This window comes from Aethalodelphis obliquidens, unplaced genomic scaffold, assembly GCF_003676395.1.
Source record: "Aethalodelphis obliquidens isolate GAN/ISIS:26980383/991018 unplaced genomic scaffold, ASM367639v1 scaffold118, whole genome shotgun sequence".
Classification (NCBI taxonomy): domain Eukaryota; kingdom Metazoa; phylum Chordata; class Mammalia; order Artiodactyla; family Delphinidae; genus Aethalodelphis; species Aethalodelphis obliquidens.
Genome location: NW_020838062.1, coordinates 2,237,397 through 2,378,950, shown reverse-complemented (window position 1 = coordinate 2,378,950; position 141,554 = coordinate 2,237,397). Strand labels below are relative to the sequence as shown.

At 50.2% G+C, this 141,554-nt stretch overlaps 3 protein-coding genes across 11 annotated transcripts in view; 1 reads left to right on the top strand and 2 right to left on the bottom strand.

The window, feature by feature from the left end:
- Positions 1-63,153, bottom strand: part of ZNF185 (zinc finger protein 185 with LIM domain) — a 69,567-nt gene extending 6,414 nt beyond the window's left edge. Inside the window, exons 1-23 of one of the 8 annotated variants that reach the window (XM_027098060.1) lie at positions 63,022-63,153; positions 50,841-50,919; positions 50,531-50,654; positions 50,248-50,313; positions 48,065-48,103; positions 47,884-47,961; positions 47,301-47,366; positions 46,418-46,504; positions 45,612-45,695; positions 45,317-45,358; positions 43,906-43,989; positions 39,520-39,585; positions 36,249-36,353; positions 35,315-35,404; positions 33,169-33,264; positions 32,349-32,438; positions 27,533-27,730; positions 25,453-25,563; positions 24,245-24,325; positions 22,211-22,282; positions 21,066-21,168; positions 8,436-8,534; positions 5,268-7,531 (exon numbers count right to left, since the gene is read on the bottom strand). In XM_027098060.1, coding sequence (XP_026953861.1) covers positions 8,436-8,534; positions 21,066-21,168; positions 22,211-22,282; positions 24,245-24,325; positions 25,453-25,563; positions 27,533-27,730; positions 32,349-32,438; positions 33,169-33,264; positions 35,315-35,404; positions 36,249-36,353; positions 39,520-39,585; positions 43,906-43,989; positions 45,317-45,358; positions 45,612-45,695; positions 46,418-46,504; positions 47,301-47,366; positions 47,884-47,961; positions 48,065-48,103; positions 50,248-50,313; positions 50,531-50,654; positions 50,841-50,874 — 1,815 coding nt within the window. In that variant the 5' untranslated portion in view covers positions 50,875-50,919; positions 63,022-63,153 and the 3' untranslated portion in view covers positions 5,268-7,531. Of the gene's footprint in view, positions 1-5,267; positions 7,532-8,435; positions 8,535-21,065; positions 21,169-22,210; positions 22,283-24,244; positions 24,326-25,452; positions 25,564-27,532; positions 27,731-32,348; positions 32,439-33,168; positions 33,265-35,314; positions 35,405-36,248; positions 36,354-39,440; positions 39,586-43,905; positions 43,990-45,316; positions 45,359-45,611; positions 45,696-46,417; positions 46,505-47,300; positions 47,367-47,883; positions 47,962-48,064; positions 48,104-50,247; positions 50,314-50,530; positions 50,655-50,840; positions 50,920-63,021 lie in introns of those variants that run through there. The other 7 variants (XM_027098054.1, XM_027098057.1, XM_027098056.1 and 4 more) reach the window with 7 other exon arrangements.
- Positions 63,154-89,227: 26,074 nt separating this feature from the next.
- NSDHL (NAD(P) dependent 3-beta-hydroxysteroid dehydrogenase NSDHL) lies at positions 89,228-116,463 on the bottom strand. 2 transcript variants are annotated; one of them, XR_003431040.1, is made up of 9 exons: positions 116,279-116,463; positions 110,026-110,140; positions 106,270-106,428; positions 99,587-99,733; positions 95,116-95,244; positions 92,690-92,832; positions 91,376-91,478; positions 89,866-90,613; positions 89,228-89,643 (listed from the first exon to the last, which is right to left on the bottom strand). XR_003431040.1 is itself a non-coding variant. In XM_027098031.1 (8 exons), the coding sequence occupies exons 1-8, from the start codon at positions 116,326-116,328 to the stop codon at positions 90,281-90,283; spliced, it is 1,179 nt and encodes a 392-aa protein (XP_026953832.1). In that variant the 5' UTR covers positions 116,329-116,463; the 3' UTR covers positions 89,228-90,280. The 2 variants fall into 2 exon arrangements, 1 of the variants encoding a protein (XP_026953832.1); XM_027098031.1 differs by having other exon boundaries at positions 89,228-90,613.
- A 103-nt stretch (positions 116,464-116,566) lies between these two features.
- CETN2 (centrin 2) lies at positions 116,567-120,550 on the top strand. The gene is made up of 5 exons (XM_027098032.1): positions 116,567-116,680; positions 117,543-117,701; positions 117,960-118,088; positions 119,473-119,610; positions 120,042-120,550. The coding sequence occupies exons 1-5, from the start codon at positions 116,582-116,584 to the stop codon at positions 120,129-120,131; spliced, it is 615 nt and encodes a 204-aa protein (XP_026953833.1). The 5' UTR covers positions 116,567-116,581; the 3' UTR covers positions 120,132-120,550.
- The last annotated feature ends 21,004 nt before the right edge of the window (positions 120,551-141,554 follow it).

Below are 141,554 nucleotides of genomic sequence, written 5' to 3'. Positions count from 1 at the left end.
CCTGGTATTGCTTTGCCTGATATTAAAGAGTGTAGTGTTATCAATCATAATTGTAGTTATCTTTTAAAATGTTGCATGCCACAGAAACAACAAAATTTCCTTGTCAATTGCATTATTTTTGCGATGAACCCTCATCAGATCTTTAACCATGAGCATTTAAAATCTTTTGTCATGCACTAAGGCTTCGCTGAAAGAGCTTGCAATCAGCTGCAGGCCAGAATGCTTCACCTTCAAGAAAAAGGGACTGTCTCAGACCCCCATGGAAAGGACTACGCCACATGCTCTGAGGCACAAGCTTCTGATGCCATTACTTAAATAACTTTGAAATCCTGTCACTGGACTAAGCCAGAATTCCCAGAACTCTAGTGAAGAAGCTGATGGGTTCATGAGACTGAGCGGAACAAGAATTCATGACATAGGACTTAATGAACTCATGAAAGATGATTACGGGTTTTGTTTGGAATGTTGCCAATGATTTCATGCTCTATATTCTGGATATAAGGAACCCTTTCTCATTTCTCTTAAGCTATCCATAACTGATAACAATTTAGTAGACTATACTTTCATAAATGGACACAAACCATTTATTTTTTCCTCTCTGCCCAATCCCTCTAGAATTTGGAAATTATTTTTGAGCGCTCTTATTTTCATGGTCATACAGTTATATGCTATAGATTCAATAAGAACCTGCCTTTCTTATTAACAGGACATAATTGGAAACACTGGTTATATAACCAAGGCTTTGACTGGAATGTCATATTTGTAAATGATGTTCATAGAATCACATGTGACCTGACAATTTTAAGGAACTCGGGTTGAGTTTATGAAGCCAAGTCTTAGAAAACTCCCTTGGGAACCTGGTACCTGGCTTACAGAGTTCCCAGCCTTATAGGTGAGTAAGGAAGGTCTCTCCTTGGCAAGTCCAGGAAACTCAGGTGGCTTTGGGTACCTTGAGAAGAGAGGAATTCACCAATATGTCTATATAGGAAGCACGGGTGATATCTGGTGGTGAGTTCTTGTCTTGGCCTACCAGCCTCGAGAGGCTTTAACAGTCCAATCTGAAATTCTTTATAAAAACTTCAGCAAAGCGAACTTTAAAAGGCCTGTATGGCCAATGACCATCCTTGCTGCACCTGTGCAAATAATCAGGTCAAAGCTAGTAAGACCAGAGTTAGTTTGCAATCGAGAATAACCTTATTTGAGATGATCTTTGATCAAAAGGAGGGTGACCATTGAGAGAAATTTTGCATTTCATTAGAAAATACTGTGAGATGTGGGTTATGACATTCTGGTCCTGTTCATTGTCTCTGAGCTATTTTGCCCCTCTTTGTAGAACGTCATGGTTTTGTTACCATGTAAGAATTTGTAAATTGGACTGAATCCTGCAATCTTGTGCACACTGTCAACACTTAAGAAATTTTCAGTTATTCCAATTTCTTTCAATATCTGCCTACAACCCTCCAAACTAACATTTCTCATTTTCCTCTCTCCCTCCTGATTTGGCACCACAGACCTAAAAGCTGACTGCCTAGATCCTTATGAAGACTCTAAGTTGTCTTTAAGCATAGATGAATTGAAAAAAAAAATGCTTGTTAATCAAAGTTTGGTTCAGCTTCTCTCCTTCCTCCAGGCCCCTGAACTTTGGCCCACCCCCAGCCTGAGTCAGCAGACAGCCCCTCCTGAGAATAGACTGGCCTCTCTCATCTCTATGCGATCATGCCACCATTTCATCCCACTTCCCCACATCCAATTCTTTCTAAACTTGCTTACTCTTTAAAAAAGAAAAACTTTTTTCCTAACTTTTCAGATGCTCACAGAATTTACTAACACAGCATTCTCCCTATTGTAGAAGTCCCCCTCCCTCTGTTGCAAAAGTCCCTTTCCCCTCTTTCAACGATTCTTCTGAATAAAAGTCTCTCCTTAATGAGTCTGTATTTGTTTTTTATTTGACAATACTTAACAGACAATAAAACACATCTATTTTAAGTGTACATATGATGAGTTTTGACAAATGTATACATTCGTATATACTCACCATCCCAATCAAGGTTTAGAATGTTTCCATCCCTCCATCGAAGGGTGCATACTGTATGATTCCATTTATGTAAAACTCTTTATATAAAACTTTTTACGTAAAATGCTTTAAAATACAAAGTAATGCACAGTAGCAGAAAGCAGATAGGTGGCTGCAGGATAGAAGGATTACAAAGAAGCAGGAGGAAAGTCTTGAGAGTGATGTATATATTCACTATTTTAATGGGGTGATGAGTCCACAGATACATACATGTGTCAAAACTAATTTTAAAAAGTGAACACTTTTTTTTTTTTTTTTTTTGTGGTACGCGGGCCTCTCACTGCTGCGGCCTCTCCCGCTGTGGAGCACAGGCTCTGGACGCGCGGGCTCAGTGGCCATGGCTCACAGGCCCAGCCGCTCCGCGGCATGTGGGATCCTCCCGGACCGGGGCACGAACCCATGTCCCCTGCATCGGCAGGCGGACTCTCAGTCACTGCGCCACCAGGGAAGCCCAGTGAACAATTTTAATGTGTGCAGTTTCTTGTGTGTTAAATATATCTCAATAAAGCTGTTAAAAATATGAGTGTGCAGACAATCTTCACTAGAATGGCCTGTAGCAATGTCTCACAGCCAGAGGACTTAAGAAAGAGACCCACACATTCCCAAGCAGAGAGTTAGACGCAGAAAGCACCCAGAGGAGGAGGTCACGCTGATTACGTTATGAAGAGTGCAGCAGACAGGAGTTCCTGGGCAGTGGGGGGTGGGATGGGGAGGGAACACGGGCAGCATTCATGAGCAGGGCTCAGTGTTCAGAGGATGTTCAAAAGGAAAGGAATCCTGCAGATGGCATTAGATAACGGGCCTGGCACACAAAGTGCTCCTTGGGCGACAGCACTGTGCAGAAGGTGTTCAGAGACAGAGTGTACAGTGAGGAAGGGCTGGAGCAGGGATTCTTCATGGGACAGATGGCATGGTGGGAAACACTCACAGGTAGAGTGCATGCTCCGGAAGCCATTCACAGGCAGGACATGCGGTACAGAAGAAGGTTGGGTGGAGACAGCATTAACAGGGGAGCCCATCAGGAAAGCAGTGCCACTCCTTCCCTAGCAGGAAGGGTTGAGAACAAGGAATCAGTGACTTACACAAGCAGTAGAAGGCTGGAGCAGTGAAGGTCAGGGAGACTCTGCTGCTGGTACACGAGGAAAAAGCCCCCAGCAATTCCACCCGCAGGACTGTCATGGATAATTTGCAGGAGGTTTCCCAGAAAGCACCGGGAAAAAAGTCAGGTGTACCCTCTTTTTGACACCCCATATTTTTCTTACAAATGATAACAGTGACACTATGCTTCTGCTTAGCATGATGCAACCATACCTCATATACACGAATATGCCTTTGCCTTCTTCAAGAAGGGGGGACGTCAGAAGTCCCATTAGATACACTCTCATTCTCTGGGGGATGTCTGTTCCTTCTCTAGTTCTGTCATAATTCCACTTTGACATACTGTAATCTACAGGTTAAATTATATGATTAAGCACCACCCACACAATTTAAACGCGAGATTTGGAAACGGGAGAAAGAAAAGTAATGGGGCAGATTTAAATATATAATAGCAAAGCAAGACGAAGTATGCATAGCTTCCGTAGCTGTTATTTTTGCAACTGGCCATGAGGTCATAGTATTTGTAACTTCCTTTTCCACTAGCATTTCAGTTCCCTATGACCTCGTCTAGCTGGCTGTGGTCGTCTACCAGGCAGTAAGATACAAACCTTTATTCCTAACCAATCTGATCCCTTAGTGGTCCTGCCTGCATGAGTCATCAGTCATCCGTTACCTTACGTTATTGGACGTGGGAGCACTAAGAGACACCCCCAGAAGACTCTCCTCCGGGGTTTGCTATGTGGTCCTTGCAGCGACCCTTTTCCCCTCGATTGTCAGGAGCGCTCAGCCGGCAGGTAAATAACACCCTTCTTGTTGATTCAGTGGCAAGAGGGGCCCCAAATGGCCACGTAGTGATCCCAACTTTGAATTCAATGTAACCAGCGTTGGGTCCCCTGGTGGAAGCTTTCCTCCCTTGGGAAGTTCATGGGAAAAGGATATTGTGCAGAGAAACATCACAAGAGAAATGGAGCGTGTGGAAATTCACAGGCGGAATACATTCATAAGCAGAGTCCCCCAGAGGACCCCACGTGGGGGTGTATGGGTTGGGGGCCCTCACAGGTGTGGACCTATAAAGGGGAAGGAGGAATAGGGGAGGCTGGGTACTGGGGATCGACCGGCTTGGTGGGAACCTGGTCTGCTAAGCCATTTTTCAAAATAACTCTACCCTATTTTTTTTCTAGGTCTTTGTGTCACATGCTATCACCAACAGAGACTCCAGGTCCTGGTTAGGAGCTACTGTTATAGTTCTTTCCTTTGAAGTGGTAAAACCTCTTCTTCCTTTCCCAAATGTACTCGTAGCCAAGATGGTGGCTGAGGTTGGGGTGAGAAAGTAGCTAGAGGGACACTAGTTCAATACCTACTGAATACTGGGTCCCAACGCCCCTGCTCAGTTGTAGAGGGATTTCTCTGCCATGTCTTCTATCTTTGGACTGACTTCCTGACCACCCTTTTTGGCCCCAGGCTGGATCAAGACATCGATGACATGCAAATTATATTTTCGGAAACAAAACCTGGAAGCATGGATCACGTGATAGGCAGAATGACTGTTCCACAGGATTCTGACCGCTTGGGCACCAGCCTTAATGAGCAAGGTGAAAGTCCTGCCTGTCGGTACACATCTGGAGGAATGGGTTCGGACGTGCGGTTGGGGGCACCTCTGAGGGTTAAGAGATGCATACGCAGAATTCCTGTCAGAGTTGATGGGATCAGGGGTGTTTAAATGGGAGAAGAGTTGACAGAGGAAGAACCCAACACGTGTATTTACCGATTTTAGGGGCTGGCATATAAAAGAGGGATTACAGATTACCAGTGGGTGATGGTTAAAGGGAACAGGCTGTAAGTCAGCTGAGGAATGCATTTCCCCAGACAGAATGGGCTTTTAAGGGACTGAGCTCTTGGTCACTGCAAGAGTTCAATAAGGACTGTCGACGATGAAAGGAAGGATGGGCCCGAAAGAATAAAATCTCCTTCATTCGATCTGACAGGCCTAGAATTGCACACTCGCTGTGCATGCATAGTTTCTAGATAATGCTGTTGTTTTCTCTTTAGATTTGATACTTCTTAAAAGTATTTGCTTCTGTAGAGAAAACTTTGATACTCCTTAAAGTATTTATTTGCTTTTGTAAAGAGAGTGGCTTCAGGTAATAGGAGAAAATAAATCACACAGCCAAATACACCAAGTTATTACACCTATAAAAGGAAACCTTAACATTTACACATGAAATATCTTACCATTTATTATAATTGTGTACATTAATGAGTTAAGCAAGTATGATTAAAAATTCTAGGCAAATAAAAAGAAGCGAAAGAATTCTGTGCCATTTAAACATGAAAGAGACTTTTTCAGATTGGAGTCAATATCTTGCATGTTGGTTCTAAAACTCTCTTAAAGGCAGAGTGTATCTAGAAGGCAGGGAAGCCAGCCTATCTTGCACCTCTTGATCCTGCCAAGACTCAGGGGTGCTGCCTCCCACCCAAAGGCACGACCTTTCTTTCCCTTTCACTCATTCATTCAGCACCTACGTGTCAGTCCCTACCGTCTTGAGGAAAACCAGCTCATGTTTTGTGCGAGTACATGGCCAGTTTTCCACTCCACAGCAAATCTGACGCACATCTATGGAAATAAATGGAACATTCCTCTCTGATCATTTGGCAGGAAGAAGAAGTCCACCAGCCAACGTGCACAGGGCTCAGAAACTGGAGAGAGATGGAGAGGCACTTTCTAATTAAACCAAGAGAAAACGCCCTCATTTTTCATCATAAAAACTGTCAGGTTGTCCTTTCGAGGAACTTACACAGCGATGCTGGTCCCAAAGGCAGAGGGGCCCAGTCGAACCTGAGCAGAGCATCAGCTGACTGCACGAATGGGCCTGCATCTGTCCAGCTGGCCGACAGGTATCCCTGTTCCAAGTACTGGGGTCTCAGTAGTTGCCACTAGCATGGGACAGAGTCTGGACTGGAAAATGGGAGGTCACTGAGGGCCCTGTGCCCAGATCCGCTAGCCTACTGGAGCTTCCCCTGGGTTGACAAGCTCGTCTTTGGGAAGGTCTGTGAGTCAAATCTGTTCCCAGATGAGAGTATTTCAGTTCAGAAGTGTTTTCATGGAAAAGGGAGGTGAGAGGACCAGTTTGGCCCTTCTGGTATTTTATGGGGACCCAGGATGCCCAGAGGAGGGGTGCAATTCCCCACCTTCCCCTCTTTGTAAAAGTGTGCGTCCAGGTGTCACCTCCACACAGTGCTTCACATATACTCAGCATTACCGTTACTGGAGAGGGCATGGGTGCTAGAGAGCGTTACATGGGTGCGCTGTGCACAACGCAATGACCGCCTCCCCGAGCCTCAACGTCCTCACTTGCAAACTGCGGAGAAGAACACCCTCTGTACACGATTAGCATGGGGATTAACGCCACCACCTTGTGATGATGCCTGGTACGCAGTAAGGCCTCAAGAGACGTTAGCTGATTTTCTCCCTTCATAATCCTGCTGGAGTCTATAGACCCTACAACTTGCTTTAGGGGATTTCTGTGTAAAGTTTAGGGATCGGACACTGAGGGCAAAGGTATTAATCAGCCAGCAAGGTTCAGACACAGATGCCCCTTTGGTCAGTAGCCTCTTAAGAATCACATCCTACAGAATTTAAACCTAACGTGTAAACTTTCTAATACACGTCCACATGCCTGCAGCACAAAACGCAACTACACTGAAAGGTAGGTAGGTAGGAGGTCGTTAAAATCTGCTATATAACTCAATCAAAAGCAACTAACTAGTTGTAAAAGTATATGGAAAGTTTAAAAAATATATACGGCAAATAGACAAGCTGAACGTTAGCCTATGTCAATCCCTAGCATTCAGCGTCTGCAATTTACCCACCAGGGATCGTCAACAGTCTTTAACCCCTCAGAAGCTTCAGGAGGTCTGCTGCTTCTGTCAAGTCCCAAAGGTACACTCAGAGCTGTGAACCAGAATGTGATCTGCTCTCTGTCCCAAGAGTCAGGATACACCGCACCCCGCGCTCTTGTCCGTGACTATCGTACCAGGCCACCTAAACGCATCAGGAAGCTGACCAGTCTGAGGGAAGCCAAAATGGAATTACTGTTCAATCCTCTTTGCTTGAGCCGGAAGTAACATAATGGATGGGAAGTGCTTTCTAAGCTCTAAAAAGCCACACACACAAGTAATTATCATAACATCATTAAGATATGCTACTGGATGTAAGCAAGTTCAACTTAAGAAGAGCAAAAACGTGAAGCAATCACATGGAGGAGAGAGGAAGTGAGGGAAGAAGAGTCAGCAACTTGGGGCTCGTGGGGACAGTCAAACTTGTCCAGGAGTTACCAGCTTCTTCTTAGCCTGGAGGAGCTAAAAGGAAATAGAAGTGTCCATGAGATTGGAAACACACAGCCGATCCAGTGAGCAGTCAGAAGCCCTTGGCGAGGGGGACTGCTCCAGGCACCGGGAGGGACAGGCCAGGTCAATGTGTCTTCTGGAGAAAAGGCGGAACAGGCTTGTGGCTGGTGGAGGGCCCTGTTGGTACCGATCCCCACTGCCTTCAAGGGAGATATTCTGCTCTGTGCTTCTGGCTGAGGAGGGTCACTGGGCCCCGTGAAGCTGACACCGGGGTCGATCCCACGGGCTTTCAGCATGCAAACCTGACTTCAGGCAGAGTGCACAATGTGGCCCAGAGGCCGCCCAGGCGCCGGGACAGCACCATCATCTCCCACACACGCCTGTGTGTCCTGGCCTTTACCTGCTGCTGCTACCCAGCTGTGTATCTGTTTTACTGAATACCTCAGCTGAGGCCTGATCTGATGCTATGTGAGCAATGCTGGAGGCGACTCGAGGGAATGTGGCAGAGAGCCCCGGACCTGAATGTGAAGTCCTGGGTTGAGGTCCTGACTCTGCCATCTACAAGCCAGGTGTTTCCCCGTGTCCTTTCCTTTCTAGGTCTTTACTTCCTTGTTCCCAAATGAGGCTAACAACATAGGCCTGGCCAGCATTTCAGGGCAGCTAGAGGGCTTAGCTGAGCTGCTGCATGGAAGGTGCTTCTTGACAGGAAGAGACAATGACTCCTGCAACTTGGAAATGTCCATGGGGAGGGTCTTTATCTGCGCCACCTAAGACTTCAAAGTATCACAAGGCATAGGGACACAAGGACTCGGGGTCCCCTGAACATAAAGGCTAAGAGAGAGAGCACTGTCCCAGGTCAAGACTCAGCGAGAGACCAGAGCCCATTTCTGCCCTCTAGTAAGTTTCCAGCACGCACCTAGAAGAGCTTCTCATAGCATTTCCCACAGTGGATGGTGTCGCGGTGAATGAAGATCTGATCCAGAAGCTCACCCATCGGTTTACTGCAAATCCCACACTGAAAGAGAGAACAAGCTAGAGGTCGGCACAAGCGAAGCAACATAAGCGAGTGGAGCGGCTCCAAGCTGATCGCACATCCTGGACTTCGAAGCAGACGATTTAAAAATGGCTAACAGAGACAAAACCCAAACAAAAACAAAAAGAACCTGACAGGCAGAATGATCACACAGCGGTTAGGAGCCCACGTTTCAGAATTGGGCCTGCGTTTGAGCCCTAAATCCACTACTTATTAGCCAGGTGGGCTTGGGTAAGTTACTGAGGCTCCCTGAGCCTCCATTTCCCCATCTACAGGAGGGCTTTAACTGTGACATTGAAAGTCCAAAAGAAGGTGACATGAAGGCCCACTGAAAGGTAAAGCTATTTCAGCAGTCCAGCCGCTCCGGCGTGTCTCTCCAGCGAACGTCTAAAGGATGAGAACAGTCAGTCATCTGCAGCAGACCCTCCTGGTACGAGGAGTCAGAGTAGGGTGGCCTGCAGACAGTCTCAGCTAAGAGGAGACCAAGAGTCCCCATGTTTCTGAGACTCCAGCTGTCTCCAGGCCCAGCCTGGCTAAGGCTGCTGGCTTCCAGCTGAAAGCAGCGGAGAGCGGCCGCAAGGGTCCCCAAGTCCCTCTGCGGGTTCTCACCAAAGACCTCTCTAGTGGCTCTTTCTTCCGTTTTTCAGTTCCTATCTCCTGGCCATTTATTTTTTGAATTTTATTTTATGTACTTTTTTATACAACAGGTTCTTATTGGTCATCCATTTTATACACTTCGGTGTATACATGTCAATCCCAATCTCCCAATTCATCACATGACCACCCCCCACTGCTTTCCCCGCTTGGGATCCATATGTTTGTGCTCTACATCTGTGTCTCTATTTCTGCCCTGCAAACCGGTTCATCTGTACCATTTTTCTAGGTTCCACATATATGCGTTAATATACGATATTTGTTTTCCTCTTTCTGACTTAACTTCACTCTGTATGACAGTCTCTAGATTCATCGACGTCTCTACAAATGACCCAATTTCGTTCCTTTTGACAGCTGAGTAATATTCCATTGTATCTATGTACCACTTTTTCTTTATCCATTCGTTTGTCAATGGGCATTTAGGTTGCTTCCATGAACTGGCTATTATAAATAGTGCTGCAATGAACATAGGGGTGCATGTGTCTTTTTGAATTATGGTTTTCTCCGGGTATATGCCCAGTAGTGGGATTGCTGGGTCATATGGTAATTCTATTTTTAGTTTTTTAAGGAACCTCCATACTGGTCTCCATAGTGGCTCTATCAATTTACATCGTCACCAATAGTGGAAGAGGGTTCCCTTTTCTCCACACCCTCTCCAGCATTTACTGTTTATAGATTTCTTTTTTCCCGGTACACGGGCCTCTCACTGCTGTGGCCTCTCCCGCTGCAGAGCACAGGCTCCGGATGTGCAGGCTCAGCGGTCATGGCTCACGGGCCCAGCTGCTCCACAGCATGTGGGATCTTCCCGGACCGGGGCACGAACCCGTGTCCCCTGCACTGGCAGGCGGACTCTCAACCACTGCGCCACCAGGGAAGCCCTGTTTATAGATTTTTTATGATGGCCATTCTGACTGGTGTGAGATGATACCTCATTGTAGTTCTGATTTGCATTTCTGTAATAATTAGTGATGTTGAGCAGCTTTTCATGTGCTTCTTGGCCATCTGTATGTCTTCTTTGGAGAAATGTCTGTTTAGGTCTTCTGCCCATTTTTGGATTGGGTTGTTTGTTTTTTTCAATATTGAGCTGCATGAGCTGCTTGTATATTTTGGAGATTAATCCTCTGTCTGTTGATTCGTTAGCAAATATTTTCTCCCATTCTGAGGGTTGTCTTTTCATCTTGTTTGTAGTTTCCTTTGCTTTGCAAAAGCTTTTAAGTTTCATTAGGTCCCATTTGTTTATTTTTGTTTTTATTTCCATTTCTCTAGGAGGTGGCTCAAAAAAGATCTTGCTGTGATTTATGTCAAAGAGTGTTCTTCCTGTGTTTTCCTCTAAGAGTTTTATAGTGTCCGGTCTTACATTTAGGTCTCTAATCCATTTTGAGTCTATTTTTGTGTATGGTGTTAGGGAGTGTTCTAATTTCATTCTTTTACATGTAGCTGTCCAGTTTTCCCAGCACCACTTACTTAAGAGACTGTCTTTTCTCCATTGTATATCCTTGCCTCCTTTGTCATAGATTAGGTGACCATAGGTGCATGGGTTTATCTCTGGGCCTTCTATCCTGTTCCATTAATCCGTATTTCTGTTTCTGTGCCAGTACCATATTGTCTTGATTACTGTAGCTTTGTAGTACAGTAGGAAGTCAGGGAGTCTGATTCCTCCAGCTCCGTTTTTTTCCCTCAAGACTGCTTTGGCTATTCGGGGTCTTTTGTGTCTCCATACAAATTTTAAGATTTTTTGTTCTAGTTCCGTAAAAAATGCCATTGGTAATTTGATAGGGATTGCAGTGAATCTGTAGATTGCTTTGGGTAATATAGTCATCTTCACAATATTAATTCTTCCAATCCAAGGACACGGTATATTTCTCCATTTGTTTGTGTCATCTTTGGTTTCTTTCATCAGTGTCTTACAGTTTTCTGCATACAGGTCTTTTGTCTCCCTAGGAAGGTATATTCCTAGGTATTTTATTCTTTTTGTTGCAATGGTAAATGGGAGTGTTTCCTTCATTTCTCTTTCAGATATTTCATCATTAGTGTATAGGAATGCAAGAGATTTCTGTGCATTAATTTTGTCTCCTGCAACTTTACCAAATTCATTGATTAGCTCTAGCAGTTTTCTGGTGGCATCTTTAGGATTCTCTATGTATAGTATCATGTCATCTGTTAACAGTGACAGCTTTACTTCTTCTTTTCCGATTTGGATTCGTTTTATTTCTTTTTCTTCTCTGACTGCCATGGCTAGGACTTCCAAAACTATGTTGAATAATAGTGGCGAGAGTGGACATCCTTGTCTTGTTCCTGATCTCAAGAGGAAATGCTTTCAGTTTTTCACCATTGAGAAAAATGTTTGCTGTGGGTTTGTCATATATGGCCTTTATTATGTTGAGGTAGGTTCCCCCTCTATGCTCACTTTCTGGAGAGTTTCTTATCATAAATCGGTGTTGAATTTTGTCAAAAGCTTTTTCTGCAACTATTGAGATGATCATATGGTTTTTCTTCTTCAATTTGTTGATATGGTGTATCACTTTGGTTGATTTGTGTATACTGAACAATCCTTGCATCCCTGGGATAAATCCCACTTGATCATGGTGTATGATCCTTTTAGTCTGTTGTTGGATTCTGTTTGCTAGTATTTTGTTGAGGATTTTTGCATCTATATTCATCAGTGATATTGGTCTGTAAGTTTTTTTTGGAGTATCTTTGTCTTGTTTTGATATCAGGGTGATGGTGGCCTCATAGAATGAGTTTGGGAGTTTTCTTTCGTCTGCAATTGTTTGGAAGAGTTTGAGAAAGATGGGTGTCAGCTCTTCTCTAATTGTTTGATAGAATTCACCTGTGAAGCCATCTGGTCCTGGGCTTTTGTTTGTTGGAAGATTTTTAATCACAGTTTCATTACTTGTGAGTGGTCTGTTCATATTTCCTATTTCTTCCTGGTTCAGCCTTGGAAGGTTATACCTTTCTAAGAATTTGTCCATTTCTTCCAGGTTGTCCATTTTATTGGCATATAGTTGTCTGTAGTAATCTCTTATAATCCTTTGTATTTCTGCAGTGTTGGTTGTGATTTCTCCTTCTTCATTTCTAATTTTATTGATTTGAGTCCTCTCCCTCTTTTTCTTGATGAGTCTGGCTAATGGTTTAACAATTTTGTTTATCTTCTCAAAGAACCAGCTTTTACTTTTATCAATCTTTGCTAATGTTTTCTTTGTTTCTATTTCATTTATTTCTGCTCTGATCTTTATGATTTCTCTCTTTCTGCTAACTTTGGGTTTTGTTTGTTCTCCTTTCCCTAGTTCCTTTAGGTGTAACATTAGATGGTTTATTTGAGATTTTTCTTGTTTCTTGAGGAAGGCTTGTATAGCTATAAACTTCCCTCTTAGAACTGCTTTTGCCGCATCCCATAGGTCTTGGACCATTGTGTTTTCATTGTCATTTGTCTCTAGGTATCTTTTGATGTCCTCTTTGATTTCTTCAGTGATCTCTTGGTTATTTAGTAACATATTGTTTAGCCTCCATGTGTTTGTGTTTTTTACATTGTTTTCCCTGTAACTGATTTCTAATCTCATAGCGTTGTGGTCAGAAAACATGCTTGATATGATTTCAGTTTTCTTAAATTTACTGAGGCTTGATTTGTGACCCAAAATGTGATCTATCCTGGAGGATGTTCCGTGTGCACTTGAGAAGAAAGTGTAATCTGCGGTTTTTGGATGGAATGTCCTATAAATATCAATTAAATCTATCTGGTCTGTTGTGTCATTTAAAGCTTGTGTTTCCTTATTAATTTTCTGCTTGGATGATCTGTCCACTGATGTTAAGTGAGGTGTTAAAGTCCCCCACTATTATGGTGTTACTGTCGATTTCCTCTTTTAGAGCTGTTAGCAGTTGCCTTATGTACGGAGGTGCTATGTTGGGTGCATATATATTTATAATTGTTATATCTTCTTCTTGGATTGATCCCTCGATCATTATGTCCTTGTCTCTTGTAACATTCTTTATTTAAAAGTCTATTTTATCTGATATGAGTATTGCTACTCCAGCTTTCTTTTGATTTCCATTTGCATAGAATATCTTTTTCCATCCCCTCACTTTCAGTCTGAATGTGTCCCTAGGTCTGAAGTGGGTCTCTTGTAGACAGCATATATCTGGGTCTTGTTTTTGTATCCATTCAGCAAGCCTGTGTCTTTTGGCTGGAACATTTAATCCATTCACATTTAAGGTAATTATCGATATGTATGTTCCTATTACCATTTTCTTAATTGTTTTGGGTTTGTTCTTACAGGTCCTTTTCTTCTCTTGTGTTTCCCACTTAGACAGGTTCCTTTAGCATTTGCTGTAGAGCTGGTTTGGTGGTGCTGACTTCTCTTAGCTTTTGCTTGTCTGTAAAGCTTTTGATCTCTCCATCGAATCTGATGATATCCTTGCTGGGTAGAGTAATCCTGATTGTAGATTCTTCCCTTTCATCACTTTAAGTATATCATGCCACTCCCTTCTGGCTTGTAGAGTTTCTGCTGAGAAATCAGCTGTTAACCTTATGGGAGTTCCTTTGTATGTTATTTGTCGTTTTTCCCTTGCTGCTTTCAATAATTTTTCTTTGTCTTTTTCTTTAATTTTTGCCAGTTTGATTACTGTGTGTCTCGGCGTGTTTCTCATTGGGTTTATCCTATATGGGACTCTCTGCATTTCCTGGACTTGGGTGGCTATTTCCCTTCCCATGTTAGGGAATTTTTTTTTTCTGCTTTAAAATATACTCTTTATTTTTTTCAATTATAAAAATAATACATTATCTAAACAGATAGCTTAGGAAGCACAAAAATCCACCCAGGTAAACGACAACAAAAGCCCCTCCATCCCACCAGCCAGAGATAAGCGCTGCTGGTGTCTGTGACCAAGGTGCACCTGAGGCCGTGCACCGTGTACAGATGATGCCTTTTAAGTCTGGGCAGAAGACAGAAGAACTCACACTAGAAGGCAGGCTGCATGCAGTAAGGCTCCAAAGTTTCTGCACGTAGAACGGTGGCCTTAAAGTCTCCTCCCCTTGACCATTTTTGATGCTGCAGAGCCCCACCCACCCGGGGACACAGGAAGAGCTCGTCCCGGCTTCCTGGGGACAGGGCTGGTCTCTGCTCCTCTCAGCCAGACGCCCATGTCCATGGTGACATGAGATGCCCCAGGGCTCCACGGGGCATAGCGGGGACCTGCGGGTAGGGACCCCGAGACTGTGGGTGCAACTGTGCATTCCAGAGCGGGCACCAGGAGACAGGACTGAAGTCCCAGCTCTGCCGCCCACTGCCCTTGGACCAGGCAGTCTCTTGGGCCTCAGTTTCCTCGTCTATAAAATGGGAATAACGCCTACCTCATGGGCTCCTGAAGGGACTAAATAAAACATGAGAAGCAGGTCACAGCACTGGTACATCTCAAGGGTCAATAAATGTCCAGTACCCATCGCTCCTTCCCATTAACCTGCTTCGTGTCAACCCTGTGGCTCTCATTTTTTAAAAAACCGTCCCTCTGAGCACTGACCAAAGCCTGGGGGGGTAAAGGTGAGGTTTATCATATCCAGAGCCAACCCGAGTCTAGATCCAGCCAGGCCTGCCAGATGACGAGAACCCGTGAGCCTGGGGCCTGGACCCTGGACCAGAGAAGAGCAGCCCGGTGAGGACTCTGCCAGGGCCACGTTCATGCTGCAGAGCAGACAGGGCCCAACAAAGGACGGGCCTATGTGGAGGGGCCCCGTGGGGGGCATCGAGGCCACCTGGCAGACCTCGGGGGAAGGAAGCCCTTTCAACGGCCAAGCTGGAACCCTCCCTGCAAAACAATGAATCCCCCATCATTGTTTTGCCCTTAATCACATTTTTAAACACTTAACATATGAACATCTGTTCCCTGATGTTTCGTCTTTGTGCGTCTGTCATCCTCAAGATGAAAGTCTGGAACCTTCTGCACTAATTTTAAAGTCGGGCTGGATGTTTAGTAATGAACAAAGCTGCTTAAATTTCCCTCTAATTCTGTCTAAGCCTTCATGAAGTTTATCATAAGTAGGGTCATCATAAGGGAATTTCTGAATCATTCCAATCAACGATTCTAAGACCTTCATCTCTTTGCTGTCTTTCTCAGTGGCCCAGCCATGCAGGAGACATCTCCACGCAAAAGCAAAACCTTGGGAGCACCCGATCTCAGATCCGATTTTAGCTCCATGTAACATGCCATACTGTCTTCCTTCAATCATACCCAAACTACTTCCTTCTTCATAGCCTTCCTGATAACCTTCCCCATGAAACTGGGCTTCCCATCACATCTCAGGAGACTAGCAAGGAGAAACGTCATCAGATGATCACAAAATGTACCGTGACTGTGGCTCTAACTTTGAAGGCCCAGCTGTGTAATTGGCACCATCATAACCTCTCATCCGCCATCACGATGGCGTCGAACATGTCCTGACTCCCGGCCATGGCGGCAGCCAGCCCGCCCCCAACCCCCACCCCCTCGAGTTCCAGCGCCACGCGCTGCGGCCGCAGACCCACGAGGCTCGGGCACGGACGCCGGGAAGTTTTTGACTATAATTTCTTCAAGTATTTTCTCCGGTCCTTTCTCTCTCTCTTGTCCTTTTGGGACCCCCTATAATGCGAATGTTGTTGCGTTTAATGTTGTCCCAGAGGTCTCTGAGGCTGTCTTCATTTCTTGTCATTCTTTTTTCTTTATTCTGTTCCGCAGCAGTGAATTCCACCATTCTGTCTTCCAGGTCACCTATCTGTTCTTCTGCCTCAGTTATTCTGCTATTGATTCCTTCTAGTGTAGTTTTCATTTCAGTTACTGTATTGTTCATCTCTGTTTGTTTGTTCTTTAATTCTTGTAGGTCTTTGTTAAACATTTCTTGCATCTTCTCGATCTTTGCCTCCATTCTTTTTTCGAGGTCCTGGATCATCTTCACTATCATTATTCTGAATTGTTTTTCTGGAAGCTTGCCTATCTCCACTTCATTTAATTGTTTTTCTGGGGTTTTATCTTGTTCCTTCATCTGGTACATAGCCCTCTGCCTTTTCATCTTGTCTGTCTTTTGTGAATGTGGTTTTCCTTCCACAGGCTGCAGGACTGTAGTTCTTCTTGCTTCTGCTGTCTGCCCTCTGGTGGATGAGGCTATCCTCCTGGTCATTTTTTCACTGTAAGTTTATCAGCCCTCTGTGATTCTAGTTACTGTAGACCAGGACTTGAACCTCAACTTAGCCAGCTAATGGTGCTGATCCATTTAGGGGGTCACCTCTGGGAACATAGGAAAAAAATCAACAATCTGGGCTTGCAACATGCCTCACACTGTGGAGAACAGGGACCCTAAAAGGTTGTTGTGATGCTGTGGCCATAAGTGTCTGCTCTTTCTTCCTAAATATAACAAAACAAACTAGTATTCCATTTTATTTATTTATTTTAGTATTTATTTATTTTAATGTTCCTTTATTTATTTATTTCGGCTGCACCAGGTCTTAGTTGCGGCACGCAGGATCTTTAGTTGCGGCATGCGGACTCTTAGTTGTGGCATGTGGACTCTTAGTTGTGGCATGCGGACTCTTAGCTAAGGCATGCATGAGGGATCTAGTTCCCTGACCAGGGATTGAACCAGGGCCCCCTGCATTGGGAGCGTGGAGGCTTACCCACTGGACCAGCAGGGAAGTCCCCTACAAACTAGTATTTTAAAATGTTATGCCAATCTAACAAAGGTAAGATAAACCTACAGTTAAGGATAGTGACAGATTAGTTTATACAAATGAACTTGAGCAATGGAATGGCATATCCTGGGAGGCTGCAGGGTGTAGCTGAGACAACACTGGCTCTGATATCGGAACCGGGATTTCCACCCTCGGTTCTGAGCAGCTGTGTGATCTTACGAAAATAATATCCTCTTCACCTCTGTGCTCATGGACCCCAGGGGTGGCTCTCAGGCACCCTGCCCACATTCCAAGAATTCCCCAAGAATATCAGGCCTATTTTGCCACAACTCCAAGTTCCCCAGCCCTGTGTGAGCTCCAATCAGGCAAGTTTAAAATCCCTGCCGTTCTGTGCCTCCTCCTCCCAGGCCTGCCAGCCTCCTGCCTGCCTCTTCATCCCTATTCCCTCTGTACGCACGATGGAGACCTGTTTAGCCACCTGGAAAATACCCTTGGACACCTCTTCACCTCTGACTCTGGACCCACCTCCCTCACAAAGCCTTCCTGGGACCCCAACCCACTCCAACTGCACCCTTAACCCAACACTTGGCTCTGAGAGACCAAATGTGCCCAGAGTTGCTTAGGTCTGAGACTCCCGTAATTTTGCTCTCTGTTTAACAGGGGTGCCCTGTAATTAAAGTATATAACCAAAAATTGACAAAATATTCTAGATCTCTAGAACTTACTTATCTTGGGTACCTGACACGTTGCACCCTTTGACCATCACCTCCCCATTTCCCCCTCCCCAGCCCCTGGCAACCACCCTTCTACTCTCTTCTATGGGTTTGGCTGTTTTAGATTCCTCACATAAGTGGTACTAGGTAGTATTTGTCCTTCTGTGTCTGGCTTACTTCACTTAGCACAATGTCCTCCACGTTCATCCATGTTGTTGCAAATGGCAGGATTTCCTTCTTTCTTTAAAGGCTGAATAATATCCCATTTTGTGTATATACCACATTTTATTTTTTTAATGTATTTTTGGCTGCGTCGGGTCTTCGTTGCTGCGCATGGGCTTTCTCTAGTTGTGCAGGTGGGGGCTGCTCTTCATTGCAGTGCATGGGCTTCTCATTGCGGTGGCTTATCTTGTCGCGGAGCACAGGCTCTAGGTGCACGGGCTTCAGTAGTTGTGGCACGTGGGCTCAGTAGTTGTGGCTCATGGGGCTCTAGGGCACAGGCTCAGTAGTTGTGGTGCACGGGCTTAGTGGTTCCGTGGCATGTGGGACCTTCCCGGACCAGGGCTCGAACCCATGTCCCCTGCATTGGCAGGCGGATTCTTAACCACTGCGCCACCAGGGAAGTCCCTATATACCACATTTTCTTCAGCCATTCATCAGGCAACGCACAATCAGGTTGCTTCCATGTTTTGGCTATTGTTAACAATGCTGCAATGAACAGAGAATACAGACACCTCTTTGAGATCCTGATTTCAATTCCTTTGTGTATATACACAGAGGTGGGATTGCTGCATCATCTGGTAGCTCTATTTTTAATTTTTTGCCTAGCTTTGGTGTCAGGATAATGCTAACTTCATAAAATGAGTTTGGAAGTGTTCTTTCTTCCATTTCTGGAAGGGTATAAAAAGGATTGGTATCAATTTTTCTTTAAATGTTTGGTAGACTTGCCTGTGAAGACCCAGCCTTGAGTTTTTCTTTGTTGAGAGGTGTTTGGTTACTGAGTCAATCTTCTTATTTATTATTCGTCTGTTCAAGCTTCCAATTTCTTCTTGGTTCTGTCTTGGTAGGTTGTATGTTTCTAAGGATTTATCCACCTCTTCTAGGGTGTCCAATTTATTGGTATGTAATTGTTCATAATAGTTTCTAATAAGTTTTCATGTAAGTCCAGGAATCGGGGAAACAGAATGTTCTTTGCCAAATGACATGTCACAGTCTCTCCCTGCAGCACTCCTGAGTCAATTCTGGATCCACGCAGATGGAAGAGCTTCCCACCACGTGGCCTTTTGTTCCCTTCCTCCAATGTTCTGGGCCCCTCTCTACCTCGGCCACTGCTCTGGCCAGACTCTATGTGGACAAGCAGCCTCAGCATTGCCTGGAAACTTGTTAGAGAGGCCAATTCTCAGGTCCCACCCAGACGTACTGAGTTAGATACTGGGCTGGGGCCCAGCACTCTGTGTATTAACAAGCCCTTCAGGGGCTGGTCAAGTGTGAGATGCACACTCCAGAGTGAGAACTGCTGCTCTAGATCTCGTTACAACCAACAAGTCATACACCCCACTGCTTGACTTCCATGTCCTCCAGCTTATTTGGCTGGCCTCTGCCACCGCTGGAAGCTCCATTACTGGACCAGCTCACCGCCTCACTGTTACTGTTCCGTTGCACACAGACCAAACCCTGCCAACTCACCTGGCATAATCTCCGCCCCAGTAAATGCAACTGCCCCTGCTTCACCCTTGTGGCTGAGCCTGGCTAGGGAACAACACAGTACATGCTGACCGGTCTCCATAGGAACGAATGAGCCCTCCCTTCAAGCGGGCTCTGCACAGCCCATCCACCCTCCCTGTCTCTGAGACAACATTTCACAGACTCCCCTTTCTTCTCGAGTGTCCAACACCCCTTGCCCACCCTCACTCATAGATGATCATGTTTTCTAATCGACTGAGAAAACAGAAGCAAGTACTGAAGTTCTTCATTCTTCCACCAGCCAACTTGGGAACCTCTCTGTATGTGACGCAGAGATTTGGCCTTTCCTATTCCTGCCATGTGTCAACTGGTACCCATCTTTCTCTCCTACAGACGTACATCATGATCACCATCAACATCTCTTTCTCCTGTGTCATCAGTGTCTGCTCACTACTGTATCGCTCCCATCTGCACCAACCCATGCCTGGCACCTCTGCCCCACTGTCTGCTTGCACTGCTCCCTTACAAAGCCAACCCATCAGGAGAGTCTTCCAGGCTCACTCTGTCCATTTCCACATGAGCCCACTCCAGTCAACCTTCTATCCCCCTCACTCCAGCAAAACTGCTCCAACTGAGGTCACAGATGACCACCATGCTGCAAAATTCAAGGTCAGTTCTCAGGCTTCATCCCATTTGATCTCTCAGCAACCACTGACAGGGTGACCAATGCAGTCTTCGGAGAAACTGTGTCACTTGGGGCATTGCACTCTGTGTTACTTCTCACCCTCCTCTGTGGACCCCCTCCTCTTCCCAACCTCTAAATGCTAGAAAGCCACAAGGCTCAGCGTCAGCCCCCCTCTCCACCCACTCACACCTTAGGTGATTTCATCAGGTCAGGGACGGCTCAGGGAAAAAGCATGCCCTGCGGACTCCCAGCTCCAGCCTTACCCTGGAACACACACATATCCAAACGACCATGTGAGCTCCTCACATAGCTCTCACTGAGGCATCTTCAATTTCACTCATCTCTGCCTTCCCTCTGCTCAAACCTGCTCCCCTCTAGTCCTTCCCTTCTCAGTAAAAGGTGCCACCATCCTTTCAGCTAATGGCCTGGGCCCCAAACTTTGCAATCTCCTTTGACTCCTCTCATTTTCTCATAGCCACAACCTACCAGCTCTATTTTCAAACAGTATCCCCGATCCAGGCACCATCTTGACATGTCCCCTGCCAACTCCCTAATCAAGTGACTGCTTTCTCTAGCTTGATCTACTGCAGCAGTTTCCTAACTGATCTCCCTTTTCCCATTCCTGCCCCTCTACATTCGCTCCTTCACCTAGCAGTCAGAGGGATCCTTTGAAAAGCATGAGTCAGACCCTGTCTCTCCACCACCCAAACCATCCAGTAGGTTCCAACTGCATTCAGAATAAAACCCAAAGTCTCTCTGTGTCCTGAAAGGCCTGCATGGTCCAGTTCTTAGCCATCCTTTAGACTTTATCTCCTACCACTCACCCCTCACTCATGTCATTCCAGCCATGCGAGCTAAACTACTCCATGCTGCTGCCCCAGGGCCTATGCACTTGTTGGCTGTCTGCTGGGAATAGTCTTTCCCCAGAAGAATGCTTTTGTTTCCCTCAAAGTATTAAGCACATAGTACTCCTTTTGACTTGGGAGCCCATTCAGCTCCCAGTTCTGCACAGCCTTTGAGATGGAGCACATTCATACAGAGATAAAGCCTTCTCCACACCGTCTGCACCCATAAAGGCTCCCCAGCTCTGGATGACGTTCTCAGCAACACCACCTGTCTTCCTTACCTTAAAGCAATAGTCATGGCAGCAAAGGCCGAGATGTTCCAAGGTAATCTTTGGACAGTCTCCGATCTCCTGGTTGCAGTAAGTACAGACCCCTCCACTTGTTCTGGGAAATGAAAAACAAGAATCCGCGGTCAGGCTGGTACGCAGACTATTGCTGTGGTCTGACGCAGCCAGGCTTAGGCTGCTGCCAGGATTCCCAGCCTGCCATCTTTTCCTGTGCTGTGAACTGGCCACATAGCCTTGGGCCAGACTGGACCGCAGCCCACTGTAGACCGTCACACTGTTTCCAGAAACCAGTCCTGTGTCTTCACGCTACTCTCTATCGTATGTTTGGACACCACGATCTGATGCTTATTCCAGGCAGCTTGCTTGCCTCTGTCCCTCTGCCTAGCACATCTGCCTGGGGGGCTGTTCCCCCCTAGAGTAGGAAGACATACGTCTTCTCCTACAGGAGACGCGTCTCTGTATGCTCCACCTGGCCCCTTGTCTTGATGGCCCTTCTCTTCATGCCTGGGAGCACTGAGTCCTACCTGGGGCACCACAGAGGCAGCATGGGTCCAAGGACTATCACAAAATCAGTGCGGCTGTAGAGCCTGCTGGGGCCTCATACTGAAGTCCTAGACACCGACTTATAGATTGAGTATCTCCCCAGTTCCAGGATCCCTGCCTTTGTTCCTCAAGTCACCCCCTGGTTTTCCTCCTCAGACAGAACCTGTCCAAAGTCCCTGCCTGCCTTGCTGCTGGTCCAGGGCTCGGGCTCTTGACAGTGTTGCCCTCGTCACAGCCCTGTTCCTCCCTCCTATTTTGCCACCACCAGTCCCAGCCCACAGTTAGTCAGATGGCAGAGTGGAAACACCCCTTACCTGGGAGTACTCAGGGCCCTGGGGTTTAGCCCTAGCTCTGCCACTAACTCACTGTTTTTGCCCTTTGGTCTTAGCTGGATTCAAAGGCTTTCATTGCCACAAGTGTGACAGCCCGATGAGGGAAGCAGTGCCCTATGCTGTGGTGTGACACATCCCATCTGGAAATGGACCAGAAGTAGCAAAGCGGCAGACGAAAGCAAATGGACTTTCAGCGTGTAAATCTCCCTCACCTGCTTCTCCTTCTGGAGACCTGTGAGCTCCCTGGTAACACAGCAGACTTACCTCTCAGAGTATGGAGTACTGTCATGTGGGAGTTTCTTCTCCATGTTGCGTGAGTCCTCAATGCTGCTGACGCTGCAGGGAGTGTGATGGGAGAGAGGAGAGCAGTCATGAGTGGAGAATGCTTTTCTGATTAATACATGACTCTGCATGACCAGCCATCATCTGTTATGCCAAATGAACTTGGTGCCAACGAGGCATAACTCTCTGGGGGCAAAGAAGACCTGCTGTGGTGAGGAAGACGAGAAGGGGGTGGCTAGGGTCTGGAGAACTGTCAGTTTCACGGACCAGTGGGAAAGGACCATGGCTTTTCTCCCCACATACGGCCCTCGGTTATAACGTGACAGTCGCCAGGGGCCCACTCACTGCAGGAATCAACTAAGAATGGGAACAAAAAAAACAAGGAAACATTCCAACATAATACTGTGCTGGGTTACACAGTGGAATTAGGGGTGATTTTTAATTTGTTTTTTTCCTTTTCACATCTTCATTTTTCAATAATATGACTTTTTATAATAAAAAATAATGATCAAAAAAACTATTTCCAGGGAAGGGCAACTAGCTACAAGCTCTGGGATATGGCTTAGTGAAGCTATCATGCTAACAGGAGCTGTGTGATGACCTTCTGAGGTTAAGTGACCTGCCTAAGGTCATGCTTGGAGTAAGGGGTGAGCCAGAATTTCAGCCCAGCTTCTGATTTCTTTTGAGATTTAAGCTTACCTCTAAGCCTCCTGGAAGGTAAAGCAAAAGGCGAAAACACGCTGGACTACACAACTCTAACTGCCCCATTAAACAAAATACTGGTGGGACTGGAAGAAGAAAAACCAGGAGATGGACAGAGTTCATAGGGGCAAACGCTAGATGGCGCCACAGCAAGGGGACTTCCCTGGCAGTCCAGTGGTTAAGACTCCGAGCTTCCACTGCAGGGGGCACAGGTTCGATCCTTGGCTAGGGAACTAATAAGATCCCACATGCTGCGTGGCATGTCAAAAAAAACCCCCAAAGAAACAAACAAAAACAAAAAACCACCTCCCTGAAAAAAGCTATAGAGACAGAAAATAGTGGTGGCCAGGGGCTGTGGCTTGTGGTGCTGGGGGCGCTGCTAATGGGTCTGGGGTTCCCTTTTTGTGTGATAAAAACGTCCTGGAATTGGATGGTGGTGATGATTGCACAACATTGTAAATATACCAAAAACCACTGGACTGTACACTTTAAAGAGTGAATTTTATGATATATTAATTATATCTCAATAAAGCTACTAGGAAAAATCACTCTAAGGAGTTACAAGTGAAGAAGCTGAGGCTCATAAAGGTTGAGCATCTTCTCCAAAATGACCCAACAAATGGGGGCTGAGCAGGCACTTGAATTTGACCCCTACGCCCATGATCATCATTCCGCAGCAGCAGTGAAAGCTGGTCTGGAGTCCCCAGAGGCCCAATCCTGAAATAAGGCCAGGATGCACCTCTCTGTTACTAAAATCCTCGCCCTAGCAGTGGGGTGATGGACGTGTCATAAAAAAAAAAAAATCCCAGGAATACACTGTCTCAGTGTGGGTTAGTTTTCAGCTGAGGTGGCATCCGGAAGCAAGCAATGTGTGTTCAGATGAGGCAACCTGGCATGCTGGAAGGAGCGTGCGAGCTGAAGAGAGGAGCCCTGAGTTCTGGAACACGATGGAATTAACTAGATGGTTCTTAGGGGCCTCACCAGCTCTATCATGAGTGATGCTCTCAGGATTTCACAAAAGCAAGCCTGTAGTCTACCGAGAAACAAATACAGGCAGAAACAGCTGGTGCTGGAAGTGGAGTGTAGGATGAGTTAATGACAAAAGGGGAGTGCAAAGGCACCGAGTCAGGCAGAACGTCTGGAAATGCATAAATCTTGTCCGTGAGCAATTAAATCATCTACCTATCCAATAAATGATTACACAGAAGGTACTCTGGGTGAAGTACTTAATGAGGTACTGGGGATGCAGGAATGAGGACAACACAGGGCCTGGCAGGAGAAGGCCGTGACATGGAAAGATCTGGGACTTCTCACCTGCTGTAGAATGAGGACAGTGGCTTCCCGGAAGATACCTCACCAGCATTCACGTACTCCTTCATAAAGAGAATCCCTTTGCTGTAGAAAAAAACCAGCAGAACTGAAAGAGGTATACTGGAAGATTCCAGGGGACTGGGCCTGACCCAAAGCAGGGGTCCAGGACAGGAAGGACCCCCATTTTGTTTGAAGGAAGTGCAGGAGCTCATGGGAATGCCTGGGTGCAGAGGTGCTGGTGCTGTAGCCCCCGGCGGGCAGCAGAAGCAGGGAACAGGAGCTGCTAGGCTGCTGAGCCCACTGTGGACTCGGGCTGAACTCAAAGCCCATGACTACAGCCTGCTGTGTGTGGATGTGAGAGCGCTAGCAAGATGCTCCCCGCAGCCAGTGGTGGGACGCTACCCTCCTGAGACCTCAATCCAGTGGACTTTCCATTCTCCTCTCTGACCACGTTTTGTTTCCCTTCTGCCTGGGACTGAGATCACCTCTAAGCCTCATCTTACACTGTCAAATCTCCAGTAGCAGTCCAACCTCTCCCTTCCCACTCTTGGAGCTCCAGGGTGAGCTCAGGAAGTTGCCTCACCCTGGACAAGCCCCTGGCAACTTTGGGAACAAGGTCTACCTCTCGTTGGGCTCACCATGACACCAAATTTGGCCCCATTTTCATGCTCTGCACTCCAGCCTGCTGGCTTGATGGCAGTAGGCGCTCCTCTGATCTCTCCTACACACACACACACACACACACACACACACACACACACACACACACAGTTCACTCAGCCTCCTTGTAATGGCTCCCTTCCTGCACTCTAAGCTGGCAGGTGAGGACAGAAGCTCAGGTGAGGCAGTGGTTATGCGCCTCTTCTCACAACAGATAACGTGAGAGAGACAGACATAGGCCCTGACCTCAAAGGGATTTCTTTGGACTTCACAAGCATGTTCCCCAAGAAACATTAGCAAGGTCCAAAGGATGGCAGAGCCCTAGGAAGTGCTACCTCAGCTTCTCATTGGGAGACTGTTCAGGCCCACACACAGGAGTTTATATTAGGGGAACTTGGGCTACGCTCTGTGGCCCCTCGACCAATGGGCTGCTGAGAATCGGAGTAGGTACTAGAGCTAATATCAGGGAAGTAACGTGGGACAAAAGCCGAGTCCTTTAGCTCCAGGGAGGAAATAGCCCACAGAACATCTCCCAGATTGTCCCTTCTTACCTGGTTGAGTTAGACTCCAATTCACTTGGGGAGCCTGGCACGTAAACCTGAGGCTGCTCAGAGGCGGCAGTGACAGTAACAGTGACCATACAGCTTGAGGGGTTCCTCGCCCTGAAAGAAGTGGAGGGAGCAGCAAGGGTGTCGACACTGAGAGCTGGTGCCTTCCAGGGTCCAGCAGGGTTATCAGGGGCTAATGCTGAGACGGCCACTTCAAAGAGTTTAAAAGAACACTGACGCTTTTTAAACAACCCTTGAAAATCACTCAGCTGTTTGTTCCTTGAGGCTCCTGAGATCAATGGGTAGAAGTACTCATTTTATAGATGAGAAAACCCAGGCTATGTGACCCAGGTTACATTGTAAGTTGGTGGCAAAACCCCAGCCTTCCAGTGTGTGCCCAGAACTATCCCTGCAGCCAAGGGCCTTGGCCCATGACTCACTTGGTTACAGCAGAGCTATGGGGCTAGCAAGGACTTGACAGACACAGCCCCGCTCACCTCCTCAGTGGGTGGGGCAGCCCCTTCCTGGAATGAGCTCCCTGCCCCCAACCTCCAGTGAAGTTTCTGGAGAGCACAAGGCTGAGGGAGGGTAGAGAACAATCATGACAGCACCTGCCCAGCTTCCCAGCCTCATCTTCCCAGACCACGTCACGCTGACCTGATCGCTCTCGTACCTTTGCACGTGACACTACTTTCTCCTCGGGGAAGCCATTCCCAGAGTACCTGCCCTGTCACCCCAGGCTGGGTGAGGTACCCTGCCTCAATGTGCCCAGTCACCCTGTGCCTAGTCCTATGTCACTCTAGGACACAGGAATGCACCATGCAGACTGAAGGAGGTGGACGGGCTGGGAGGGGAGGCCCAATGGGAACGTGGAGAGACAGACGGGGGATAAAGTACAGGACCAGACAGTCAGAAGACGACTGAGTACAAGGGGAAGGAAACAGCATCCACTTCTGACTGAACAGCTATAGCAAGTGTCTGGCATCCTCTGACCCATACACAGCATGATGGTCGAGGGGACAGAAGAGCTGAGGGGGCAAGGAGGCCTGAAGCACAAGGAGAAGCCGGCTTATCAAAACTGGAGGGGCAGCGGATGGGCTTCCCTGGTGGCGCAGTGGTTGAGAGGCCGCCTGCCGATGCAGGGGGCGCGGGTTCGTGCCCCGGTCCGGGAGGATCCCACACGCCGCGGAGCGGCTGGGCCCGTGAGCCATGGCCGCTGAGCCTGCACGTCCGGAGCCTGTGCTCCGCAACGGGAGAGGCCACAGCAGTGAGAGGCCCGCGTACCGCAAAAAAATAAAATAAAAAGAAAAAAAAATGGAGAGGCAGCGGATATAGCACAGTGATTAGCAATACAGGCTCTAGGCTGACTGCCGGGGTTCTAATCCCTGTTAGGCCACTGCCTGGCTGGGTGACTACTGGCCAGCTATTCAACGTCCCTCCGCCTCAGCCTCCCAACCATAGAACAGATATAATAACAGCACCTCTCTCATAGGGTTGGTGTGGGAACTAAATGAGTGAGGACACATAAGGCATGAGAAGGAGGCCTGCACGTTCTCAGCACGCAGCAAATACTAATGGTTCCTTCCGTGGTGTTACTGCTGTGGTATTTGTCTGCTTCCTGAGGGCGTGCTTGGGGGCCTGGCCATCGTGTTCAGTGTGTGTATGGCCGCTACCTACAACTGGTTCATACGAAGTACTTGTATATCGTCTCTGGGTTATTCCCAAACTCATGACCACTTTGGGCAAAGATCTCTGTAGAGCTAAGAGAACACTGAAATGGTACCATACAAGGCACAGCTCAGAAATCTTCCAGCCCCACGAATGGCAAAGCACCCCGTATCCTTCTGCCAAGCCAGGTCTTCACGCTCCTTGTGGCTACCAGATAGCAGGGTTCTCTGGGCGCCTTCTCTCTGGCAGGTTTGGTGTAACAGATTTGGTGCTGTCAGCCTCCCATGGGCTCCTAGCCCACCACACCTGCAGAAGGTAGCTGGCATGCCTGGCGTGTTAGGGTTTGGTCTAGCCTACGGGCCCTGACAAAAGTCAGGTTCAGGCAGCTAGGAGTCCAGCACAGAGTGGCCCTTACCTGCTGGCCTGGTTGTCCACTTCCAGGTGCTGGTCAGGATTCCTGGGGCTGCTCTGCTGCTCGGGGCTGCTGGGGTCTGCCGGCTTATGGGTGGGTGCAGCTGGGTCTCCCCGGTCATCTTGCTGGGCTCCAGGCCTCCCCTGCCAGGCGTCTCCCACCTGGGTGACCACATTCTCCTCCTCAAAATCAGCCGAGGTACTGAGGGAGAATAAGCCTTTGGTTACCGACTACACACCGATATCCCCTCCCGTGGCCATAGCAGGCTCCTCTCCCAGGAGGTGGGGCAGACAGGAGCCCAGCATGGCCCCCACCTCGGGGAGAGCTCGTGTCTTCCTCAGGGGGACCCCAGCGCCGCTGCTCCCCTCCCACCAACAACGGCTGTCCCCACGTGTATTACACGAAGCCTGAGCCCAGATGCATTTGTCACCCCCTCAGTCCAGCAAGCGGGGAGCGCCTTCCCTGCTGTCCTTGGCATCAAGCTCTTTGGGAGCTCTTCCTTCCTTCCTGGCCTCACATCACAGCTACCCCTGCACATACCTGCCATCACCATCCCCACCCTGAGGTGCTTTGGAGGGCCTTGTTCTCAGTGCTGCCGCCTTCTCCACGTCCCGTGGGACGGCGCTGCTGCCTGGTGGCCTCAAGCACCCAAGATGTCATATGCCCACTGGCCGGGGCCAAGACTGAGATTATCGAGAACATGATGAGGATCTAGTTCACCATCACCTCGATCCTGGCCCATCCCGAACTCAACCCTCCTAACAGCATCTTAGGACAAGATCACACCACCAGCCACCTCCAGCCCCGGGGCTCTATTCATGGAAGTGAATCCCCTAGTAGGCAGGCAGGCTCGCTGCCTTCAAGCTGGAATAACAAGGGGAGTGGAGCTCACACCTTTCGGAGGGTACGCTCTCCTCAGATAGTGCCAGCCCCTTACCCCAGAGTGCCCGGACACACCCACCCCACCCTGCCTGGGACATACAGGCTGGAGCTAAAGGCAAACCAAGAAGGCCTTAAGAGTTTGCTTCCCAATTCTGGAAGCCCTGAGCTAGCTTTACCATGGCCTTAATCGGAGTCCTGTATCAACCCATATCCCCTACAGAATTACGGTAACAGAAGTTATCCTCACCAAGTCTGTGAATAAAGCCAAGATTCTCAGCAAAGAGCAATTTGGATGTCCACTGCGACACATGGACAAGTGGATGAATAAGGCTCCTTCACCCTAGGCCTCAGAGCAGACTCACTACAATTCTAGGCGGTATAACCCACCTAACCCATAACAAGGAAATCTTAGTAGAACAGTCACAGGAAGTCTTGCTGAGCAGTGTAGCAACCCAGAGGTCTTCCAGGCCCCTAATGAATTGCCTGGAAGTCAATTAGAGATAGGGAAGGTAATACTTGTGGCTGTGACCAGACCAAAGATCCAGAAACCTAACACAGCCACTGACAATTCTGGACACAATCACACTCTCTACGTGGAAGAACACAGCCCCTTCGACTCTTGTGCTACCTCCATCACACTCCTCCAATGGTTGACAGTTGTCCGCGGTAAACAAATGTGGTTAAAGTTCACCCGTTCCTGATGCAGAGAGAATAGAAACCTGAAAATCCCAGACTTGCAACACAGAGGAAAACAGCAGATGCTTTAGATGTAAAGTCTAATAACACAAATTTAGTGGGAAGAAGGTGAGCTAATCTATCTTATTAAATGAAGTCAGGCCAATACGGCTGGTAAAGGGGACCAGAGGCCAGCTTTCTGAGTGTCCTTAAATAGTTCTGGCGGAAAGAGACAGTCCTCTGGGACTGCTTTATTTGGCTGTAACTTCTTATAAAAGGAGAATCCAACATTTATATAGTACTTTGTGCCAGGAAATGTCCTACATGCAAACGCATTTAACCCTCACAACAACCCTGCGTGGCAGGATCCATTACGGCCACTATTCTACAAGTAAGGAAACTGAAGCACATAGCTGAGCACGACACCCAAAACCACATAGCAAGTAACTGACAGAGCTTAGGTTTGAGCCCAGGCACAGAAGTCCGTGCTCACTATACTATACCACCTCTTCCTGTACCTGTACCGTGATGAAGCAAACCAAGTTAGACTAGGGTAGACTTCCTCAACTTTGGGACAGCTCCACTGCTCTGCAGGAGGTCCCTGCCCACCCCATTCCCCTCCTTCCCCCACCTCTTAGGAACAAGCCCCTTCCCCACGGAGCCCCAGCGCCCAGAGCAGCATCTCCGCCCGAGGTCCCTCGTGGTTGGAGGGTCGAGCCGCCCTCCCCGCGTGTCCACGGCTCCTGGCCCCGGCCAGCTCTGAAGGCCAGCGCCCAGAGACCACCGACACCAGGGCACCCCGCCAAACAGCCCCCTTGGCTCCTTCCGGGCACCGAGCTCCCTTCCTCTCTCCCGCCTCTGCCGGCACTGCGGCGAGGGTGCACACGTGGTCGGGGGGGTGGGGACTGCTTCAGCCCCAGGGCCGGTGGAACCACCCACGTCCTCCAGGCCATCGGGGGAAGGGCAGGGAGAGCCCAGGGTGCCCGAGACGGGCGGCCCGGCCCAATTGTGATCCTCGCGCGCCATCTAGCGGCAGGCGCGGGCACGACCGCGGGAGAAGCGCCGCCGAGGCCGCTCACGCCCATGGTAGCCATTTCGCTGTGTTGACGGTCCCGTTTCCCGACGCACACCGGACCAAGCTCGCGGCTGCAGGAAATGGCGGCGAGCGCAGGCGCACACTCGCTGAACGCAAACGCGCACCCTCCCGGAGCACGCACGCGCAGGCGCACACAGGACGATCTCACGCTGGTCTAGACCCAAAAGCGTGCAGGCATGCGCGAGTCGGGGACGCACGCACAGACGCACACGTTCTGTGACGGCGCGCGTGCGCAGGCGCACACTTCTGTGCCGGTGCGCGTGCACAGGCGTACAGTGTGTGCCGGCGCGCGTGGACAATCACATTGCGTGCTGGCGCGCGTGCGGTGCGTGCCGGCGCTCGTGCGCAGGCGCTCACATTGCGTGCTGGCGCGCGTGCGAAGGCGCACACGTGCGTGCCGGCGCGCGTGCTCAGGCGTACAAGTTCGTGCAGGCGCTCGTGCGCAAGCGCACACGTTCTGTGCCGCCTGCGCAGTTCCATGCAGAGCAGGTGGGGACTCTGTCCACCTTTTTTTCTTCCCATTTCAGAATCTCCTGGCCTCCCGTGACATCGTGACAGCTCTAGGACAGAGTTTGTCAGCCTCACCATTATTGACATTTTGGACTCGATAACTGTGGTGGGAGCTGTCCTCTGCACTGTAGGACGCTGGGCAGCATCCCTGGTCTCCACCCACTATTTGCCAGTAGTACCCTCTTCCCAGTTGTGGCAATCAACAGTGTCTTCAGACATTGCCAAGTGACTCCTGGGGGGTTGGAGGTGGGGGAGATGCCCCTGTTTCAGAACCACTACCCTAGAACAATTGAATCTAAATCTCTCCGTGTGGGTCACAGGATACTTAAAAAAAAAAACAAACCACTTCTCAGGTGATTATCAAGTGCAGCCAGAGTTGTGAAACACTGATCAAGAAAGTTTGTTTTGATTTTGTGAACTTTTAATCAGAGAAAATTAGTTCTAAGCCTGGGCTCTACAGTTAGCCAGATCTGAGCTCTATTCCTAGCTTTGCTCTTCATAGGAGCCCACCGTTTCCTCCACTGTCAAACTGCGTAATAAGAAGCCAGATCCTTCCCCAGGTTTGGGGAATGTTACACGCGATTGTGCAGATGGCATGCTGTACACATTAACCATCTGACAGTTACTGGTTCTGGGTCTTGAGAATAGGCTCCAAAGAACAGAGTTCATAAACTAGCTTTTCAAAGTTTTTCCTGGGGTTTTTCTTAGAACCTCTTCAGTTGCGACTCAGCTCTGCCATTTGGAATCCCTTGACAAGTCAGTTAACATTTCTATGCCTCAGTTTCCCCATCTTATCAATTTCACAGGGTTGCTGGCAAGAGTAAAGCACCTGGCAGAGTGCACTATAGGTGTCAGTTTTTGTTTTCACTCTGTTAATTGTCAGGGCAATTTGAAACAAAAAAGTCACATAATAGGGCCTCATACCTTAGAGATCCATTACCCACCCCACCCCCAGCATCACGGTTTATGTAGGGGTGACAAATGTAAAAACGTAGCTGTAATGTGGTGTGAAATTGCAGACATTCACTCACTTCTTAAACACCTAAATCAGACTGTGTTCCTCTCTGGCTTAAAACTTGAAAGAAGATCCAATCTCCCTCTCATGGCTTTTACCAGGGCACCGTTCCATCTATGGTCCCCCTCACCGGGTAGGCTACTTTATGCTTTGGCATAGCCCCTGCCTACCTTGAGAAACCTCATGTTCCACACTTAGCTACTTACAGTGCCCAGTAAACACCAGGTTATTTGGAGTCCTTTGTACATCCTGTACCCTTTGCTTGGAGAACTCCTATTCACCTTTCAAGATTCAGCTCAAAAGTCACCTCTCCCATGAGGCTGTCCTGGGGCCCCCTTCCCCTGTTCCAGTCTGGACCAGGTTTTGCCCCCATTAGCCCTGTCCGATTTGTCTGTGTACTCGTCTCCAGCACAGAGCAGGTGCCTTCCAAGTAGTTGCTGACTGACAGAGTGGTTGACTTCCTGACTATGGAGGACTTCCTGGCAGAGGCCAGAGGTTTCCAGCTGGGGCTTCCGCCCTCGCCACGTGCCTTGGGCCAGCTCACGGGCCTCACTGGCCTCACCTTCCCAGCCAAAGGCTAATGTACACTGGAGCCGCCTCTCTCCACCGCACGAGCTCAGCACTGTTAGCTGATGCCTTACCCCTTTGGGTCCGTCTCCATGTCCCCCAGGTGTGCCGGGCTGTTGCTCTTCCTGCCAGCCAGGACAGCAGAGGCAGAAGTGGCACCAGAGCTGAAGGAGGAAGCACACAGACCTTCTGAAGCCTCAGACCAAAGGAGACTTGGAGCCCAGGTCTTCCCCTTCCCAGCTGCATTCTCACAGGAAAGGAGGACCTACATCTGGCCGTGACCAGCTTGGAATTCCTGGGGAAGTGTCCTCCTAGTTTGGGGTTCCAGCATCCTTGCATGACCTACACCTCCCGGGGCTCTGTGGGAATCTAGAACGATCGTTCCTTACTAAATGTTGCACACACCCACAGCAAAATGGCCACTTCCCACTGGTGGATTGGGAGAGGAAATAGGGCAGAAGCCTGCAGCCTGGGAATGCACAACCTCCTCCCATTGCACCTTTGCACCTCCCCAGCCACCTCCACACGCTCCCTGGGGCTGAGCCCTCTGCTGCCGGCTGGCTGTCCGTGGGATTCTTCCCACCGACTTCTCCTAGCAGGGTCTCTTCCCAAGCTACACTTCTCAATGCCCTCTTCTCTGCCTCCTCAGCTTGGGTCCCTCTGGGTAGGTGCTGAGTTGTCTGGGTCCCCTGACTTATCACCTGTACCCAGTCCTCCACTGCCCCTGGTGGGTGGGTTCGCCTCCCAGCCTTCTCTGTCCTGCAGTGATCACCTGATGTGAAGATGCCATGGAGCTGAGAGGTTCAAGGGGGACCCTGGGGTGCTGGGCGTGAGGATGAAGCCTAAGGCCATCTGGCAATGGGACTGGTCATTGAGCAGTTGCCCCACCCTTACCTGGTGGCTGCTGGTCCAGGCTTATGAGGCTGTGAGTTGGCACTGGGCACCTCCTGATCATCCAGCAGAGGGGTAAAGACAGCAGGTGAGCACAGCCTGTGGAAGGAGGCCAAGCCCGGTCTTGGTTCAGGACTTTGCGTCTTTATGTCTACACCCCCCGAGAGGGTGGCTTCTGTTCCCAACACATGCTGGGCACTAAGGAGTTCCTCAAGTGGTTGCTTGGAGTACGGTACTCACTCACATCCTACAGCTGACTGACACCAGGACAGCGTGGCCTCGTGTGAAGTGCACACTCCCTGGGGGGGCACATTCCTCTGATTCAAATCACAGCTTTATTAAGCTTCTGGCTATGTGACCTTGGGCACATCAAGTGACCTCTCTGGGCCTCAGTTGGATCATCAGTGAAATGGGGTGACAACTGTGTCTGCCTCACACATTTTCTGAGAAGATTATCACTGGGCCCTGTGGCCATTTGTAGAAGCAGCAACCCTTTGCAGTCCGTCTGTGCCTGTCAACTTGACACAGATTCAGTGGGTGCTGTGTTATGCAGCCTTCCCAGGTATAGGCTGAGTTCCATGTCTCTCTGTGACTCACAGCATGCCGAGCAGTTACCTGTGCGAGCCTGCACCCTCCACTTGAATAGCATGCGTGCTAAGAGTTCCTCGTGTTCGTTTCCACACCCACTTACACCAGTTGCACTTGCAACCATAATCACTGAGTTCAATTATTAAGGAAACTCATAAAAATGAATGGAAAAGGAGAGTGGGTGGTTTTTTTCATGACAAACAACCTTTTCTTTGCAAAGACCATAAAAGCAAGTCTCCTGAAAATCACTGTCTACAGAAGAGACAATGTAAAAGACTGTTAAAAGTCATAAACGTCTAGAAGATATTAAGATAATTTTGCAAGTTAATATGAGCTTTGGCTTCATCTTAAGGAAACAATGCAGAAAGCAAAGACTTCATTTTTGCGAGGGGGTAGAGGCAAGAAGGATGTTCTGGCCCAGTCATGTTGGACCGGAGAATGGAGTCAACCTGCAGGACCGTGCTGGCCGGCACCGTGATGCAGGCCGCGGGTGTTGGGCTCTTCCACAGTCCTCCCCACTAGCGGGAGCTCAGAGAACCGAGGCCCCGGCCCCGTGGCGTTTCCGGGCACCGGCCGAGGCACAGTGGGCAGACGCTGGGGCCTGTCATCCTCTTCCCGTGTTGGCTTGTGCTACCGATTTGGAAGTCGGGCCTTGGGGGTCCAGGCATCAGTTGCAAACTAGTAAAGTTAGTCAGGGCAAGGGGCTCCCGGTGGGCTTGGGCGAGTAGGGGCAGCTGAGAGGGCCAGTTGGGAAAGCGGAGATTCTCTCCTCGGCCAGACTGCTGTAGGGCAGGGGTGCCGGCTGGCAGCGTACCTTGGTGGCTCTCTGTAGACACCGGCTTCACCATTCCTCCCTGGCCATCTGTTCTGAACCATAAGGGCTGTAGCACAGCTTGCAGCTGAACTATCTGTGCCAACATCTGTACACCTAACCTTTGTCCCCAGGGATAAGTCATGCTTGGTTTGGAACCACTTGGGGACAAGTGGGACCTTGCCACTCCGCATATCACCTGAGAAAATGGCCCCTGACTCTACCCAGGTCCAAGAAGTCAGAGCCCAGCTAGACATGCTTGCCTCCTACTTTGTCTCACTGGGGCCACTGCTTTTCCGCTCACTGAACTTGAGAGCAGAGCTGGCCAGAGGAGGAAGGTGGAGGAGGCTCTGGGGCTTCTGGAAGGGATGATGGACCGCCTTCCAGCTTGCCCTCACAGCTCAGCCAAGAAGCAGGAAGGCAGCGATTCATCCATCATTCCCTCCTTCCCCACATGTGCATCCTGCCCGCCCAGGCCCGCCCTCGTGCCTACCTGGGAGGAGCTTGAGAGCCAGTGGAAGAGGGTAGGAGAAGGAGCGAGACTGAAGCAGAGGTAAATCTCAGAAGTGGAAAGTCTGGGGACAAAGGAGGTGCTGGCGGCGGGAGTGCCGGAGATGGGAGAAGCAGTAGACGGGACTATGGGAAATGACCAGTGCCCCGCCCCCAGCAGCCCAAGCAGCTGTGGCGACTTGACCAGGAACAGGAGAGAATCAACAACTTGGGGCCACGGGCCTCCCCCAGGTAGCTCACCCTCCTCTCCCAGAGCTGATGTCTGCTCCAGCCAAGCCTTCAGGTGTGGAGCCCGTGGCTCCGGATCCCACGTTGCCATCACTTGATCTGCTATGGGAAGAGAAACATTTGCTGGCTGATTGGGTTTCCGTTGGATGTAACTCATATGTCCTGAGAGTGGGTGCCTTCAGCGGCCACCCTGCACCGCTCCAACTGAAGCCAAGCTGATATCAGCAATATTTCTGCCTTTTTTCCGAACTTGATGGGCTGGGAGCAAAAGTGGAGCCAAGAAACAGAGCCCAGGGCTGAGACAGGCTCCCCGAACAATCCTGGGTCCCCTTCCCTCATTCCAGTGCTGGGGCTCCACAGGGCCCAGGGCTGCGCACTAAGAAAACAGTGGCCGGCAGACAAGGCTGTGGGCTCTTAGCCATTACTTCCTGTTCAGGAAGTGCCCAACTGTGAGCGACTGGTCACCATCCCCAGGCTCCCCTGGTCTGGCTTGAAGGACAGGTCAGTGGGATGGCTGTGGGGTGGCTGGCGCACAAGCAGCCCCTCTGGACTCAGCATCCCCTGCTATCATTCTGCCTCCTATCCCTGCACCCCCTCTGCGTCTCCCTTCGCCTACAGGCCACCCTGGAAGGCCCTGTTAGATGCTCTGCTGGGGTCCACGAATCCTTTGGTCACTGACTTCCTGAAACCTCCAGCTTGGCGGCCTTGCTGGCCTAGAGTTTTGTCCTCCTCTGCAGCTGGCTCCCTGAGGAATCTTGGCAGGGGCCTGCCCTTCTCCAGGCCTCATGCATTCCTTCATTCATTCTTTCAGCAGATATTCATTGAGGACCTGCACTGCCCCTGACACTGGGGACACAGTGAAGAATGGGACAGTCCTGGTCCCAGCTCCATCCACTGACCTTGGATGGGGGGACCACGTGGGCTCCGTGTCCCTGCACTGAGTTACCTTTCAGAGTCTGCACCAAGGCCCTTGAAGGCCCTTTCACCAGTCAAGTCTCTCTTGGGCTCTCTGGGGTTGGGGGCTTCGTTGTCCTTGGAGCCTGGGGAAGACCTATGGTGGAAAGAAACATAAGTTAACTACCCATCAGCCAACCATACTTAGGTGGGGGCAGTTACCTCATGCCCAAATGCCAGCTTTCTCCAAAGAGCGCAAAGCCTGACATTGCAGGATTGGCTAATTATCAAAATCTACCAACAGCTGCTGTTGACTGAGGGTCAGACCCCATTCTCATGACTCTGAATGCATCAGCTCTCCGCATCAACCCCACAACATGGTCACTGTTCTTATCCATGCCCACTTTCCAGATGAGCAAACTGAGGCACAGAGAGCCTGGAGTGACTTGCCCCGAGTTCCACAAGTAACAAGGGGAAAAGCTGAGATTTGAACCCAAGCACTCTGACTTCAGAGTTCCAGACTATAATCTTCTATGGTGTAAGACTGATCCTAACTCCTGATTCAACCTCCCCCTGTTCTCTCTGAGGTCATCAGGGAGCCTCATGGTGTCAAACCCAACAGAGACACTCCCATCATTCTCACCATTCAGGACCACTGACCCAGTGGGCCACTCCCGCCTTCTCTCCCCCATCCGTCCATCATGACTCTGTGTCACTGGCTTAAATGGTGTTCCTGGCGTCCCTCTCCATCTGCATGCTCTGCCACCTACCTTGGTCACCTCCTCTGCTCCCATGGCGTCAACTGTCGTTCTTCAGCCAATGACGTCTGCCTGTTCCCACCTTTCCTCTGTGCTCCGACCCGTACCCTCACTGCTTCCGGGACTGGCCCTCAGGCACCTCACCCTCAACATGGCCAGAACTGACCACCCTCACCAGCTGCCCTCAGGGGAATGACCAGGCAGCTGCCACCTCCACGATACTATCTGTGCTCAGTTTGCCAGCTCCTCTCTCCTTGAGTCCCTTGACTTTGTACCCCATGTAAATATCGACGTTGAACCCCATTATTTCTGCTCTCATCCCTCTGCACAGAACATGGAAATCTCCTGAGCCCTGATCTCTCTGCCAAAGCTCAACCAGAAACCCTCAAAAGCCTCCTGGTAATTTGCATTTGGATGCCTACAAATAAACTCATCATATAGTCATTTGAAAGTACTAAGTATTTATAGCACCCCTTCCTGCCCCCTCCCCTTAGTTCCCACTACTGTAGTGACTTATGGAGCAAAAAGCGCAGGGAGGGAGTCAGGCAGTGGGGTGGGAGTCATGGATCTGCCTACTCTTGGCCGTGTGGCTTTGAGGAAGTTACTTAAGCATTCATGGTCTCAGTTTCCTCATCTGTAAAATGGGCATAGTGATTGCATCTACATCCTGCATGGGGACACGTGTTAGGCTGTTTGGGACAGGGCAGGGCTTAGTGAATTCTAGCTTTCCCTCTTTCTTCCTTTTCTCCAACATGACTTTCCTGTTGGAAAGTGGGGGAGGGGTGCCCCAGAGGATCTCCAAGGGTTGTTATAGCTTTGTCACTCCCAGACAAAATGCCAGAGGCCTTATGGGTTGTGGAGGCCTTATGGGGCACACAGCACAGACCTTCCTGAGAGACAGCCTGGCTTCCTGCTGCATCTCTCAGGGTCACTTTGCCCCTGTTTCTCAGGGACTGGTCACCTTAGGGAAACCAGTGAAGCAGCTTCCAGTGTTGCCTTATTAAAGACGTTGTCACACTGGGTGATTCTCAATCATTCCAGCAATAAATGCTCCTGCAGTCCTGTTCTGGGCCAGCCAGGCCTTGAGCTCTCCAGGAGCTTGGAGTCCTTGGGGCAGAGCCATCTGTGAGTGGACAACTGTGACTCCGTGTGGAACACTCTCTGGTGGAGGGATGAACACAGCGCTGTGTGAGCTCAGCGCGGAAAGCCCCTCACAGGCGCTGCCTCAGAAAGAAACACAAGCAAAGGAGGTGCTACAAGGGGAGACATCTGAGCTGAGACTGAAAAGTGCAGATGGGAAAGGGCATCCTACAGCCTGCGCAGACGAATGGCGCTGGGGGAGGCTGGTGGGGAGGGCCCAGGGAGGAAGGGTGTACGAGGGGAACCTGGGGAGCGGGTGGATGAGCCCCGCCGGGCAAGGTAGAGAGTTCAGGCTGCGCAGCCTAAAGGGGAGGGGGCATTGCAGGGTTTTTCCCCAGGGACTGGCATAGGACTACTGCTGCCCTTTAGAAATGGCACCCAGGTAGAAATATGAAGGAGATTCTGGGATGGAGCGAGTGATGAAGGAGGCCTGGCCCCAGGGGAAAGGCACTAGGGACAGAAATATCTCTAAAATAGAATGGACAGGACTCAGTGTCCGACTGCGGCGAGGGTGTAGAGAGGGAGGGGCCAGTGAAGACAGTCAACGGCCCCAGAGATCGGAGCTCCCACCGCCCCAAGGATTAGCCTGGGCTTATGCTCTGGCCTCCTTCCCCAGACGCTGGCTTCACAAGGTGGGGTCCCAGTCTGTCGGCTTCACTGCTGTGAGCTGGGTGAGTAACTAAATGATCAGGAGTCAGAGCCCCTCCGGGAACAAGCGGCCCCTCCCTGCTCGCATCTCCCTTTGCCCCCACCCAAGCTTCCCGGGGGCCCAGCTCCCAGCCCCCCGAACCCTGCCTGCATGTTACCTGACTGTCTGCCCCCTACCTTGGGGCAGCGGCTGGGCCTGCCGTGCTCCCTGCTGGTTGTGCCCCCCCGACCCCCTCCCCTGTCCCTTGAACTGTCAAGGCTGACCTAGTGACCCTGCCCTGTTCCTGGTGCCTCCCCCCGCCACAGCTGCTTCAGTGGCTTCATGGGGCTCTGCAAAGCCCAGATCCCCACCCAGCACGGCTGGCTGCTCCCATCCACAGGGCCCAGAGGGTGAACCATCACTTCCAGGGGCTCCTGGCACACACTCAGCATCTCACTTGTGTCTGCATCTGCCCCCCCCCCCCAACAGGCAGACAGTCAGCAACTTCAGCGGGTCCCCAGGGCCGGGTCTGGTCTCCCATGGACCAAGTGCTCGCTCCCCAGGACTTGTGGAGTGAAATGGGATGGGGGCAGAGAACCCAGGTGGCTCATGTCTCTCACCAACCAGCCCCCAGGCCTCATCGCTTGCACCCTGACCCTGCTGCCCCCAACTCTAGAATCGTGTGTAAGGAGCCCAGGCAGCAGCAGGGCCCCTGTACCTCATTTCTTCCAGGTCTGGGGCCACCAGGCGGAGTCCCGCCCCGGGTGTTGTGATCTGCAGGCGGACAGTCTCCTCACCTCTTGCGCTGTGACCAAAGGAGAGCGTCAGAGAGTCGGTGGTAAGAAAGGCCTCCGCTTCTCCATCTGTGCTGGGGATCCAAGGGTGTCCTCTCTGAGGAGCCTCCTGGCTAGTGCAGTGGGACACCCAGACCCATTGCCTTCGCCCCTCCCCCTTGTTTTTTCTCTCTCGTCTCCTCTTTGGGCTGAGCTCGGGCCACTGACCTCCAGGTCCCAGAGGAAAGGCATTGGAGGACCCCCTCACCAGTCTCCCATCCTCGACCCCAGCCCCCTTCAGACCGTGCTGCTGATCAGTTGCAGAGGTGCGCCCTGCCCGTGGCCGCACTGCAGCATCCAAAGTGGCTATCTGTGAGTTCAGGGGCTGACGGGAACGGGTGATGAACAAAATACCCAGGAAACCTACAGACCGAATTTGGAGTGAGAGCCGGTGGAAGGGGCATGTGGGAGACTCAGGGGATGAAGGTCAGAGAGAAGGTGCCGGTGAGCTTGAGACCAGGGAGGATCAGACAGTCTCAGCCCTCAGAGGCTGGTCCGAGGGTGACTGCACACAGCCCTCCAGTTCCAGTGTTTTTGGGCCCCCACTGCAGCTCCTGACGCCCAGCAGGACTGGGCCGTGGTGATGGCTAGAGCTGGAGAGAATCTAGAACTCCCTGGCTTTCTGGGGTTCCCCCTCACTCCAAACCACACCTACCCAGGTCCACATCACAGACACTCACTCTTTCCTTTGGTTGCACCTGGCCACTGGGCTACAGATGGGGGTGAGCCCCAGGTCTGCCTTGGTGAAGCCCCAGCCCAGCAGGGGGCAAGATGAGGGCTGAGTGGCATGGGCTGTGCACCCGAAAAGCTCCACGGAGGAGTAGGCCAGCCCAGGCCAACTGTGGGCACATAAGGGTAGGAGGTGGAGGCTGGCGGGGGACTTAAAAGCAGAGACCAGATTGAGTGCGGCGAAGGGAAGCCACAAGACGGGCTTGAAGTGGGGATTCGGGGTGGGTCTTGAGATGATCAGCCTGGCACGTTAGAAAGGACACTCCGGGGTCCCAAGAGGAGGAGGGGTGGGGGGTACAGGGTGGAGACAGGGACTTGAGTCGTCCGAGTAGTCCCCCTGGAGTTGACCGTGGCATCTGGCTCCAACCTAGACTAGGAGCTCGTGGAGGCCAGGTCGGTGGGATGCTCATCTCTGCCCCTCCTGGACACTGCAGATGACCAGAGGAAATGGAAGGGCTGCCAGAGACAGGGCCTCTCTGCACATGGAAGACCAGCGAGGGCCTGGTGCACGCAGGTAGCTCTGACCTGCGCCTGTCTCCATGATAGCCACGAAGACAGCGTAAAGCCCAGGCTGCTGTCGCTACTCTGTCCCATCTAAAGCACATGGTGCCAGGGAACAAGGACACGTCCCACTTGGGGACGTCACAGGCAAGTAAAGCATACCTTCTCCCTGGCGTTTCTAGCTATGTCAGAGGGGAAATGGGGACCCCAGCTGGCGCCTGTCCCTCAGCACCTTGCTCCTGGGCGATTTCTTCTCAAAGGCCCAGCTCAAATGGTATCTCTTCCAGGGGTCCTGTTACAGGTTGCATTGTGTCCCCGCTAAAAGGTATGCTGAAGTCCTAACCCAGGTATCTGCGTGAACATGACCTTATTTGGAAATAGGGTCTCTGCGGAGGTAATTAGTTAAGATAAGGTTGTACTGCAGTAGGATGCATCCTAATCCAATATGACTGGCGTCCTTACAGAAAGGGGACATTTGAACACAGACACACAGAGGGAAGACAGCCACGTGATGATAGAAGCAGAGGGTGGAGGGATGCACCTACAAGCTAAGAGGCGCCAAGGGTTGACTGCACTACCAGAAGCTGAGAGAAAGGCCTGGAACAGATTCTACCCCAGAGCCTTCGGAGGAGCACACAGTCCTGCCGACACCTTCCTTCATTTAACTTCTGGCCTCTAGAGCTGCGGAAGGACAACTTTCTGTTGTTTAATCCACCCGGTTTCTGGTACCTTGTCACGGAAGCCCCAGCAAATTCATACAGAGTCAGTAGCTCCTTCTCAGGCACCCACAGCGGCATTTCCCTCTGAGACCAGCAGGTGCCGATGTTGGTCTCTCCATTTGTTGAAGGGGCCAGCAAATCAGGAAGCGCCCAACCACGCCAGCACCCAGGCAATGTGCAAAGGGCTTTATGTGTACTATCTCATATGGGATTTGCGACGGCCTCTGGAGGTATGTATCACTGCTCCCTATTTCACACATGAGGACACTGGGGCACAGAGAGGTAAAGTGACTTACTCAAGGTCACACAGCCAGTACAGGGCAATGCCAGGGTTTTGCCTTGTGCCAGAAGCTGTGCTATTACTCACTGCTCCCCAGCCCCTCTGCCAGGCAGCATGTTGGGGCCCAGCCTCCAGGCCCCACCTTGATCAGGTGGGGCAGAGAGCCAAGAAAGCCTGAGCGGCGCTGTGATGGGGCAGCAGCCAGGCCTGGGGCTCTCACACAGGCCAGTTTCGCTGACAGAAGGTATCTGAGTGAGCTCAGTTTGGAAGGTGGGGAAATGAGCTGAACCCAAGAAACCAGCCCCATGGTGCCTGGAGAGAGGTCCATTGCCACAGGTGAGTGGTGGAGCGGGGAGGGGAGGGGGCTGATGGTGGAGACAGGAGCTCAGATTTGTACACTTGGTGCTGAGAAGCCTTTGAGGCACCCAGGCAGGTCAGGGGTCCGGAGGAAGACAGGGCATCCTTGTGCGGCACTCCTTCTGCTCCCCTCTGAAGTCCCTGAAGGGTTTGGTGCCTAGACAGGGGAGCCCCTCCTAGGTGGCTGAGAAGCTGACCTTCAGACCCAAGCCAAGGGGGATGGGGCAGGGACACGCTTGCGGAGGGGCCTGGGGACCAGGCTGTGAAACTCTCCTTTCCTACTTTGCCATAAACCACCCTCCAGAACTGTGAGACAATACATTTCCACTGTCTGAGCCACCAGTTTGGGGGACTTCGTTATGGCAGCCTGAGCAGGACAGACAGCCATCTTGCTATGACAGCAGGTGACGGGTAGTGAACATCCAAAGGAATATTCTGGAATAAATGTTAAAATGCCTCTCAAATGAGAATATAGCACAACCTACTTCCTCCTCCTGTGTTCTTTCAGAAGGCATCTGAAACCAACATTAATCGCTTTCTTTTATTCAAAAGAGAAATTAAGGAGAATTCAGAGCTGTGCATTGTTTTTGCTGAATTGTGTCCCCTCCAAAATTTATATATTTAAGTCCTAATCCCCAGTGCCTCAGAACGTGAGCTTATTTGGAATAAGGTCGTTGCAGATATAATAAAGATGACGTCGTACTTGAGTAGGGTGGTCCCTAATCTAATACGACTAATATCCTCATAAGAAGAGGAGGTCAGAACACAGACACACAGAGGAAGACCTTATAAGAGACGCAGGGAGAAGACAGGCGTCTACACGCCAAGGAGAGAGGTCTTAAGGAGAAACCCTGACAACACCTTGACCTTGGACTTGCAGCCTCCATAACTGGGAGACAATAACTGGGTTATTTGAGTCACCCAGTTTGTGGTACTTTGTTACAGCAGCTCTGGCAAACTAAGCCCCCATGTTCCATCAATCACCATGTCCCATCAATGCTACCTCGCGAAGAGCTCTCAAATTTTCCTACTTGTTCAAAAGTTCTTAGGGTGTCCTGTCTCCCTCCCGGCACAGAAGAGGCGGCCCCGAGGACCGAGGTCACATACAAATGGTTGTGGGGCTTGAGTCGGGGAGGGGCGTGTGGGACATGCAGTGGCAATTCCAAGACCTGTAACAGCCCCAGAGGCAGTGGCACTGTCGGCAGGACTTAGCATGATTCAGCTCAAAGTACAAGGAGGTATTGATTGCCTTTGGCCTGCAGACAAGAGAGAGCCATTATCTGCCCGGAGACTCTGGGGCTCAGAAATCAGGGCAAATCAGAGCCCCACGTGGAGTGAGACTACCCACGCTCAGCCTGTCCCTGCCCTGTCACCCCGCTGCCAGACCCTCCCACCTGATGGCCTCAGAGGCCAGAGCCAGTTCTTGGCACCCACCTGAGAATAGCAGGGCTAGTGCCCTGGCCACAGACCCCCTCACATCCCACAGCTGGTACTTTTCCTCGGGATGCTGTGGCTGCCACTGGACTCAGTGGTGGAAGGGTTAAGTTGACACAGATAAGCACCTAACAGACAAGACCGAAGCACTGTCTCCCAGGAGACCAGGCTGTTTTGCGCCTTTCAACCCCAGGACATCCAGCCAGAGAGGCCCTTACTGGTTTCTGGGCCCCATCCTGTCACTGGGCATACAGGGACACTGACCCTGAGGTCCTGTAGGGAGATGACCTGGCAGTCACCAGCCCTGGGCGGAGATGAGCAATTGATTACCTGCTCGAGCCGGGAGGGGATCGCGCCAGAGCAGGTGGGTCCTGGCTTTTCTTGGAAGGCCCGTCCTCATCCACCACCTCAATCCTTTGGGCAAGAAGAGAAACAGATGCACCGCTATCCTCAGGGCACTCTTGGCCTGCGAAGCTGCCCCGGAGCTTGCAGACCCTGAAGGACATGCTTTCTTTCAGTGGTGTTTATGGCTTAGCAACTCCAGCTTGGGATAAGGGCAGAACACTGGGTTGAATAGCATCCCACCAGAATTCATGTCTTTCTGGAACCTGGGAATGTGATCTTATTTGGAAATAGAGTCTTTGCAATCAATTTGTCATCAAGTTACAATGAGGTCACACTGGGGTAGGGTGAGCCCTAAATCCATGACTGTTGTCCTTATAAGAGGGAAATTTGGACACAGACACACAGAGAAAAGAAGGTCATGTGATGATGGGGGCAGAGATAGGAGTGATGTGTCTACAAGTCAAGGACTGCCGGCAACCGCAGATGCCGAGAGAGAGGCCTGAGATGGCTTCTCCCTCACAGCTCCCAGAAGGAACCAAGCCTGCCTACACATTGATCTCGGACTTGTAGCCTCCAGAACTGGGAGACAATCTGTTCCTGGACCTTGTGCCAGTTCCCGCAAAGTGCCGGTTTCTGGTACTCTGATATCACAGTCCCAGGAACCTCATGCAGCCAGGAGGAGGACAGCATTATCTGTCACTCCCGTCATGCTGCCACCACTCTCTGCCTGGAACACCTGGTATGCCGAGTCCTCCTTGTTTTTCAGTCCTCAGCTCGTCATGGATATCTTCCCTCTCTACCCAGTAGAATACCCCTAAATTTCAACTGGCCAGAAGTTTCTTCCCTCTCCTCCCCAAATACTCCCCTTTCCCAGAAGATGTCCTGTCAACGGATGGTACCATCCCTCCCTCATTCAGCTGGAGTGTCTTGATATCCCGATCATGGCCCATTGAACCCTGTTCACCCTTTAGGGTCCATCTCCAGTGTCATGGTCACTTCCGAGGGCCTGGTCAGGCAGGCGCCCCCAATGACAAGCCTCTGGACTCCAGCCCAATGATCCGTCCCACCAAGGCACTGTCCGGCCCACCCCTGGTAGGGTGGGCAACAGGGCAAAGGGACGACTTTTCTGTAGCCCAGTAGCTACTTTTGCTGCAGAACCCCAGAGGCCTTGGAAACACCTAAAGCTCCATCTTGGGTCGGGGGCCGGGTTCTCTCAGCCAAGCCCCTGCCTACGCAGCGTTGGTTGCCACCCACGTGCTTCCTTGGCTTCCAAACAGAAGCCACCAGCCCCTCACAGCTCCCCCTACTCAGGGACAGTGACCGCATCCCACCCTGTGCCTGCTCTCCCCACACTCCACCCCTGCCAATGGAAGACCTTCCCTTTGCCGACACTTACCTCTTTGCGATGAACGGGGCCTGTGTCTCCTGGGCGAGGCTGCTGGAAGAAGGCAGAGAGGTGACAAGTTGGGCAGAACCCACAGCCAGGTGACATCACTCCCAGCACCTTGCCTACCCTGATGGCGGCAGCCAGACCTCTCAGGTTTCCAGAAAGTAGATCTGAGAGTCCCAGAAGGTCTGGTTAGGAGGGCCCTCTCAACCCGCCCGTCACCAGCCAGAGGAAGACCAGAGCCCTGAAGGGAAAGGAAGTGGCCCAGAGCAGGGAGCGGGTTGGTGTCTGAGCCACAGCTCACCTGGCACTCTTCTTGGCCGCCGACAGGACGTAGGAATGCTCCCGGGGAGCTGTCTTCCTCACCACACTGCTGGCAGCCTCTGACCTGGGGTGGCACAGGGAGGGGGCATCTGATGGCATGAGGAAGGGCTTGCTCTGCCAGCCTAGCCAGGCAGCTACTAGGGAGGCAGGGGGAGCTTTAGGGAGCTGCCCAAGACCCCACACCTAGAGGGCGGCAGAGTGGGCAGTCGATGCCCAGCAGCCTGGCTCTGGAGCTCTCGGCTCTTCCCCGGTACCTCCGAGGCCTGGGGACCCCTGCTACTGTTGACTCTGCCCTTAGGACTGCCTGTCTGCTGGGCCTTCAGTGTGGGGGGCTTTGGTGTGTTTCCTAAGTCACGGAGGGGCCAGCAGATGTTGGGAGTGAGGGCAGGCTGAGCTCGGAGCCGAGCTGCTGCCCAAACATCCAACCCTCACTTTGGGACAAGGGGCGTGGGCACCTCTGGAGCCTGGCCCTGCCCCCAGGCGCATACAGGACGCTTCTACCAGGGCACCACGCACTGCCTATTTTGGTCCAATTTGCTCAGGAACCTTTTTAACAAACTATAGAAATTCCTCATTACCTAGGTTCTGCCCTCTTAGAAGGTTCATAAGAGGGTCCCCTGGGCTGGCCCAGCACTGAGTGGGTAGTTCTGGGGTTCCAGGAGTGCCACCTGTGCTGGCAGCGACCCTCCAGCCAATAGACCAGCACCGATGCTCCGCATGTGGTGCACCAGGCTTCAGAGACCTGAGCCCCGCCCGGCCCACGGGACGCCCAGCAGGCACCGTTACCTCCGTTTCTGCTCATCAGAAGAGAAGGGCACCTCCTCGTCTTCAGCAGCCCCTGACGCTGAGCTGCGCCTGACGTTGTAGGGTGCCCTGCGGGGGTGAAGAAGCTGGCAGTTATGGCCGCTCCTCCCTCTACGTCTGCCCCTGCTCCCTGTCACAGGCCGCCACCCTCAGCGGCTTGGTTGCCCTTGGACTCTGCTCGCGCCGCTTCTTTCTCTTCGAAAGCTACACTTGCTATCTGTCCCTGTTCCAACCCTTACTGTACCCCAGGACCCAGTTCAAGCCTCATCCCTTCTCCAGAAAGATTCCCTAGCTGCTCTGTGTCACTGGATGATGGTGACAAGGGACAAACAATATAAAGACGTGGGGCCCTGGGAATGCGGGCCCTGGGCACACAGGAGAGGGGCTTGGACAGGGGCCACAAGGGGAGCTCCAGAGGGAATCCCAAAGATTTATATCGAAGAAGCAAGCCAGAGTTAGGCACCAAGTGCCCATAGGTGACTGGCTGCCAGGGCCATCAGCATGCTTGGGCTCACCAGGTGCCCGCCCAGTTCGGCCCAGCCCAGGAAACAGCTAGGGCCATGACCCATGACACTTTCCCCAGACCCACTAGCTCCTTCTACAAGCTTCCTACAGCCCCTGCTTTGCTTCAGATCAGAAGTACAATGTGCACACTGTCCAATTTTCTGGAGCTTGTCAACCTCTGGTGGGTTCCAGGCCACAGTGGCAACTGGCAGGGATGTCAGGCCGACAGAACTTGCACTCCTGGGCTGTGCTCAGACCTGGCTGTGCCCAGAGGCAAGCAGCCAGCTGCCCTCAGCGGGCCCAGGGTTCGGGCTCGTCCTTGGAGGAGGGAACCAAGTTGAGTCTGTGATTGCATACTCACAGCTTCTTGTAATCCTCTGTGGTCATCCTGTAGCCGGAGGAGGAGGGGCGGGGAGGCCCGGCAGTGCTGCAGAGGCAAGGAATTTCTGTGAGTCCACCCGCAGGGCCCTCTTGCTTCCAGATTTGCCTACGTGGCCCAGCGGGCATGTGGCAGGTGGACAGGGGGTGCTGGCGCCCTTTCCTCTCTGCTCTCAGCCCTGCCAGATACCCAGAACAGCTGTGCAGAGCAGCCCTCTTGCCACAGACCCCTCAGCCACCTTGGTCCTGCTTTTCTGATGAAGCCCAGGTTCAGCCCGGTGCCAGCTCAGCCCGTCGGGAAGAAGGTGGCCTAAAGCACACAGCTCAGGGCAGGTATCAGCGAGTCAGGGCTCCCACCCAGCCTCCTCCCGGTGCCTCTGTCTCAGTGACCTTGTCTCAAGGACAAGGGCACTGGTAGTGGTCCAGGGCCTTGCCTTACACAGGAAGACACCTGCCACCCACCCCCCCACCCCCTCAGTGACAGGCAGAGGACTCTCTCTGGCCTGAGCGTGGCCTGGGCCCTCACACCTCTCACGGGCCAACTGGCCAGCACCCTGTGAACACACCGTTTTGGAGCTCCGTTGGCCTTGGGTAAGTGCTGCTGGGGCTGAGACGAGCTGTCTACAGGCTTGGTGAACACTCCCCTGAAAGAGAGCCCGGGAGAAGCAGCACCGTGAGACCCCTGGGAGAAGCTGGGGGCAGTGCGGGTGGGCATGGGGAGGTGGGCAGGGTCCTGTGGTCACCTACCGGATGATATAGCCGGTGGGAGCCCTCGCGCTCGGGGGCCTGCCAAGGGAGAAGAAGGATGGTGTGAAGCCAGGCTGCCCAGTGACGGCAAAGTGGGTTGGCTGCTGGGTGTCCCAGTGCAGGCAGAATGAGGGGAGCGACAGTGGCCAGCTGCTTCGCAAGAAATCCAGCCACGCCTGCACCCCTAGCTGGGCTACCTGTCCTGCTCTGCCTGTCTCCCTCATGCCCCCCAAGAAAGGTACCCCAGGCCGATTCTTCTGGGCCCTGGCTCACAGCACGTGCCCAGGAAGGGCATTTATACAGAGGTGTCCCCTCCAAAGTCCGGTTTCTCCCTGTTCTGACAGCCTTCCTCCCCTCCCCTCTCAGAGCTGACCCAGCTCAGGCTGGAGGCTCTGTGCTCAGAGGTCTGGGGCTGAGGCGACGTCAGGCAGAGCCCCTAACCTGATCTGACCCCCTACTCTGCCCAGCCCCCTCCAGGAAGACTCATGAGGGCCCAAGGGGCAGAGCCAGGCAGGAGCCAGCCGCCCTTTCCTTCCCGCTCCGCTTGAGCCCCCCTCCCCCAGCCCGTGCGATGCCCACGTCACAAGGCTTGATGGAAGTTTAGGACCGGAAGGCACGGCCAGGGCTTGGTCAGTGCCTGGAAAACATTAGACTCCATGTGCTGGGCACCTTCCGCCTGGGCGGGGGCTCAGAGGACTCGGGTGAGGGGTGTGGGCAGGCAAGAGCTGGTAGTGCTGGGGAAGCAGGGCTGTGAGTTCTGGGATCAGAGGCAGGAGACAAAGACTCGGCAGATGGCTCTTCTGTCCAGGAATAGGGGAGCTTGGGGCTGGAGCAGCTGGGAGGGCAGTGCAGAGCCCCAGTGTTCTCCATCCCCATGGACCCTGTCCTTAACAGGGCATGGCCTCCTGGAGGTGACCAAGTTACAGGAACGCTTGGAGTGGAACCCGAGAAAGAAAGGTCACTCATCCCACGTGTTTTCCAAATATACTCCCAAACCAAAGCCCAGGCTGAGAACTGCACCCCCAAAGTAAACATACTCTCCAACGAATGGATTATCTTTGAACTGTGCTCAGGCTCTGGCCAACTGCCGCTATCACAGTCCGCAATTCTCTCTTTCACGCTCATCTCTCTACTCAGGACGTGCCCGTGTTCCTGGTGAGGATGTCAGTTCCCTGAGGAGAGGGTTGTGTACTCTGTGCCCAACACAGGACCTGGCAGGTAACAGGTGCTGAGTCATTGAGAGATTACGGGCAAGTGCATAGTTGCCGGAGGGAGCCCCTGTGGCTAGCAGTGAACTTGGACGCCTGCCTTCCAGCTGCTGCCACTGCCTGTACCACCACCCCAGGAAGGCACTGGCCCTGCACTCAACTGCTAACTGCTGGCTCTCTGAAGCAAGGATCAAGCCTGAATTGAGGGGTCCCCCTAACCCTAACCCCGCACTTCTCAGGAGTAGTTCCTCCCCATACGGGCAGGATGTGCCCACCCTTCAGAGCCTCCCTGGATGCCATTATGCAAAAGTCCTTGAAACAGAGAGAAGAGCTGGTTCCCCTCGGCCAGCTGTCAAGATATGTCATCTTGAACTTGGGAGACAGTTGGGGCAAGTGTGTGAGTCTCCCCTGGCACTTGACAAGTAAGCACGTCTTAGAGCAGAATTTGCATAAAACTGAAGTTGTCCAGACCTGTGGGTATTGCCCTTTTAAAAATGTGCCTGGGCTTCCCTGGTGGCGCAGTGGTTGAGAGTCCGCCTGCCGATGCAGGGGACACGGGTTCGTGCCCCGGTCCGGGAAGATCCCACGTGCCGTGGAGCGGCTGGGCCCGTGAGCCGTGGCCGCTGGGCCTGCGCGTCCGGAGCCTGTGCTCCGCAACGGGAGAGGCCACAGCGGTGAGAGGCCCTGTGCCTGATAATGTGTATTATGCAGAATACGCATTTGCTTTTATAATCCCATATGCTCTGGCAGAACTTCGCATTTTGGAGCTAAGACTTTATTATTATGCTCAGTGACAATTTTGATCCCAGTTGACAGCTGAAGCCATGGACCTGGACCCAGTGACTCCTGCACTCCTTTTCCCAGGAAGGAGCAGAGTGGAAAAGCCATCCTTCCTGTGGAGTTCAAATGACTCAGCGTCCGCCAAAGGCTGCAGCGCAGGGCCCACCCACCGGCCACCTGGGCACCACTTCTTACCTGGCCTTCGGGACCTCCCCAGCTGAAGAAAAAGATATGGCACGACTCCGGCCCGAGGGCAGCTCGCTGAGGAAAGAGGGGACACAAAAGAGGGCGGCCACTACATGTACCCCAGGAACTTGGCCCACCGTTCCCGTCTCACCTTCTCCTTCCCTGGCCTGCGTCCACGCACGCCCTGGCAGCCGCGCCTTTCTCACCCTGTGACTTAGACTGAGTGTGGCCCATGGAGTGCCACCCCACGCCCAGCCTGTCGCTGCCGGCCCTCCTGGCCTCCTGGACTTACAGGGTGTGGCTCTCCGATTCATCCTGCTTGGTGATCCAGCTCTTGTCCCCCTTCAGCGTGGTCCGAACCTTCATCTGCTTGAGGACATTATTGCGTTCCTCCTCACCTGGTGGGAGAGGCTTCCCTGGTGGCGGCAAGGCCAGGCAGCATCAGAAGTGGAGCCCAGCCCCAGGACGCCGAGGCCTCCTTTCCAGCCCTCCCAATACGTTGCTGTCACTCGGCTGCCCAGGCAGTGCTGTGCCTTGCAGGGCAGGCCTGGAAGGAGGCAGCCACGTACCAAGCCCAGGACAAGAGGGCACCCAGGCCTCACCTTTGCTGCCTCCTCCGAGAGCTGAGATACTCATGGTGTTTGCTCTGAACGTCCCTTCTCGGTGGATTCAACAGGGCTCCTGGGGGCAAAGGCAAGCACATGGCTTGTCACTTCATGCATTTATAATGGCTCGTGGGTCACCGTACGGTCCTTGGCAAATTGAGACCATGCAGACTGTCCTTTGGGTGGAGTCTGGGCAGAGGCCGCCGCTGGGCTGCACACTGGGAAGCATGGCATGGCCTGCCAGGGGCTCTCTGTTGGAGAGATGGCTGAGACAGGCAGACCACCAACTCTCTTAGAAACCTCTGATGGCCAGACTCCCGCCCAGCGAGTGTAGGGGAGGGGTGGAAGCAGTGGCCGACACTGGTGGACCCAGGAGGAGGAATGGGGGAAGGAAGGGTACAGGCTGGGGGACGGTCGCTTTGGGGGACCGTCTCTCTCACTCCTTAGTCGTCATCTGACAGACCTTGAACGGGTCATCTGACCTCTCCAGCCTGACCCAGTGTCTACCCTTCAGGACTGCTGGGAGGACAGAAGGCACCACTGTTCTTGCAACTGCCCAACACTCCCCAGGACAGCAAAGATCGCCGTGACTCTCAACCTATCCTTGTTGGGAGAGACCCTCGCGGGTCCTTAATCAGCACAAGCACAGCCTGGAGGTGTCAGCCCCGTGTGGTTCGGGGGTTGGGTCCATCTCCGGTGGGGAAAGCCTGGGGCCCCACTGCCAACTCCTAGTGACCCTCGGGCACGAGGTCATGTTGGGGAAGAAGGGAACGTCCTGTGCTCTGCTTTCTCTTCCTCTCTCTGTCTTTTCGCCCTGCCCTCCCCCATTGTCTCCTCTCTGCCCTTGAGCCAGGCGCTGCCCTTCTGCGGCCCGTGAAGGGGGGGCCGTCATGGTCCCCGACACCTTCCAGCTCCAGGAGGCGCTGGGGTGAGGAAGTCGGCTCTCCAGAATGGGACTGGCCCAGCACGGGTTTAGTCAAGGCAGTGACCCTTGGGCCTCAAGCTAGTGGGCGTGGCAGGAAGCAGGGGCCCTGGCTCTGCCCACACAGTCCTAAGGCACAGCCACCTCCCTCTTAGGGGCCTGCCCCCCTCTGGGCCCCTCCAGGGCCAGGCCCTGAGCAGCCGGGCCATGCTGCCAGCTGGCAGAGTCCCGGGAATGTTTTCACGGAGGTCACGGGCATACTAAAACGGGCAGGGCAGAGGGCCAAGAGGAAACCAAATTTGCCCCGTCAGCAAGAGCTGGATTTCCCATAAACTGCACCGAACGAGCAGCCCAGCAGGCCCGAGCCCTCTGAGTGCCAGGAACGGCACCTCATCACTGCGAACAGGAGCCCCGCGTGCCTAGCCCTGCACCAAGGCTGCCACGTCAGAGTTCTGTTGAGCAGAGCTCACTCCATAGGTGACCGTCGGACCACACTGCCCAGCTGCCCCATCCCAGCAGCCCCTGGAACGGCCCCACTGGGCCGCCTGAGATCTCAGCCCCTCCGTCTCCTGAGGCTGCTGACTGACCGCGTGGCCTTGGGGGAGTCCCTCACCTCCTCTGGACCTTAGCTCATCAGTTTCCCCTCAACAAGCCTGTTGGCCATGTTGCCTAGAAATTTTCTGTCAAATCAGAAGCAAATAAGCCACTTACTTCCAAAATCAGGGCAGATGCATGAACATGCAGAATGACAGAGGCAGAGGGGCCACTGGGGACCCCCAAGCCAAAGGGGCAGGGACGCGCCCGAGAGCCCACAGCAAGGGCTGGCTTTACAGCTTCCTGTCCCACCTCACCAGACAAAGACCAGGACCGGCGCCTCATCTCAGAAGTCAAGTGTCTTTTTTCATGGAACAAGAAATCTGAGTCAGGAAGTAGAGTCTCCTCATGGGACTGAAGAAGAACGCAGCGCTTCAGGACAAGGAGACTTTAAGGTGATGAGTCCCAGCCAGATGGACATGACATTTGAACCTATGTCCCGGCTGGACAGCTGGCTTCTCCCTCCACCTCACTGCCTGCCTTCCCTCCCCACAACAGCGCTGGTTCAGGCTGCAGTGACTTCTGCCTTCCTCCTTGGTCCACTGGTTTCCATCTGTGCCTCCTTCTGGCAGCACTCATCGGCCCCTGATCCCTCCTGCTGGTCCCCCACTGTCTCCAAGACTGGGGGCAAACTCCCCAGTCCTCCGACCCAGCCACTTCTCACACCTCAATGTCAACAGTGCGCTCCAAGCGGACCACATGCCTCAGCATCCCTGGAACGTGGCCCTGCGAAGTCAGTCCCCGCGCCTTTGCTTATGCCGCTGGGCTGGAGGCTGGCGGGGGCCGTGCTCCTAACTTATCCGATAGCGCCACCGCTCCTTTGAGCCAGGTCTCCTCTCAGACCCACCATCCATTCCCCTCCTCTGACCCTTCTCAGAAAGCAGGGCAAAGTAGCCGCCCAATCCGTGGGCAACCAGAAAACCCTCACTGCAGACACGAGCAGCTTTGGAGGATGGGGGGTGGACCACTCAGGAGGGCATTTCCTGGCGGCTCTCAAACACTGCTGGCGGGCAGGTCAGTCAGGGCATCTTTCTGGAGGACAGGTCTCCGCGTGCGTCAAAAGCTTTGGAGAGGGCAAGCTCATTGATCCAACAGTTCCCCTCACAGTAACCTCTCCTAAGGATTCAAGTGCATAAGTACAACACAGTATACAAGAGGGTGTCATTCCAGTGTAGAATATGATGGTGAAAATTTGGCAATAATCTAAATTCCCAACAGTTGTATTTAAACATATTATGATCTACTGTTCAAGCAGATGATATGTGCCCATCACAAATGATATTGATATATGCGATATTCTACAGATAGAACTACCATACGACCCGGCAATCCCACTACTGGGATGCTTCCATTTCCTTAAAAATACAGTTACATAAAAATGCCCAGGAAAAGAAACAACTGAAAGGACATATACAAAAATAGTTTGCAGAAGCACCCTTGGGAGCAGGCTCAAAAACACAGGAGACACAGCAGCAGAGAATGAAGGCGCTTTGCACGTGCAGAGGCTCTCTGCTCCCTCCCTCACTTGGGGAGAACTGACCAAGCATCGAGGACCCACACCACCCCCTCCAGCCTGGCTGACTGGAGCCTTGGTCCTGCCCGTCCATGGGGCCTTGGGATGTGGGGTCCCAGCATCTAGTCCAGGCACCAGGGCAACCCGCCAGCAGTAAGTATACCATCGTCCTGCTTCACTGTGAGCAAACTGGGATCGGGGAGGTTGGGCAACTGGCCCCAGGCCACACTTCCAACACTTTCAGAGGGTGGCGGGCCCAGCTAGAATCTGGGCCCCAGCTGTGGCTGCACAGTAGCCCTGCTGACCCCACACACGACATCACGGAGTGCTCCTTGGAGCAAAATCCTGGGGTCCAGGCAGCTCACCACCAGTATGATTCCTGCAAAGCACGGCACATGGTCCCAGCAGCTGGCTCACACCTGCGGCAGGGAGAAGACTCTTGGACTCAGGCCAGCCATGCACACGGTGCCTGCCTGGACTCTCAGCCTCACTACCAACTCCGAGCTCCTGACTCCAGCATCCTCTCTGAGCTGGGCAGCCTTCGCCCTGCAGCCCCGGACTCTACCCTCTCCACGTCCAACGTGCCAAGGTCTCTTATGCCCAGGGCTTGCACCTGAGACGCAGGATGCAAAATTCAAGAAGACCTGGGAAGAGAGAAACTGTTCTGCACCTCCCCACTCACCCCACGCAGAAGGTGGAGAAAGAGGCAAGATGGACGCTACATCACTGGAATGTTCCATCTCCAGCGGCCTTCAAAAGTGGGGCAGGAGGGCTTCCCTGGTGGCGCAGTGGTTGAGGGTCCGCCTGCTGATGCAGGGGACGCGGGTTCATGCCCGGGTCTGGGATGATTCCACATGCCGCGGAGTGGCTGGGCCCGTGAGCCATGGCCGCTGAGCCTGCGCGTCCGGAGCCTGTGCTCCGCAACGGGAGAGGCCACAGCAGTGAGAGGCCCGCGTACCGCAAAAAAAATAATAATAAAGTGGGGCAGGAGTCCTCCCAGCTGCCCAGGCCTTCCAGTCTTCCTCTTCGTCTGGGCACTTGGGCTTCTCCCAAACCGTCCTAGGCCCTCCTGGCGCACGAGGCCTGCCATCAGGAAGGGCCCCCCAGCCTGACAGCAAGCCCCGCCCAGCAGGCTCACGGCTCTGTTCCTCGTCCCTAAGGGGCCTCACACGGCTGCAGTGCTGTCCCACTCTCTGAGCCCCATCTGTGAAGTGGTGCGGAGCCGCCAAGCCCGTGAACCTACTCGCCGGCTCTCCTCTTGGCAGGACGCCTCCAAGCCAGAGCGTGTGCCACTGCTGGGATTTGGTGCCAGTTCTGCCCCATGCCATGGCTTGGTGTCTGGATGCTGGTGGGTGTCCTAACCTCCCAAATGGCCCATGTGAGCCCCGGTCTAGTCAGGGCAGCCGCTCTGTGCGCCGTTTCAGGACGATGGCCCCACTTCTACCTTGAGAGGGAGAAGTCTTCTGACTCTTTAGGAATTCTCACATCGCCTTGCCCAAGGGCCCGGCCTGGGCCACCAAAGGAACGGGTGGCTTATGTGCCACCTTCTGCCGCAGCTATCCCTCATGGCACAGCCCTGGATCCTCACTAGATGTAGCCTCACTCGGCAGGACCCCTTCCCATGCTAACTCCCAGGGAAAGGGCTTCCAGCCCTGATTGGATAGACAGAAGCAAGGAGCCGATGAGGGGCGTGCACGGAGCCTGTGGTCCCGGCCACAGCGAGCCTGGTGGCATCAGAGGCCAACAGAGCTGATGCAGGCAGACTAGCATGAGGGAGGGATGTGCTGTGCCTCCAAAATGAGAAAACTAACTCAGAGAAAGTTTTCTAGAATCGCCGGCCTGCCTGACACCCCATGTCGTGCACATCCACTTTCCCAAGCAGGCCTCTGTGCGTCTCCCCTCGCAGCTACCAACTTGACAAATGGCCCCGAGCTTCAGCCCAGGAGGCATCTCCCAGAGGCGCCCTCAAGTTCCCCTGGGGCTGCTCTCCCCACACCTTTCCCGGCTCCCCCCGGCACAGCTGGGACGGGCTGGCTTCTTCCGGACAACAGGAAGGACACCAAGGACGGGCCTGAGAACGCAGGCAGTCCCGCCCCCCGGTCCCTGCCCAGGATCCTTGTGTGAAAGGAGATGGCGGCTGAGAGACTGCTCTTGCCCCACCCTGGATGGCAGTGAGATGAGTGGGGGGCAGCGCTGGATGCCAGGCAGGGACCTCCTAGGTAAACTGCGACGGAAGAGGAACAAAACACTTTTAGCCGTGCTTTCCAGGAGCACAGGACACCGTTTCACACACAGGAGCTGCAGCCAGAGGGCGCGGCTGTTGGGGCTTGTCTGCAGGTGCGTATGCTGGGCGCTGGCCACTGTGAACAGGCAGGCATGGGTGCGCCACTGGCAGAAGAGCGAGGGGCAGGGCTTCTTCCCCAGAGGTGAGCTGTGACACTCTGCACCCAGGGAGCTGACAGGAAGCCCGGCTGTGTTTCCTCACATGTATCGACCTTCTGCGGGACCCCATCTCTGGCTGGCAGGGATCAGACGCGATTCTGTCTCTTGGCACCAGAGCCCACGGCTCAGCTCCGGGCAGACTCGTTAGGTGTGGTCACAGTGTGACCCACGCAGCCAAGCCCAGTGACCAAATACAGATGTGACGAGGACATCTGGAAGATGTCATTGAGGCTTCGGGCCCCCCGGGGGCTGGTTGCTGGGCCAACTTTAGGCCGTATTTCAGTAAAGCTCTGTCTGCGAGCATTTTTATGCGGCTCGGGGGCAGGGACTGCTAACAGCCGCAGGGCCCCGAATATGGCCTCCCCCATCACTTCAGCAGAGACATAGCGCTCCTATCTGGGGCGGGAGGGAAGAGGTGAAGTGGCGAAAAGTCCCTTGTTTCCCAGCAGCTTGTTCCTGAGACGGGCGGACCCAGCCAGTTCTGATGCCTTCAGCTGGGTGCTGTCGGGGGGTCTCAGAGAAGACAGCTGGCCTGGGAGGAAGGAGACTCCTTCCTTCCATGGGGCCTTGGCTCCAGATGGGGTGTCATGACTAAACCATGAAGAAACAAAACCTGCCAGGGGGACCTCAGCTGTCACACCTGTCCCCTCTGGCCCTCTACGACAAACAGCCTGGCCAGAGTCCCTCCACGCCTCCCTCCTGGCCCAATTCAACCTGGGGGCTGCCCTAGTGTGTAAGTGCCCGTGAGAGGCCCCTCTCAAGGCCCTTCAGGGTAATGAGGTGTCCCAGAATTGGGGCAGTCTGCACCACCAGGGGACGGGTGACACCAAGGCAGTCAAAGCCCACCCGCTGGAGAGCCCTGGCTCTACCCAACGGGCAGCAGGTGCCTTCACCCACCCTGTCCGTCCTTAGAGAGCTTCCCTCTACAGTTGGCCTGGCAGCCCCTTGAGCTGAAGGGGGCAGCAGAAACAAAAGCTGACGGGGCAGTGGGGACACTGCCTGCTCAGAGATGAGCTGGCCAGGCCCATCATCTGTCCCTTCACAGGAGGGGCACACATGCTGTTTCTTCCAACTCAGGTGCAAAGGAAAGAGCAAGAGACACGGAGTCCCAGTCCTGTTCTGTCAGAAAAGGTCACCGGACATGTCACTTACCCCCTGTGGCTGAAGATGAAGCCCCAGCTTCAAAGCGCTCCCTGACCCCTGCCCCTGGCCGTGGGGGTAAGGCACAGGCTTCAGTGCGGCTCATCACCAGGGCCACAGCCTCCTGTCCTTCCTCTGCAACATCCCCGGAGGTCAAAGGTCTAGCGCCGTAGGGAGGGCCCAGGTTGCGCTGGGCTAAGGAAGGCCTGGACCCAGATGAGCGACGCTGAGGCCCCAGGCAGGACGTATGAGGGGGCTGGGGACCCCTGTTTGGGTGTCCTCGTCCAGTCCTTTCTCAGGGCACACACTTGGCTGGGTGTCAAAGTCTGGACCCAGGCTGACTTACGCCAGCACTGGGTCAGCTGACCTGATTCCCCAGGCCAAAAGGGCTGGAACGATCAAACGTCCCATTTTATGAGGAGTCTCCTGAGAGCACGTCTCATGAATGAGGACATCCTGGTTCCCAGTCGCAGCAGCCGGCAAGAGGACAGCCAGCAGACGGGCTGCTTTCCTCCAGGGGTTCCTGGGATCCGGAGATGCTCAGCAGCGGTCCAGGGGGAAGGGGCCCTTCAGAGGCCTTCCAGATCGATGGCTGAGCAGCTGGGTTATGTCCAAGCCCCTCAGCTGGCTGCACAGCACACAGCTCCCGGGAGCCCTGGCTGGCCTCTCTGGCCTGTGCGAGCGACAGAGTGGAGCATCTCGCCGGCCCGTGATGCTCCAGTCCCAGGCCTCCTGCCCGGAAGCCAAGGGGTGGCAGGAAGGAGGCGTACCACATGGAAAAAAGAGCTGGAGGAGACTTGGGTTCCAGAGAGGGAAAATGTAATATGGAAAAAAAATGCATTGACTGGGGGGGAGTATTTGTAAATGTGCTTTACAGGTAAATGACTTCTGCATGAAAGTCTGGAATTTCACCTCCCCTCATCCCACCCCCAACACCCCAGAATCTAGACTTCTCGGCGTCAGCACCAGAGGGGCCCTGGGAGGCAGACACCTGAGGCTGGTCAGCTCCCTCCGGGCGGTGGGGAGCTGGAGCCCCAAGAGGACAAAAGGAGCCACAGCCACCCAGCCACACGCCACTCCTGTGCCCATTTGCTAGCGCTCAGCCGGCCAGATACGAGGGCCAGCAAGGGTTTCCGGCAGGACCCTCTGAGATGTCTCTGTGGAGGCCAGGGGGCTGGGCGGGGCCGACGTGCTGGGGACAGCAGGGCCCATGCATGGGCCTCACCCCACGCAGGACCCTTTGCCGGAACCACGCACATGAGCTATTCCCAGGGCCGCGACCTCCCCTGCCGTGCCAGGAGAAGGGGCCCAGACAAAGCCCAGGAGCCGTCTTGTGGGGCCTGGGCCGGCTCTGTCCCTCCCACCACACACCCCAGTTGTCTCTGCAGCCCGGAACCAAGGTGGTCTTAAGCTCATCCCAGTGGGGCAGGGATGCTATCCACATCTGCACACAGACAGTCAAGGGGGTTGAAAGGGACCCAGGGGTCATTGGAGCCCACTTCCACCCCACACAACTCTTCCCACCCCAGGAATACCCCTGCACCCTCTCTACTGCCACCCATTCAGCCTTTGCCAGAGCAGGCCTGGTGACAGGGAAGTCCCTTCCATTTTCCCCTGACTGACACTGGCCAAGGCTGATGCCTTCTGTCCTAGTCACAGGTGATCACGAGTGGCGCTGCCCTCTCCCTTCCCACCTTCCTGTCCAGCCCAGACCCAGAGTCCCCTGAGCTCCACCCCGACCTCTTATCGCTGTCCGCACTTCTGGGTGAGAATATGGAGACCCGGAGAGGAGAAAGTGTTTGCCCAAGGCCACATATTCATTTATTCCATAAGCCTTTAGAGAAAGTGGAAGCCAGGCTAGGTGCTGGGCAGACAGGCAGACAGGAGCCTAGAGCGGCACCGCGTTTCCCAGGAAGGTGCCCTTGGCTCGGGCCGTCTGAAGGAATGAAAGAATGAGTAGGAGCTCACTGGGCAGAAGCGATAAGGCAAGTCCTGGTTTTTTGTTTTGTTTTGTTTTGCTTCTTTCAGTCTGAAAGCGGGCGCTGCCTGAGGTAAGCATTTACACCAGGGATACCCGTTCTGCTGCTGGGAATCCTCGGGCCTGCTCTCTGCACCATCAAGCTCCGTGGGAAACTGACCTAGTCATCAGAAAGTGGCGAGCTGAGCCAGTGATCACGGGGACCAGATCAAGGCTGCTGGACCGAGCACCCGAGGTGTGCCCACAGACGTGGCCAGGGCCAGGGGCTGCCAGAGACAACCAGCAGCAGCGTGGGGCCTGCGCACTGGTGGCCCTGGAGGCCAGGCCTCCTCTTGGACCCAGGGTGTGCCACACAGCCCCACAGCCACCTCGGCTGCCACCACCAGCAGCCCCAGTGCCCGGCTCCCTCTTGAAATGGGAAGTGAGCACCCTCCCCACAGGAAAAGCCTAGGCAGTGTTTCTGAAAGTGGCCCCTGGGTCCCTCTGGCATCCAGGTCACCGGGGACGTGGGCTTAAGTTGCAAATTCCTGTTCTCCCAACCCCCATTAGACTTTGAGAATGACACCCACAGGGCCTCTCGTCCTTTCATTTTCCAGTCCCTTCTCCACGCAGCCCTGCCCCTCCTGCTTCCCTACCCCTGTCCTCCTCAGCCCTCAGTCTGCCCTGGGCCCCAGCGCCAAATACGGACATGCGTATCTGTGAGCTAAGGTAGCCTGGCTCTGTTCCTAATCCTCAAATGAGTATTGAGTTCCTCCCTGCGCCTCAGTTTCCCTTTGGAAAAATGAACTGACACCAGCCCTGCCCACCTCCTGACCCTGCCATGACCACTGGAAGGTGACAGTCACACAAGTACTCCCACGTCAACTTCCCCCTTCCTGAAGAAAACGATCAGAAATGTTCACACTGGGGGATGCAGATAAGGGAGTTCTTGGTACCATTTTTACCACTTTTCTGTGAGCTTTTGATTAATCCAAGATAAAAGTTAAAAAGAAAAACATTGAAAATTGTCAAAGAAAGCAAATCAGATGTTAGTAGGCATCCAGAAATGACCCAAGAATTAAGTGTTCTGTAGCAAATCACTGAACTGTGGGTAGACACAATATGCATCGTCGGCATAGACTAGCAGCGATTTTAAAACAGTTTCTCCTCAGGTGGGGAGGCCACAACCCTCCCAATCCGGCCTCAACCCCACTCCTGGCGACCACGGCTCCTGCAGGAGGACAGCTCTGACAGCATACGGGTGACAACCTGGGGCCTCCAGAGCTTTCGTGACGCACTCAGGTTTGCACAACTAGACAGTGGCCGAGCTGGTGTCTTAACGCAGTCTGACCTCCGAGCCGCGTTCTTACCGCTAGGCTGTAAAGGCGCCTCTGTGTCCCATCACACACCCTACGACCAGCCATCTCCCGTCGCCACTTCACAACCCTCAGCAGCAAAGATGCCAGCCTCTCCTGAGTGTCACTTCAGGCGCATGGGTCCCTGCATGGCTGCTCTTGTCCTGGCATCGGCCAGCTCTCTATGGGCGCAGCAGGAATGGACGCAGAAGCCCTGATGGACCCCAACCTTAGGGGCCCGAACACCCGGGTTGCTGCTCACGGTCCTGTCCAATGCCAGGGGGCCTGGCTTTCAGCAAGCAGAAAGCAAGCTGGTGTTACGCATGAGCTGGCACCTTATGAGCTGTGGCTTGAAGCAAGATCCAGACCAAAGGGATCAGTCAGCCGTGGAGGCTGAGTGGGGATGGGAGACGGCAGGCTCCCAGAGCGCACTGGGCCAGATCTGAAACTTTTTTGGGCATGCAGCTGAGGGCAGTTTGGGGACCGGGTGCCAATGTCTATGTAGCCAGGTCCCAGGCCCGCTGCTGGGGGCCCAGAGTCTCTGTCCTGCTTGGTCTTAGAAGGCCACAGGGGCGCTAAGCAGAAACGCAAGGCAGGCTGAAGGAGGCTGAGGTGAAGCACTGGCTGCTCCTGGGGTCACTGCACTCCATCTGGAATCTGGACTCGAGTTGGCGAGGAAAGGAGGTTGGACAGTTTCTTTACTGAGCGCCTGTCTCCTTGGGGCAAGGCTTGCCCCTGCTTTCTCTCCAGCGCCCCGCTGCCTAGCTCCGGGTGGAACATCGAGGGCTTAGGGAGTTTTTTCTGATCCTCCCCTACCCCAGACTCCCACAGCCCCTCGGGCTTATGCCTCCTCTGTCGCTGACTTGTGCGTGTCCAGAGGGTGGAGGTGAACAGATCCCCACACTTGAGTACAGAGCCCCCAGCCCGGCCCCGGCTTCTCAAGGCCAGGCCAGGAAGGCACACGGGCTGGGGCTGGGAATTGATGGAAAGTGGGGGGAGGGCAGGTGAGGTGGATCCTCTCCTTCTCATCCTGGGGTGGCCCAGGGGTGATGAGGTGAACAGGCCAAGTACCAAGGCCTACCTGCAAGCTGGCTCCTGGTCTGTGCATCCACCTCCCGGCCACTTGCTTCTAAGTGGTGAGCAGGGCCTCTGAGCTGCCCCCTGCCGCCTTCCACCACAGCTCTAAGTGACCTGGTGAGGAGGGAGTGGGAACCCAGAGCCACTCCCCACTGTCCAGGCCTATTGGCCCATGGGGCCCTGCCCCCTGTCCCCAGCCAGGTACCACGATCAGAAGTCCAAAAGGCCATGAGGCCCAGGCACGACTGGGTCCAGGTGCCAGAGGCCTGAACCACCGCTAGGTGGGTTGCGAGGGGCTCTCTCTCAGGGTTCGCTGAGTGGTCCTGAGATGCGGCCTTCCACGATGTCAAGACTAAGTGCAAATGGCTCAGTGCGAACACAATTCCTAACGCGCCTCAGATGTCCCAAACCCCAGGCACAACCACCACCGACCTCATCTGAGACCCCAGCAGCCCCCGGTGGGAAGCGACCTAGTGTCTTACCCCCTTGGACCGTGGAGCTGCTGCCTGGGTGCCCCCGGCTCAGAAGCAGCAGAGTGGACAGAGCAGCTGAGCTTTCAGTCTCTTTCCAAGGCAGAGGTATCACTCTGCCTTTCCAAAGAGGACAAGGCTCTTGGCTCCCCTGCCCCCATGAAACAATCCAGCCACAGAGCCTGCTCACTGCAGATCCCGTCGATAACACCCAGCGGCGCTTGATTCGGCGCCTTCTGTCTGAGAAGCTACCTTCCCAGTGGCCCTTCAGGGACTGCCCTGTGCCCAGCACATGCTCATCACAAGCAACCGGTGAGCCTCCTGCTCTGGGCTCCAGGGTGAGCTGGACTCTGGGTCTCAGTTTTCTCATCTATAAAATGGACACAGGGAGAACTAGCTGACGTGAGACAGCACCCTGGGTCCAGGCCATTTACTAACCATCAAACCCTCTCTTCCAGAAAGAGTGAGGACGCCGGGACCAGGCCAGCCTTAGGTGCCTCTCTCCTTAGTCTCTTTGCTCAAAGTGAAAACCAGAAAACTAAGTACCCTGCCTCAGCCGGCGGAAGCCCGGGAGGGATGCTTAGAGAGGGTGAAGGTTATGGATGGGGAAACTGAGGTCCTGAGTTGTCCCTGTCACCCGGCTCAACACTGGCCGGGTTCCCCGCGCTGACTCCGCCGGCCGCGCCAACGGCGACTCGACAGTCCTACCTGGCACAGGTGCCCAGCTCGCGGGGCGGGCGGAGGGTCGGGCGGGCGCGGGGCGCGGGCTCCCTCAGGTGGGCAGCGCCGGCCGGGCCGGGCAGCGGACGCGGGGTGCGAGGCGCGGCGTGGAGCGCGCAGGGCGGCGAGGAGGAGCGGACTGGACTCCGCCCGCAGGAGAACAAACAGGTTTTCTCCTGCGCCTGAGCCTCGCCCCTCGCCCCTCCCCTCGGCCGGCCCCCTTCCTCTGCCCTCTCCCGGGGTAGGTAGATGCGCCTGGCACATTCCGCGCATTCTCCCGCCAGTGTCCTCGGCCCGCCCGCCCCTTCCCGGCCCCGCCCCGCGGGGCTGCTGGAGAAATCAAGGCCCGGGTTCCCCGCACCGAGCCCAAAGCGAGCTCCGGAAGGCTCTGCCGCGGTGGAAAACTTCCAGGCAAATTCCTCCGGGCTCGCGGCCCCGGGCTGGGAGGCCTCCGCCACGTGAAGAGCCTGGGCTGCCCAGTTGCGCCCCTGCCCGCGCCCGACGCGATCTGGCCCCCGCTCGGGGCGATGACTTGCACAGATGCTGCGGGTTAATTCTGTCGAGAACTACTGTTCCTAGATCCATTTTACAGATGGAGATCCCAGACAGGGGCGGGGAGGGGGGCTGGGGGCTGTCGGCTGAGATCATGCAGGAAGTCCCGGAGGCCGGGAAGGAGAAAAAAGTGGAAAAGCCTGCTCCCCGGCCGCGCCTGAGAAGTTCTCACCCTGGAAAACCATCCTGGGGGGACTTGGGGTTCCCAAGACACTGCAGTGAACACCCTGTCAGCCAGCCAGGCCACCCCCACAAGCCGGGTGGGGAGACACAGGCAGACCCCGAGGGCCAGTGCAGTTTGATAAGTGTCATTCAGTCCTGCTTTTGGAGTACTTGTGTCATTGTCATGCTTGCCAGTGCAGTTTGATAAGTGTCATTCAGTCCTGCTTTTGGAGTACTTGTGTCATTGTCATGCTTGCGGAGTACTTGTGATGGTTAAGGCACTGGGCTGGGGGCTAGGATGGAGGGAACGTCAGAAGAAGCCCCTAATCCTACCCGTGGGGCTTGTCCAAGAGACCGCACAGAGTTGGCCTATGGGGATGACAGGATCAAAACGATGGAGCAACAGGTTCTTCATCGATCCCTGCCAGATCGATGTCCTAGAGGGCCCTCCAATCCATCCACTTCCCTCCATGCCCACTGCCATCACCCTGGTCCAGGCCTGGGCTCCAGGATCAGCTTCCTTGGTGGTTTCCCTGCCTCCGGTCTTGCCTCGTCCCCGTCCAGTCTCCACACGGAAGTCACTTGAAGACTTTACACGTGGCTCCACTGCCTGCAGCTCTTTGATGCCCACTGCTCTCGAGATGAAACGAAACTGTCTAAGGGGCTCGAGGATTCGGCTGTGCCGACCTCTCTCTGCAGACCCAGCCACGCTCTCCCTCGGTTCAGTGTACTCCAGCCGCACTCAGCTCCTTCCGCCTTCCGAATACATCCTGTCTCCCTGAGGCAGACTCCCTAGAATGTCCTTTGTCCCCTTGTCTGGTTAGTGAACTCATAGTCATTCTTCAAAACTTTACTCAAGTGTCTGTAAATCCTCTCCTGACTCTACAGGCCACCCGGGTTTCGGGGTGGGGGGGAAGATCACTTCCTTCCGTGTGCTCCCCCAGTTCCCTCTGATTACATCAATCTAGCATAGCGGCTGTCACCTTTTATTGTTCTAGATGATGAGCTTGGGGAGGGTAGGGCCCTGTCTGAGTCATCACTGGGACGTGGAAACCAACATGGCAGGTTGGAGGGGATTGAGAGGCGATTGAAACTCAGGAAGCTGTCCTTGTTATTCTCGGGCTTTATCACGTAGGGAGGAGACTGCCCTGTGTCTGTGTGAATACGTGTGTGCGGTGTGAGGGTGGGGATCGTATATAAAGTATAACGTCACCTCACTTCATCTGTGTCTCTTGCCAGCAAACGTTTCTCTGCTTCCAGTCTGGCGGCCAGTGTCTAACGCCTTCCAGCCCCCTGACCCCAGGCTGCTGGTGGCCATGGACTTGGCTTGCCATCCTCGCTCCGAAACATACTCACCATATGACCTAGCGTGTGTTTTCCCCCTCTCTGGGCCCCCTTACCCTTCCAGAGCCCCTAGCTTAGAGAGGTAGAATGGAGAGGACAAGAGGTGAAGGGGTAAAGGGAAGGACGAGACAGAGGGTGGCCCTTCTCTCTAAGGCCACCAGTAGGAAATGGCAAGCTCCCCCCCGAGCCCTGAGTCTGGGTTCGCCAGCTGGAGACTACAAGCAAGTAGTGAGCGAGGGCTGCCCTGGGCTGGGCTGCTCTGGGGTCTCAAGCTCTTCCCATATACCGGGTGATTCAGCCCCTGCCAGGTCAGATCTGCCATGACAGTGCCAGTCAGCCTTTCCTTAACTCTTCCCTCCCTGCCAGGCTTCCAGGCCCTGCATCTGATCTTGCCTGCAAACGGGTTTGACTCGAATGGTAAGCGCCTTGCCCTGCCCTGCCCTGCCCTGCGCACCTGTTCACTGCCCCAACACAGCTCCCACCGCCCCTGCCAGGGCCACCCGAAGTCACGTCAGCCAGAGTCCGTCAGCCTCCTCTTTGACTCCTTGCCCTCGGGCACGTGGACCCAGACACAGCAAGTGCTCTCGTCCTAGCAGGCCCCTGCACGAGATGTCCCCTTGGTGATGACCTCCCACCCATAACACTGGCTCCGCCATGAACTTCCCCTTCTCCCAGAGCTCGAGGGCCAAGACCCTTGTGGCTGCTGGCTGCCCCCAGACTGGGCTCTACCCCTGACTGGCTTGAGCTTGGCCCTGTCCTTTTCTACTCTCAGCTCCTCTTGTGCCTCGACACCCATCTCTAGCTCCAAGGCTGGCCAGCCGCCCAGGCTCTGGTGGAGTCCTCCCGAAGGCCCCCAGCTCGAGCAGTCTCCCCACGACAGGCAGGCCCTCAGCAAGGCCCTGCTCTGAGGCTACAAGTGCTGCCTCTAAGTAGGGTGGGCTGGAGGGTAGGGTCAGGCTGGGCTGCCTGGAAGGTAGAGGCAGGAACGGGCAGGTGTTGACCCCCTATATGCTGAGGGGAGCCATGAGCCTTGAGCCGGCAATGGAGGCAGATTCTTCGGGAAGCAAGCAGATGACATGGGGACAGGTGACTGTCTGGAAAGAAGCGGCCACCAGTGCTCCTCAGCCCCAGGATGGCCCCATTCAGATCTCCAGGGCTGGGAACAGAATGTAGGCAAGCCAGTCTAGCCGAAGAGTTCCCAGGTTAGGGAGGAGGACCGTGGGTGGGGCCCTGAAGACTGTCAGGCCCCAAAGCCAACACAGGCAGAGTGTCCCCACATTGGAGGGCACTGGAGACCAACAGCTGACCCAAACCCTGCCATGGTGCAAAGGGGGAAACAGGTCCAGAGAGGGACGGCATGCAGCAGCGGCCACACAGCCAGTCTGAGGCAGAGCCGGGACTAAAACCAGGGCTCCAGTTGCTGCGGATGCATCCCTCACCCAGCTAGGGTGCTCAGGTTCACGTGTAGGGAGGGCCGGGCTTCTGTTTGCACCCTAATCCCCTCCTTCCTTCCCTTCTGCTAGGGCCCGCCCTGACACCTCATCCTCCTAAGCTCCTCAACCAGTCTCCACTTGCTGGGTGACTCCTTTGGCTCCGAGCAGGGTGGGTCCCCTCGGGGCAGGGGTCCCCAGGCATGGTTGTAAACCACAGGGGCCCCTGCGGAGCCCCGAACCTGCAGGCCAGACCTCTGAGTCTGTAAGCAGCTCTCTGTGTTGCTGGGAGGTGGTCCAACCCTGCAGTGCGTGGCCTGAGACCCCGCCTGCCCGGTCTTGCCTTTGGGGCCCCAGCCCTACCCTCAACCTGCACCGCCCCTCCCTGGCAAACATACATACTCTCGCTCACCAAATGCCCCGTTTAGGACCTCCTGTCCCCCACCGCTCTGCAAGCCCCACTGCACCCAGAGACCAGTCAGACCCAGTCCTGGCTTGGAGTAGCTCCCAGTCTGGTAGGGAAGGCAGACCAGTTCAGCTCCAAGGGGCAGAATGCACACCCGAGGATCTCTTGCTCTGTGGACAGTGGCCCCACCAGGAGCAGGAAGGCTGTACAGGCAGGCCTCCCCAGCCACATGGACATCTCCCACCCCTGCAGCCTGGACTCCCCACTCCCTTTTGAATCTACTACTTTGGAGAAGCCCAGGAAACGCTCAGCCGTCAGTCTTGGCCTGTGTGACCTGATGCCCCCGGAACGCAGACTGCCTTTTGTCTCTGGCTCTGAAGCAGCCCCAGGCCAGGCCTCCGGAGCACGAGTGCGCGAGCCGAGCCAAGGCCTCGCTGGCGGATAATCCCCACATGCCCTGAAGAATGGCTTTTTGCTGCTTTAAGAATCATCCACAGATCGGAAAAAGAATGTTCTAATTGGAAAACCTCCCCGCCATGGTTTTCCGGAGTTTTAGTACCGTTGGCCGGCAAGGAGGCTCCTGGGATGAAGAGGAAGGGAAATCATGAGGAGGAGAAAGTGGGCTGGCTGCCCAGCGCCCCCTCGTCCCCTGAGCTCAGCGGCCTGGGGAATCTGGAGGCTGTCTGGTCCTGCTGGGAGGCCCTCCCCCGAGCCGGGCCCGAGCCCTGTTCCCCAGGGACCCCACTGTGGCCCCAGAAGCCGCCCAGGCCCCCAGGCCCCTCTGGCAGGACCGATGCCCCCTGGGCATTGTGATCACGGGCCAGGAAGAGGAAAGGTGTGGAAGCAACCACCTGCTCAAGAAACAGGAAGGTGCCCCCAGACCTGACTGGGGCCCTGGGCTGGGAGACCTAGCCGAGGATGCAGGGTGCACGGGGAAACTGACTTCTGAACAGCTAGATCTGTCTGGAGAGGGAGGACTCTCTCGCTCAGGGGCCCTGCTAAGCCTGGGCTGGCTAAACCACTCGTGGGAGGAGCCGAGGCTACAGCCACCTGAAGGTCTGTCCAGCTCCAAGAGTTGCTGATTTGTTCCTTTGGGTCAAGCATTGACCTCGCACTTGGGCAATGCCCACCTGGGAAGGGGAAATGCAGTGGGTCCTTGAAACTCCTTCACACGGGAGCGCCAGGTTACTGAGACTCACCTTAGTTTTTCCAGAAACCTCCCTGTGTGCGTAGACAGTATCCTGTACTTGGGGACTAGGAACTTGACCACATGGCTCTAGGCTCCCTGGCATTGTGCCCTCTACCGCTCCCCTTTCTCCCCCGCTTGCCCCCTTTGTGACCTTGAAGACTGCAGCTCCCTCCCCAGCACACCTCTGTAGAGCTCCACTGGCCACACGTGGCTATTTAAATTTAAATGAATTACAATGGAATAAAATTGAACCTTCAGTTCTTCAGTCACAATAGCCACATCTAGCCCCATGGACATCACCACTCTAGCTGCTTCACTTCTTAGAGGGAAGCTCTCAACTTCCTCCTTAACTGAAGCCGGGGTCCCTCCACTAAGTGAGGTGCCCCCGTAACCTGACCCAAAGGAGGCGTTTCCTTCTCCCACACCCCACCTACCTTGGGGTAGACTAGTCTGTCCCTGGATGAACACCTCTCCTCCTTCGAGGCTCAGGCCAACTGGCTAACGCACTCTCCAACGTTCAGTCAAGTCTTTGCGGTGGGCTCATTCTTCTTTCCCACCCAGACGTCACTGCGTGTGAGAAAGGGATTGCGAGAATGGGACAGGACAGTAGTGACATGGAGTAGTGAGTGTGAGACTTCAGCATGCCTGCCTGTGGCCATCGATCCTCAACCCTCAGGCCTCCCAGTTCTTCGAACCTGACATCTCTGAAGACGCTGTCGAGTCCACTGCAGCTGCCTCTTCCCACAGGGGCAGCCTACATCTTGTTGCCACCTCTGGACACTCTATGCGGGGCTCCCACTTTCTGACCCCTGTCTCCTCTCTTTCTACTGGGCTTGTTCAGCTACCTCCTGATGAAAGACACCACCAACTATCTTTCCAGCTTGTGGGGACCTCCTGTCCGCTGGTCTGCTTTCTTCCCACCCATTAGCCCTTCCTTTCCTTCCTTTCTCTCCCCATCCAGCATAGAGTCAATGGCCCATCACTTCAACACCTCTTTTGCTAACATCTGAATTTCCCTTGCTTTGCTGTCCCTCTGTCACCTCCACCTGACACTGCATCAAATCTGGACAAATCTAACCATCTGCTTTCCTCCTGCCTGCCCCAAGGTGATGAAGGTGCTGGCAAAGTTCACACAATCATGCAGAATGGTGCCAATGTAAATTCCTGGATCCCACCCCTTCTCACCTCCGCAATGACTTTGTCTTTGTAATTATCCCTTTCTCTTCTGCATCATAAGAAGGTCCATTTTATTTGGAGCATTCCCTTCAAAGTTAAAAAAAGAAGAGTCTCACTTGACCCCACTCCCACCTCCAGTCAGTGTCCCATTTCTCTGCTCCTCTACTGAGCAAAACTCCATGAAAGAGTTGTCTACACTCTCTGTCCCTGCTTCTTCTCATTCTCTCATAAACCCATTCCCATCAGGATTTCAACCCTACTGCTCCCTTAAAATCGTTCTTGTCAAGGTTAGCAGTGATCTCCATGTTGCCAAACCTGGTGCTCACACCTCTGTCTTCGCTTAACCTCTAAACCACAGTTGATCACTCCTTTGTTCTGGAAAAACATGCTTCTCTTGGCTTCCCTGACACTCCACTTCCCCCAAGGTATTGAAGGTTAGGAGCACAAGCTCTGGAACGGGGCTGTCTGGGTGCAAATCCTGGCTGTGCCAATTAATAGCTGTGTGACCTTGGGCAAGTTACTTTCCCTCTCTAGGTTTCCATTTCTCACCTGTACAAAGGAGGTGAGAATACCAGCATCTACCTCCTGGGGTTGTTGTGAAGGTTATACTGGTAACAGATAAAAGTACTAACAATAGAGCTTGTTACATGGAGAGATGCTCAATGAAATCACCACATGGGCGTTGATGGGGTTCAAGACACACTACCCCCAAACATGGCACCTTGGCATGTTGAATATTTTAAGATGAAGGAGTTTGAAAAAATGGCAGAAGCAAGAAGGTCTCTCTGACCTTCCCCACACTCCTGCCCTTCTCCCTGGAAGCAGGTCATAAGCCCCTCACGTAAGAGGTGCCCTCCCCATGCCTGGAGAGAAGGAGTATCCTTATCTCTAAGACAGGGGTAATGCCAAGAAGAATCCACACGAACAGGCCTTGCTGAGCTCCCCCCAGTTTACTACACTTTGCTCAAACTCTTCATCAAACCTAGCATCAAAACACTCAGGATGGACCGTTCCTCCAGGTCTGCATTTCCTTATGAAGGCTCCCAAGCTTATGTGAAATAGACGTGTGTGCTTTCCTCCTGTCAATCTTTCTTTGTCAGTCTAATTTTCAGACCTAGCCCGGGACCCTGAGAAAGTCGAGGAAACCTTTTTCCTTCCCTACAATGTCCAAGGGTTGACTCAAACTGAAGACATACAAATAGAGCTCTTGTGCCCTATTCCACACCCTCCAAACCTCTCTTCCCTAGGTCTTCCTCATCTCCATCAGTGGCACCTCCCAGATGTGCACGTCCAAAGGCCCAGGTGGCAAACTTCATTTTCTTTCCTTCCCTCATCTCCTACAGCCAATCAATCAGCAAGTCCTGATCACGGCTCCACCTTCAAAATATACCCAGAGCTTGACCACTTTTGCCCGCTTCCACTGCCACCACCATCTTACTCCAAGCCACCGCTCTCACTCACCTCCTCCCTGGTCTTCTGGCTTCCACTCTTGTCCTGCTGCATCTACTCTCCTCCAATCAGTCAGAGCAATCTCCCCCTGTGCTCTCAGTCTGAGCGATGCGGTGACTTAATTCACCCAGTTCTCCAAGCTGGGAATTGGGGTACCATCTGACACTCCTCTTTCCCTCTCTCCCTCCAGCCTCTTCTCCCAACTCTCAAACTCCAAGGTCCCGTCACACTGGACTTCTTGCTGATCCCCACATAAGCCTTGTTCTCTGTCTCCAAACCTTAGTGTTGACTGAGGTCTCCCTGCCCTGGTTAACTCCCACTATGTGCAAACCTCTAGCACGAAGTCATCCCTAACCACCAAGACCCGGCACTCATTACCCTGCAGCGTCCCTGTCTCCTGTCTCTCTCCTCCCTTCCACTTGGATGTAGGAAACATGTCTCATGCTCACCTGCTCACCCAAGCACCTGGTAGGGCTCCTGAGCGGGCACACAAGAAATATTTGCCAGATGAATGAAAGAAGGGATAAATGTTCATGTCAAATGTAGTGTATTATCAAATAATACACTGGCTTTTCAAATCAGTGAACTAAAAGTGTACCACTCAGTAGATGACGTTGGAACGACTGGCCATGTGGAAAAACAAGCTGGATTTCCTACCTCATACTCCACACCGAAATAAACTCCAGATGGCTCAGAAATTTCATGTAAAGAAAAATGAAACCATAAAAGTACTAGAAGGAATCCTGGGGTGGGGACGGCCTTTCTAAGTATGTCATGAAAACCAGAAACCATAAAAGAAAAGACAGAGAAATTAAAAACTTCTGTATGGCAAAACCCATCATAACTGTAGTTAGACAAATGACAAACAAAGAAGGGTTATTTGCGCTGCATGTGACAGTGAAAGACTTAATTTTCCTAAAATAAAAAAGGGCTCCTTTCAAAGCGAGCAATAGGAAAATGGGCCAGCATTAACCTCATGTGAAGGAAATACAAGTACAGACTCAGAGAAGTCAAAGTTAAATTAGATCTGCAAAACCCGGGGTTACCTGAGGTGTGGGGAAATGGTCACCCTCAGGCCCCAGGGGCCCTAGAGGTGGGAGGATTCATTGTTGTGACCTTTCTAGAAATATGTAACAAAAAGAACGTTGAAGACTCCCTTTGACCTAGCAATGGCAACGTTCAAAAATTCCTTCTGGGGGGCTTCCCTGGTGGCGCAGTGGTTGAGAGTCTGCCTGCCGATGCAGGGGACACGGGTTCGAGCCCTGGTCTGGGAAGATCCCACGTGCTGCGGAGCATCTGGGCCCGTGAGCCACAACTGCTGAGCCTGCGCATCTGGAGCTTGTGCTCCGCAGCAAGAGAGGCCGTGGCAGTGAGAGGCCCGCGCACCGCGATGAAGAGTGGCCCCCGCTCGCCGCAACTAGAGAAAGCCCTCGCACAGAAACGAAGACCCAACACAGCCAAAAATAAATAAATAAATTAATTAATTAAAAAAAATTCCTTCTGGGACTTCCTTGGCGGTCCAGTGGTTGAGACTCCGCGCTTCCACTGCAGTGGGCAAAGGTTCGATCCCTGGTCCGGGAACTAAGATCCCGCATCCCGCATGCCGTGCGGCACGGCCAAAAGAACAAAACAAAATAAAACTGCTTAATTGTGCTGTACATCTGAAACTAACACGACATTGTAAATCAACTATACTTCAATAAAATTAAATTAAAAAAATAAAAATTAAAAAAAATCTTTTTATTATCTGATATATATATGAAATGACATATATGTATATTATATAAAATGTGATGCATCTAAACGTCTACCCACCAGCCAGTGCCATTCCCTACACCTTCTGCCCTCTGTCCTAGTACTTGGGATGGCCTGTCCTGGCTTGGGCCCTTGAGTCCATCTCCTGCCACCTAGTCGGGGACGGCCCGCTAACATTTTTTTCCTTTTCTCCTGGATCATCAATTATTTCTTCTTGGCTGGATCATTCTGATCAACATGCAAGCATGCTGTCATTCTTCCTGCCATCAAAAAGCTTTTCCTTGTTTGCATCTTCCCCTCCAGCTACTCTCCATTTATTTCCCTTGTCCGTTTCTCCGTAGCAATCCTGGAGACAACTATCTACACTTCCTGTCTCTGACTCCTCTATCTCGTGGCCAGCACTTCACAGAACTGGCTCTTGTCAAGGCCACCGGTGCCCTCCATCTTGCGAAATCCAATGGTCAGCTTTCAGTTCTCATTTTACTAGATATGTCAGCTGCATTGGACACAGGAAACACTCCTTCTGGAAACACTTTTCACTTGACCCCTTCTCATTTTCCCCACCCTGTCCAACCTCTTCACTTCGGAGGGTCCCAGGACTCAGTCCTTGGAACTCTTCTCAATGATATTCATTTTTATGGTGTTTTCTATCCATCTCGTGTCTTTAAACACCATCTGAAGACTGGCAGCTCCCAAATTTATATCTCCAACTCAGGCCTTTCCCCTTAATTTCAGATTCCTATATCCCAAGGCCTATTCTATGCATACCTATTAGGCACTGTACTTGGTGTCCCAGATGAAACTCCTTATCGACCCCTCCAAACCTGTTCCTCCCACAGTTGTCCCCACTGAAGTTGGGGATACAGAAATCTGGCCACTTCTCCCCGTCTCTACTATCTGGTGGTTTTTCTGTTAAGAACAAGGCTGCTCTGGAATTCTTGTACACATCTGACCACATGGGAAAGAGATTCTTTAGCTGAGTGGTTCTCATGCTTTGGGGGCTTCAGAATCCCCTGGAGGGCTTGTTAAAACCCAGAGTGCTGGGCCTCACCCCCAGAAATGCCAATTTGCTTAGGAATGTATTTGCATTTCTAACAAGATCCCAGGCGATGTTGATGCTACTGGTGGGGAAATCACACTTGGAGATCCACAGCTCTAGGGTGTATTATGCCCAGGAGTGGAAACGCTGGGTCATAGAATACGTACATATTCAACCGCACAACGGAACACTGCTCTTCCTTTCGATCAGCAGTGCCCGAGAGCGCTCAGCGTTCCACATCCTCACCAATATTTTGTGTTGTCAGAGGTGTTACGGTTGCCAATGTAAAGGATACGAAGTGTTAGCTCATTGTGGGTTTTGAGTTACTGGCATTTATCTTCAGGTGGCAACTACATGTTCTCTCTCTCAACCCCATGGAAAATGCCTATAAAACATATTGTTGAACAAGAGGGAAAAAGCAGTTTCCATGAGATACGTGACAGCATGTATAGCGTGATTTCATTTCTGTAACATTGTCTGAGGCATTGAGAAACACCTTGGAGAATATTAACACTTGGTATCTCTAGGAGATGGATTTTGAGTTACCTTTACTTTCTTTTTTTGTTTTTGTGCGACGTTTGATTTTTTAGAAAAATGTGCGTATCTCTTTTTTGTTTAAAAAAGTGATTTTCAAAAACGACATCATTATATTTCTGGAAGGTTTCACATGAAAATGATCAGAGCGGCTGCGTCTAGGCAGTGGGTTTGTGTGGGCCGATGGGAAGGTACTTTGTCATTTCTTGAGGGCCACGAGAAGGGGCTACTTCCTCCTCACAGTAGCCCCTCTGAGCTGCTGGCCACTGCCATGTCAACATACATGGCTCAGTCCCTTCACAGAGCACGTCACGTGGTGGTCGTGTGGTTTGCCTCTGTTTCCCCCACAGCCCGTGAGCTCTAGAAGGCAGAAACCGGCTCCCATTCATACCCCCCCTCTTCGCGACAGGCCCGGGGTCTGGCACACACTCAGTGCTCAGTGAGTGTTGGGTCAACGGAGTGGAATCATCTCCAGTATGGAAAGAAAATGGAGATGCCATTTTGCAAATGCTCATTTTCAAAAGTCAAGGTAGAGTCAGAGCTGGAGGTGTCCCAGCATCACTGTCCAATCTGCAGTGGTCCAGCATGCCCTCCCCAGGGAGTGGCTTGGAGGAGGTGACTCTCTTGAACATATACTTTCCCTTTAATAGAACAGCCACACAGAACACAGAGTGTATGGGACTTCACAGTGCCCACCTCCCTCCCCTCCCCCCCTGTGGGCGGCAGGCAGAACCAGCCTTCAGCTGTCCTTGCATGATTACTGAGTTTGCGTGAGGATAATATTTGGAGGAGCCCAGTAAATACTTGGTATGTTTATTAAAACAGGTTAAATTGTGCTTTTTCAAGTTACATCTTAAACGTCATACATACTTGCTCTAAAATATCAAAATGGCATAGGATTGTATGATGTCACCCCAGAAGGTGCTCCTGGAGCTTCCGCCCCTGCCCTCTCCCCATGACACAGGACAGAGGGAAATGACATTGGACAAAACTGCAAGTCACTGAGTCCTGAGGCAAGAACTAGTGCCAGTTGGGAGCGGGCAGAGGGCTGTTGGGGGAAAAGTGAAAGAGATGGTCGTGGCAGAGTGGACTTCAGGGGAGCCTGGCCACGGCACAGACCCCTTTGCAAAGAAGTTCCAAGCTCCCTTTAGCCTCAGGCCTCAGGGCAGGAGGAGACAGAGATGGCAGGTGAAATCACGTCCTCCTGGGGTGGCACAGAGCTCCTTCAGGTCATAGGTCTTGGCCCCTGGCTACACCACAGGGGACATGGGCCGCGGTCGATGTTTGCAAAAAGATGGAGAGAGGGAGAAAGGGAAGGAAGTGGGAAGTCTCCTGTCGATGAAATGCCACCCGCATCAAGGTTCTTTGCTGTTTATTCCCTACATGTAAAAGTTGGACTCACAGCAGCTTTTCCAAGGCCCCCCTCACTATGAAATCAAGACTCCACGTAAAACTAAGTAAACGTGGAGTCACATTTGTCTGTCTTCAATTAGCTCATCTTGTGGCCACTTTGGTGCATCTCCTCTTTCCCTGGCCCCCACTCCCAGCTTTGACAAGGGAGACCGCCACCAGCCCTGTCCTCCCTAGGTTCAGAGGAGCTGAACCGTCTGGCCCATCCACAAAGAGAGAGGTAGGTGTTTGGGGGCCTTAGAACAAGAAATGGGCTGAGCCCAGAGGGGGTTTGGGTCGGGAACTGGAGAGACACAGAGAGGGTGCCTGCTTGCTTCAGTTGCTTGCACAAATCTTTTATTCGGGACTCAGAGAAGCCTCGTGAAATAACTGAGGAAGGGAGTGAGACTGAGGGGCCTGTGCAACAACCAGGTGGAGAAGACTGACACTCAGACATTACGGGGCTGGGGCTCGGAGGCACTGTCCAGGGTGGAGGCCAAGTGCGTGCGGGCAGAGGTAGCTTGCGATGGCCGCTGGGCAGTATGGGAGGGTTGAGTGTGTAGAATGACAAGGAAGGCCAGGGAGGAGCCCCGCCCAGCTAAACTGAAAGGGAGCCCCCATGAGGAAAGAGCCTTTGAAGCAGGGGTCAGAGATCAGGCATGAGCAGTCACTTTTGTCAAGACTCATCCAGTTGCCAGGAAGCCTGAGCAGAGGGGAACAGGACGCCTGCAGCTCTGACCTGCTTGCTCCCAGGGGCTATTCGCAAATGACTGATTTGTTCCCACTAAGACCCGGGCACTCTTCTAGCCCCACGCTGAAAATGAAACGTGCGGCATTAAGTGTCCTCACAGTCTAAAGGCATCCACCAACAGTGGCAGCCAGATACCTTCCACTGAGATGTTCAAAAGGTAGCAATACAGGCCTTGCCATTGTCACCAGCCACTGCCACAGCCCCTCCCCACCCCCATGCCTCTCCCCACCAGGGGAGATAAAAGAGCAGGGCTGGCTTGACCACAACAGGGGACTGACAGTGGAGATGCTCCCAAAGAACCCTTAAAAGAACTCACAACACCTCCCCCCACCCATGAACGTCCCAGCAGGAGGGTCTCAGGGAGGCTGCCCTGGGCGGGAGGTGGGGAGGGGAGAGTTGAATCCAGTCTGAGATTGATTATCCCCATTTCACAGTTGAGGAGATGGGCCCAAGCTTACACAGCTAGCGCATGGTAGAGGTAGTATTTGAGCCTGGGCTGTCTCCAGAGCCTGGACTCCTAACTTCCACATCTATCACCTCACCGGCTTCAAACAAATAACCCTGGACGACTGCGTGTGGAGTTTCAGGAAGTTGGAAAGGATACCAAGGATATGAAGGTAATTGAAGGACGTGCGTTGACTTCAAACGCATTTCATTAGAAAGTTTAACTGTTGGTGTGCTACCTACTTCCCAAATTGAATTTCATTATTTACATCAATATGAATCGGCCCTGCAAGACCCAGTGTGCAACTGCACTGTGGTGCCAACACACTTGGTCATGATGTAACATCCTTTGACTGTGGCCACTTGGCTAATATTTCGTTGAGGGTTTGTGTGTGCGTGTGCGTGTGCGTGTGCGTGTGCGTGTGTGTGTGTGTGTGTATTTATGGTGAGTGGGATTGGTCTGTCATTTTTCTTTTCCATTCTGTTCCTATTAGGGAGACTTCCTTCTTTTCCTAGTCTCTGGAAAGTATTGTTTTTGTCAGACTGGAATTTTTTCCTTGGATGGTTGATAGAATTCACTACTGAAACCATCTTTGCCTGGAAGTTGTGTTTGGGCGGGGAGTGTATCAGTCAGGGTTCAACCAGAGAAACAGAGTCAGTAGGAGATATATGAAGATATGTATTGTCAGGAATTGAGGGCTGGCTAGGAAGCCTGAAACCTGTAGGGCAGGCTGTGAGGAAGGACAGGCTAGAACTCTCTGCTCTTAGAGCTTTTCAATGGATTGAATCAGGCCCACCCAGATTATCTAGGATAATCTCCCTTAAAGTCTATTGATTATGGGTTTTAATCACATCTATAAAATACCCTCACAGCAACACCTAGAAGCGTGATTGAGTAACTGGGGACTGTAGCCTAGTCAAGTTGGCACGTAAAATTGGCCATCACGGGGTTGGGGGACTTCTAATTGCTGATTCAATTTTTAAATGGTTACAAGACTATTTGGACTTTTCTAAGTTGCATTTTTTTCTACGAATTGTATTCTATTTCAAACTTTCTGCTTTTGCTCATAATTTCCTCTTATTATCATTTAAAGTCCATAGCATTTAAAATTACAGCCTCTTTTCTATTCTTGGGCTTTCTGTCTTTTTTCTTGATTAATCTCACCAAAGTTTTGCTAATTTTATTAGCCTTTTCAAAGAGTAAATTTTGGTTTTGTTAACCCTCTGCATTGAGGTTTTTTTCTTTTTAATTAATTTCTGTCCTTATCTTCATGCATTCATTCTTTTGGGGGGTTTATTTTGCTCTACTTTTGCTAATTTCTTGAGAGGAATACTTAGCTCATTAATTTTAGCCTTCTTTCTTTTTGAACCACACACATTTGTGGCTAAGATTTCCCTCTAAGCACGACCTTGACTGTATCCCACAAATTTTGGTATGTAGTATTTTCCCTATCAAAACATTCAAAATATTTTCAACTTTCTATTATGAAATTTTGACCTACAGTTATTTAGAAGCATGTTGCTTAATTTCCAAACATGCCACAATTTTTCCAGCTATTTTTTGTTACCAATTTGTAGCTTAATTGCATTCTTGTCACAGGGTATATACTTCATATGATTTCAATCCTGTTTCCTGTAGATATTTTTCAAGTTTTTCATTCATTTCCTTAAACATAATAAATGTAGTTCTTTTATAGTATGTGTCTGATAAATAATGGTGTTTGGGGGGGTACCTGCCACAGGGGAGCTTAGGATATTGCATATCTCACTACGAGCTAGAACATTTATTGGAGGTCAGTATTGCCCACCCTTTAGTCACTTGCATGCTATTTTCACCAATTTTTGCCATAAAAAGAAACATTACAATAAAAAGGAAATAATATGACAAATCGTCTAAAATATTATTATCTGATGAATGCTTTGAGGCTGAGGTCTGCTCTCTTATTGTTAAAGATAGAAGATTTAACAAGTGTTTGAGGACCTAGTGAAATACTAACAGCACAGTGCAAGGCAGTAGGAAAAGGATGGATTTTCCAATAAATATTATCCGTAACATGACATTAAAAACACTTTTCTCATCATTTTGCAAAATCATCATTGCAAAAATCATCAATGGATGCTAAATATGGGGGAGGGGGGCAAGTTTCATGAAAATTATTTGCATATGGTCCTGAAGTGTCTCTTGCAGATTGCTTATTAGTTGTAAGGGGGGAAAGTGTAACTACACAGGGGAGAAATTGGCTATCACTTTGATTGGGCAATCAAAATTAATAACATCTAGATGACACACTTACAAGGACACAACGTCACCTAGTTGTGTATTCATATGGAAAAATTGCTGATGAATCCCCACTGCACATCACATAAAAAAATTAGTTCCAGACAGGCTGCAGATCTAAATGTGAAAGATAAAACAATGAAGCTTTTTGAAGAAAAACATAGGAGAATATCTTTGTGAACTTAGAGTAATCAAGGGTTTCTTAAACACAACAAGAAAAGTGCAAAGTATAAAATAAAAAATGGATAAATTGAACTACTTGAAAATGAAGAACTTCTGTTCATCAAAACACACTGTTAAGAAAATGAAAGGCCACCCCCGATATGGAAATCTCCACAATACAGAAATCCAGAGAAACACTCGTCCAGAATATATCAAACAAATAACTACTATAAATCAACAAGAAAGACAATCAACCCAATAGGAGAGTGGGTAAATGATCTGAACAGGTATTTCACCAAAGAGTATAACCAAACGGTTCAACACATGGAAAGGTGGTCAGTCTCATTAGTTCGCAGGAAATGCAAATTAAAACCACGAAATCTAAAATTTAAAAAGACAGAGAGGGCTTCCCTGGTGGCGCAGTGGTTGAGAGTCCGCCTGCCGATGCAGGGGGCACGGGTTCGTGCCCCGGTCCGGGAAGATCCCACATGCCGCGGAGCGGCTGGGCCCGTGAGCCATGGCCGCTGAGCCTGCGCGTCCCGAGCCTGTGCTCCGCAACGGGAGAGGCCACAGCAGTGAGAGACCCGCGTACCGCAAAACAAAAACGAAAACAAAAACAAAAAACAAAAAGACAGAGAATACCAAGCGTTAGCAAGAATGTGAGGGCAACTAGAACGCTCATGCATGGCTGGAGGGAGGGTAAATGGGTACAAGAACTTTAAAAGACTGTTTGACCTTGTCTACTAAAGTTTAATATGCATGTTCTCTGACCGTTATAGAAGCTGGGAGTGGGGGCCAGGGAAAGAGGAGGTAAAAGTATATCCCAAACACTGTGAAGTGTTATGGGTTGAATAGCGTTCCTCCCAAATTCCTATCTTGACGTTTTCACTCACCATACCTCAGAATGTGACTGTAGTATTTGGAGACAGGGTCTTTACAGAGGTAATTAAGTAAAAATGAGGTCACTAGGGAGGGCTCTAGTCCAATATGACTTCTTATAAGAAGAGAAAAGGAGGACCCAGACACACACAGAGGGAAGCCCATGTGAGGACACAAGGAGAAGACAGCTGTCTAAACGCCAAGGAAAGAGGCCTCAGGAGGAACCAGTCCTGTGCACACCTTGATCTCAGACTTCTAGTTTCCAGAACTGGGAGGAAATAAATTTCTGTCATTTAAGCCACTCAGCTTGTAGTACTTTGTCATGGCAGCCTGAGCAGACTAACACAGTACACATTTAGCACAATTGCATATATATGTTCAACAAAAGGCACACACGAGGAATAACCATAGCAGCATGATTTATAATAGTCAAAAGAACCCAATGCCCATCAGAGCATTTCCACAGAACCACAAACGTATGGACGAGGCCCTCAAACATAATGCTGAGTGAGAGAAGCCAGACATATAAGAGCACATACTGTGTGGTTTCATTTATGTAATACGTAAAAATGTGCAAAGCTAATGTCTGCTACTAGATATCAAGAGAGCGGTTCCCCTCAGGGAGGGGACCTGGCAGATGGACTTGCGGGGTGCTGGTAATATTCTGTTTCTTGATCTGGGTGCTTTCATACAGACAGTGTCCTCTTTGTGAGCCGGCATCAAGCTGCACTCTTTTTAGTGTCTATTTTGCTTCAGTACAAAGTAAAAAAAAACACAAGGGCACCAAACTTGGAGTTTTTGTTTTTTTAAAAAAATAATCTGAAGGATTGGCAGAAGAATTGTGCAGGGATGGCCTTCCTTCCTTTGTTATTGGACAACGATGGTTTTCTACCACCGATGGTATCCCAGGGCACCCACTGGGACATACTGGTGAGGGCAGCCGGAAGCCTTTGCCTAGTGTTTGGTGGGGATTGGCAGGACCAGACCCGCCTGGTGCACGGAGCCCCTGGTTGTTGGGTGGGGGACAAAGGGGAGCCTGTGCGGAGTCAGGGAGACCTGGGCCAGGGCTGCTTCCCTCCCCCAGGTTAATCAGTGGTGTGCCCACTGTCTAATCTATTGAGGCCCCCAGTGCTGTGGGGACAGCCGCAGCCCTGCCCCTCCCTGCTATGCCCAGCGGGCCTTGGTCTGAGTTTCTCCCCACTGACTTAGGGCAGGCTCCTGCCTCCAGGCCTTGCAAGCAGCTACTTGCCCAGCTCAAGTACTGATCACCCACTGAGGTCCTGAACATAAAGGGTGGAGGGATTCTTCCCTTTGGTTCTACAAGGCAGGGGGTGGCCAGACCCTGAGGGTCGCAGAACAACAGAAGGCCCTCCTGTGGTGGAATACTTGAAGATACACCTGAATTTTTGTAGGCTGCTGTTTAGAACCTCCAGTAAGACCATTTCAGTGACATGGAGCAGTGCAGGGCTGTGTGGTTCTTCCTCTCTCTCTCTCTCTCTCTCTCTCTCTCTCTCTCTCACACACACACACACACACACACACACACACACACACACACACACACACACACACACACACACATGCTTAATCACAGAAACCATTTGGGTCACATGTGCTTGATTGACCAAGAGTGCCCACAGCTGGCGGTTTTCTGAAGCCCGTGGAGCTGAGGGGTAGAGGGGCCTCCCAGACTGCTGTTCCAGGGATGGTTGTGAAAGGCACAACATGTTACCACAAGATGAAGCTCACAGCCCAGCAGTCACCAGACTTCACTTGTGGCTAGATCTGGGCACAGAATGGAGATGATGTCATTAGAGCTTCACATTGTTTCTTCCAAATTGACCGAGAGTTAATTAGTATGTCCGGAGTGCTTCGAAGCCGAGGAGCGCTGTTTCCTCATGGTTGGGGCGCAGCAGTGACTTTGGAATGGGAAGGTAAGCAAGGCTTCTGTCCCTGACTTGCTGTGAGGCTACTAGGAGATAAGTGTCAAAGCGCGTATAGGAGCGTCCTGGGCCTGCTACAATAAAGTGCCGTATGCAGGGCAGGGTGCGGGGGAGCTTTAAACAACAGACATTTATCTTCTCAAAGTTCCGGAGGCCAGAAATCTGAAATCAAGGTATGTGCAGGGCCGTGCTCCTTCAGAAACCTCTAGGAGAAAATACTTCCTGCCTCTTCCAGCTTCTGGTGGCCCTAGGCTTTCCTTGGCTTGTGGCCGCATCACTCCCAGCTCTGCCTCCATCTCGACATGGCAATCCATGTCTCTCTTTCCTCTCCTCATTAGGACATCATCTTATCGCATGAGGGTCCCCCTGAATGCCCTCGTCTCAACTTGCTTGTCTACTAAGACCCCATTTCCATATCACGTCCCGTTCACAGGTCCTGAGGGTTAGGGCTTCAACGTGTCTTTTGGAGGAACACAAGGCAACTGGTAACAGTGCCCATCTGGTTTCCAGTGGTCAGTGAGAGCTTTATTCCTGTGACTTACCCTCCCTCACTACTTTCCTCAGCACAGACTTCTAGAAGGAGCTGGACAGAAGACTCTAGGATGGGATTATCATTGTAATAGCTATTCTTTCATGAATAGGCTTTTCTTCTTAGACTAATCTCAGCCCTTCCTGAGTCTTGGCCCCTTATCTGAGCGATGAAGGGGCTGACCTAGGTGCCCTCACTCAGTTCCAGACCCTAGAGTAGGAAGCTCAGCCGACTGGGTGCTGGACTCTGGCCCCTGAAGACCGCTAGGCAGAGCCTGGCTGTTCCCAGGCAGTCTTAGGCCAACTTGGACTCATGGAACTTGGGTCCTGGAGGATCCCTTCAGCCCTGGGTAATTACTGCTTTCTCATTACTGTACTGCTCTTCAATTCCATTTAGTTCAGCTCTGTGGAACACTCATGCTGAGGTGGGGAGAGGTAGGCTCCAGGGTGCCAATGCCTGTACTGGCAATTCAAGGGTCACAGGGAGGTTCTGAGTGGGCCCTGTCTTGGAGGACTCCTTAGTCTAGACGGATGCAGGCATAAGAGCCAGGAATCTTGGGCCAGGGCCAGTGGTAGAGGAAGCAGGCACAGTGGGAGCTTGGGGGAGGGCACAGCGGGACCTTCAACTGGCCAGGCTGCCAGCCCAGGCAAAGGGGACAGGAGGCATTCCAGGGAGAGTGCGCGTGGAACCCCCCGGCCATAGATGTCAAAGGTTACCTTGGGCCCCTCCACACCGAAAACAGCCTCTCAACATCCAGTGGTCTGAGCCAGAACTGGCTTTGGAAAATTGAGCGATCAGACAGTCATGTTAACAGGACAGGGACCTCTGGAGCCCTTGGCGCTGCAGCGGCGTGGGGCACCCTCTCCTGAACAGCCTGCAGTGCCGTCGAGCCTTGGGTCTTGTCCCTGCCTCTCTGGCAGGGCCCAGTCTCTACGGGTTTGTTATCAGCACCACATGGGCCCATACTGGGAGCCCCTTTAGTTGGCTCTGGCTAGATGGCCTCTGGCTGGTTGGCCTTCGCTTAGCCTCTGAGCTTCGTCCCTCTGAATGCTAATCCCAGCCCCAAACGGGGCACAAAGAGCATGTCCAAATCCCAGTCCCTCCCCTACTGGGACCCAAGGCCCAGTCCAGGATCAGGGGCCCTGGTCCCGGGCCTGGAGGCAGTGTTGGAGCAAACACTTGCTCACCCGGGCCACTGGATTCTCAGGCCTTTCTGAGCCCACCCTACAGATCCACCCACATTTCTCAGCACCTTCTAAGCCAGTGCCATCCTATTAGTGACCTCCGTACAGGTTTTACAATCATCACTTGTGCCAAACTAGCCCGGTGAATGATCTGAATAATATTTGGCAGACAGGGCTCTAGGGATGTAGCAGTTTGCTCAAAGCCCTTGGCCCAGTAGAGGCAGGTTAGACCGTTAGGTAGGCAGCCCTTTGGCGCTTTACTCAGGGCCTCGTCTCTTCCAGCCAGCTCTGCAGGAGCTGCCCCACACTGGATTCATGGCTGTTGAGCCTGTCGGGACTTGTCTGCCCTTTGGCTCCCTCTTCCAGCTGGGCCTGCCACGTACCTGGGCCCCTCCCATGCCTCAATGGCCTGCTCAGCACCCTCCGTGTGCATCTACCCATAGTGTTGCAACTCTACCTGGTCACCGCCTAAGCTAGTTGTCTCACTGCCTTGCACTTGGGTTCAGACAGAACCTCATGCTTGACTGGTTTTTCCAGACGAATGTTAGAGGACCAGGACACTCCTACCCCACTGATCACCAGCCCAGAGGAATCCCTTTCTAGGTCCCATGTACCTCATTAGCCACTGTGGTAGGTTGATTAATGGCTCCCAAAGATGTCTACATCTTGAGGAGAAGGAGATGTGGCAATGGAAAACAGAGACTGGAGTGAAATAGGCAAGAAAATGGATTTCCCCCCAGAGCCTCCAAAAGCAACCACCCTGTTGACACTTTGACTTTCTGTCAGTGTAACTGATTTGGAACTTCTGACTGCTAGAACTGTAAGAGAATAAGTTTCCATCGTTTTAAGCCACTAAGTTTGCGGTAATTTGTTACAGCAGCCACAGGAAACTCATACGTCTAGTATTCCCATCCAGTGCAGGGGTTAGGGGCTCAGGCCACTCAGGATTATCCTGGGAGAGTGGAAAGCCATTGGGGAAAAGAAAGTTGGGCCAGAGGGCAGCCAGCCTGGGGTTAAGGCACAACTGTGACTCAATCAGCTGTGTGTCTTGAGAGAACCCCTCTCCCCCGCCCAAGGCTTTGGGCTTCCCTGTACAAAGTGGGGATTAGAATAAACAGGACCGTTGTGAGGATCAAAGAAGAGAACACTGACCCGTGTGTCTGTTCATCCGTATATTTGGGAATGTGCTGGCTGAGGAGGTGCTGAACAAAAGCCAGCCCTCTGCCCCGCTCCCTAAGACCCTGCTCCTGTCATCCTGCTCTGCATTCCTCTTTGGCCTTTTCTCCAGTCCTCTCCTATCAAAATCATTTAACAAATCTGGAGTGTCATTGGTGTGAATAGCATCATCTGGGTCAGGAGCTGGAGGGTTCTTTAAAGTCAAAGAAAATCTGCCCTTGAGAAGACGACCATCAAAGAAGAATACGGAGGGGAAGATGGAGGAAGGATTCGAGTTGCCCGAGCAGGACATGGAAATCTGCTTTGGGTACAAGAGTACCACTGACTGACAATGCTTGCTGCCTCAGGCTGCAGCTTCTCTGCGACCACTGAGCCCAGTTGTAATGAACTGTGATTCTGTCATTAATAACTACCTCTTCCTCCCTCACCAGACCGTGAGCTCCATGTCACTCTCCAGGGGGCAAGAAAGTCAAAGCTCCTTGACCCCTGCAACCTCGCCTCCTACCATTTCTAGCCAGAGCCCACGGTGGTTCCCTTAGCCTGGAAGGTGGAATGCTATTCTTCCTCAAGTTGGCCAAATCGGTCTCATTCTATTTTGTTTTGTTTTGTTTTTTTGATAGTAGCCATCCTAATGCGTGTGAGGTGACATCTCATTGTGGTTTTGATGTGCATTTCCCTAACGATCAGTGATGTCGAGCAGCTTTTCACGTGCCTGTTGGCGTATTGGTCACTCTTAAGCAGACGTTGGCAAAATTTTTCTGTAAAGACGAACTATTTTAGGCTTGTGGGTCACATGACCTCTGTCATAACTGGTCAACTCTGCCGTGGTAGCACAAACACAGCCATTGACAATATGTAAAAGAACGAGGCAACAAGCAGGATGTGACCCTGACTTCACGGTTTGCAGACCTCTGCTCTTGAGGCAAGGAGCACTTGAGTTGTTACTTTCTCTGTGGGACTCACTGAGAGTAAGGGCTCTATCTTGGTCATTTCTGTATCCCTTTGGACTTAGCGTGGTCAGTTAATATTTTCTGCGTTGATGGTCCCCAACTTCCCCCGCCACAGCCAACGGCGCCTGTGTCTCCTAGTACCTGCTAGACGAGGCACATTGCAAGAGTTAGTTGGGAGACAGGCTGCAGTAGAGGACAAAAGAAGGGACACTTTTCCCTCCTTTTCTCCCTTACCCAGGTCACTCTAGAAAGTTCTCTGGGCTGAAGCAGCTAATGTGAACAAAACTGCTGGGGCTGAGTAGGTGCGAGGCAGACACAACAAAGGGGAGTCTACTTCGTGGCCACCGTAATTTGGAGTCTTTCGAGATCAACAACTAGGTAGTGCTTATGGAAAGAGGTGAATGCTGGTGATGGAAGGTTCTAGTGTCTCCCAATATGCCTCTTTTGTGCCCTGTGAGTCCTTCACTCTGGAAAGCCTCAGATGAGAGCCTGTGTCCCTTGGTGGTGTGTTAAGCTCCCTGAATCTAGATGGTGGCATGGGGTGCACTGGCTTGGGGAATCGGGAGCCCGTGGTCCAGCCCTGGCTGCTTCTCTCTGGGGCTCCCCCAGCTGGTCAGTGTGGGTGTTACTGGCTTTCTCCTCTCAGTGCCCTTCCAGTCTGGTGACACTTACTGATCACCTTCTCGGGAGTAAGCACTGCACAGGACTCCAGGGACAGAGAAATGAATGAAAAGCCCCTGGCCCTTGAGCAGTGTAGCGGCTCACGGGAGATCTGGGCAGCTGAGCCAGTGATTACCGTATGATCGAGGAAGTGCTCAGACGGCAGGCCAGGATTTGTAGGAAAAGCCAGAAGAGAGAGATCTTCATGGGGGGGAGCTGCGAGGAGGAAATGCTGCTGCAGGTGAGGTTTGAAAGAAGAGGATGCGGGCCCAGCTGTGCAGAGGAGAGTGCCGCGGAGAAGCCACGAGGAGCTTAGAGGCTAACTTGCTGGGGTTGTGCGGAGGGAGGGAAGGCGAGGGAAGTCACATCAAGAGGCATTTCAGTTCAGTAGAAGGGAGAACTTTCCAGCACCAAGGCTGTCTCACCCAGCAAGTAGAGGGGAAGCCTAGAGCTCCTTGTCAGTGAGGAGAAACGCACACCAGAGTTTAGAGGGCTGTGGCCAAAGGCCTCAACCGTTCCTGTCCTGTCTGCTGAGCCAGCGTCTGCCTTGGTTCCAGTCCTTCCCCGGTTTGGAGTCATGGACCCCACAGATGGAACAGCTGGCCACAGGCACCCCCCGTCCCAGGAACACACGCAGATGGGGGTGCCCATGAGGCCTGGGAGCCCCAGTCTGGGCTCTGCCCCCTCGGCTTGTCTCTCTTGGACCCTCCGTCCAGGGCAGGCTTCTCTGCAGCTGCTGGCCCCCAGCCCACTGGCTCGAATTTTGTGTTGGGCCACAGTCATCTGTGAAAAGCTGATGACAGCTCTGTGCCTCTCCTGCCAAAAGACACACACTCACAGATGCCCCAAAGGCCATGTCCAATTTATGGGGTTCACAGACCTCCCGAGTCCACGCACGAATGCCAGGCCTGGAACCTCTGCTCCAACTAGGCCCGCTGGCTGCTGTTCCCCATTCCTTGGACTGTTTCCTCTGCTCGCAGCTGTTACTCCAGGATTATAGGCCAGGCAGGTGCTTACCCACGCTTCCTGACCTCCCCTCTGTGCTGTGGGGACACCGGTTGCCTCTACCTCCAAGGAGCTCCTGCCTGGTGTGGGTAGGAGGAAGCACACAGAGGGAATACAGTAAACGACGTAAAGATCGAGAGCCTCGGGCTGGGAGCCCAGAGGAAAGAGATGGTTTCCAGTCGGGAGGCTCAGGGTAGGCATCGGCGGGGAAAGGGAGCTGGCCATTCTGGACTTGGGGCCACATGGGGGACAGGACACTGCAGGCGGCGGTGGCAGCCTGGGCAAGGGGATGGATGACACGGCCAGAGCAGTCTGCCTAGGGCACAGCAGGTGGGAAGCCCGGGGAAGAAGCTGGCAAGGTGCACTGGGCCGTTAGGGACTGGCTGCAGAAATGTGCTCAGGAGAAAACTGGGACCCACTGAAGTGTTTCCGGCAGAGGAGAGGCAGGATCTAGTTGTGGTTTAGGAAGGACACCTGTATGGGCGTAGAGTCTGCATTGGAGGGGACACACAGATCAGCTCAGCCGTCCCAGTACACCTGACCCAGGTGCGCACGGGGCCACGTGTGGAACTAGGTCAGCACGGATGGGGAGGGGAGAGGGCCTGAAACAAGAGAGCTCCCCAATGAACATGCAGAACCGGGCCTGGACTTGTAGCTGTCCCCAAGCTGGGAGACAACGGCCTTCCCTCAGGCCTGAGGCTGCACAGGGGTGAGCCACAGGCCGGGTCGGTCATCCAATGTGTCATTTTAGGGACGTGCACTGCACTGCCAGGCTCTGGTTGGCAGGAGAGGGACGGGGTGGGAAAGCGGAGGGAAGGCGGTGGTCCAGGGATCTGGGCAAGTTCAGTCTTTTGGGGGCTGATGCGAGGTTCTAGCTGTACTCAGTGACCTGGTGGGAGCCCACTTCAGTTGTTCTGAACCATCGGGGGGGCTTGTGAAACAGAGTGCCAGGCCTGCCCTCCAAGTCTCAGTTCAGGTCTGCGGTGGGGTGCCAGTTTCTAACAACTTCCCAGGGCTGTGCAGAGTCTGTTTTCCTGGCTGTCACACTTTCTACAAACGGGTGGGGGGCCGAGAGCATTTTGGTCCTCGGTGCTCCTCAGCGAGACCCGCCAGCTTCAGTCTTCCCGGCCTGAGACCCCTCCTTCAGCAGCTCCAAAAGCGGAGTCTTCCCTTCACTGCCCTGGCCTCCTCCTGCCTCTCACCCCCCAGAGGAATCCTGACTCCTTTCCAGGCCCTTCCACTAAGGCTCCATGTCTAGTTCCATGGACAGCTGCAACATTGCTCAGAGTTTTGTTACTTCCTATCTGGTCTCTCAGGCTCCACATAGGGTGGCTGGAATGAGCTTGTGGGTTTTTGCTCCCCATTGCTGGAACTGTCAATGGTTTCCCAGGCCTACAAGATAAAGTTCAGCTCAACTAACCTCCAAGGCCAGCTGGACATTTCTGTACTTCATTGAATCTGAGAGACAACACATTGCTAATGAAACTACGACAAGCCAATGCCTGTGAACCTTACCTTTTACCTTGAAACGCCATCTAGGGGCCTGCACCTACGTACTCTTTAGCCATCCTTCAAGGCCTTGGCTGGAAGCCACATATCCTTCCTCTGAACTTAACACCACCTCGTCTCAAGTGTGTCTATCATTTCCTACCTGCTATTATAGGGGCTTGTGAACGTATCTTAACTCCTCTGTTCTAACTGCCTTAGGGGCAAAAACCCTGTTTTATTTCTGTTTGTGTCCCCCCAGCCCAGTAGCTGTTTCCCCCCAGGTGGGGGTCAAGTTCAAATCACACAAACTGCACAGCATGTACAATACCTTCACTTTATTCCAGTCTCCCCAGCTGTCTCCGCACCCTTGCACAAAGGCAGAGAAGCAAACAGAAGTCTTTAAGGTTACATTTCAATGAGTCTGAGAAGAAACCAGATTCTGTAAGCAGAGCACCAGAAAATAAAGAATGCTGAATCACTATATGTGCTATGACTGTCAGAAACTGGCCTGAAGGGTTCTAGGAGCGTGAGCCACAGGGAAGTAGCCCTTTCGGCATCATCTCGTGCTGTTTCTGCCCAAACTCCAAGCAGATAAAGGGGGTACTCTTCTCTCTGACCTTTTCCACAGCTTACTTTCAACCTGCCCAATGTCCCATGTTAGGAGAGGTGCTAAACAGCTTCAAACGGCATGCCACTCGGGCAGACCACCACCTTGCCATTAGAAGGGCACAGGGCTCTGTGGATAAAGAGAAAGGTGCCCATCAAAGAATGCTGTATGAAAAAATACTGCAGGCAGGCACACCAGCTGCACCTGAGAGAGAACTTGGGAGCATGCAAGGAGATGAGCAACTGGTCGCTCTTCTCCCCAGGGATTTGGGGGGTTTACGGTTATTCAAGCTTTTTAAAAGTTTTTGCTCTAAACTCTGTGTCTATTTAAAACGTACACTTGAAGGCTCACCATGTGTTTATAACTTCTGCTTTTCTCTAGGGTATCTGTCATCTGTGGCTCCTTGAACAGTCTGCATGGAAATAAGTCTAGGACCCCCTCCTCGAGCAGCAAATGGCTTGTTTCTTCCCTAGGCTTCTTTGACTGTTTACAAGGCCACTGGAATGATAAGGGACCCAGGAGGAAGCGGGTGGGGGAGAGGGAGAGAATACAAAACAGTAAACCAGGAAGCTGCCCTATTTTAAGAAATCTAAATCCAGTCCTACGAAGAAGAAACGTCTGCTGATTTCGCCACCCTCGGAGTCACAGAAGGGTGGGTGTGCTCTCACAGAACCAGCCGGAGGAGACCTAAGCTCAGAAGAAACTCACTGCAAGGAGAGAGTTATCGGCTGGGGAATGCGTGGAAGGGCCCGGGCTCCAGGCCGCCTCACTCGACCTTCCGCAGGTGGCGAAAGCTCCGCACCGTCCTGTCCACGGCGTCATCCATGCTGACCAGCGGCCGGTAGCCCATGACCTTTTTGGCTTTCTCACAGCTGTAGTAATGGAACGTGCCAGCCAGCGCGACCCGCATGGGCGTGAAAGTGGGCTGAAGCTGGGCTATGGGACTGATTACCGTCACCAGGAGGGACAGCAGGAGGGCCAGGTAGTAGGCCACCCAGTAGGGGATGTGGTACTTGGGGGCCTCGTAATTGAGGCCTGTCAGGATGCGGGACAGGAAAGTCCAGAAAGGGATGGGCTCGTCGTTGGTGATGTGAAAAGCCTGCAGGGGGGAAGGAGAAGTTAGGAACTGCTCCCCAGCAGGATGGGGCGGCAGGCCATGCTTGGAGCTTGGAGCTCAGCCAGGACCAATATTTTGAGAAACCAGTGGCCACTCCCTGCCTGCCCGCCCCAGTTCCTTTGCAAGGCAGCTCGAAAGTGAGGCGGTTATTAAGCCTACACAGGCCGCAGGCTGCAGGCCGCTTTCAGGCGATGGCAGGATTTCAAGGGAAGCTTAGATTTGCACTTGGGAAGGCACGTTTGTTAATTTAATAATTGTGTTAATCACGGTAACTGCAGTAAATCATCTTATCTTCAGATGCAACGAACGGGCCATATGACATTTCTGAAACGTGCTGTCTTTGGTATAAACTAAAAGCCATACCCACCATACCCCCGCCACACTGAGAGTTACAGGAGGGGGAAAATGGCAGAGGCCCAGGAGAAAAAAATGAGCCCAAATACGGGGGATTCCAAAGGTCGGAGTGAGAAACAAAGAAGACGGGGGCCCTAGGAGTGGGAGTGAAAGGAGCCCGCGTGCGCTCTCTCATCTCTGCGTGAGAGCTGACCTCACCCCATCAGAGGGGCTCAACCGTGGCCCAGTGGGATCCTAGAGCAGCTTTGCCAGGATGCAGGGTCACAGAAGCCACTTGCCAGTGGGTCCAATCACTGGGAGAATTGTGAAGGCAGGCGGACACACAGGGGCAGGAAATGGTGGGCCAGCTGCTGCCGAGCAGGTAGAAGCAGGAAGAAGCAGGTGCCTTACCTTCCCACCCAAGGCTGTGTCTCTGGAGAGGTGCTCTGCAGCCAGGATGTGTCCGTGGACCACGTTTTCCACGAAGGTGAAGTCCACCAAGTTCTCCCCGTTCCTGCATGTGCACAAGGAATGGGTTCCCTGCGCCGGGGGAGAACCTGGTAGAGCCCCTGCACGTGGACCCAGGGCCAGGCAGGACCCGCCTTGGCAATGCCAGCCCCTGGCACACCTGGGCATCCGTAACAGTTGAAGATGGGCAGGAGGCCAGGGCTCCTAGGCCCTCAGGGCCAGTGGGATATTTAAGGGCCCACCAATGAATCTGCAAGTCCCATGCCCTGCCTGCCCCGTCCCAGTGTGGCCAACACTGGTATTGTCTGCTCTGGGCTCTAATTAGGGCAGCAGCTCTGAACTCCCTCCAGGGCACTCTGGGCTAATGCCTTTCTCTGGCCTCAGAGTTTTCTACTGTCTCTTTCAAATCCCACAGCAGGAAAGCCAAGTGAAAGGCAGGGAGGCAAAGTGGCAAGGCACAGGGATAAATGGGGAAAGAAAGGGAGAAAAGAGAAGGAAGAAAGGAAGAAAGGAAGGGAGGAAGGGAGGGAGGGAGGGAGGAGGGGGGAAGGAAAGGTATACTGGGGACACAGTCCCAGTCTCATCACCTGCAGCAGCCCTCCCACTTGCACTTGCCCAGAGGAGGAATGTGAACACCTACCCCCGCCTTCCTAGATGCAAGGAGAGCGGAGGGCTTGGCCCTTAACCCTGGGCCAATTGTTTCCCCTCTGAGCCTGTTTCCGGAATTTCCAAACAGGGACACAAATGTTTTCGCAGCCTACCTGAGAGGGTTCATGGGGCAGAAGAGTGTCCTGCCACAATCCATGTCTCCCTGGAACTTGCGACTATGGCCTTAGTTTAGATAATGTCACACTAGTGTAGGGTGGGCCTTAAACCCAATGGCTGGTGTCCTTATAAGAGGAGGGACGTTTGGGTACAGACACACAGAGAAAAGAACGTCACATGAAGATGTAGGCAGAGACTGAAGTGACGGGCCTACAAGCCAAGGGACGCCAAGGGTTGCTGGCAGCCACCTGAGACTGGGAGAGAGGCCTGGAACAGACTCTCCCTCAGAGCCTCCAGTGGGGCCAACCCTGCCCACACCTGGATTTTGGAGTCCTGGCCTCCATCACTGGGAGTGAATCCATTTCTGTCGTTCTAAGCCTCATTTGTTGTGGCAGCCCCAGGAAATGAGCAGCGGGCAGCAGAGAAGGCCACGTAAGGCAAGAGCCGACTGTGTCCAGGGCGGGGGGTGCGGGGAGGAGAGCAGCAACTTACCCGATCATGAACTTCATCTTGCCTTTCCTGGCCGCCTCGATGAGAATGGGGACCAACTGGGGGTCCCTTGGGCCAAAAATGCCATGAGGGCGGATGGCTGTGGTTATGAAATTCTGGCCAGGATCGTTGGCACCCAGTACCGCCTGCGGGAGAGCAGAGGGACCATGTGGGCTGCAGACATGCTCCCCAGGGGACAGGACCTTGCACAGGGGCATGGATGCCGCCCACTGCCCCGGGCTACAGACTCACGTCAGTGACACTTATAATTCGGGACTACTTCTGTATCCCTTTCCCCACTCCAACACCCAAATCTGAAAACACAGGAGACAGCTGGGTCGAAACCAGTAGAATCTAACAGAAAGGCCTGGGTTGGGGTTTAAACACTAAAATGCATGAATGCAGCAGTTTGTGGAAAATATCTGAGAGATCCAGTTAATGAGTTAGCTGGGGGCCTTCAGTAAGGCTGCTGCCACCAAACCGGCTCCTGACTTAAGTTCCATGTGCCAACTGTATGTTTCCACCAGTCCTGGGCTGTTGTGGTCAGAACTGAGTACCACCTCCTAGGAAGGGACTCTGATGAAGCCAACTGGGCTGGAAGAAGGGGCTGAGAAGGGAGAAGGTCTGGGAGAAACAGGGCAGCAACTCAGTAGCTAAACAGATGGACCAACATGTCGGGTGAATCCTCAGAGCCATGTTCTGTGTGGCTTAATGTACAAGCTAGAACTTAAGGGCTTCAAGTACAGAGAAACAAGTTTTGTCTCAAAGGGAACAAAACTTCCCAAAGGATCAGATAGGTTGTTGTTAAAAATGGGGACCACGATGGTACTACTGCCAAGGCTGTGTGCTGCTGAAACGAGATGGCAAAATCCTCACTCACGTTTCGGTCCAGTGAGCTTAAGCCACTTGTTGACTGTGTTCCCAATGATCGGAGTTACCCAAAGGTGGAGCTGCCTCTCCCCTCCCCCCACCAGGCCCTGGTCCCCACAGGGGCAGAGGAAATGACTAAATAAGCCTTCAAATGCCCTCTAGCCGAGGCTCATCTCTGTTACTAAAGAGGAGAAAGCTCTGGGAGTCCTAGATAACACCACACTCCATCTATTATCTGTCAGCACGTTTGAAAGCCGGCAGCAGCTTGACATCTGCCGCCAACTGGAGGCTCCAGCACAGTTACTGCCAGAGGCGTTTACAGGCTGAGCTCATTTCCAGCAGAGCACCCAAGAGTCAGTGCAAGTGACACGACGATGGTCTGAACCACAGCTGCCACTTGCAGCACCTGAGCCCAGGGGGCGGGAGACCCAGGAGCGCTGGCGGAGGGTGCACGGGGCCCAGTGGAAGCTTTAGCGCTCCTCGGGTCAAGTCTGAGCAGGTGGGAGCTACGTGAGGCTCTCTGTGCTCCAAGGAGCAGGCGGGCAGACCCAGGACTGGAGCTTGCAAAAGCTAGGCCTCCACGCGCTGCACCGGGAAGCCCTTGGGTCTCCCGGCAGATGAGGTCTTTGGGGACTTTCTGGGTTGGAGTAATAGCAAACAGATGGGAGGCGGCTGACACTCAGGCCACGCAGGGGGACTCTGGCCAATCTGGCGTTAAGCTCTGGTTCCATACATACCGGCTGCGAAAGAAAACCTCAGTAGGCGTGGCCCGCTGCCAACAGCTGGGAGAGGCAAACTCACAGCTGCCTGGCTAAGGTGAGCTGCCTGTGGCCGATGAGCATCTATGGCCTACAGTATCGGGTGTCCTCAGGGTAATATTCTCCTGGACGTTAGTCCCGGAGCTGGCTACTGTCACAGTCTCTGCTACTTGGCCCAGACTGCTGCTACAACCAGGTGCTCCCTGGTGAAGCTGGCTTGCCAAGTGGAAAAGTACTTTTCCTTAAAATAAAGCAAGAGCCTTCCATTGTTTAATTTCAAAAAAAAAAAAGGACAGAGGGTGCAAGAGTGCCACTAGGAAGGTGTGTTCAAATCAAAACACACTTGAGTGTTTAGCCTGAGTTCTGCCTCCCACTTTGGGTCATCATAAATTATCTGACTGCTGGAGCAGTTCAGTAAACTCGCATGGTATACATGTTGAGTGCAGGCTCTAGAGCTGCGCGACCTCAGGAAGCTTCCGAATCTCTCTGCACCAACTGTCCTCCTCTGTAACCTGGTGACGGTAACAGTACCTGCCTTATGGGGTCATTGCGAAGTTTAAATGAGGCAGCTCCTCGTAAAATACAGACTAGCGTCTGGCCACATTAAGCTATTATGTTACTATTTTTTCTGTTATTATCCTTGAAATTGAATTCCATCCACAGATTTTACTGCCCAATTTACATATTAGGCATCAGAATACTAACTTCCTATGTTCATAAACATTCTTCTTAAGAATCTAAATTCTGTAGACGTTCATGGACCTCGTTTGTCACTCACTCAACCAGTTCTCAGGTACGTACTCTCTCCTGTAAGATCTTCGTCTCCGTGTAGTAGTCAATGGGTTTCCTGGCATAAGGGAGGTCTTCGGTTCCATTTTTGATGTCGACACCCTCAAAGATGACACTGGCACTGCTGGTTAAAATGAGTTTCTGGCAGAGGAGAACAGAAGATTTAAAACAAATGAGTCAGGAACGATTGCTGTTTAAACACCACGATGGTCAGGTAGGAAAGAGAATCAAATGGCACGTGCTCACAACCCTCGCCCCATACAGATTCTTTACTGTGACGCCTTCCCTTTTCAGGCCTTCTTAAAATAATGCAAAGATCACCATCTTTTGCAGGTATGGGGATTTGAGACATATTATGGTATCACACTCTAGAACAGTGAATTTCACATTTCCCCCCCTCTTATCACAACCAAGGGATAGAACAGACTTCCATTATTCATGGTATCTCACTATGGGAGCGATTCTCCATGGGGGAAGGATAGCCCACAAACTTCGAGGGAGATGCCTGTCTGCAAAAGACCCTGGTGATTCTGATCCCAACCTTGGCACGTCAGCACACACGAATGGGCACGTGTGCATGTCCACTGGCGAAATGCTATTTGAAAGGAAGTTGCTTTCTTACGAGGGTTCGTAGCTTCCAGCTATCTGGTTAAGGGCAGCCCATCCTAAACTGAACACCATTAGCTCGAATCACATCTTTATCACTTTTATTCAACAAGGTCCTGGAAGTTCGAGCCAGCATGGTAGGATAAGGGAAACAACAAAGTATAATGATTTGAAAAGAAGAAACAAAACTATTGCCACTTACAGGTGTTGCAAATGTCTACATACAAAGCACTACGAATATACAGAAAATATTAGAGTTCAGCAAAGTTGCTGAGTACAAAATCGGTATACAAAAATTAACTGTGCCCCTACGCAGTAGCAGTTGAAAATGTAATGTGAAAGATATTTCAACCACTAAAAGCAAGGTACATGGAATAAATTTAACAAAAGATGTACAAAACCTTTATGAAGTATAAAGCTCTATTGAAAGACATTAAAGAGAGAGATAGATAGACATGTATATATTTATGGATACGGAGACTCAATATTTGAAAGATATCAATTCTCTCCCAAATTACCTTTAGGTTTGAGGCAATTACAGTAACATTTCCAACAGGCTTTATCAAGGAACTTGACAAGCTGGTTCTAAAATGTATACGAGCAAAGGGCTAAGAATACACATATTCCTTTTTTTTTTTAAATTTTATAAAATATTTTCAATTTTTAAACATCTTTATTGGGGTATAATTGCTTTACAATGGTGTGTTAGTTTCTGCTTTATAACAAAGTGAATCAGCTATACATATACATATATCCCCATACCTCCTCCCTTGTGCATCTCCCTCCCTCCCACCCTCCCTATCCCAACCCTCTAGGTGGTCACAAAGCACTGAGCTGATCTCCCTGTGCTATGTGACTGCTTCCCACTAGCTAGCTGTTTTACATTTGGTAGTATATATAAATCCATGCCGCTCTCTCACTTTGTCCCAGCTAACCCTTCCTCCTCCCCATGTCCTCAAGTCCATTCTCTACGTCTGCGTCTTTATTCCTGTCCCACCCCTAGGTTCTTCACAACCATTTTTTTAAAAAATTCCATATATGTGTTAGCATACGGTATTTGTTTTTCTCTTTCTGACTTAATTCACTCTGTATGACAGACTCTAGGTCCATCCACCTCACTACAAATAACTCAATTTCATTTCTTTTTATGGCTGAGTAATATTCCAGTTTATATATGTGCCCCATCTTCTTTATCCATTCATCTGTCAACGGACACTTAGGTTGCTTCCATGTCCTGGCTACTGTAAATAGAGCTGCTATGAACATTGTGGTACATGACTCTTTTTTTTTCATTTTATTTATTTATTTTTGGCTGTATTGGGTCTTTGTTGCTGTGTGTGGGCTTTCTCTAGTTGCGGCGAGCAGGGGCTACTCTTCACTGTGGTGTGCAGGCTTCTCTGCGGTGGCTTCTCTTGTTGTGGAGCACAGGCTCTAGGCGCGCAGGTTTCAGTAGTTGCAGCATGCAGGCTCAGTAGTTGCGGCACACGGGCTTAGGTGCTCCGTGGCATGTGGGATCTTCCCAGAAACAGGGCTCAAACCCATGTCCCCTGCATTGGCAGGCGGATTCTCAACCACTGTGCCACCAGGGAAGCCCCATGACTCTTTTTGAATTATGGTTTTCTCAGGGTATATGCCCAGGAGTGGGATTGCTGGGTCATATGGGAGCTCTATTTTTAGTGTTTTAAGGAACCTCCATACTGTTCTCCATAGTGGTTGTATCAATTTACATTCCCACCAACAGTGCAAGAGGGTTCCCTTTTCTCCACACCCTCTCCAGCATTTATTGTTTGTAGATTTTTTGATGATGGCCATTCTGACTGGTGTGAGGTGATTCCTCATTGTAGTTTTGATTTGCATTTCTCTAATGATTAGTGATGTTGAGCATCCTTTCCTGTGTTTGTTGGCAATCTGTGTATCTTCTTTGGAGAAATGTCTGTTTAGGTCTTCTGCCCATTTTTGGATTGGGTTGTTTGTTTTTTTGACATTGAGCTGCATGAGCTGCTTATAAATTTTGGAGATGAATCCTTTGTCAGTTGCTTCATTTGCAAATATTTTCTCCCATTCTGAGGGTAGACAAGCAAGTTCTGAAGAACATGGTTGGGGGAGTGACTTGTCCTACACTAGATACTGAGGTTCATCCTAAGGCAGGGCGCAAGGGCCAAGAGAGTTTGAGAGCCGGGAACAGGCCTGCACAGATGTGCTGAACAGCGGGGAAAGGATGGATCGTATAATACATGCTGCTGAGCACCAAAACATCCTCTGTCTACTTCAGAACATATACAGACATAAATTCCTGGTGGATTAAGGATTTAAATGTGGGAAGTAACACTTTAAATCTCTGAAAAGAAAAGCACAGTAACCAATCTTTTGATTGCTCTATTGAGAGACATTCCCTAAATACTACATTAAAAAAAAACACTTCCTGCACTGTTACCCACTGAGCAATCCTGCCACTTCAGTGAATATACCAGAGCTATGTATATCAAGATGGAGAAATCTCAAAAATATAATGTTGGGGAAAAAAAGCAAGTTGGGGGCTTCCCTGGTGGCGCAGTGGTTGAGAGTCTGCCTGCTGATGCAGGGGACACGGGTTCGTGCCCCGGTCCGGGAAGATCCCACATGCTGCGAGCAGCTGGGCCCGTGAGCCATGGCCGCTGAGCCTGCGTGTCCGGAGCCTGTGCTCCGCAACGGGAGAGGCCACAACAGTGAGAGGCCTGCGTACTGCAAAAAAAAAAAAAAAAGCAAGTTGCAGGAAGATATATTCAACATGATATTATTTTTACAAAGTTTTAGATTTTCTTTCTTTTCTTTTCTTTTGGCCACGCTGCACAGAATGCGGGATCTTAGTTCCCAACCAGGGATTGAACCCACACCCCCTGCAGTGGATACACAGAGTCTTAACCACTGGACTGCCAGGGAAGTCCCCTACAAACTTTTTTTTTTAACGTTTTTATTGGAGTATAATTGCTTTACAACGGTGTGTTAGTTTCAGCTTTATAACAAAGTGAATCAGTTATACACATACATATGTTCCCATATCTCCTCCCTCTTGCGTCTCCCTCCCTCCCACCATCCCTATCCCACCCGTCTCAGTGGTCACAAAGCACCGAGCTGAGCTCCCTGTGCTATGCGGCTGCTTCCCACTAGCTATCTATTTCACGTTTGGTAGTGTATATATGTGTATATATATATATGTATCTATGTCCATGCCACTCTCTCGCTTCGTCCCAGTTTACCCTTACCCCTCCCCGTGTCAAAACCTGGAAACAGCCCTGGTGTTCCGACACCTGCTACAGCACAGACGAACCCTGAAGATGTTACACTAAGTAAAGTACGTCAGACACGAACGGCCACATGTTGTTTGATGCCACTTCTATGAGGTCCCTAGAGTCAAATTCACAGTGACAGGAAGCAGAATGGTGGGCGCCAGGGGCGAGGGGAGGAGAGGGTTAGTGTTTAATTGGTACAGGTTTCAGCTTAGGATGATGAAAAAGTTCTGGAGACGGATGATGGCGGTGCTTGTACACCAATGTGAATGTGCTTAATGCCAGTGAACTGTACACTTAAAAATGCTTAAAATGGTAAATTTTATGTTTTATATATATTTACATTATATATATATATATTTAAGCCACAATAAAAAAAATACAAGCAATTTCTAAATTGTGTAGCTCTTTAACCAAGACTAATAAAGCTTAGGGTCCTCAGATGGTCTGTTCAGATGCTCAGCAGGTCCTAGGGCTGAATTTCTAGGCTCTTCACACTTTAGGAAGCAAGCCTGGCTAGGCACAGGAAGAGAACAAGAGCCCTGGTCCCCACACACTTGGAAAGGGCCATCACACGCTCCCGACAGCACTCATTCCAGCTTTCCCCTTACCTGAACCCCAGCCTCTTTGCAAGTTTCAATGACATTCTTGGTGCCAACGTAATTCACTCTGTAAAAGAGTTCCTTGTTGTTACTGGATGGTGGGGGCGATGCGCAGTGGAAAACTGTGCTTACACCTTTCAGAGCTGGGTACAGATCCTGGAGAAGCAAACAAAGACAAAAAAAATCCCTCCTGCTTTACACAAGTAAACATCCTCCTCACATTACCACTCTCCAATCTGGGGCATGTAGGTGTCTTGCCCTTTAATAATTCTACAATCAACACAGAAATACACTCTCATTGTAAAAGAGTCAAACAACACGTAAGTACATGGCACAGAAACCATATTGTCCCTTTAACCACCCCCCTCCCCATTACCTGGGCCCAAATAAAAACTGGTTTGGGGTATGAGAAGCCTGTGGGATCCAGAGAAAGGCAGCATCTTTGCCTTTGCGCCTCATGGGTGGTGGGTGGGTGGGGTACAATTCAGGGCACCTGCAGTTAAAGCTCCTAGGGAAGATGAGCCCATAGATACACATTATGAATCATATGAAAAGACAGTGTAAATACCCAATACACAGCAGCATTCCTTTCTGTGAAACTAGACATAAAACAGTAACCTGAGACAAAAACATGTACGTTTAATTTATTGCTACAGGGAAGCAGAGCTCCTGAGATCGACGGCTGATTGCAGAACTGGGGCAGGAAACAGACAAGATGAGCCAGGAACACCTTGTCGCACCAGAAAATAATTCCTGTTAAAAGGACTCGAGAGCCAACTTGAAGACGCTCCCACTGGCCAAAAAGGAAGGGACAATTTGATCCCCAGTATGAGTAAGAATTCCTTTTGCAAAGTGGCAAATAAAGGGAAAGAGTCAAGCATTTAATCTGCACAAGGTACAAAGATTTGAGCTAAGAAATAAAGAGAGAATAATAGCATGTCACCATTTTGTGAAACCTTAACTGAGTAATAAGATCTAGGAATGATCAATAGGTACTAACATCACCAAAAGAAAGACAACCATGAATTATGTGCCTAGATCCACCGATTATTAGCATTTTGCCACAATTTTCTCTATGTAGACATGATGTTTTTCCTTGAAACCATTTGAGAGTAAGCTGTAGACATCATGCCACTTAGCCTCTCAAGTCTTCACCAGGCACCTCCTAAGAACAAAGACATCCCCTAAATAACCACAAAACATTCATCGCATGCAAGAAATGTAACAGATAGGATACTCCTACGCAATCATTAGTCTCTATCCAAGCTTCCCCAACTGTCCCAATAATGCCCCCTCAATTTGGATTAGTCTTTTAGATTTAATACTTTTGGCAAGAACATCACACCAGTGACATTATGACCTTCTCAGGGCATCACCCAGTCTGTCCCATTGTTGGTGATGTTGATCCAATCATTTGCTTAGCGGGATGGCTGCCCGATTCTGGCCATCAAAAAGGTACCTTTCCCTCTGTGTAATCCACTACTATTATATTTGGTGAGGCTCAAAATGTCCCAGATTTGGCCAGTGGAGGCTCTTCAAATTGGTTCCTGTGTCTTTTTGACATATTCTCATTAGTTTTTGAGTACGTCCTTAATTTTGTCCTAGGAAAATATTCCAGGCTCACCTTGTGCTACCTACCCTGCCCCAGAGTCCTGCATAGGCTATTTTCCCAAGAAGCCCGGGTTCCTATTATGGGCGGTGGTGTGTAGAAAGCAAAATCTGAGCACCGGGTGTGCTTATGGCTGTTGGGGTGTCAATCCATGATGCCTCAACGGAAAAAAACCAAACCAGAATCAGATGCAGTCTTTACTCCACTAGAAATATAATACAAAGCACAGATATGACTTCAAATTTTGTAGTAGCCACATTAAAAAAGGAAAAAGTGGGAATTCCCTGGCGGCCCAGTGGTTGGGACTCTGCGCTTCCGCTGCAGGGCGGCGGGGAGGCCTGGGTTCAATCCCTGTTCGGGGAACTAGGATCCCGCGAGCTGTGTGGCACGGCCAAACAAATTAAATAAATAGAAGTAAAAAAATAAAAAAACATAAAAAAGTAAAAAGAAACAGGTGAAAATAATTTTAAATTATAAATTAAGAGAGACTTAAACATTTCATTCCTGTCCTGCCCCTTCAGTTGACTGCAATATTCCTCAACCTTTTTGGTTCCTTATTTGGAAAGACAACTATACAAAAACATTGCGAGACATTCAGAGATATCTCAACACTGGTTAGAAATTAAGCAATTGTCAATATGTTTTAGGTGTGGTCATGGAGTTGTGTTTTTTCAAAGGATTCTTATCTTTTAGTAACAAATACTGAAATATTTACAAAAAAAAAAGACAAGATGTCTAGGTTTGGCTTTAAAATAATCTGAGGGTGGGGAGGGGATATAGATGAAACAGGCCTGGCTGTGAGTGTATATGGAATAGAGAGAATCTATAAAATATTACAAAGACAGAAGGAGAAAGAACACATGGAGGAGAGACTAAGAGACATGTAGAATATAACGAAAGACTTTACTGTATGTCCAGTAAGGCTGCCAGAAAGAATGCGGGTAGAGTCAATATTTGAAGAATTTTCTCAAAATGAGGCCCACTAGGTGCTGAGTGGGATTCAAAAAGAAAACTAAAATTCAGACCATAAAGGACAAAAAAGAAAATCCTAAAAGGCATGAGGAAAACTCAGCTGACCTACAGAGGAACGATGCTCAGATTGAGCGATGGGGGGAAAATTGTGAAACGAGAATTCCACCTGCAGCCAAACTAGCATTCATGAGTGACGGGAAAACAGACATTTTCGGGCATAAAAGGACTCAGCGAGTTTACTGTGTACAGATATTCGCTGGGGGGAATGCTACAGGAAATGCTTCAGCAGGAAGAGGAAGGAACCTGGGAGAGAGAAATGGGATAGGAGAGGTGCTGATGAGTGGAGACTTCAGTCGATCCCTCCCTCGTCCTTCACCGTCTTCAGGGTGAAGAAAATCTGGAAGCGAAATACTGGCAACGATAGCATGGGAGTTGTGGGGGAGTGGTTTGGAGGGGAGCTGAAGTTTGCTAAAGAGCCTGTCTCCTTTGAGGGGACATGTCAGTGATCAAATGAGACCATATCCCTGCCATCAAGGAGGGTCCATTCTCTGGGTGGGGGGCACAGATACCTAAGTTTACACAGAGTATATCAGCTAGTGCCAAGTGTTACACAGAAACAAAGCGGAGTAAGGGAGATCCAGAGGGGCTGAATGCTTAGCATAAGGTGCTCAAAGACTTACAGGAATTTCCCGAACAAGCTCTGCGGTTCACAAAGAGCATTCCTGACAGAAGGAGCAGCGAGTGCAAAGGTCCTGAGGCAAGAACTCAGTTGGTGAGTTTGAGAAGCAGTAAGGAGGCCAGTGTACCTGGACAGGAGCAATGAGGGGGAGTGTGGGAGCGGGTGAGGTCAGATCACGCAGGTTCTTGTGGGTGATTATTCAGGTCTGTATGTTTGCTATAAATAGGACTGGACACCCCTGGAGGCTTCTGAACAGAGGAGCCCTGAAGTCTGATTTATGCATTAAAAGGGTGGTGGCTTGGACCAGGGTGGTAATGGAAGGGGTGAGGAGCTGATGGATTGGAGATCTACTTTGAGAGTGGAGTCAACAAGATTTGGTGATGGATGGGATCGAGGGTACGGAAGAGAAAGGAATCAAGGATAAATCTAAAGTTTCTGGCCAAAGCAATCCGAAAGACAGAGTGGGCATTTATCAAGATGGTGAGGACTTTAGTAGCAGCAGGTTGGCTGTGCTGGGGGAGGGGGCCGGCTTGTAGCAGGGAGCCAGGAGCTGAATTTAGATACAGCACAAAGAGAGATAGCTAGCAGGCAGCTGGACAGACACGAGGCTGGAGATCTCAAGCTTGGAGCTTATTAGCTTCTAGACTATTTAATCTGTGAGCTGGAGTGGATTCACCAGGACACTAAGTGTGCTTGGAGAAAAGAGATCTAAGGAATAAGCCCTGGATCCTGCCAAGTTTAGACATGACAGAGATAAGGAGACTGAGGAGGGGCAATTGGTGAGGCAGGAGGAGAAGTGAGCGGGTGGTGAGTGAAGAAACTATCAGGTGCCGCGGAAGGGTCCAGGCAGATGAGAAGCACGGTGTGGCCACCAGATCTGGTCGCTTCCAGGTCCCTGGTGGCTGTATCAGTGGCTGTTAGGTGAAGACCTAGCTGGAGTGCTGCTATGAGACAATGGAGGGAAGCAGTCAGAGGTGCCGAGAACAAATTGCCACAAGGGGAAAGTGGGGCAGTAGCTAAAGCCGCATCAGGGCGTTCTGTTTCCTTAAGATGGTGACGCTGTGCTGATGGCTGCGATCTGGTAGGACAACTTGCTGATCAAGGAGAGAGGGTGGAGAATCCCTAGAGGAATCACCAAGCAGGGAAGAAGACACGGGCTCTAGCTGGTGCCTGGACCATTTCCAGGGCTAAGCACGTGAAGAGTGTAGGTCTGTGGATATGGTGCCGGAAGGTACATGGGTCGCTTGAAGAGCACGACCGTGAAGAAAGAGGCAACAAGCTTGTGTTTTCTTCTCCAGCCCCGTTTGGCTGCACAGAGACACCCCACGGAGGTAGAACTGGATTTAACCAGGGCTGGGGTTTAACCCAGGAAGTACAACATGATGGGGAGGTTTATCTGTCCATTTTTCCAGCAGACACTAGTCCAGGGGCTGCTCTGAAGATATTCTGTAGCTGTGGTTAACATCTACAATCAGTTGACTTGAAATCAAAGGAGACTGTCCTTGATAATCTGGGTGGGCTTCATTCAATCAGTCGAAAGGCCTAAGAGTAAAAGCTGTGGTTTCAGGAAGAAGAAAACCTGCCTCAGGACTGCCTGAGCTTGCAGCCTGCCGGCCTGTCCTGCAAATTTCAGACTTGCCAGCCCCCACGATCCATGTCTCCCTGGTTATTTCTCTGGACAACTCTGACTGATACATACAATGAGGGCTGAGAATCATGCAGGAGAAAGTCAGCCATAGACTTGACAGCAGGGAGGCTCTGAATGGGGTGCGGGATAGTGGGAAACGGCCAGATGCCTGGGTGGGTCACAGACCTGGTAGAGTGGAGGTCTTAGAGGCTGTGAACTGGAAAGATAGGAGCTGGGGCTCACAGTGCAACACCTGTAAGTGAGATCACGGAGAGGACACACTTACTGGGGACGACCGAGGTCCGGGTCTAGGGAATGACAATGGGAGTGGAGGCCAAGGCGAGGGTACTGGCAGGATCATAGGTGTGAATACTGAACTTGCCAACAATTACGATGAGGTTGACCTTGGCCAGGAGCTAAAACCACTGAGAAATGAGATGGAGTCACCTGGGAAAGGGAGAGGGTGGCTGTGGATCATGGCCACAAGGAAGGGTACGAGGGTATGTACAGCCTGCTGGTATTACCTTCAAAGCTGGAGGGAGCTCAAGTCAGGGTGAGAGAAGCAGTGATGATGAACAAGGAAGACTTCTACCCCATCTCCAGGCCCACAGGTGGGGAGGGTTGGGTAAGGAAGACAGCCTGGAATTTGACAGGGCTGCAGGGGAAGCCATGGCCTTAAAATCCAAAACAAACAAATAAACGAACTATAGCCAACGATGCCAAAGCCGAGAAGAAGAGCCCAGTGACAGGCTGAAGGAAGCCACTGTGATACATACAACATGCGAAGGACTGTCTCAAATAGAAAGGAATTACACATCCCTAGGAAGAACAAGGTAAAGCCAAAGACTAATGAGCGAAGGTCAGCGACACGCATTTCACAGAGGAGGGTCAGGAAAAGGCCACGCCTAGCCACCCGTGCAGGGGGCACATGTGACACTAAGCGTCACTGAGGTAGCACTTCACACTCTCCAGAAGGGCAATACCAAAACGTCTAAGAATACCAAGTGCTGGCAAGGACATGAGCAATGGGGATCCTACCACACGGCTGCTGTGAACTTAAGTGACAAAGCAGCCTTGTTGAGCAATTTGGCAACATCTTAAAATTCAAAATATTAACACCCTTATAACTCGGCTAAATCTTGAAAACATTAAGGGAAAGAAGTCAGTCACAAAACGACAAATATTATGATTCCACTTATGTGAAGTGTCCAGAATAGAGATGGGAGATGTATGGTTGCCAAGGGCTGGCGGCGGTGGGGAGGACAGGAAACGGGGAATGACTGCTAGCAGGCCTGGGGTTTCCTTTTTGGGTGGTGACAATGTTCTGGAATTACACAGCGGTGAGGGACGCATCACTTTGTGAACAGACTAACAACCACTGAATTGTACACTTTAGAAATGTGAAATTTCTGGAATGTGAATTATATCTCAATTAAAAAAAAAAAACTCCAGCAATTGCACTTTTGGATATACACTCTGGGGCCACAGTCGGCACACTATGGCCTGCGGACAACTTTTTGTAAATAAAGTTTTATTGCTACTCAGCTACACCCACTCATTTATGTATTGGCCACACTTGCCTTCGAACTACCAGGGCAGAGTGGAGTAGTAGTGACAGAGATGACAGTTACTCATTCTCACTAGTAACAATGTGGGTGTGTGTTAAATTCTTTCCTATAACTTTACAATTTTTCAAAAAAACTTTTGTTTTAGAAACAACAACTTGGCTGGCCTCTGAGCAGCGTAAGTCTGGTAGTCTCCCTTCAGGGGCCTGGGGCAATCGGCAAGGCTGGGTGGTCTGTTACCTGTTGGCTGCAGAGGTCGCCCAGGAAGAACTGCACGCGGGGATCGTCGAACCCTTGCCGAACGTCAAATACGTTGACAGCGTAGCCTCTTGCCAGCAGCTGCTCCACCATGTGCTGCCCCAGGAACCCAGAGCCTCCGATCACTGTGCATTTCATGGCCTGCAGAAAGGGAGGGATGGCAGTGGGGTACGGGTGTGCTGAGAACTATTAAGAGCCTGGACTCACAGACCATGAGCCACTACGATGGCAGGTCCATCTCTTAGTTTGAAACTGTTCTTGAGCCAAGTTGGAAGCTTCATATAATTCTGGTGTCCTATCACCAATGCCAACCTTCTCTCCTGGGATCAGGAGAGGCAGGATAGCAAATGATACTGAGGCAGACTTTGGTGAGACTGGATGACCTGAGGGGAGTTCCCTGGCGGTCCAGTGCTTATGACTCGGTGCTTTCACTGCCGTGGCCCAGGTTCAATCCCTGGTCGGGGATCTAAGATCTCACAAGCTGCACAGTGTGGCCAAAAAAAAAAAAAAAAAGTGACACCTTCTTGTTCCCAATAGCTGATCCATGGGCACTTCTAAGGCAAAAAGCAAACCAACCAACCGACCAACCACACACACGAATGGAAAAACAGAACAAATCAAAACGTGCCACCCACTCAATTGACAGTGTGCACTTAAAATATCAGAAAGGAGAAAGCAGAGTCTTCTTACTTCTTACAGAGTCTTCTTACTTCTACTTACAGGGCAAAGTCAGCCCCCTTTGCTCCCCAACCACTATAGGGCTGGCTGTGTGGCTTAGGACTCGTCACCTAACCCCTTCTCGCCTTAGCACATCCATGTAAGACTGTGCTTTTGTCTGATGGGATCTCCTGGTGGGGTTGCAGGGAGGATGGGTGAGCTGTTCATCAGCCAGGCCCAGGGCTTTGCTTCCCCTTCTCTGAGCTCTGAGGAAGTTGTTGAAAAATTAGGGGAGAGCTATGGTGTTTACATTTCAGTTTCTGCAACACATGCACTCTTGGCTAAAGTCCAACTCTGGTAATTGGGGATAAAGGAAGGACAGTGCACCACATGCAGGCACTTGAATATTCTGACTCCAGGGAGTCGATGCAAAACTGTAGCTGGTGTACGCTGATGAAGCTGGCTACAAGGGGCCCAGATGGAGGCCCTGGTATATCCCTCCTCCCTGGGGTCTTTGTAAAACCATATCTGGGCTTCCTTAAGATGACAAACCCCCATTCTTCCCTGAGCTCATGTACAGTAAATCAAAGTTGGGGATGAAGTAGAGATCGTAAAGAAATTCTGCTCCTGATTAAAAAACCAACCAACCAACCTGCTATGTATGCCTTAAATGCCTATATAACTGAGACATGCAGGAGACTGCAGGGGTGCCAGAGCCTCTTCTACGGCTCTACCCCTCTCAACCTGTCATCCCATCTGGAGTGGTATTGTTAGTGGAGTCCACCAGGCCCTCTGTAGATGGCTCCGTAGCTTTAGCATCATTTGTTCAGGCATTTGTAATCTCCTGACAGAGTCAGCCTCACTGTGCCACCCCCCGCACCAGATTATCTTTTAAGCCCATTCTCGTCTATGCTTCAGTTACTGCCATATACATGTAATCACAGCACGCTACATTATTTGTACCTTTACTAAAATTTCTAACACACCCCCAGGGCATAGGCAAATGAAATTACACAAATCCCACTCGATCCCCCTTTCGGCAATCCCTTATCCTCCCGTTCCCCCCAAGTCAGCTGCACAGGCAAATGCAGTTTTTTAGAATAACTCTGAGCATCCTTGCTTCCCAAGCTATTTTTTCTTGGTTTAGTAAAAATCTGCCTGAGCCCAAAGAGGGTCTGAACTAGACATGTCTAAGGGCATCCCAAAGGATTTCAGAGTCTCTTGTTTATATTATCTGCAATCTCTAGTTACAGTTGTTTCAAAAGGCTGATATGGTCTAATTAAAAACAAATCAAATAACCTTGCTACTATGTCTAGTGCAATCTCGTTTCACGATTTTAAATGTGAGCAATCCGTACTCCTCTCTTTGACAGTGACGTGGATTTTTTTATTATATTGAAATGTTGCACCAATATTGCCTGGGAAGCGTGGGTCAGCAGCTGTGCCACAGAGAGTTTTGTAATGATGAGAACAGAGCTGGCATTTACCCCAGAGAAGTCAGATGTGGGATGGAACCATGGTATTCGGTTACAGGAGATCATGTGAAATAACCACTTAACTTTTCATGGCCATGAAAGATGGCACGGGGCAAGTGGGCCCAGCAGACAGAAGGAATATGCACTAACAAGTAAGAATGAGACTCCAGGCTGGAAACAGGTAGCGAGACTCAAGAATGGGGTACTGCCGGGAGTTATAAAATTGACATCTTGGAGACAGTTTTAAGAATAGGAAAAGGAAAGAGGGGCTTCCCTGGTGGCGCAGTGGTTGAGAGTCCGGCTGCCGATGCGGGGGACGTGGGTTCGTGCCCCGGTCCGGGAAGATCCCACATGCCGCGGAGCGGCTGGGCCCGTGAGCCATGGCCGCTGAGCCTGAGCGTCCAGAGCCTGTGCTCCGCAATGGGAGAGGCCACAACAGTGAGAGGCCCGTGTACCGCAAAAAAAAAAAAAAAAAGAATAGGAAAGAAAGCCATCTAGACATACTATTTCATTGCAATATGATCTTGAGAAAAGAGAATGCTCCAGGTCACTGGGTTTATTCCATCCTTTTCTGTTTTCCCTTGTCTTTAGCCGTGGGCCATTTTCTCAGAGAAGTCTTACACAGAATGTATATATAAGTTAGGGTGAAAGTGTTCTTTCTATTGTAGTACTTTGTGTAACTTTTACTCCCTATAAAGTCAATCAATGAGAACGAACAACCATCCGAATCCGGATTGTTTCTGGTTGCTGAGTAAAGTCCTGGTTCACACAAATAATGAGCTACAGACGGCAAGGAGCTCTGGTGGTTTGTCTGAGCGCTAGAATCTCAGATTAACGCTCAACTACAGAGGCAGAGAGAAGACCTTACTCTGAGCTGTACACTAAAACCAGGGTGATCTGCTGACCTCTGGCAACCTCCTGGGAATCCCTAATTTACTAACATTTGATATAAACACATTTTTTACCTTGGTGTGATTTCATTTCTGAAGTGTTCGTTCAGCAAAAGTGAATCCAACCCACTCTTTGCAGATCTTTGTGGAAAAATCTCCAAGAGGCCTGACAATTCCTTCAAGTCCCTTCTGACACTTGCGACGCTAGACTTTAGGAGGCCTTGCTACCGCCCTTGTTGGCCCTGGAAAGGCTTCTGCCATTCTACCCAGAAGCACAGTCTAACCTGCTGGAGGCCACGTGAAGGCAAACCGAGGCACCCAGCTGACAGCCAGCAGTTACTGCCATGTGTGTGAGGCTGCCTGGAACATACACCTCAGGGTCCCCATGATAGCGGCTGTGACAGCAAGCCCAGGGGAGACCCACCAAGGAACCCCTGCCCCCTGCTGGGCCGAGCCCAACCTGTAGAATCGTGAACAAAGAAATGGGTGTTGTTTTAAACCACTACATTCTGACAGAGTTTGTTACACAGCAGTAAGTAACTGGTGCCTTAAATAAAGATATATATCTTCTATAAAGAAACAATACTCAACATTGATTGATTTAATAAATGAACCAAATACGATTTTTAACCCATAGCTATGTATCAATGTCTTGTTGGTATGTATGTGTTCGACTTTCCCCTTACCTGGTTTTGGTTAACCCTTTTCGTACTCACTTTTGGAATGTCTTCTGTCAAATGTGTCCATGTGCCCTGGTCTCGCACTGGCTCACCAGCTGCTTGTTCCATTTCAGCTACAAATTTGGCCCTGTCTGCAGTCAACTTTTCGGTCCTTAAAGACATATTTAGAGACAGACATGTTATATAAACTGAACCATCTTTTAGTTATTAGTGTTCTGTGTGGATGCCCCCCCGCACACGCACACATGGAGTTTTCACAAAGAGCTCAACCACAGCTTCAGCTGCTGGATGAAGCACTCAGCGAACATTCCTGTGATGCAGGCTGCCCTCAGAGAAGGGCCTGACTGGGCCCATAACTCACTGTATATTTGGCTCCAGGCAGAACAGGAAGCCAGTTAAATAATCTCATCCATCAGTTACAATGAAAAGAATATGTCTAACATCACAGCTTTTCCCACAGCACTTCAATTACTGTCTATTTCTCTCGAGTCGATCAGTAGACTAGTAGACTGTGGCAGCGCAGTGGGAAAACGCACAGACCCGGGGAGGCCCAGGTTGCAGTCCTGGCACTGTCAGAAAGTGTATCAATCTGCTCAAGCCATGTCTCTTTGCTGCAACTCAATAAAACAGACTCAGTGCTCATCCCCATGGTGCCAGGGCATGGGATGCTGTGAGGAGGAAGGGTAAGAAGAGACAGCGCTCTCCTTGTTGGTGGAGTTAAAGCCACCCTGACCACATATAGAACTCAGAGTGTCTGGGGCCACCGGAAACCCTCGGGAAGTGGCCAGAGTGTGGTGGGGACCCAGCAGTTCATAACCAGGAGACAGTAGCAAAGCATATCAGGTGATAAAGTCCCACAACAAGACCAAACCACTGAACCGCAAACAAAGAGAAGCCGTTCACTTTGGGGTTACAGTGCATTAGGTCTTGATCTGCTTTCTTGGCAGTGGTCAATCTACCTAAGTCACAGATCCCCTAACACCGGCGGGTGGCAAAATCCATGACAAAGCAAGTCTAACTGCTTGCAAAAGGCTAGATTCAGAGAATACTCTTCAGTGAGGAGGTGGCAGGCAGGCAGCCCAATCACACACACACACACACACACACACACACACACACACACACACACACACTCTGTCACGTGTCCCTGTAGGAGCTGATTTTGTGGCCTGGAAATGGATGTTAGGATCCTCAATGTCTGATGGAGCCATTTTGGGGACACATATTTCTGCGACCACAATGGAAGTTATTAGGAAATATATTTCAAAACTTCATTTTTCACAGAACTTTTTAGAAAGCACACCAACGAATAAGCGAAGTTCACCTGTAGCTCTAGGCCTATCCCATCTGCCTTGTACACCATAATCCTCTTTGTGTCGGCAGATGGCCCTGTCATCTGTTCTCCCTAAACAGATGTGGCTGGCGAACATTTTATCCATTTGGTTCAATGTGCATCTGCCAGGGAACAAGGATCTGGGCACTTGCACCAAGGCCTAGCAAACAGTGTGCCTAGAGGTCCTGTCTGTCTTGCTCACCACTACATCTTGGCCCTCACACGTCCACTGGACTCATGAATACGTGGTGTGTGTACGCACCCATGCTTTCTGCTTTCAACCGCGTACACACAGACACCCCCATCTAAGATGCAGGAGCTTCACTGGGGGCAAATGGGTTTGTTATTTTTCTGGTGGTGTTACACTCACCAATACCCACTGCTGGTTTCTTACTCAATCTCTCCTGATACTCAGGGAAGCATGAGGAAATGAGAGGGCAGACAGCATTTGGAGTGCTGTGGTCACAAGCCCAGGGACACCTGGAACCCCCAGAAGCTGGCAGAGGCAGGAAGGATCCTCCCCTAGGGCTTGCGGAGGGAGCCTGGATCCATAACATAACTTTCAAGTAATGCATATACAATTCTCAGCAAACCAGTCTCTTTAAAAACAAAAACAAAATCAAATCTAATTTGTCTCAAATTATATACAAATTATTTTAAAGTTTGTAAATACTTTAAGCCAGATAAGAATTTTGCTGATACTTTAGTGGTCTGTAGAGGCTGGGTACCCAGGTCTAGCCTAGGGAATGAATCAGATCCCACTGGCAGCCCCCCTCCCCTGCAACCTAAATCCCCCATGTGATATATGTTCACGTCCAAATGAACACCAAGAAGAGTTGTGATTTAACAGACATTTCTCTAAAAAAGATATACTTTACAGATGACCAATGAGCACATGCAAGTATGCTCAACCTCCCTAATCGTCAGGGAAATGCAAATCAAAACCACAGTGGGCAATCACCTCATACCTGTTAGGATGGCTATTATCAAAAAAACCCAGAAAACAGAAAATAACAAGTGTTGACAAGGATGTAAAGAAACTGGAACCCTTGTTCACTGTTGGTGGGAACGTAAAATGGTGCAGCTGCTGTGGGAAACAGTATGGTGGTTCCTAAAAATATTAAACATAGAATGACCGTAGGATCAAGCAATTCCACATCTGGGTACATACTCCAAAAAACTGAAAGCAGGGATTTGAACAGATATTTGTACACGCATGTTCATGGCAGCACTATGAACCGCAGCCAAAAGGTGGAAGCAAGTCAAGTGTCCGTTGATGGATAAACAGATAAAATGGAATATTATTCAGCCTTAAAAACGAAGGAAATTCTGGCAACTATGGAATGGGAGAAAATATCTGCAAAACTTGTATCTAATAAGGAGTTAATCTCCAGACTGTATTAGGAACTTCAAATCAATAGCTAAAAAAGAAAAGAAAAAAAAATCCAACCCAAACTAATAACCTGATTAGAAAATGAGCTTAGGACTTGAATAGACATCTCTCCAGAGAAGACATACAGATGGCCAACAGGTACATGAAAAAATGCTCAATGTCATTAATCATCAGGGAAATGTAAAACAAAACTTCAATGAGATACCACTTCACCCCTGTCAGGATGGCTGTTATCAAAAAGTCAAAAGATAAGTGTTGGCAAGGATGTGGAGAAACTGGAACCTTTGTATACCGTTGGCAGGAATGGAAAAACGATACAGCTACTGTAGAAAACAGTATGGAGGTTCCTTAAAAATTCAAATAGAACCACCAAACCACCATATGATCCAGCAATTCCAATTCTGGGTATATATTCAAAAGAGTTGAAGCCAGAATCTTGAAGAGATATGGGTACTCCTAAGCTCATTGCAGCACTATTCACAACAGCCAACATGCAAACAACCTAAGTGTTCATTGATGGATGAATAGATAAAAAAAATGTGGTATATACACACAACGGAATACTATTAAGCCTTAAAAAAGGAGATTCCACTATATGAGACATGGATGAACTTTGAGAACATTATGCTAAGTGAAATAAGCCAGTCACAGAAGGACAAATACTGCATGATTCCACTTATATGAGGGACCTAAAGTAATCAAACTCACAGAATCAAAGAGTGGAACGGTGGTTGCCAGGGACTGGGGGAGGGGGAAAGGGGGAGTTACTGATCAACGGGCAGAAAGTTTCAGTTAAGCAAGATGAGTAAGCTCTAGAGGTGTGTTGTACCTATTGTACATTCAAACATTTATTAATATGGTGGATCTCATCTTAAGTGTTCTTACAACAATAAAATAAAAATGAAAAGAAGGGACATTCTGACACATGCTACAACATGGATGAACTTAAGCTAAGTGAAATAAGAACCTTGGAGACCTTATACTAAGTGAAAGAAGCCAGACACAAAAGGACAAATACTATATGATTCTACTTACATGAGGTCCCTAGAGTAGTCAAATTCATAGACACAGAAAGTAGAAGGGAGGGTGCCAGGGGCTGGGAGAAGTGGGAGAATCGGGAAGTGATGCTTAGTACATATAGAGTTTCAGTTCTACGAGATGAAAAGAGTTCTGGAGACGGATGGTGGTGATGGTTGCACGACAATGTGAACGCACTTAATGCCACTGAACTGTACACTCAAAATGGTTAAAATGGTAAATTTTCAGTTCTGTCTATTGTACCACACATACACTCACATGAACAGCTGTAAGTGAGAAAATAAGACCCCAAAGAGCAACGTTCTAAGGTTCACACATCAGAAGCCTCAAGTCTTTTTCCTTTAAAATGATAGGTGTCTGAATTAAAACCAGTACGTATGCCCTTGTTCCTCTATAAACACTGGGACAAGGCCTTAGGCTAAAAAGAATCTAGGAAGAGAACCATCTTCTATTAGGGAAACCCAAGCGCCTGGCTCCACTTCTGGGCAAGGGGGAGGAAGGTCACTGATAGGATTAGATACCGAGAGAAGGGAGTGAGCCCATCACCGCCTTCCTGCTGGGGAGAGTCTCCAGCTAGTGAGTCCTGGGGACAAAAGGACGGGATAGTCTGTCCATTTCGAACCAGATAGAGACAAGTGTTCCTTCCTTTGCGAACGTGGGAGACCAGGCTCTTTGTGAAGCGGAAATCCAGAGCAGCTCAGAGGGGTGTGTTGGGGTAGTTGGGGCCTGGCCTGCTGCTGTCCACAGACTCAGTGCAGGAAGCTAAACTGTGGCCACCATGAGCTCGATACCCTAGTCTGTGGAAGAACGACGCCAACAACATCCAAGGCTTCCCACCACTTCCCCAAAAGTCTCAATCAGCTCAGTCTTGTCCTTTCATGGATCTGAGGTGTCTCTGTGCTTCTGTCAGTCATTCATCTCTCTGCTGGTCTACTGACTTTTAGGACACAGAAAGGCCCTGATTTTGAATTTGTGGTGGCCACTGACAAAGCCAGCCTGAGAGCTTTAGCTTATGCTGTTCCCTCCACCTGGAATATTCTCCCTGTCCTCTCCATGGTGAGCTGCTCTGCTCAGCTGTCCCCTCTGTGAAACCTCCTCCTCCTCCCCGGGCAAGGTTAGCAGCTTCCTCAGAACAGGTTTCTGTTCTCATTCTAACATAGCACACAGCTTTAGGCTTTCTCCCCGCCACATCTGTCCTGGCCCGCCAGGCTGTGAGCCCCTGGAGGGCCAGCAAGGACCCTGGAATGGAGAGTATGGGTTGAACTGTGCTGCTGCGGCTGGTGTAAGAGGCCTCATCTGTAGAGCAGCGATCCTTCCCACAGACTTCAGAGTTGCTGTAGGGCTGAAAGAAGCCCCAGGGGTAAAAGGGGAGCTATAACTTGTCAAAAAGTTGTGAAAAAGCACCCTGGTGTCAGCTCACTCACTCATACATTCCCTCATTCACAAGGCCATTGCCAAACAGAACCTTGCACAGCACAGACATTCAGGGAGTCCAGCATCTGGGGTGGGAGTCAGGCTTAGCAGAACATTGCAGAAGTGCCTTTGACTTCCGATGAGGGTAAACCCAGGCGGGGAGGAGATCCCTAAGCCAAGTTCTAAGGCCCTGGAGGCGTGAGTCAAACAGAGGGGCTGGCTGTCTGGCTTGTACTCATAGGGAGGCTGCTGCTGAAGGCCTGAAGTGGGAGAGGAGCGAGCAGCAGAGGTGGGAAAGAGAAAAGAAACGGCATTTAAGGGGGAAAATGGATAGAACTTGGAGGCTGGTTAATGGGAAGGGGGCACGAAAAGAGTCAAATATGACTGCAAGGTTTTGGACCTGGTTTATGCTCAAAGAGGAAGAGGGTAAAGGGCAGAAGGTCGGTGAACACTGTCGTTTAATGAATGTCAGTAAACCTCAGGCTTTCTCAGCCTGAGAAACTTATGCTCTGTCCCCTGCCCAGAGGGGAAGCAGGTAAGGGCTGAGAGCACACGTCCCGTTGTAATTCTCCAGGCAGGTCTCACACTTGCAAAACTCCTGTGACTTTGCTTAGGAGGTGTCTCCGCCTGCAATGCCCCTCGCTATCCACCTGGAGTGTTTGGGTGCCAAAAAGAATATATTTTGATGACCTGCTCCCTCTCACGCTCATATCTGCTTCACTCCCTTCCAAGTCCGCTCCCAGGCCTCCAGCTCACTTCCCTGGGCTGCTTTAAGCCAGGCGAGAACTACAGTGATCCTGTCTTGGAACCTACTTGAGAGGCAGGGGGTGCTCTTGAAGGGACACGCTCAAAGAAAGAGCCTCAGCTGCATTTGGCCGCTAACTCCCAGACGTCCGAACCTCTGCGACAAGGCTTGGCACGTCCCTTCCCTTCTCCGGGTCTCAGTTGCCCAGTGAGTACAGTGTCTGCTCCAACACGAAAGGTGACGCTCTTCTCTGGCCTCTCTGACCCTAACTCAATCTCAGGCCAGACCAGAGAGTCCCCGAGCCGGATCGCCCCACCCAACCCTTCCAGTCCTGTCGCCGACACAAGGGCGAGGTCGCAACCCTTACCCGTCCGTAGGCGGCCCCCTGGCTGTCCCCAGCGCGTCCGCAGCCCTCATCCTCAGCGCTCCAGCGGCCTGCAGCCACCCTTTTCTCCCCGCCCGCGTGAGCCGAGAATCTGCCGAGGCTCTTCCACCAAGGGAATTGGCTCTGTTCGGTGCTGGCTCAGCCAGTCGGCGCTCGCGGCGTGATCCTGCCCAATGAGGCCAGGCCGCGAGCGCACAGCCCCCGGCCCTGCGCCGGGAGTTCTTCAGATTAGCCCCACCCACTCCAGCCCTGTGCCAATGGGGAGCGGCAGCGAGCGGTCCGCCAATGGGGAGCGACGCCGCGCGCGCGGGGCGGTGGGAACGGAGTCGAGTCACTGTGTACGTCGGTTGCCGTAACAACGGGAAGTGGAGTCCATCCGCGATGGTGAGTGCGTGCCGCCGTCTGGAACCCCGCGTCCAGAGGCTGAGCCCTTCCCAGGCCTTGGCAAGGCCCCGCCGCCTCTCCTGCGCGGTTCTCGGCCTTGGCGCACTCCTTCTTCCTCTGAGAGCTTTCCCGGAAGGGTAGGGTAGAGATGCCGGCTGCCCTGCTGGGCCTGTGCTTCGTCGCTGTGTCCCCTTCAGCCACAGCCGCCCCCTACCCGCCCCTCGGGTTCCCCTGGCCTTCTCCAGCCCCTTCGGTGACCGTCCCTGGGCAAAAAAGACTCGGGTTCCCCCCAGGCCCCGACCCCTCTCTGACTCTGGCCTTCTGGCCGCCTCTACCAAAGTTTCCACACAGAGCTGGGGGGCAGTTTATTATGTTTGATGATTAATGCATTTAAAATGTTAAATATAGGGACTTAGGGAAACGCTTTGAGCTTCTTGGAGAAGGCTCAGAGGTACCAAGGGGATTGAATTTTATTATTCGATATTGACAGAACATATATCTTACCTTAGTAATATTCGGCCTAAATCTAGAAGTAATCAGAAAATCGGAGAACTTAGAGTGAAGCGGAGTAGCGTTCTAAGGACATTTTTATAATTAGGATTCCCAGATTCAGGGAGAACTGGTTATCTGTACAGTTCTCCCCAGTCAGCTCCTTGGCTAGCTCTCTTTTGGGATGATTTTTCCATAAGAGACGTCCAAAAGAACAAGGCATTTCCTTGCTTCTACAAACAATAGTTTGTTAAGCAAAGTTTTGGAATTCGTTGGTATAAGCTATCTTAAAATACGTGTGGTTGTAACTATTTTATGTAAAATGTGGACTCTTACTTAATATTGTGCTTCTGTGTTTGTAAAACATATAAAGGCCTCTAACTTTAAGAAGGCAAACATGGCATCAACTGCCCAGCGGAAAAGGATGAGTCCTAAACCGGAGCTTACTGAAGAGCAGAAACAGGAAATTCGAGAAGCCTTTGATCTCTTTGATGCTGACGGAACTGGGACAATTGATGTTAAGGAACTTAAGGCAAGCGCTATACATTCCTGCTCTGCTGACTTATCTTTTCTCTGCCTCTTTGTCTTCTGTGCTGTGTTTTCCTGTCTTTACTTACCTCGAGAATTATTAAATAAAATTGAGTGCACATATCAATTTGCTTAATGTTATAGTGTTTCTTAGTCATTTTAACAGGATTGTGGCAGATGCTAGCTTAACACCCTCAGCACTGTCATTGTTTCGCGCCTGGGCTTAGATGTGCCTATTGAGATGATCCTCTTTTTGTTGTAGGTGGCAATGAGGGCACTGGGCTTTGAACCCAAGAAAGAAGAGATCAAGAAAATGATAAGTGAAATCGATAAGGAAGGGACAGGAAAAATGACCTTTAGCGACTTTTTGACTGTGATGACTCAGAAAATGGTAAGTTAGCTAAGATGATCAGCATATTTTCCACCAATAATGGTGGACAAATTTGAATCTCGATATGGAAATGTCTTCACTGAAGAAAAGTTAACACAAACTGGAGAGTTCAGATAAAGGAGAGTATTTGTGACTGAGAATTACGATGTTTAGGTTCTACTTGGCTTTCTTCAAGGCCACAGAGTCACAGGGAAAGTCATTTTACCCTCTGAAAGGAAGTAAAAGTCTTCCTGCTCTCATGTTTTTTGCTATTACCTTTCTCCAACTGGTATGTCAGTGTGATACCCACAAGCAGTAAAACTTTTCATAACACCAACAATATTACAGTGTCTCGCATTTTGACAAGACAAAGTCCATGTATTTAAAGTTTGAAATTCTTTTCTCTCCTATTTGTCGTTATTCTGGGCAGCCTCAGCCTGAGGCTGTGTTTTTATCGCACTGAGGATTTGGTCTTTCACCACTTCCAAGGTTGAATTCACCCATTTTCTAGTCTCTTGGGTGTCACCCTTTTAAAGGGTCCAAATGGTCCAGAGAGACTCTAAGATGACACCTCACCAGTCTACCTCAGTCCCCTGAGTGTCCCACCCAGGAAAGATGTTCACACTGGTCCATTTCTCTTGCGTTGACCTCCTGGCTCCTCCTTAATGTGGCTCAGCTATGTTCTATTGGCCTGTGGAAAAGTAACTCCATCAGTGTTTCAAGTGTGCTTCCCAGGGCACAGGCCCGTTCCTACTCTAATAATCCTGTTGCTTTGAAATGATCTAATCACACCTATATTTTTCTTCAGAGACTAGTTTAAGAGTTCAGGAAGTTTAACATTCTGTAAAAACCTAGTCAAGCTGTCCCACATTCAAGGTTGATTCCCAGATTGGTCTTTAGCTACGTTTCAGGAATATTTGGACTTGGAGCTCTTGGAGATCTTACTCTTTTCCTCTGTTAGAGTACTTGGGATCCCAGTAACGCTTTGTGATCTTGTAACAAGCGAAATAGTCTTCTCTTTCCTCCCTCCCCCTCCCCCCTCACCAAGATTCTCCCTCCTCCACCAGCTTAAGCAGTATATTTCCCCTAAATTTAACTCCACCGTCTGCTTGTACATCTTAAAAACAAATCTACTTTCTCTTTGGTTTATACAGAAAGTGTTTTAAATACAATGCTTTATATTTCCTTTTTAGCCTCTGGGTTTCTAATAATTTCATCGTTTGTCCCCTTTTTCTACCCTGGTTGATGTGTGATCTTCTGTGATCTAGCCCCTGTGGTCATGAAGGCTGTTACCAAGATGTCTGTGCAGGGCAGGGGGGATGGGCGGTGGTGGGGCTGCAGGAGCCAAGTAAGTATGAGTCATGACTGTCTCCGTATTCATGTGTTTTATGTTCTACTTGTTAAGTCTGAGAAAGATACCAAAGAAGAAATCCTGAAAGCTTTCAAGCTCTTCGATGATGATGAAACCGGGAAGATATCGTTCAAAAATCTAAAACGTGTGGCCAAGGAGTTGGGTGAAAACCTCACCGATGAGGAACTGCAGGTTTGTGATGCATCAGCCTGGAGCCCTGTGTGACTTTTCTGACTTACATTTTCTCTGGTTACATATGAAGGAAAACTAGTGTTCTCTCGTCGCTCTGTTGACCACTTAATTTCTCTTTTGATAGTGTGACAAACCTATGGACGCTGCTCCCAAAAAAATACACACGTGAACAATTTTACTTACTATTTTAGGTTTTAGGAATCTCCCTAGTCAACATGATCGTTGAGCTTCCTTCTAGGTGATACACATGTGGCAAAGTATGGCTTGGTTTTCAAATGACTTTTCAGGACCCAAACCATTATAAAAAGCAGCACATTTGCATCAGGTGGACCACAATTGTCTATTCATGTAGCATTTTAAAAGCCTGTTACTTAGTCACATTTTCGTTTCATTTATGAATTAATCTAACCGGAATCTTTTCTGTGCTGAAGGAAATGATTGATGAGGCCGATAGAGATGGAGATGGAGAAGTCAATGAGCACGAGTTCCTGCGCATCATGAAGAAGACCAGCCTTTATTAAGATCAGTGTCATCTGTTATAACGCGAGCACGTAGAACTCGATTTCGTGCCTGCTGTTGTCTGAAGCCTGGTTTTTGAGAACGTAAATTATTTTTCCCCCACTGACCTCTCTGTATGACTTTAGTACTAACTCTGAATCTATTTTCAACTTTTGAAAGTGTTCTTTGAAACTGAGGTTCTTTGCAAGGTGACCTACTGACTGCTTTAATTCCCCAGGACAGCACGAGAGCACGTTAGAGTGGAGAAGAGGGTCTTTGAGCTTTTGCACACCTGCTGTTCTGCCTTGTGTCGCTTAACTCTTGTCCCGCATTCCCACATTTATGCCACCGCAGAGCAACTTCTTCACAGGCACACGTTGTACTTGTGTCACCACAAGCAGGGGGCATCTCTTCAATGGTTCCAATTTTAATTGGCACCTGAGTGCAGCTTTCTCTCTCTCTCTTTTTTTGCGGTACGCGGGCCTCTCATTGTTGTGGCCTCTCCCGTTGCGGAGCACAGGCTCCGGACGCGCAGGCTCAGCGGCCATGGCTCACGGGCCCAGCCGCTCCGTGGCATGTGGGATCTTCCCGGACCGGGGCACGAACCCGTGTCCCCTGCATCGGCAGGCGGACTCTCAACCACTGCGCCACCAGGGAAGCCTGCAGCTTTCTCTTTTATAAAACCCAGTGAACTCTCTTACTTGCATTTGGATGTGTGTGTGTGTGTGTGTGTGTGCGCTCACGCGCGCTATTTGTTTTGTCTTCAAATAAAACCTTTCTTATTTTGAGCTCTTGTTCTCTAAGGATGACTTCTTTAGCCTTGACTATGCGTTCAGCTTCTAAACCATTTCATTGAACGTAGCCTGGTAGATCCCAAACTCCTTGCCAGCCCGTGAACAGGAAACAAAATGATCCTTTATTATGGATGCGAATTGCTTTTTTCCCTGGGAACCCATCAGTTTCTAAAATTAGTTGACTGTTTTGCATAAGCCTAAATGATGCCCAAAAAAATAGTTTTGGCAAAGTGTACAGCTGGAAAAGAGTCTTATTGGTAATTTGTGCTTGGGACAAATTGGGGAAAGCCAGGTGATTATGACAGTAGGTTGAGCTTAGCCAACCTCTGGTGGTCAGTTTATTTGCTGGATGGTGTCTCAGAATCTCTGTGTGGTTCGGGTCCAGTGACCTTGTCTACCGCCCTCCTGGCCCCATATGGGATGACCTGTAAGAGAAATCCCGGCAGATGGCATTAAAGTCTCTGCCCCAGGCTGAGGGTGAGAAGCAAGAAGGGATAAGGAGGAATGGAAAACCGATTAAGCTGATAAAAACAGAACACCTAGGTTAATTTGAATTTCACATCAATTTTTTTTTAGTGCAAGTGTATCCCATTTGGACATTTTGTTGTTTATTCATTGTTGATCTGAAGTTCAACTTTACCTGGGTGTCTTGTATTTCAACTAGCAACCCTATGTGGGGTGCATGTTAAAGAGGTGTGACCATGGGCCTCATCTCTGGACACTGGCATCCTGGAGGACTTGGGGGTCCCCTGGACAACTCTCCTGCAGAGGGACTTCTTCTTGAGAAACACTGAGGTATGTGGGGGGAGCCCAGAGTAGCTTCAGACCTGGGTTCTCACAGGGGCTCCACCACTTTCTGGCTGTGTAATTTGGGGCAAGCTGCTTCTCTAGGCACCCCAGTCTCCTTGTTTGTGAATAGGGAGAAGAGTGGTGCTTAACTCAGAATCGCTGGTGGGGCCAATGAAAACTTAACAGAAAGGGCCTGGATTTATAGTGCCGAGAAGGAGGCATTTCAGAAGTATTTGTTCTCACTCATTCCTTTGGTATGGTTGTCACATAAGCTTTTGGTTAAATGTGGGTCCATGAAGCTTTTATGATTACTGTCCCCAAAGTCGAGTTGACAGCATTTCCTGTGAGGATTTGACCTTTGTCATATTGCTGGTTTTTAATAAGAGGCATATGATCTGATAAAAGACGTACAATATTGGAAACGAGTGAAAAAACTGGGCCCTACTTCCCATTTCACTGTTAGCTGTCACCCTGGAAACATTCTTATCCCCTCCTGCTTAATGTTCTCCTCAATGAAATAAAGTCAGAATCTCTTGGAGGGAGGGAGAGTGGCAAGTAATGTGTTATCCCTAAGGATCAGGACAGACATAATGTGCTTGCCATATGTATGTCTGGCAGCCATTCTAAGATAGGTTTTTTGGGTTTTTTTTTTACATCTTTATTGGAGTATAATTGCTTTACAATGGTGTGTTAGTTTCTGCTTTATAACAAAGTGAATCAGTTATACATATACATATGTTCCCACATCTCTTCCCTCTTGCGTCTCCCTCCCTCCCACCCTCCCTATCCCACCCCTCTAGGCGGTCACAAAGCACCGAGCTGATCTCCCTGTGCTATGCGGCAGCTTCCCACTAGGTATCTGTTTTACGTTTGGTAGTGTATATATGTCCATGCCACTCTCTCACTTATCCCAGCTTACCCTTCCCCCCCCCCATATCCTCAAGTCCGTTCTCCAGTAGGTCTGTGTCTTTATTCCCATCTTACCCCTAGGTTCTTCATGACATTTTTTTTTCTTAAATTCCATATATATGTGTTAGCATACGGTATTTGTCTTTCGCTTTCTGACTTACTTCACTCTGTATGACAGACTCTAGGTCCATCCACCTCACTACAAATAGCTCAATTTCGTTTCTTTTTATGGCTGAGTAATATTCCATTGTATATATGTGCCACATCTTCTTTATCCATTCATCCGATGACGGACACTTAGGTTGTTTCCATCTCCGGGCTATTGTAAGTAGAGCTGCAATGAACATTGTGGTACATGACTCTCATTCTAAGATAGGTTTGCACGAATCCGTGGCTGTGGCACTGGAGCAGAGTCACAGGAGGGTTGGGAAGATGGGGATGCAGGAGGATCTGGAGCCAGTTCATGTGGAGGCAGAAAAGAGCTGCAAGGGAGTGGGGAGATTTGGATGGAGAGGAGGCTGCGGTCAGTTCATGTGCGGCTGGGTCAGATAGACTGATGGGATGGGAATGATGGGGGGAGGCAATGGTAGGCGAGGCTAGCACAGGTGCAGTTGATGCAGAGAGTGTAGGGTGAGTAGGGTCATGAAAAGGGAGAGGAGTAGAGGTTGGTTCATGTGGGGCTGGACCAAGAGATGTAGGCAGAGTGGTTGGGTAAACTCTGGGCGGTGTGGGGGTGGATAGGGAAGGAGAGACAAGGTAGGTCAGTTCCTGAGGATGGATGGTCTACAGAGCTGGAGGGGGATGGTGGGGGATGGGCAGGGAGAGAGCGGGAACGGGTCAGCCCCTGTGGGTGGACCAGAGATGTTGGGGGAGTATGGCAGCGTGGACTGGGAGACGTAGCAGAGGTCAGGTCAACTGGTGATGGAGCAGAAAGATAATTGGGGACTGGGAAGTGAGGGACTGAGGTCCATCCATGTGAGTAGGAAAAAGTGATGGGTGGGGAAAGGAGAGGGAGAGGGAGAAAGGGTTGGTTTCTGTGCAGACGGATCAGGGCTGTATGGGCTTGGGGGTGACGAGGAGGGGAAGGCAGCAGGTGTTAGGTCATGTTCAGCTGGAACAGAGAACTATAGTGGGTTTGGGGTGATGGGGAGGGAAAGGATACATAGTTCAGTTCATGTTGGGCTGGACCAGAGAGTTGTGGGAGAGTGGGGGCGGGATTTTGATGATACAAGATTTTGACTGGTTTGCGTTAGCATAAACCAGAGAGCTCTATGGGAGTTGGGGGAAGGGGGAGGAGGGACCAGGGGTTCCTACATGTGGGGCTTGACCAGAGATATGCAGGTGGAGTTGGGGGGAAGGGAAACAGAGGTTGGTTCATTTGAGGGTGGAGTAGAGAAGCATATGGGTGTGGGAGGATGGTGAGTGAGAGAGGGCATTCCGCGTTGGGCTGGGCATTGGGAAGCAGCGGGAGCTGAAGTTAGTTGATGTAAGATGGACCAGAGACGACCATAGTGAGGTGGCAGGGATGTGGATGGAGAGGGAGCGGAAGTGCCTTCACATGGGGCTGGAGCAGAGGGGTGTGGGGAGATGGAGGGCCGGGGATGGAGAGGGAGCCGCCATCAGTTCCCATGAGGATGCCGTGGAGAGATGGGGAGATACCGCCAAAAAAAAAAAAAAAGGAGGAATCTCAGTTCCTGTCCTTTTCAACATGGAAGAGCTCCTGGACCCAGAATGTTGACCAGGCATCGAAGGGTGAAAATGCACATTGGGTGCCCTAGGGGGCCCTTTTGAAGTCCTTTCACCCTCTATCAGATTTTAAATTCTTGTTTTTGTCACACTTTCAAATAGTAGGAATTTTGGAAGCACATTCAAAGGGAGAATACACTCAAAACAACACTTTACCTACAATTACAGCTCACTCACATTTCTGTAAAAAACAGCCGGTAGTCATTTCACTACACACTTAATCACCCTTTTGTTTGCCTAGACCTGCTTACTCCCTGATAGCTCACTCCACGAAGGGAAGTTCTGCCACAGGCCAGGAAATACCCTTTTATGAGCCCTCCACGGCCTTCATGATAAGTGTCTTGCAGCAAGTGGCTCCCTCCTCCATTCCATGTCTCATGACCCGCTCAGCTCAACATCCTATATTCTTTTTTCTTTTTTGCGGTACGCGGGCCTCTCACTGCTGTGGCCTCTCCCGTTGCGGAGCACAGGCTCCAGACGCGCAGGCTCAGCGGCCATGGCTCACGGGCCCAGCCGCTCCGCGGCACGTGGGATCTTCCCGGACCGGGGCAGGAACCCGCGTCCCCTGCATCGGCAGGCGGACTCTCAACCACTGCGCCACCAGGGAAGCCCTCAACATCCTATATTCTTGAAGTCACTGGAATATTGTGCATCTTCACTTGTAGCAAAAGTTATCAGTCTTCATTGATTACAGCTGCGGAGCAATGACGCCATCCTGGTGTGCCATGCTGTGACATACGGGACATATTTAGTGACCCAAATCCCTATCGCCAGTGCCCCAAACTCTCACAGGGGCTCTGAGCCCAATTCTGAAAACATCACCATCAGGACTTGATGTATCTGGAAGCCAAGTCACCTCTTGTGCTTTTCCCTGCTGACCCTCAGTCTTCTAAGCCTTTCCCCTTTTTCTTTGTGAGTGCCATGGTTTAGAGGCTTGTCATTTTCATCGCCTTTCTCCTCTTTGCACTGAACATCTATTATGTCACCAAGATTTCCCTACAGTAGCCATTCTGAGCCTCCTCTTCCTTTTTCATTTCTGAAGCCACCACCTCAACCCAAATTTGGAATGCAGTAATGTCCTCCTAGTTGCTTTTTCTGTCCTGTCTTTTCCCAAGATGATCTGTGGTACCATCTTCCTTGTGCCACTATCTTGCTTAGGAAAGGAGCCTGACCTTTAGACTGACTCATACCTGCTTCAGATCTCAACTCTTCTACACAGCAGCTGTGGCCCCGGGGGACATGACTTAACTGTGTTTTTAAATTTTATTTATTTTATTTTTATTTTAATTTTATTTATTTATTTATTTATTTATTTATTTATTTATTTATTTATTTATTTTGCGGTACGCGGGCCTCTCACTGCTGTGGCCTCTCCCGTTGCGGAGCACAGGCTCCGGACGCGCAGGCTCAGCGGCCATGGCTCACGAGCCCAGCCGCTCCGCGGCATGTGGGAACTTCCCGGACCGGGGCATGAACCCGTGTCCCCTGCATTGGCAGGCGGACTCTCAACCACTGCACCACCAGGGAATCCCCTGTGTTTTTTTAATATATATTTATTTTTGGCTGCGTTGGGTCTTCGTTGCTGCGCGCGGGCTTTCTCTAGTTGTGGCGAGCAGGGGCCACTCTTCGTTGTGGTGCGCGGGCTTCTCATTGCGGTGGCTTCTCGTTGTAGAGCATGGGCTCTAGGCATGCGGGCTTCAGTAGCTGTATTTCGCAGGCTCTAGAGCGCAGGCTCAGTAGTTGTGGTGCACGGGCTTTGTTGTTCCGCAGCATGTGGGATCTTCCCGGACCAGGGCTCGGACCTGTGTCCCCTGCATTGGCAGGTGGATTCTTAACCACTGCGCCACCAGGGAAGTCCGTGACTTAACTGTCTTGAGCCTCAGTTTCCTCCTTAACTTGGACTGTTTTGTCCTTAATCAGTGCCTATATATGTTATCCTTGGTATACGGTTAATTTCTATATACGTACTTATGTCCCTGCCATCGTCCCTATTGAAATATAGCCCCCATTTCCGCCCAAATCTGTATTCTTCTCATGTTGTGAAACTCGACCTAGGAGTCCCCTCCTTCCAGAAAAACTTTTGTTTGACGGTAGGAGTATTTGTGGTCTCCTTCCTAGCTGGAATTGAGAATTGAGACAGCAGCCTTGCAGATATGTCCCTTGCCACTAGGTGGAGTGCCAGGACAGAGAGGCTCCAAGGCACCGAGTCACTTGGAGTCCAGTGGTTCAAGCTGGATCTTCTCAGGTGCCCTGAGAGGGCTGTGGTCCCAAACAGCCTTGGAGTGTGATGGAGAGGATGCCACAGTGTCGAGAATCCTGGCAGAGCTGTGAACCCCTCAGAAAAGCTACCAGGTGCGGAGACTGATGGAAGGATGGCTTGTCTGGTTGGAAGCTTGATTAAGTCTAATTAAAAGAGAATAAAATGACATGTTTGCATTTCTGAGTGTTTGCAGGGAAAATTGTTTACCTGCTACATGGCCTCATTGAGATTCCCCAACTACACCGAACATTTATCAAGGGAAGGGCACAGATGTGCTTTTGATTTCTTCGTAGCCATGCTTTGTACCCAGTAAAATGCTCTGTTCACAGTCACGCCTCCTCATTTGCCAGCTTTGTTGATCCTGTAGCAAGGGTTTATTAACTCATTAAAAATTCCAGCATTCTGTGGCTTTTTTTCTGACCACTGTGCCTTCTTATGGCTTGAATTGTGTTCACTTAAAAGATATGTTGCAGTCCTAGCCCCCAGGACCTCAGAATGTGACTATATTTGGAGATAGGGTCTTTACCAAGTTATAATGAGTTCATTAAGGTGGGCCCCGATCCAATCTGACTGGGGTTCTCAGAAAAAAGGGAAATTTGGATGCAGGCATGCGTAGAGGGAAGACAGTGAGGAGACCGAGAGAGACAGTCATCTATGAGGCAAGGAGAGAAGCCTGGAGCAGGTCCTTTCCTCACAGCCTCAGAAGGAACCAATTCTGCCAACACCTTGATTTTGCACTTCTAGCTTCCAGAACTGGGAGACAATACATGTCTGTTGTTTAAGCCCCCAGATCTGTGGGACTTTGTCTTGGCAGCCCCAGCAAACTCATACATGTCTCTTTTACTGAAAAACTTCCTTTATTCCACCAAGTGTCCTGACCAGAAGTGCACATGGTGATGTCAAGGAAACAAAACTTGGACGTGGGGGTATGCAGCCTTGAACCCGCCCCCCCGAAACATTTTTTCTCAATTTAGAGTGTAACCTTGTACATGGATGTGAGGCCATCTCCTTGTGAGATGTTGTATGTGGGTGAATATTTGTGCAATCCCTCATACAAATAGGTCCAATGATGGCAAACTGAGTCTGAAAAGCATTGGAAAGATCAGTAACCAGAGGCAGTGTGACAGAATTTCTGAGGTTGTTGTTGGTGGATGAACCTGGCTCTCTGAAGAACAGACACCAACCTCTTGAGGGGCACCGTGGAGTAGTGGTGAAATGTCTCTGGAGCTAGACAAGTGAAATCCCATTATGTGACCTCTGGCAAGTTACCTAAAGCCTCAGTACTTCATTGGTTTCATTTGTCAAAGGTTCCTTTAAAAAAATTTATTGGAGTATAGTTGATTTACAATGTTGTGTTAGTCTCAGGTGTACAGCAAAGTGATTCAGTTATACATATACATATATCCACTCATTTTAGATTCTTTTCCCATATAGGTTATTACAGAATACTGAGTAGAGTTCCCTGTGCTATAAACTAGGTACGTGTTGTTTATCTATTTTAGATATAGTAGTGTGTATATGTCAATCCCAAACTCCTAATTTATCCCTCCCCCCACCTTTCCCCTTTGGTAACCATAAGTTTATTTTCAAAATCTGTGAGTCTGTTTCCGTTTTGTAAATAAGTTCATTTAAATCATTTTTAAAAATTAGATTCCACATATGAGTGATATCATATGACATTTGTCTTTCTCTGTCTGACTTACTTCACTTAGTATGATCATCTCCAGGTCCATCCATATTGCTGCAAATGGCATTATTTCATTCTTTTTAATGGCTGAGTAATATTCCTTTGTATATATGTACCACATCTTCTTTATCCATTCCTTTGCTGATGGACATTTAGGTTGCTTCCATGTCTTGCTACTGTAAATAGTGTGGCAATGAACATTGGGGTGCATGTATCTTTTCAAATTATGGTTTTCTCTGGATATATGCCCAGGAGTGGGATTGCAGGATCATATGGTAACTCTATTTTTAGTTTTTTAAGGAACTTCCATACTGTCCTCCATAGTGGTTGTACCAATTTACACTCCCACCAACAGTGCAAGAGGGTTCAAAGGGGGTTTATTAACAGAACCCACCTCAAGGGCAGTTGTAAGGATTAAATAATCCAATATACCTAAAGAGCTTAGAACAGAGCCTAGCACATGGCAGGCATTCAATAAACATTTGGTGAATGAAAAAATTCAGAATTTGGCTAAAATCCTCAACTATAGGGTTTGGGAGTTACACCATTCATCCCAGTGGTACAATTTAGGGAGATACCTTTAGAACAAGGATTCTTAACCTGCGACACTTCCACTTCAGAGGTCCACGAATTACTCCAAGGACGTTCTTAAATCTCCTAAAATAACATGCACAATTTGAAGGTACAGGCAGGTGGGCAACTTTCATCAGAATTGTTCAAAGACCATGAGCCTAGAGATTCAGACCCACTGCCTTGGAATTGGGCATTGCCATCTGGGGCGTGGAGAGAAATGCGCAAACCCACAGCATTGTGTAGTGGTAGCAGCAGTAGTAATAATAGTAGTAGTGTGTGAGACCTGGTTTTGTGGTCATTTGTCCACCCAGGCATTCCCTGAGATCTGTTTCCTGGCTCTGCCTGAGGACCTGAGGCTGCTGCTTTCTTGCCACTCGGGCTCTGGGAATCTCTACAATGCTGTTTCTGTCCCTGTCTAGACCTCCTGGCGACCCTCCACTCCATGGAGCCTTTGGATTCCAACAATATCACCACTCGCCTGGGTTTCTGGTCATCTCCTCTCCCAACGCTTTTAGCCTTTTTCAGTTTGAAGATCAATCTTCTTGAAGTAAAATGCCAACAAAAGAGGACTTATTTTCTTTAAGAAGTTGTTCTTTCCCCTCCTTATACTGTTTAAAAGGCCTTTTACTTATCCGTCTTCAGCAGTTTTCAAAAGCCTCAATCCATTTTGAGGTCTAGCCTTCCTGAAATTGTTGTTTTGGATTCATACCATTGCTTTTTGTTTGTTTGTTTTGAATCAATCATTAGATCTTTTCTCTCCTTCTATCATTTATTTATCATTTATTCAGCAATAATGAGCATCTATTCTGATTCAGGCCCTGAAGTAAACAAAATACAGACCTTAGCCTCATGGGATTTACATTCTGGTGAAGGAGACAGAAAAAAAATCTCAAGAAAGTAAAGCAGGAAGAGGAGATAGAAAAGGATGTAGGGGTGCTATTTTAGACAGATGGTAAGGGAAGGCTCCTCTGTGGGGATGACATTCAAGCAAAGACCTGAAGCCATGAGGAGATCTGGGGAAAGAGTACCCCAGCAGAGAGAACAGCAAGTACAAAGGACCTGAGGCAGCAGTGGGGTTGGTGTGAGTGAGGAAAAATGAGGTCCATGTGGCTGCAGCAAAGTGAACAAAGTGAAAAATGTCAGGTTGGAGAAGGAGGCAGGGGTCAGGTAAGATAAGGCCCCGTAAACCCCGTAAGTAATGGTTATGTTCTGCAGACGATGGGTTGTCATCACTGAGAGCTGATCAGGAAGGTAAGCTGACTTGTAGTGGAAAGTCTCACACTGGCAGCTGTGTTGTGAATGGCCTACGGGAGCCAGGGTGGAAGCATATATCTTTTCGTAATATGAGCTCACTTAGAGGTCTCCCTGCATAGCCACATGGCTGACTTTTTTTATTTTTAAATCTCATTTAGATGACTTGAGATTGGGAACTTTGGGAATTTGAAGTAATGAAGGCAGATTTCCCCTTTTTAGAATCCTCATCGTTTGGAACCACTTCCCTTAGAGTCTCTAGCAGTAGGACTGCAAATTGTGTTGTGTGCTATTTTGCTTTCTGTCCTTTTCCCCCTGGAGTCTGCCTTCTCAGATCCTCTAATCTAAGTTCATGTCTGATTTCCACCCAAGCTTGTCTGCCATTATTATGAACCTCAAAATGTCATTATTATTTTTTCCCAAATTCTGGTCATTTCCTCACCCACAACCAGTTCTTCTCTCTTGCTGGTCAGGTTTAATCAATCATTCTTAGTCCTTTCTAAACCATAAAGAGTTTGGGAAATATTGATCCTTGAATTATCAGTGTTGGGCAAGGATTATTATTACCCCATTTTACAGATAAAGTAGCTGAGGCTCAGAGTTTCTGATTCTGAAGTTCATGATCTTTCTACTTTATCACTCTGCTCTCTAAGACAACGTGCTCCTTGTTTCGATTGGTTTTAATACTTTTAACTGAAAACTAGATGGTTGAGCCTATTCTTTTTCTCTATGGGATGGTTTACAAGTTTTCTATTCTTAATTTCTTACTTAGAATTTTGATTGCTTGCAACACCCATCAGGGCAATTGCTTAAATACACCACAGCTTCCTGCTCTGGGTTTGGTCTCCAAAGCAGTTCACATGACCAGTCCAATGGTAAATTTTATGTGTCAACTCAACTGGGTCATGTGTCAAACATTATTCTGGGTGTTTCTGTGAAGGTGTTTTTGAATGAGATTAACATTTACATCTATGGACTGAGAAAAACAGATTGCTCTCCCTAATGTGGGTGGGCCTCATTCAATCAGTGGAAGACATGAATAGAACAAAATGCCTGACCCTTCCCCTGAGTAAGAGACAAAGAATTCCTCCTTTGAACTGGGATATTGGCTCTTCCTGGGTCTTGAGTCTACCAGCCTTCAGACAGGAACTACAACACTGGCTCTCCCCATTCTCAGACCTTTACACTCAGACTGAAACTTATGCCATTGGCTCTCTTGGGTCTCCAGCTTGCTGACTCACCCTGCAGATCTTGAGTCAATTCCTTATAATCTCTCTCTCTCTCTCTCCATATATATGTATATATATATGCAAAACAGAACCAATAGGAGATTAATTATATATGTATATGTATGTATAAAATCTCCTATTCTGGAGAACCTCGACTAATACAGCCAGCAGAGGGCAATGTCTTGTCAAACACTACCTGTTTCCCATTTGGAACTGTTGGACAGTTGTTTTCTTCAAAAGGGAGAAAATCTTTCCAATTATTTTTTTTTCCCAGACAAAGGAAGCAATTTCAGAGAGGGAAAGGACTATAAAGAGTTGTTGGTATATGTGATAGGAGAAGGTCATTCCAAAATAAGCCTGACACTTCCTAGGTGATGCATTCTGCATGAGAAAGATACTAAAATTCAGCTGCTAGTGACAAAACTCCTCAACGCAGCTTACTCTTCCAGGACATCAATGACCACATTATAACCAGTGGGATAAGCTATAGGGTAAGATTTCAGAGGTGGAATTTAAATTTCTTAAAACAAGATTGTATTCATGTATGATTTTCTTATTTAAAAATACTATTAAATAACACAACACATGCACTAGGATGGCCAGAAAAAATGGAAAATGACAAGTGTTGGTGAGGATGTGAAGACAGTGGAACCCTGGTTCATTGCTGGTGGGAGTATAAAATTGTGCAGCCACTTTTGAAAATAGTTTGGTGACTTGTCAGAAGATTAAACATTGAACTACCATATGACCCAACAATTCCACTCTTAGGTGTATTACAGAAAGAATTGAAAGTACAGACATGAGAAGACATTTGCATACCTGTGTTCATAGCAACATTATTCACGATAGCCAAAAGGTGGAAACTCAAGTGTCCATCGACAGATAAATAGATAAACAAAATATGGTTTATATAACACAATGGAATATTATTCAGCTATAAAAGGAATGAAATTGAGCTATTTGTAATGAGGTGGATAGACCTAGAGCCTGTCATACAGAGTGAAGTCAGAAAGAAAAAGACAAATACCGTATGCTAACACATATATATGGAATTTAAGAAAAAAAAATGTCATGAAGAACCTAGGGGTAAGACAGGAATAAAGACGCAGACCTACTGGAGAACGGACTTGAGGATATGGGGAGGGGGAAGGGTGAGCTGTGACAGGGCGAGAGAGAGTCATGGGCATATACACACTAACAAACGTAGTAAGGTAGATAGCTAGAGGGAAGCAGCCGCATGGCACAGGGATATTGGCTCGGTGCTTTGTGACAGCCTGGAGGGGTGGGATAGGGAGGGTAGGAGGGAGGGAGACACGAGAGGGAAGACATATGGGAACATATGTATATGTATAACTGATTCACTTTGTTGTAAAGCAGAAACTAACACACCATTGTAAAGCAATTATACCCAAATAAAGATGTTAAAAATAAAAAAATTAAAAAAATAAAGGGAAGTAACCATAGTAAATAATACCAGTGTGGTATAGGGCCAGGAAAAAATTGGACTATTGGAATAGAAGAAATGGGCTTGAAACAGACTTAAGTGTATATGACAGTTTGGTATATATCAGGGATGCTGTGAAAAGATGGACTGTTTCTGCTGCATGTATGTATGCGGCTACCTATGTATATATTTTTCTTTTTTTCAGAAAGGATTTAAGGATACTTGAAAAGATACATTCTGGTGACAAAAATAAAACAAGTGATTAAAGAGGGAGAAAATGACATGCTGGCACAATGAGGTGAAACATGTATTTAGGTTTGGTAACTTTAAACATCTCTGACCACTTTAAACATTGGTGCTAAGCTGATTTTAGATACCTTGATCAATTTGTGGTGAGATCTATCAGATGGATAATTCCATTTATGTAACTTGCTCTGCAATATCACTTGTCGGGGAGAGACTCACATTTATTCTGAACGTTGCTACGAGAGTCATGCAGTCCCTGGTTTTTGCCCTGTGTATTGTACAACAGCATTTGACAACAAGCAATAAAACCTGACATGAGCATTAGACAGGCACTGACTGTTCTGGCTTCAGAAACAGCTTCTAAGTCACACAAGAACCTTGGGTTCATTTCTCTATAATCATATCTTCTTTCTGACCCCAAGTGGCACCCTATGAGCCATCCTATGCTGTGTTTACTCTGATGCCTTTCTCCTGAGCTGTTTGATACCCCTAAGCCTTCACATGTCTTTATGTCTACAATGTCCCCTTATTTTTTCTCTTCCCCAGCAGACTCATTCTTATCCTACAACGTCCAACTTACTTGTCACGTGCTCAAGGGGAATCTTTCATGACTGGCCTGACCTGGATCTGTGCTCCTCTCTGTGCTTCCCTAGCCCCTGTCCTCTCTGTCATAGCTCTGGTTCTACAAGATTAGCAAGGTCATCAACTCCACTGACCTTGTGCTTCAACTCTGCATCCTTGGGGCCCAATACCTGGCATGATCAGAGTTGTCACACTATGTGTGGACAGCTTGTAGTAGACAAGTGGGGATTTCCACTTAAAACCACAACTACCATTTCTATCTGCATGATGATTACATTGGAGTATACATTTGTCAAATTTCTCAAGTTTTACACTTATGATCTGTGCAATTTTTTTATGTACGTTGTACCTTGACAAAGCACTGTTAACTTAAAAAAATTTTAAAAGAGAAAAATCCATCCCCTTAACCACCTGCAGTTGCTTTTGCTTTCCAGGGGAGAGGCATGGTTTTCTCTGGGTAGATAGTTCTTTGCTTACGGAGATGCTTGGCTGCCTCGGGGTTGAAAGGAGAGAGTCACAGAGAGCTGAATTTCTCCCCCGCATGAAGGCGGCAGAATCTGGAATTTCTTGATTCTGAAAGTGTCCCCTAGTGTTAAAGGGCTTAGGGACCCCATGAGACTGCTACTTTGCTTAGTGACACTTTTCAAAGGCCTTTCATATCCACTCTTTTGTTTGTCTTCAGGACAGTAAATGTCAATATGGCCTCAGGGTCCTTCTGTGAAAGGATCCATCCAGGGTGATCATTTCAGCCTGGGGCACAGGTGCCAATGACCAGGAAGTTTTGAGAAACTGGAACACAGGGCAGAAATGTGCTGGTCATGGGCCCGGGGGCAAGAGAGTCATGCCAGAAGTCCCTTAGCCCACAGGACAGCAGAAGGAAAGGGATCTGGATCTTCTGAATTGGATAAGCTGGGGTGCAACTCACTCAGGCTTCCTGAGGTGTAAACACTGGTTTGGGGGTCAGACTAAGCTGAGTTGAGTCCTGCTCTAGGCTGCGTGGTAGCTTGTGTGACCCTGAGCAAGGTAGTTAACCCCTCAGAGTCGCGGGTCCCTCCTCTGTGAGACAGTCATAGTCTTTACCTCACACGAGTGGGAACAGAGAAAGATATTATATTAGTCTATTGGGGCTGCCATAACAAAATACCAGCGACTGCGGGGGCTTAAACAATGAAAATGTATTGTTTCCCAGTTCTGGAGGCTGCAAGTCTGAGATCAAGGGGTCAGCAGGGTTGGTTCCTTCTGAGGCCTCTCTTCTTGGCTTGTAGATGGCCATCTTTTCCCTGTGTCCTCACATGATCTCCCCTCTGCCTGTCTGTGTCCTAATTTCTTCTTCTTCTTTTTTTTTTTACATCTTTATTGGAGTATAATTGCTTTACAATGGTGTGTTAGTTTCTGCTTTATAACAAAGTGAATCAGTTATACATATACATATGTTCCCATATCTCTTCCCTCTTGCGTCTCCCTCCCTCCCACCCTCCCTATCCCACCCCTCCAGGTGGTCACAAAGCACCGAGCTGATCTCCCTGTGCCATGCGGCTGCTTCCCACTAGCTATCTACCTTACGTTTGGTAGTGTATGTATGTCCATGCCTCTCTCTCGCTTTGTCACAGCTTACCCTTCCCCCTCCCCATGTCCTCACGTCCATTCTCTAGTAGGTCTGTGTCTTTATTCCTGTCTTACCCCTAGGTTCTTCATGACAACCTAAGTGTCCATCATCAGATGAATGGATAAAGAAGATGTGGCACATATATACAATGGAATATTACTCAGCCATAAAAAGAAACGAAATTGAGCTATTTGTAATGAGGTGGATAGACCTAGAGTCTGTCATACAGAGTGAAGTAAGTCAGAAAGAGGAAAACAAATACCGTATGCTAACACATATATATGGAATTTAATCTCTTCTTCTTATATGGACATTACTCACATTGGATTAGGGCCCACCCCAATGACCTCATTTAACTTTAATCACCTCTTTAAAGACCCTACCTGCAAATACAGTCACACTCTGAGGTACTAGTGCTGGGACTTCAACATATGAATTTTGGGGGACCACAATTCAGCCTAGAGTAGATATCATCCCAGGGTCTGGCCAACAGGAAGTCTCACTAAATATGTGCGTACTGTTGCACGGGGCTTTGCCTGTTACTGTAGAAGTAGATCTAGATCCTTTAGAAAGTGGACATATTTCTAAAATATGGGCAGAACTAGTGCTGCTACCAGCAACCATGGACTCACTGCCACCTCATTCCCTATTCCAATTGTATCTCCTTAATGCTGGCAGTACCCTCTACTAGACTGGGAGCTCCCCCAGAGCAAGGCTTGGAGAAGCCTTGCTTTCTCCAGTTTTCTGTTGAAGCCCTAGAACAAGTGAGGGGACCATGACTCTAGCCATCCCTATCTCCTTGTCATGGGGATCCCAGAGGTGCCTTCTCATGCTGAATGCCTGTTTGGGTCAAACCCTTCCAGCTTCTGGTGTCTGAAAGCAGCTAAGGGAAAATATAGCGGCCCCTAAGGTGTGCTTTCTGACACATGAACTTGGGTTAATTACATCTACTCCCTATAGGTCAGTTCTCTCTTTTGTAAAATGGGGGTTACAACTAGGACTGGCTACATAACTTGTGGAGCCCACTGCAAAATAAAATATCAGGGCTGCTTGTTTAAAAATTAAATTTCAAGATGGTGACAACAGAGCATTATACCAAGTATGCAGAACCTTTCTAAGCATGGGGCCCTTGGGGACCGCCTAGGTGGCACACCCTCATCCCTGAGGCTAGCCTTAGTTCTAACCTTGGGCTTTCTCCTTAACCAAAGCAGGTGTGTGCTATGTGATAATCTTGGGGAAAGTGCTTTACAAACAGCCAAGTGCTAGACTTGAAGATTGAAGAGCTTCCTGAAGCCCAGCATCTTCCAGTTCTTGGCACCTTTTGGGCTCATTTGGACCTTTCTAATTAGTTTGCTTACCCCACTGCACTCCTTTCTCACTCCCCTCTCAAGACCTCTTGCCCAGTGTGCAGCCCCCTTTCACTTGGCTATGGGCCATGGTGACCTGAAAGGACCAGAGTGAGGGGGTACCATCCATTCCCTGGGGCTCAGACCTACAGCTGTGCTCACGTCTCTGCCCTTGGGCTAGAGCAGTCTTGCTCTGTGGCAGCCTGGGAAATCCCAGCGTTCCCTAGCAACAAGGCCGAACCAGAGCTGTTGCTAGGGAAACCCTGGGATTTCCATAGCTACCAAGAGCTCAGTGAGCATCTGCATTCCCACAGCTGAATATATTTGTCGTTAGCAGAAGAGCAGAAAGGAGAACCGATGTTCTGCTGCCAACGGGGGCAGGGTCGGCTCCTCTGAATCTCATTACCTACACAAAGAGGGTCAAAAAAGTCACCAGGGGCAGGATAACTCCTCCAGGCTGACAAATGGATCGTCTCTCCTTTTACATAGACCTCCAGAAAATGGCTGGTCCGCTTGGAGTTGAGTAATCTGCTGGATTCTCACAGTGCCTGGTGCCCCTGGCACAGAAGTCACCATAATATGTTGCATCTACACATGTGTGCCCTCCCACTCCCAGTGGCTGGATCTTACTGAGACTGTGTCATGGGCTGCTGTGTCCCCAGGGCCCAACATAGGGCAGGGCTTCTTAACCTCCTTGCTCATGTGGGGGAGACTGGGGGGGGATCTGTCTGAGAATAATGTTTTTGAATGCAAGAAACAAAATAAGTAGGGTTACAAAGGAAAGCAATTTTATTGAAGTACAGTTATCAAACTATTTAAGAAACACAATTGTGATATTGTAAAATATATGTGTATCTTCACTGATGCATTAAATAATATGACTGAGTAGTATGTCTAATAATTACTGTAATTAGGAAGTAGTGACAAGGGTAAAGAATATTTGGAGAGAGCTGATGCCATGGTAACATGATATAAAAATACCAGGGATTTCTCCTGGTGACAAAGTTGCAGGTGCTGCTAACCTTCCTGTGGTTGGTTGCCTGCATTAGTGAAAATAAAGAATATTCTTCCCCCATCTAATACCACAGAGATTCCTAAATTCTACTAGGTTGTGGGCTCTAAGTTTGGACACAGCACGTTGTATGAATGAATGAATGGGTGATGAAAGAGTAGGAGCTGAGTAAATTATCCAGTTTCCTTGAGAAACTGAGTGGCTCAGCGAGAGGAAGGACCTTGTTCACAGTCATTCAGTCACCTTCAGACACCCTGCTCCTTGTCACTCTTCCTTTAAGAGCTGAGGAATTTCAACAAATGGTTTTGGAACAACTGGGTATCTACATGCAAAAAGATGTTGAGCCTTCATCTTACACCATATAAAAAATTAACTCAAAATTGATCAAAAACCTTAACATAAGTGCTAAAGCTAAAGCTCTTAGCAGAAAACATAGAGGAGAAACTTCATGACATCGATATGGCAATGATTTCTTGGATATGACACTAAAAACACAGGCAACAAGAGGACAAGTAGATAAACTGGACTACATCAAAAGTTAAACCTTCTGTGCAACAAAGGAAACAACCAACAGAGTGAAAAGGCAACCCATGGAATGGGAGAAAATATTTGAAAATCATATATCTGATAAGGGGTTACTATCCAGAATACATAAAGAACTTTTAAAACTGCACAAAAACAAAACAAACAACCTGATTAAAAAAATGGGCAAAGGACTTGAATAGAAATTTCTCCAAAGAAGATATATAAATGGCAAATAAACGCATGAAAAGATGCTGAACATCATCAGTCATTAGGGAAATACAAATCAAAACTACAATGAGATACCACCTCACACCCATTAGGATGGCAACTATTTAAAAAACCCCAGAAAATAACAAGTGTTGGCGAGAATGTGTAGAACTATCATATTGATCCAGAAATTTCACTCCTGTGTATATACCCCAAAGAATTGGAAGCAGGGTCTTAAAGAGATATTTGCACACTAATGTTCTTAACAGAACTGTTCATAGTAGCCAAGAGGTGAAAGCAAATCCAGTGTCCATCAGTGGATAACTGGATAAGCAAAATGTGATACATACATACAATGGAATATTATCCACTCATAAAAAGGAAGGAAATTCTGACACCTGTTACAACATGGATGAACCTTGAAGACTTTCTGTTAAGTGATAGAAGTCAGTCACAAAAAGACAAATACTGTATAATTTCACTTCTATGAAGTCCCTAGAGTAGTCAGATTCATAGAGACAGAAAGTAGAAAGGTGTTTGCCCAGGGCTGGGCGAGGGGTTGGGGAGTTAGTGTTTAACGGGAGCAGAATTTCAATTTTGCAAGATGAAAAGAGTTCTGGAGGTGGATGGTAGTAATGGCGGAACAGAATTGCAGAATGTGCTTAATGTCACTGAACTGAACACTTAACAATAATCAAGACAGTGAATTTTATGTTATATATATATTTACCACAATTGAAAAGATTGGAAGGAAAGCAGGAGGCAGCTTCTTGGCTTGAAAATGCCTTGTCAGGGAAAAAGGTGCCCATGAATCCTGGTGGGGGACTAGCAGGAAATCAACAGCCTTTCTTCATTGTCCTGCAACCTGAGGATGAGCGAGCCAGTATTCAGGACAAATGACCTGTACAACAAAACTGCCTAATAGGATATCAGAGAAGGATGCCTGCTACAAGGAACTCTTTGTAGGGACCTGAGGGATCTTCCAACAGCTCTCAGCTCTCAGGCTTCCCAGTCTTCTCACTTTCAGCTCCTCAAGACTGCAGACTGGGCTGAGACCTATGCAGCCAAGCACCTAGGGAAGTGAAGCCAGAGGAGGCATAGCCCCACAATCCCACGACTGAGTCATCAGGAGGGTGGGGATGTGGTAAGCCTGAGCCTCTGCACAGGGAAACCCTCACAAGCCACAGAAGCTCAAGGGCACAAAGGCAGTGTCCGTAGGGGCCCTCAACATGGCAGGTAAGAGCTTTGCTTGAGGGGTGAGGTAAACCTGGGCCTCAGATTGTAGCCAAGTGGGGAGAGTGGCAAGGTGCCAGGCTGGCTAGGTGGTCAAAGTCCTCAGTGTGTAGGACCCCATGAGCCATGGAAAGGAGTTTGGAATTTATTCTGAGGAAAGTAGGGAGCCACTGGAAGGTTTAAGCAGGAGAGAAATGTGATTTAATTTATTTTTTAGTCAAGATCCATCTAATGACTGTACAGACAGGAAGAAAGATGCAGGCCGCGGGTGTTGGGCTCTTCCACAGTCCTTCCCACTAGCGGGAGCTCAGAGAACCGAGGCCCCGGCCCCGTGGTGTTTCCGGGCACCGGCCGAGGCACAGTGGGCAGACGCTGGGGCCTGTCATCCTCTTCCCGTGTTGGCTTGTGCTACCGATTTGGAAGTAGGGCCTTGGGGGTCCAGGCATCAGTTACAAACTAGTAAAGTTAGTCAGGGCAAGGGGCTCCCGGTGGGCTTGGGCGAGCAGGGGCAGCTGAGAGGGCCAGTTGGGAAAGCGGAGATTCTCTCCTCGGCCAGACTGCTGTAGGGCAGGGGTGCCGGCTGGCAGCGTACCTTGGTGGCAGAGGCAATCAGGCCACTAAAAGTGAGGAGGTGGCAGGGGCAGATATAAGTGTTGCTACTTCTCTCTCCTAAGCTGGCCTTACCCTCAGGAAAAGGCTCCCTCTTCTCATGATGGTTGCCTCCTGTGTCTTCTCAGGCTCTCTTGCCAGAAATCTTGCTTCCTACCTCCAGCACGGTGGGCTCAATTCACAGTGCAAATCATGCATTTCTAGGTACACCATTTGCCAACTTTTGTGATTTTGATTTCTGGCCATCCTCATTGTCATATTCTGCAGAGTTATCCGATGAGGAAAGGACTGCGAACCACCCACTGTATTTAGCAACAAAGAGACAGTGGAGTCTGAGGTTACATTCATTCATCCATTCATTCAACTAAAATGTATTGAACATCTGCTACATGACAGGCACGTTGTTAAGGAAAACAGAAAGAACCACAAGAACAGGGAAGGAGCCAGGTTTCAAAGAAAGGAGGAAGTCTAGGACCAAACCTGTGTCCCTTCTGCCCTCTCAATTCCTAAAAGATGCTCTGGCAGCCATGAGCCCTAACAGTGGGCCCATATGACCCAATCCACCTGCCTTCTCATGAGCAGGCTTGCCTAGGTGGCAGGATCCTGGGAGATCATGGGCTCAAGCAGACTGAGCCCAGAGCTGGGAAGAGAGATATTCCCCTACCCCTTCCTGCTTGTGGGAGTCAGGGTAAGATTTGAGGCAGCTTCGGGGGTCCCATGGCCTGGCTTTCACAGGTCCATCACAGGCACCTGAAGAACATGCAGCAGTGTCCAGGGACAGTGACCTGGGACCTAGCGCACTACAAGATGACAGACCAGGGCTGGGGTGGCATGGCTTTTGCACAAGGATCTTAGAACATTTTAATTCTGACTGCCTTTTCCCATCTTTTATGTTATTGTTGTGGCATATTCCCCTATACATTTCTGAGTCACTGTTCATATATTTTAAAAATATATTTATTGGAGTATAATTGCTTTACAATGGTGTGTTAGTTTCTGCTGTATAACAAAGTGAACCAGCTATACGTATACACATATCCCCATATCTCCTCTCTCTTTTCTGCTCTACAAAATACACTACCAAGAGGATGAAAAGACAAGCCACATACTGGGAGAACATCTTTGCAAATTCATAACTGATAAAGGACTGTTATCCAAAATATACAAAGAACTCTTAAAACTTAACAAGAAAATGCACAACCTGATGTGCACCTCAGCAATGAAGAGTTACAGATGAGAAATAAGCATATGAAAAGATGCTCTATCTCATACATCATCAGAGAAATACAAATTAAAACAGCAATGAGATACCACTGCATACCTATTAGAATGGACAGATTCTGAAACACTGACAATGTCAACTGCTGGTGAGAATATGGAGCAACAGGAACACTCATT

Bases quoted from the DNA above. Each gene is read 5' to 3' on its own strand.
- NSDHL (XM_027098031.1), bottom strand. From the start codon at position 116,328: ATGAGGGCTGCGGACGCGCTGGGGACAGCCAGGGGGCCGCCTACGGAC. The intron at 106,429-110,025 runs GTGAGTACGAAA...CCCTTTCTGCAG, and splicing joins TGACAGAAGACATTCCAAAA to GCCATGAAATGCACAGTGAT. The intron at 90,614-91,375 runs GTAAGGCACCTG...TCCCCCCTGCAG, and splicing joins ACACAGCCTTGGGTGGGAAG to GCTTTTCACATCACCAACGA.
- CETN2 (XM_027098032.1), top strand. From the start codon at position 116,582: ATGGGGAGCGACGCCGCGCGCGCGGGGCGGTGGGAACGGAGTCGAGTC. The intron at 116,681-117,542 runs GTGAGTGCGTGC...AAACATATAAAG, and splicing joins AGTGGAGTCCATCCGCGATG to GCCTCTAACTTTAAGAAGGC. The intron at 119,611-120,041 runs GTTTGTGATGCA...TCTGTGCTGAAG, and splicing joins TCACCGATGAGGAACTGCAG to GAAATGATTGATGAGGCCGA.